The 144,179-nt window shown below is 46.9% G+C and overlaps 1 protein-coding gene and 1 long non-coding RNA gene across 3 annotated transcripts; one reads left to right on the top strand and one right to left on the bottom strand.

Moving 5' to 3' along the window:
• Window positions 1-55,516: 55,516 nt before the first annotated feature.
• On the top strand, window positions 55,517-60,824 carry LOC111839230 (uncharacterized). The gene is made up of 3 exons (XR_002837060.2): window positions 55,517-55,872; window positions 57,247-57,433; window positions 58,741-60,824. It is a non-coding gene; the product is annotated as an uncharacterized lncRNA (long non-coding RNA).
• A 2,936-nt stretch (window positions 60,825-63,760) lies between these two features.
• On the bottom strand, window positions 63,761-142,311 carry efna5b (ephrin-A5b). 2 transcript variants are annotated; one of them, XM_023802932.2, is made up of 5 exons: window positions 141,058-142,307; window positions 75,610-75,902; window positions 65,768-65,833; window positions 65,280-65,360; window positions 63,761-63,944 (listed from the first exon to the last, which is right to left on the bottom strand). In XM_023802932.2, the coding sequence occupies exons 1-5, from the start codon at window positions 141,180-141,182 to the stop codon at window positions 63,820-63,822; spliced, it is 690 nt and encodes a 229-aa protein (XP_023658700.1). In that variant the 5' UTR covers window positions 141,183-142,307; the 3' UTR covers window positions 63,761-63,819. The 2 variants fall into 2 exon arrangements, with proteins under 2 accessions (XP_023658700.1, XP_023658701.1); XM_023802933.2 differs by lacking the exon at window positions 65,280-65,360 and having other exon boundaries at window positions 141,058-142,311.
• Window positions 142,312-144,179: the final 1,868 nt, after the last annotated feature.

Genomic DNA, 144,179 nt, shown 5'->3' with positions numbered 1-144,179 from the left:
CAGCCGCGATCAAAGCCCCGGGCCCCTGTTTGGACACGGAGCGTGCGGGGATCTCGCAAGGGGCAGAGCGATCTGCTGCTTCGCCATGCATCTCGCCCCGTGTGATCCGAATGCGAAATGACCGCACACCCCGGGCTCAACTAACCAAAAGGGAAGCATAATAAAGACAAGGAACTGTAATTAATCATTAATGATACTCAGCCAGTAGAAAGGGAATTCATGCTTTCCTCACAATATACACAACTTTGCCATATATACTTGATCTGTATCCTTTTTTAATTAAGATTCATTGCAAGTAATTTTAAGAAACGCAAACATATTTTCAAACGTGCAGCGAAAGATTAATATTTACTATTATAATTCTGTTCATCCATTTACATTTTTAGCAGGCACTTTAATTCAAAGTGACATACTGTACATTTTTTTGAGAAAGTGTCCCTGAAGCAACTGGGGTTAATCGCTTTGCTCAGGGGCCCAACAGCAGAATCACTCTACCAACCAAGAGTATGAACCAACGACCTTCTGATCACAGATACAGCATCTAAACCCCCCCATCCGTGTTCCATAACCACAGGCACTGGGTTTTGGTGAACCGGAAGGGGACACTAAGCTTAGGTGGTATCTAAATTTTCTAATATTTTTCCACCCCCACTCGATTCTCCACCCTGTCTCACTGTGAAGATTTCGAAACACCACGGTAAACCCAAAATACCACGGTAATACCGTATTACAAGCCTAGGGGACACACAGGATGGGATGCCAGGCCTTTGTAGGGCACACATACAATTCAAAGATTCCGAATCACTTGACAACATAGATCTAGACTGCCAGAATTGAGAAGGAAAGTGTAGCGCCCAGAGGAAACTCAAGTAAGAATAGAGACAGCCAGGGAATCCAGGCCACAGGGCCGAGAGCGAGAGGTCGTAGAACTACCCACTAAGCCAGAGAGCCACCGTGATTTCTGTTTGTGAAATACAACAATGCAAAATCAATACATACTCTACAGTAGATGGTGAATAGGAGATCGGGCATCAGCGTGTGTGTGTGTTTTTATATAATGGTTTAGGTTTTCAAAAGATTTACTGCTCTAATAGCTCATCCATTTATTAATATGTTTTTCATCGAGCAGTTTGAGTTAAATAACTCACCGCTTGCAATGCATATTTTGTGTCATAAGTAGTTACATATCTCCCAGAAGTAACCCTCTCCTAAGATGAGGGAAGGTATTTTGATGATCTAAGGGTCAGGTATCGATTAAGGCACTTCCAAAAATTTGATACAAATAGCCACATAATAATCATATCATTGCACAGAGGTAATACTAAGAAGCAATACGGTCACATTTCTTTAAGGAATTTGAGACTCTCTAGGGGAGTCCCATTCATCCCATCCATCATTTTTCAATCACTATTTATCCCATTAATACCAACGTCTGTGCTGCATTCTTAACTGGAAATGCTAAATAAACAGCCTTGCACATGGATAACACTAACTACTAATGCTTTGTGTTTTGTCAGAAGTGAAGCTGATCTGGGTGTGAGCATCAGCTAATGAGCACTGCTGTGTGTAGAGTATGGAGGTAGCTAGCGGTTTTAGGCAACTGGAAAACCACAGGTCTTTTTTTCAGAGCTTAATATGGGGTCGTGCTGAAGGTGCTTATTTCAGCACATCGGGTATCAAGAACATTTGGATCTGACTATTGGATATGACAGGACCTCTGTACTCAACCTCTTTCCTTGCCAGCTTCAGCACCTGCCCAATTTTTTTTTTCCAATAATCATCCACTCAGGTGGCCAAAAGTAAGAGCTTTCATGGGTTGAGGAACGAGCCGAGACCTGTGCACCCCAGGTACTGTACAGGGGAGGTGTTTGTGTCTGCTTCTGCCCTGCTGTGCTTCACCACCTAAAGCACTATCCACGTTGAATCAAATTCCGAACCTTTTCTTTTAATTGTTTGAAGGAAAACTTATTTAAACAGCAAAATGTAATTTACTGGATTCACTTTGCCTGTCAAAATCATTTTTGGTTTCTTTTGAGAATTTTTCGACACAATTAAGCAATTCAAAGATTGTTTTTGTGCAAGGCAGGTAATTATGTAATGGGTCTCCAACATGCCAGAGTCAACCCTGTTCCAGAACAACAGTCTTTTTGCACTCAATTAAGCAATCAATTCTAAATTTAGAATGGCTGCAATTAGCTAATTGCACAAACGGCGCAATTTCTTTGGAAATAAACAGAAGATTGTGATAAAAGAAAACAGTCAATGAATCTACAACCTAGCAGGCTTCTCTTCTTCTTTTCAATTGTTATTATGTTAGCCAAAAATTTGTATATTTATCATTTGTTATTGTGTTAACCAACAAAAAATAATGACATTTTACGTTTATCATCTTTTGATGAGTAATTGAGTGTTATCATCTGGCATCATAATGTGACTCGGTGAGATGGAACGTTGTGAAATCTAGATGGTTAAATCACATTGCTGAATATGATTTCTATTTTTTACTTGTTGCATTTGGCAAATTTTGCCGGCATATTTTGTTTTGACAGCAGGTGTCTGACAGGTACTTTAAAATACACATGGGTTCAGTAAGGTTGGAGGTCACTCCAGGACATGCTGTAGATTGCTTTGACAATTGAGGGGGAAAAAGATGCCGTTAGCAAAACCTTCAGTAGATCAAAGTTGCCCAGAAAAGCCCTCCAGCTTACTGGAGCTCAGTAGAAATGCCCATACAAAAGGCAGAGGTATTTTTTCACTAGCTTGTGTGAACTGTTTCCACCATAGAGTACCAAACAAAAACAACCAGGACTCATCAATTTTTTTATTATTATTAAAGTGAACCCACTGAGAATGGAGGGGTCATGGAGAGTATAATGATTTCAAAATAAATAGGCAAGGCAAGTTATTACATGAGCATGACAAAAATACAGATCTGTCTAAAATCACAATTTAAGCAATAGAGCAAAAGACAAATAAAAGAGAAATGAGACACTTTCAAGACTAAACAGCAGTGTAAATAAATCAGAGGAAATAAAATAAATAATTTAAAGTAGAAAACAGTAATAATCTAATCAAAGGTACAGAAGAGCAGGTGAGCTTTTAGTTTGGCTTAAAAATGGCTACAGATGTGTTACATATCAGATCTTTGCGGAGCAGAGCAGCTAAACGCTGTCTCACCATGTTTGGATTTAATATTAGGTACTACTAGCTAACCTTCCCAAGTGAGCGAAACGGCCTGCCAGGTTTGTACTCTTCGAGCATGTCAGACATGTATTTTGGTCTTGAGCCTTTAAGTGATTTATAAACAAGAAGCAGTACTTTAAAATCAACTCTCTAGTGATCTGCTAACAAACATAATAAACCATTGAGTCCGGTATGGATAAATGTTTTAATTTCCTTTGATTCCCCTTGACTGAGTCGAGAGAGTTACACCCCCCCTCCTCAGCTACAACCTATCAGGAGCAGCCTGGCCAGCTTTTTAACCAATCACAGCACAGGTGCTGTCAGTTCCAGGTCTCTGTCATACTCCTCCGTGTCCTTATAGCCTTCTACCTGCCTCCTACCCCCGCTTGCTTCCCCTTTTTTGCCCTGTCTTGATGGGCAGCATCTTCCCTTTGCAGGTCTCACAGCTCCGTTTCTGATTGGTCCAGATTCCAGCTGCTCCATGGACACACAAGCAGATTATCATGCCTCATTCTCTGTTTAGCTCCATCCCACAGACTCCTAGCACTTACCATGTGCTCTACTGATGGCAGAAAATATTCAGGCATTAAATCACTTTAAAGCCAAAGAGCCTGTCAAACTGAGATGTAGAGGATAAATTTGGGACTGGGGGAATATGGATCGAGAGCTATTATTTGTTGAATGGTCAGGCACAGCCCATTGTGGGTGACATACAGTACCTTCAGTTACCGGTACATGCCAGGCTGACTTTACCCTGTTTATAGAGGACTGTCAATGACGTTAGAGGGTAACAACAGCAGCTGTGCTTCCAGAGAGCGGCTACAGACCTCAGACCTAAATATCAGAGCCACAACCACATTACAGTACATTCTGCACTCCAAGATGGAGGATATTTCAGAGAAGGGGTGCAAAGACTGAAAAAGTTTTCTTTTTGGAATTCTCTTTTTCCTTTTTATTCTGTTATCTCTTTACACTCAGAGTGCAGTAAAAAATAAAAATGCTAAAACAAAGTATCCTATCGAAAACTGACACATTGCATTCTCTAAGTTTTGCATTAAATATAAAGATTAACATTTATTTAAAAATGATTTTTCAGTTCTTTAATGAAAATAGATGTCAGCCGTAACAAATATTGCGCAGCGGTCTTAATAAAAAATAAATTTAGTTCTTAAAGTGGAAAGCTAAAATAATAAATATGGTAATGCTAAGCAAATAATGAGCTCAGTCAGCTGCGGGCACATTAAAGTCAGCTGCGGACACAAATTACCTGGATATTACTGCAATTCTGTGACCTTTGTTTCTGCTAAGATGTTGCAGTCATGGCATGTAAAGGAGGCCTTCTGTCTGTCAAACACGTGAGCGCGTGATGGCCGGGCTGCGTGCCGAGAGTGACAGGATGTTTATGATGTCATTCGAGTCGGCGCAACTGCCGGGGAGAGACAAAAAAAAAGGTGAAATCATCCCTTAGAAGCAGACGCTCCCACGCTAAAGGTCTCAGCAGGTCCAGCGAGTGGCTGAGCCCAACGGCCCCCAGCGGGACCCCAGACCCAGAACGTGCACACAGCTCGGAAGGAGCCCTGGAGTCAGGTTTCCAAAACATTAGGGTGTGCATATCCTCCTGCCAGTTAGCCTTTAGTGAAAGTATAGGGAGAAGAAAATGTTGATCAAAATAGCATCTGTAACATTTCACGCTGCCATTGAAGTCTGATTCACACCATTTCGCTACAAGACAATGGTTTTCGTGCTCTCAGCTTTGTCCAAATGAATGTTAGTGTTTAGCCATTGTTTGCTGAGGATGGTTATGTGCGAATATTTTAACGTGCTGTTGAATGGTATGGTTCTGGGCGACAGAACACATCAGCATAAAACTCTATTTAAAGGTCACCTTCCTCTTTATCCAGGCTGGGAACCTCATTCTAGGGGAACAACTGCAGTCTTGCCCTAGACATGAACCTGCAGTGTCCTGGTCACAAGACCCTTTCCCTAAATATCTCGATTTCCCTAGATTGGCAGATGTGAAGCTGCAGCATTGTTTTTTGTCTGAAGGGGATGGAATTGAGGGATCTTTCTGTTCTTGCCCTGTTTTGTCGCCCACGCTGAGGGTTACATGTAAAATGGACAATGCACAGGGGCTTGAGATCGTCTTGTGTTTATAAATCTCCCGGCCAATTAACTCTGCTGGCAGGATGGTAATTATCTCATAATTCTAATTAATGCAATACAAAACACTAACACTGTGGGGCACGTCTATAGAAAAAAATGGGCTTTTTATCTTTAAGGCACTCTTCCCTGGAACTGATTGGTTCTGACCCTAGCTGGACAACCAGCAAGAACAGAATCGTCCAACTGCAACACATTAAAAAAATCATTTGAGGAAAAGCGATTCCCGTACCGTACAGCTACAATGCTCTTACAAGAATAGCCCTGCATGCGGATCTACTTCGAAATCCTAAAACATTTGTTACTGATGTAAAATACAGTGATGGAAGGGTATGAGAGGCTAATTCAAACCAGCACATTTTGACAAAAATTTCATATGGTTTGGTTGCTGTGTTGAACAAATATTTATTTCTTAAAAAGAATTTCTGATATATTTTTTGGCATTGTTACACTGTGATTTCATGTCCTGATTGCACGGCTCCAAACATCTATGGTTAATAACAGTCTTATTTACAGTCTATTTCAAATTTTTATTTTTTGTCCAGTTCAATTTTTCCAATTATGTAAATCAATTATAATTAAGCCCTCATGGTATTTCTTCCCCCTATCTGATTTGTTGGGAGAAAGACCAGGAGAAGTACACAAAAGATTTCTAAATGACCTGAGCGCTGAGACTGCGAGTCATCTCTAGATGGGCAGACACAAAAAAAGCAAAACAAATAAATAAAAGGATGAATCACAGAGACTACTTGAGGCTGAAAAATTCCAATAACAACATTCACTATACCTCACATCTGGACTGAGTTTTGCATTGTTCCATTAACTCTACATGGATCTATCTCATAATTTCATCATTTTTGCAGCAGTAAATATGAAAACAACTACCCTGGGGTGAAACAGATGTGCAAGATGTGTTTTTATACGATTCCCCTTACAAAATACTGCAAACACACCCAGTTCAACGGTCACTTCCAAAACTAAATCACGCATTCCTCTTTAGAGCTGGACTTTGAATTACTGATCCATATATACACTGGACAAGGCAAACAGGAGTACATTCTGAATATAAAATATTTTTTATTATCGCAGCATAATTCAGTAAACGTGCATAGCATGTATTTGCATGTGCATGCGCGCATTATCAATGCAAGGCTTCCAAAACACATTCATTTTACTTCTTTGTTTCGAGAGTCATATATTCTTATTGAAAACCTATGCCGGAGCAGAGGAACAAAGTGCTTTCCAAGATTAATAATAGCTGTTATTTGTTGCTAGGTAACCCCTCATCATGGCTGTATTCCGTACCCGAAAGCCGCACTCGAGACTAATCAAGTAACTGCGCTCTGGTTGGTCGGTGCTGAAGCACTTGCACTTACAGCCAGATTGGATGTGAGTGATATTTCTGTTGCCAAAATAATACTAATTTTAAAAAGGCCCTTTAAAACTTGTACAAATGCAGTTTCACTGTTCTGCATTCTGGAAACCCTTCGAATTTGTCTTGAATTAATTACATTAATTTAGGACTCCATAAATCCAGGGCATGCCGTGAATACGCACTCTGTGTACATCTTTCTGTTTGACATGGCTCTGACCTTCAGGAACGCAACGCCACAACTCAAAGTGATTTTTTTTAAGTAAATTACAGTTGGTCGACTGTTCTTGCTTAGGACCCGTCATTATATTCCTACTTTTGACCTACATGTGTCGAACGTGGCATGCTGCGTTACAGTCGATATAAAGCGGGTTTCTTGTATCCAGTCAGTTAATATGTCAAAACGCCAAGGAGCTGGACGGGGCAAATTGTATTTGTGGAAAGCAGGCCTGGCATATGGCTAAAGAGACCTTTGTATGTATGTAACATTCGATTAAGCCGCAAATGAAACACAGCAGAGGTTGTTACGGGCGCCTAATCAGTTCTCTGTGAAGCTCCAGTCCAGGTTCCTGGGCTCCTGTGACATGTGACATTACTGCCTCGCTGAAACACCATCAGCACATTACTTGCGAGGTACTTTTGAAAAACACCAGCCGACAGAGTGGAACCATTGTTGTTTTGGTTCCCATCTCAAATTTGTGTGCCTTGTCTGAGCTGGAAACAACATCAGAAACAGCTGATCCATCACTCCTAGTTTCTCGGCAATGTATATCTGTAAATATACACACTGACGCAAAGGCACATTGGGATAAAAAAAATAAAAACCTAAACACACAAACACACAGCTTCAACTGTGACCAGGCCGTCTGCGAGTCAGGAAAGAGTTATATTCATTAAATGCCATTCATACTGTGAGCAACTTAGCCAGGTTATAGTTTTGTATTTTTGACACTTATTTGCAAGCAAATGTTTCTGGTGAACAAATTTAGAAGAGCATGTTTTCTTGTTTAGCTGTGCAATAGCCACGCTTGCTTTGGAAATTACATCCGTGACCTTCCGGGTAGCAGTCCAACCCCTTTACTGCCACAGCACCTGATGCATAAAGAGCCCGGTTTCCCGGTGCATGTTACGAGGAACCGAAACCCACTAAAAGCAACCTTAACTTTTACCTTAAAGCTCCAGGGTGTTCATTATGAGTCCATGTGTCGTGATCCACCTGTATGTAAGGCAGATGCTAATGCGAGGGAACCATTTACGATAAATGTCATGACCTTCTGCACTCCACTGGGCCCACAAACTGGATAAACTGCCGCTTTTTACCAAAACCCATTATACCAGGTGGAAAAAAAAAAAAAAAAAACGTCGGCTTCATCATGAAATTCTCTCAAGGTCAGCACATCCTTTAAGCGCTGACGTGCTTCAGGATAGTCAGAAATAGAGACTGCTGCCCTACATAAACAAAGAAAAATAAAATCTGACAATGTACTGCCATGCACTACAGAGAGGATACAACAAGCCACCAGGAATCCAGAGCCACCATATACATTATGGCAAGTGGAAGGAAGCATTACAGTAAATCACCCTGGAAGCAGCATTCGTAGGATAATGGAAAAAAAATAGGAAAAACATACTTGGAATTCATGACGGCCATTTTCCACTTACTGCCAGCGCATCAATGCTGTTTACACGGCACGTTAATATGGTCTACACAACAGGGCAACATGGCAGCAAATACGGCTGAATACGGCTGAGCACAAGGACCCCAGCTTATCTGTGTTTAGAAGCAAGTCTTAATTCCTTTTTTACATTTCATCATTCAGTACAGTTCCTGGCTTCTGTACCAGTAACTGGGGATATGGGTGTGCCTCACGGTCATGGGTGGAGCAGTGGTCCAGTGGTCAAGACCAATGGGGAGCCACACATGTTATTTTTGGCTTTTTAGATAACAGAAATCGCCCCACTACCAGAAAAGCAACACATACCAAAATGCCTCAGCTGTATTAACTTAATGTATAGCAATGCTTAAAAATACAAGGACAGCATATGGCATTATTCTGAACTAAGTTTATGCATATAACGAGCATGTCTTTCAGAGATATCCATCTCCATATAGCACAAAATTGGTTAAGCAGGCAGAAGACCAAGGACATGACACCAACCTGGAAATTAATTATTAAAATAAATCAATTTAGTAATGCATTATTTCCTGCGCGAAGTTCAAAATGCTTTTAAATCGGAGGGGAGATGGTAATTGGGAGGTCGCAAACCTCACGGATGCGCGCGGTTTTTAAGGGCGACCGCCAGCTGTGATCGGCCGTGATCCCGGAGGCTAAAGCGTTGCCCTCCACTAAACTCGGCTTATTTCAGAAGATGGGGTTGGAGAAGAAGGACGGGAGGCGCGCGGATTCAGCGCGATCGACATGAGCACCGCCAACATTCACGCAAATCAGTAAACTGCTTGAATAAATGCAAGTCTAAAAAAATTGCGACAGCTGGCAATAACAAAAGCGTAGCGGTGTGATAAACATCCCAGACTAATGAGTCAGATGAGCAGGTGCACTGCGGCCTGGCAAAGCCTGCGGAGATATGAATGACACAATGCATGGCCTGCTGATGTGTATTTAACTGAAACGGTCTCCATTTTTTACATATATGATCGACATACACACATGTACAGGAGAAAAAAATAAAACAGCAATATTTTCCTGGTTGGGTTGCAAACTGTACACGTAATTATGATGACAATTTGCATTTTACCACAGATTAATCACCTTCTTCAAAGACCAGGGCAAATCGTTTCAGACTCTTTAAAAGCATTTGTGGTTAAACTGTGAAGCCTGCTGCTGAAATGAAACCAGAGGTTTCGTACCCCCTACTAGATTTTGCTGCATTTCTGATTAACTAACTGAGCTGGAGATCTGTACAGAGCATTACGATTCCCTCCAGGTTAGTGGTTAACATGCTCATTCTGTCAAATTAGGAAACACATAAATCATGTTTCCGCCCAAAGCGTGGTCAATCCGTGCTGAGTTTCGCATGGGTTATCTCTTCTGGGAAGTTTTTGTTTAGTATCCCCCAGATCTTTTCAGAAAAAAACTTAGGTTAGTGTCCTGGCGTCAAGTTTCACATTTCTGGCCCCGTACTGGACGAATTCAGGGAGACCCACGTTCGCACCCGGAACGATCCTCTGCTCTCCTACCTCTTTTCCTTCAGTTTGGGGAAGTTAGAGGTGCTTTACATCACACCCAAAACCGGAGCCATAATTAGGAATCTGTGGCTGGAGACAATTAAAGTGCCGTTTTTACAGTGGGTGATCAAAACTACTGGCAATTATCCGGGGGGCTAAAAGAACACAGGAGCCCATTTTAATTGCCACTTCAAAGTTGTCTGTGGAATCAATCCATTTTGTGTAACTTTTCGGAACTGCAAATTTTGCAAATGATTTTTATTCAGGTGATTATAGACCATAAAAAGCACATATGCTAATCCATAACAGGACTAATACAACATGGGGCATCAGTCACCAGCAAGTCCCCCATCTTAACGAAATGGGCATTTTCCATCTCATTTAATAATGCGCACAGCTGGCAGGAACGCAAGACGCTAAAATGCTTCAGACAGAGAATCGCTATAGAGCCACATGCAGTGGTCAAGACTGTGACATCATCCAGGGCCGACAAAACAGAACGCATCACTAAATATATCAATCACATGGAGGCAAATGTGTTTCTTTTACATTAAACAGGAATTAAGCTTGTCTTGCTTATATACCTTCAGCCAGCTCTGCAAAACTTAATGAACCCTGGTGCAGCATCTAGCATTTCATCCACCCTATACCTGTTCAGTTACTTGGATTACCCAAACACATATTTCAGCCATGCGCTTATAACAAGCTCTTCCCCTTCCCAAACAGTGCTTTTTTAAGATGTATTATTATTCATAGTACAGAGGAGGTACAAAGCAGGCAATAAACTCCACCTGCATTGCATTATGTTGTGCTGTGCGCCTGCATAAACAGGCTCCCTTTTTGTGCACACACGGGTTAAGCAATGCATTTCAGTAATAAGTGTAGTGCTATTTTTAATAAGTATTGATGGCCTGGCATCTGATCCAGCGTGTGCCCTGCCTCGTGCCCTGTGCTTTCTGTGATAGGCTCCCGGCTCCCCACAGCTCTGCGCCCTGCAAGTGCTTACGGAGAATGGTTAGATGCCTGGATTATTGACTGCAGCGATATTGGTAATATACAGACTTATTAGAAGTCTGTGCAGTAGATGGATGGCTTTTGCTTTTAATGTAAATAAGGTAGGATCCGTTTCACTGCTCTTTGGTTGGCATGACACGATCACCATCAGCTACCAGGCCCAGGAAGGACACCTCCCCAAAATAAGTGCTTAACGATTTCCTTCCTCTTACTTGGACATTAATGTAAAACTGTTTCGCTGGCTGCTTTTGACTTAATTTCCTCCTAATAAGGATGTTTCTCTATAGTAATTGTCAACACTATCGGCTCAATAAAACTGATTATCTTTTTGGCCTGGAATTTATTTATAATTACAAATGCTCATAATTTGCGCAGTATTGAATCGAACAACGAAATGAAGCTTTATTTGTCATTTTTACAAGTATGGCACAGTTACATTGGAATGTGTTTTTTTCCCATCTTACTCTCCTTTTTAAAGACGTATATAGAGGTGTGAGCAAGGCTTGGGGTCTGAGTGTAGGTCAGCCTTCCATCCAGTGGCCGGGGTCCGTTTTTCAGGGGGTTAAGGACAGCCAAACCCGAAAGTAGTTATTCTGCCGAGGACAGGATTAACAGTATTAGTAATAGCTAACATTTATTCAGTAGTTATACAATTTTAGCACCACAGCACACTCAGTATTTTATTCGTAAAGCCTTGAGTCTAGGAGGCTCGGTATGTAGTGTTGCTTCTTCACGCTGCCGGGCTTTGGGGATCGTGCCCCTGTGTGCGACTGCTGATGGGCGGATCTGCATTTGATATCTCTGGCTCCTTCCCAACTAGGGCCCATGCTCTGTGTGCCCTGCGATGTATGGGCATTCTGGGTCAATAGCAAGAACGCAAAGATCGTACTCGTGGTCTTGGTAAGAGTGGTCTTGCTAACCTGCCTCCCAAGAATGAACTTCAGACACAATGGATCATGGGATTGTTCTCCTTCTGCGATGCATTGTTGATATTTGGGGCAGGACAAGAACGACATCTGGGGGTTTTTACCATCCTCTGTACATGTGTTCTTAGTATTGGAACTGGTCTTCGGCAATAGAAGATGATGTAAAACAGGTCCACGAGAACACAAGTACGGTCAAGTGCACATATTGAGAAACAACCTCTGTCTGGGGTGTGTGCTGAGTTTCCTGGAATGAACTCCAGATTCACGATGACCCTATATTGGGTTAGTGGCTGTGAGATAGCTGTCTGCGTAATCCCAGTACATGCATGCAAGGGTGTTTCTCCGCGGGAAGGAAAACTGAACCAATTTGGCATGAGTGTTCACACGGTAACGCTTTGTTTTTATTTCGCTCTGCGTTTGGAGATGGGGGAGGAGGTGATGAACCGATGAGATGGTGAACAAACAGATGTGCTGAGGAATATATCTCAGTATCTCCAGTGATTACAACCAAGCTGTCATTAGTGCTCACTATTAACAGTCTTTGATGAGGTATTCCCCATGATGCCTATAGCTAGCTATAAACTTTCCTGTGTCTGATTAAAAAAATGTTTTACATTACCCTGGAGGATTGAAGGAAACAAGACATCCACATGTTGAACGTGGCAAACGGAACAGATTGAGTTCTAGGTTTATATAGTTTCTGGACCCAGTAGTTCGCTGTTCTAAACGTTACCAAAACACTTAATCTTAATCGTTTCGATGACTATCCAGCCGTATAAACAAATAAAAATTGTGGGTTGTGCGAGTCACTTTGAATTAACATCTGATGGTCAGAGAAACATTGAGCCAAAAGCACCAGATTAACAGATTAAGAAATGATGGCCTGTTCCAGCATAACTATAAACACACTAATTAAAAGTAGACAGCACCAAAGTACGGGAGTATACATGGTTTCTTAGGAGGCGAAAACGGGAAAGCCGACCTCCACGTAGCGTGAACATCCAGAGGCTGTCGCCGTCTGTGTGGGAGTTCCACAGCGCGCCTCTGCAGAAGGCACAGGATCCCGACCATTAGCATCTGGCCCGTCAACAAAAGTCAAATTTGTCCTGCTGGAATTCAAACAATTTGGCGTGAAGGGGTGAGCCACGGGGCAGATGTTAACAGAAGGGAATAAACAAAGAGACAGAAAATCATACACCCAACACACTGCTGGCACCGTGGAACCTTTTATGAAATGCAAAAAACATAAATTTGTCTCGCAAACGATTGTCTTACAAGCCAAAGTTTTCTCATTTTTTTTAACTGATGCACTACCAAAAAGAGTAAAAATTGTAATTGGGGATAAAAAAAAAACTCAGTGGCCTAAACTGTAAGTAATGCAGTGTTTCAAAGATTTTTATGTAGTGTGTTCAGAGTTTTTGCATATAACTTGCTCTTGTTTACAAATTCCAATCTGCTTCATCCAAGATCTACATGGAGTTTGGGAACAAAAGGTAAGACGATACATGTGGTATTGTCCCTCTACCTCCATATATCACTCCCAAGTAGGCCTATGTATGGGATGAAAATAGACACTCGTGACCTTTGACCTTCATTCTGGCAAGAAAGCTGCATATTCATAAATTCTTCCCTTTTCTTTTTTAATGATGTTTTGACAGGACCAGTATTTAGGTTTAATATAGATTTAATACATAATATATCTCTTCATGCATATGGTGGATTTATATGAGTAATATGTTTTTCCATGGCCCCGAAGAGACCGTAACGCCATTTCGTTTCTTAGAATAGGTGTGGATTTATAATTATGTGACATATAACTGTGATTTGTGTACCAGTGTACATCACATAACTAGGTGTTTTATTTTTCCCCATTTTTTTCATGTCTGCAGTAAGGGAATGTTAGGGGGCTGTAATATGTTTCCATACACTGTTTTCCCACAAACGGAAGCCGGCAGAAAGCCGCTGTTGGGTCAGACGGAGTGCGGCCCCTTGACCAGAAGTTGGCGAGGTCTGCTTCTTCTCCTGTGCTGGACCAGGCAGGTCTCTGCTGTGAACTTTCTGGAAGCCATTTGTGGTCTAATGGCAAGCCGACAGCGTGACAGGCCTTAACGGGTCCGGACCCTGACGTGTCGAACCCGACTGCTGGCCGAATGGGGTGCGCAGCCACGGTATGTGTTTAGCGCTAAGGAGAAGAGAGGGATTCTGGGAAGACGGGTGAGACCTTTCACTGCTGCTGCCTCAGTTCCTTCCTTATAGTGTCTCTTTGAATTCCCTCCACTGCAGGGCTAATGTGAAGGGCAGTCTACTCCGAGATCTTGCTAGGTAGCAGCATTAGGTCAAGAAGACTTTGTTTCATTTTCTTTCTTATGCTTCTTCTCCAGGGGTGCTTACCCTGGACGATTTCCAGTTCTTCTGTAAGGTTTGATACAGTCTCCCAGCATTTTGAACAGTACAGCGGGTCATTGTCCTTCCAGATTATTTACACCTGGGTTTCTCAGCATCAGCTTAAAGAAACAATAGTAAAAAATTGTCAGCCACCCCCACGGCATTTGAAAGACAAGTGGGGCATGAGTGTGGGTGGATGAGAGGGAGGGGAGGTGGGTCCAGATCACCGGCCGGGCCGCTGTCGCCATTGCCTCTTGCTGCTGGGGGACGCGACCCCTAGTCACACTGCAGCTCGTGACTCCAGCCCTGAATGAGTGAATCCACACACATCTGCGCAAAAAGCATGAGCACAATGAGCTGCTTGTTCTTTCAGGGCATTCAGCTTGTCCTGATCTTAAAAAGGTACAAGGTTACACTGGCATCTTGTCCAGGCTGTTCCCCTCCCGCATGTTCTGCACTGCCTGGGACAGACTCCAGACTCACTGCGACCCTGTACAGGATACGCAGTCATGGATGCATGGATGGATGGATGGATAGTACATTTCTGCTTTCATTTAAATTTTCTTTCTTTTTTGTGGTCACAACATGTAGTGACCTCTGCTTTAGGTTGACTATCCCAGTGACAAAAGTGCAATCACCAATATGACCAGTCCAACTGGATCTGAAGAAATAGAGGAGTCCAAACTCAGAGTCCTAACTTTCATGCGACCTGGTTCTCATCGCCCTGTTAATGCTGAGCCTGTGCTGTGGGCCTCAGTGACCTGATGTGCAGAACCTGGGCTCGCTCTGTCGAAGCGTCCGGCTGCCATTTCCGTGCACGCTCTCCAATAGCTGGCCTGACCTTTATTTCTCTCTTTAGGGCTGCTTTAATAACATATGCTAACAATCTGCTTTGCATATCTTTTATTAATACACCTTCATAACACACTGTACAGCCCGGCACTGGCAGTGGCCCATGGTGTCGCTGTATCCTTCATTCCAAAGAATAACCTCCAATCTGCATTTTATGCAAAGCCGTCATTCCCAAATCCGGCCTGCTCATGACAAAAAAATTGTAATAACATGGAAACAATGTAGAGATGCTGGCAAGGAGTCTGGCCAGTGAATGAATCGGAGACACTGCAGAAGCATGGCGTTCCTGGTAAACAGGAGATTGCCTTATGGTAGAGTAAAAGCCTCAATTCATTTCTTGCTGCCAAATCCAGGCAATTTAGCTAAATGCAGCACAGAACGAAAGCGGGAGGGTGTTCTACTCCAGATGAATATGAAAGGTCCAAAGGGAAAAAAAAACAAACATGCATGCATGGTTATGGGCAGCAGGTGGCATGATTGATTGAGCATGTGGATTTGCGACCATAACATCGCAAGTTTAAATTTCAGCATATTAACTGCTTTTGTGCCCCGGAGACCTTGAGCGTTATGCCTAATCTGGTTAACTCCACTTAAGGATGGGCTGTACGACGTGAATTAGCTAACGTGCTAAAATGTCACTTTAAGTGCCTGCTAAGCAAGTCAGCTGTGAAACAATGACTGGCTCTCCAGCTTCCTCGTCTCGTTCCAGTTACAGTGTTTCATCGTCACTCTGGTTATTATTAGTCTGCGCCGCATGTGGTTATTCGTTTGTTTATTATTTATTTTTTTTTTATCTGCTCAACGCTCTGGTGTCTGTCCTGCCAAGAGAACAGACTGAAATTCATCAGGAAGTCTGGGGACATTCTGGCGGTGCCAGTTTCTCCTTCAAATCCCAGCTAGAGACGGCACTGAAAAACTGAATCAACAGACTGAGACAGAAATCTGCCGTCTTCATTGGTATGCGGCGATTTTTTATTTTTTTTTATCGATGCCACCCTCTGCACAAATGTGTCCCAGGAATGTTAATTATCCAATAAACTCCTAGAGAGCCCCCCACCACCTTGACTGACAGTGCACGGATCCCACTAATAGCGGCCCTGTGCCACACAGGATTGCCGCGACTGACACGGCGTTTGGACCCGGCACTCCTCCTCAGATGTCAGCCTCTCCAGTCAGTTCCAGTTCTTGCCGGCCAGACAGGTTCCCTCGGCAAGCTAAAGGGTGGTCAACGTGAGGCGTGTCTGAATGACAGCCTGACTCAGATGACACGTCAGGGATCCCACCCACGGCTCCGTTCCCGGCCCCGGCCCTCCGTGCCGCAGGTGAAGAGGACCGCCCTTTAATCGTCATAATTCCTTCTCCGGCGATCTGTATTTTTAAGGTCCACTTCCCTCCAAAGGCACGAACTGATAAATATCAGGAGAATAAACTTTGGCTGGGTAAAAATTCTGCACAAAGTTGTTTCAGATAACGTTCTTTTTTTAATAAAAAAAAAGTAAAATAATAATCAACGTGATTTTATCATAGCCGGCCAGATTGCTCGACGTGCCTTTGAAGCAGCCGTGTTGTGCCAAATTTCCTGAGGAAGGCGGTATTGGCCGAAATAATCACTCGCGCTCGGCACTCGTGGGCCAAACACGTCATTTTCATACTTCGTTGTTTTACAACGACTCACCTTTGACTCGCTGCAACCACAAACCCGGCCTTTATTTCCATTAAAAACCCCATAATTACGGCCGGATAGTCCCGTCCACTTTTATGTTTCCAAGGCAGAAGTGTGTGCGTTTCTGTCATTCCGGGAAGGAGCAACTTTCCGGGAAAAAGTAAATCTGTAGAAGCAGAGTGAAGCGCAGGAGGGGCATGAGAGAAGGAGAAGACGAAACATACTTTTTTGCACGAGGCCATTGCTCTTGCTGTGGGATTCCTGTCCTTGATTCCGCATCGGAGCGGTGAGGCTCTTTCTCAAAGCAGGCGTTGTTTATGCGATGTGGGGCGGCCTTGCATGACGGGGAATTGTGGCTGTTATGTGGCAGCCATCGCATGGGACAACAGCAGACCTTGCAAGGTGACGGCAGGGGGAGAAACTGCACCGAAACAGGCAGAACTCTTCTGCACAGATGGTGCAGATATGCAAACAGAAAGCTGATGCTGCCAGCCCTTGGGGGGGGCGGGGGGGGCGGAGGCATGCCGAGCCACACTCAAATGAAATGCTTTAGTGGCGGACAAGGCCGCGAGACGCTGGTCTGCGGTCCAGCTGTGAGCGCCGCAGGGCACAGCTCTGCTCGTATGCTTAAAAAAATAATATCGCACTTTTCTTTTGAATGTACGCACTCGTACACACGGCTCTAAATTATCACTTTAACTTATGGAAAGTCTAAAGGCAGAAACTGACTTAAAATGGGGTTGAGAGAGAAACAGGAGACTCGTTCCTGGGTTCCAGTGTAATCGCTGCAATTGCGGCCGCAGGAAATAACAGCGAAATAGCTGAAATCTTCCACAGCCGTCCCAAGGTTTTTCCAGCTTTCATCACATAAGGTGCAACTCCTGGCAGCAGAAGTCTTAATGAATCACAGCGTGTGTGAGACCATGCCAGAATCATGGTGCACATGATCAGCCTGGCAATTCCGCTCTCTGCCGCGGAGCAGGACGGAAATGAAACCTTTTGGACTGTTTAAGCGCATGATCATGGCAGCAATAAGGGCCGAGGGTCTCGGCGATGAGCAGGCGGCTTCTGTCCATTGGGTTCAAATACCGTGTGCAAATAAATCTGCTATTTTCTTTCTTTTCTGTATCTTGGCAAAGCACTGCAGCCAAGCCAATTTCATTTGATGTTTCTGGAATCGAAACATACAGCAAAATGGGGGAAATCACAAAAATATTCAAGTTTGATATGAAAAATAAAATAAAAAAAAAAATGGAAAATCATATCTTCTGCTGGCCGTTCCAGAAAGCGACAGCCAAAATTAATCGCTGCGATCCAACTGCCTCTTTCCCAGAGATCAGCACGTTTTAGCACAGACGCCCTCTGGCAGAAACGCACAGCCAAGAGCTAATGCATCCAGGGTGCAAATGACCTGGCGTGATCTCTCGAGACTGTATTAGCACATACTACATAATTACTGTGCGGATACACAATGCTTGTTACCCACTTACTGTAAAATGTAACAACACTCACACTTAAGGGGCTCCAGTCATAGACCACGGAAATGGGCAGGGGGGGGGGGGCACCAGGGGGTAACTTTTGGAGCATTATTAAGAACTGAGTGATGAATAATCGCAAAATAATTACCCGCAAGTAATTTAATGCAAACAAAAGGTTATATGTAAGTTTTTCAAAAGCAGACAGACAAGCAGACATGATTTTATGCCCCCCCCTCCTTTTATCCTCCCGTTGAAATGCATTCCATGGTCTATGGCTCCAGTCATGCTGTACCCTCTTGATCTGTGCGGTGTCGTATGGTGTTCCGGTCGTATCCAAGGCCGTCTCAAGGACAAGGACTCTGTACTGGGCAATCTCAGAATAAGAGATGTGGTGTGGGCCCTGGGCCACCTGTGGGGCTCCTGTAAAAGGAGAGAGCGCTGAAGCGGTGCTCACGGAGTCCGAGTGTTATACTTGCGAGGTTCGCAGCTCGCCTTGGTGTCTGGGACCCCCCTGCACCCCACCGAGGCAGTATGTTGTGGGTGCGATTACCGCCGGGGAAGGAGGAGGCAGGGTGTGAGAATGGCACGGCACTGAATGACGGCAGATTGATGGCCCATGTGGGCTACCACCAGCCAGGGGCAATGTGCTTCTCTCGCCTCCTAATGCAGTGCCTGGGGCTCGCAGTTACAGCTGGGCCGGCGTGTCCGGGCCAAAGCCCCCCAGCGACTGTAATGTGCATGCTGCGAATCTCCAGGAAAAAAGGTCACAAATAAATTTGTCAAAATAGTTTCATCAGTTTTAAGTGTTGTCCTGCCTTTGATATGTTATTCATTAACAGCTCTTGCTCCTTTGGCAGCGAGGTTCGTATTGAAAATAACACTAAACCACATTTAAAGCCTCATTTACAGGACATGTCATGGAAAGAAGCCAAATATTACAATTTTACTGATAAGTGTTTAAATCACATTTACGAGCTAATAAATAATTACAACTGGGGGCTCCCACCAGGCCCATGTGACCTACAAACAGCCCATGCTGGGCGGAAGTCCCGCCCGTGCATTTAGCGGCCTGCAACGACAGGCTCCATTTTATATATTCGGAAGGGAGATGGGGTAGCTAAACGGGTGAAAATCGAAGCAACAGTTACTGTGATAGTCTGGTACTGAGCTCTGGGCTTTAACGAGTGCGAAAGCCGGCTCTGGTGGCTTCCAACCTTTTAGTCTGGGAGTTGGATCAGAGCTGACCCATGAGCCTCATGTCACATTTAATTAAAGCTATGATTCAGCTCGACGGGGTTCTGGCACAGCGACGCCGAGGAAAGTTAGGACATTTTGAAAGATAGAGGCCTGGGTTTTTCGGACCAACTGTCTCCTCTGGCCGATTTCACATTCGTAACGTTCAGCACATTTTATGCACGCCTAATTTCTGCTGGGCCGGTCCTTCGCCAATAAAAATATACTCATGTTCAGCATTTACCATCTATCCTGCTCTCACCAACAAAGGAGCAATAACCAGAGCATTTCATTTATTCACTTTATGAGTGTGACACTCATTTAAATATGACTGGAAAACTCCGGTATTATTCCTCAAAGTCTTAAATTGTAAAGAGAAAACGTTGCGTATTATTCTGAGCATAGCTGAGTCACCGAAAAAAATTCTGACTGACGAATAAGCGAGCTGACCCAATGACGCTAACTACCTGAGCTTTCCAGGAAGCTAAGATAAGCTAACGCTTAATACACCATTTCTGCTGATTGTTTCTGTGCCGTTTGTTTGCAGTCAGCCGTGCTGATCAAAGCATCGAGGACCCTTGACGTGCTGTAGAAGATGGATACAATGGTATTTCTTACAATCATTAAGAGTTTGAGCCCTCGCTAGAGCTTATGTCGATAATAAACAATGAGAGTCAAACCTCTCATCCCATTTGTCTGCTTCTGTGTCCTATGGACGGCTCTTCGAGAGCTCACAGCACACTCCTTGAGCTCATGCTGTCCTGGAAACCACATTTTCAATCAGTTGAATCTTTTCATATAGTCCATCCTCACATCTGGAGAGAAAACTAGAAAGAAATCACATACGGTGCAGCTACTACATCTGATCTATAGACCTTGAGTCATCACTTTGTTTTCTGAGGAAAAGGAGAATTAGAGACCATAGTGAATAGTGAATAAATGTGTTGATCCATTAGTCTCATGTAGGACACCTGTAGTGAGTGTGTAACAAAGCAACTTTCCTCCATAGGTGTAATTCTCAAATGTTCATTGCTTTTTTTAAGGGGAAAATTCACAGTAATAGAAATCCTACCCTGGTTCAATATGCTACAAATAAACAGACGTGTCCTTCTAATATTGCAGAGACTCACCTGGTCTCAATCCCTGTTAGCAGTATCTAATTTTTAAAAACTTGTAAATCATAAGCGATTGGTTTATATCAAGATTAATGGAGGCAGGACTCAATGGAGCCAGCATGTTATATTCACCTAGAGAACGTTGATCAAAGAACCAGCCCTTGCGCATGGTAATTATCTGTGAGGGATGATTTGCTGATATGAATTACTGTCGTGTTTGTGACATCTATGCGCAATAATAAATAGTTGTTTGAAGTTGTACTCGTTTTTAGACAGCATAGTTATGATCACAGATATGTCAAAAGCATTCCCTTAATTAATCAGCACCCTGGTAACATTTACAGAGGTGCTCGCTACCTATTTATATAGAGGGGTTATTTAAGCCATTAAAATGAAATGATTTGTTTAAGAATGCAACAAAATGCTGCTTATCTGCTTCTCCAGCACAGGGTCGCACTCAGCCTGGAGGCTGTCAGCGGAAGTACAGCACAACGGACAGGGAGCACTCTGTGGATGGTGGCAGTCCATCACAGGACACAGAGACATAGGCACGCACAATGGCCAATTTGGAGATATCAATCATTGTATGTTCTTGGACAATGGGAGGAAAGCAAAGTAAACATGAAGAAACCCCCCTGGGGCAGAGGGGGAATGTGCAAACTGCTCACAAAGGGAAGGATGCATCAGCGGTGCCTCGCATGCGACAGTGTTTCAGCCGGGAACCTGAGCGCTACAAGTTCAATATAAACTGCAGGCTGAATTCTCTGGTTCACAGCACTCTGCAATAAAAAAGTACATGTAGTTGACAGGATTATTACGGTAGGGGGCATCACAGAGCTGGGCGTCATACGCTGCTCCACATGGAAGTCGGTCATAAATTGCATGTATTTCTGTTTCCATATATCCATTTATTAAACAATGTTTTTGAATTGTGAATGGCTGCTTATCAGATACATCACCCAAACACAAAGCCCATGCACGCTTACAAATTGGCACCAAATTTTTGCCCTGTGCGGTTAGACGTCCTTCCCCCGCCTAGCGAGAGCCTTCGCTTGTTTTCATTAACGATCTTTGACATGTGATTCACTGGAGACGGAATCCAGCGTAGGTCTTATTCTTCACACTCGCTGGATTTGACCACTGACATTTTCTGGGAAACCAGCCTCTGAAGCCTGGTGCTTTAATGTAATGCAAAAGAGCTGCAATTCCGTTCTGTAATGGGGGAGAAAATGTGGTTCTGCAGCCCTGTGGATTGTGTGCAGAGTCTGAGAAGCACTGTGCCTTAGCTGTGACTGACATGGTCTGATCCTGCGGGGACTTTAAACTGAGACTCGCCACCAGAATATGGTCAGGAGACCTTCATCTGATAATGGCAAATACATTCTCAAGAGTCTGGAATATTAGGTCGTAATGCTGAATCCACTCTTTCTTTGCACAGCACTGTGCAAAGGCAGTCAAAGAAAATGTTTAAAGTAGTAAGTGTATATTTGCTCAGGAAAAAAACATATTAACACTAGAACATGTAACGCGATAAAAAAATAAACAAGCATTTCTTCTGTTCTCCAAAAAGTTACTGATATCTTGCTGGATCGCTTCAGTTCCCAAACCTCTCCTCAGGGGCACCCCACTCATTCTGTGTATTTGTGTAGTTTTACCATCAGCTCAATTAATTAATTAACTTAATTAGTTACATAACTCAGTGAGGTTTTGATTAGGTATGCCAGTGGTCACGTCAAAAATAACTTGATGTATTGGTGACTTTAGCAATGATGTTGAAATTGCTAAGATAACACACTTTGACAGACATAATAGTTTTACACCAACATAAAGATCATTTAAACATTTTCTCTGACTGCCTAGGACTTTTGCAGAGTACTGTACAACTTGTTTATAGCAACAGTACCCCTTTACCCAAGTATCTGTTACTGGTGGGGGGCGTCATGAACAGGCAATGGTGATTGGGGTGTTGGCCAGTTTGACTCTGCTGATCCAAATACCAGCAATTTTCAATATCTGCACTGGGAGAAGAAGCAAGAAAACCAATGCAAACATGAAGGAGAGGGTGGAGAAGCGGACTGAGACCAGCTGGGAAAAAATAGCATGTTTTATCGCTTTCAATAATGTTCTCCTCTCAAGTGGAACAGTGTGTTGTTGAGACAAACTGGACTGCATTAAAAGGGCAATCGTACAAGTCCCAGGCCTGCTGACTGATGTGATACATCTTCATAATGACTGGACTGTTTCCTTTACTTTAAATTTCTCGATTCAGATGGCACACCCCTTTAATATTATCGCTATGGCGATGGACGGGACCCTTACAGTCCTCCGGCACACTGACACCTGCACGCCATCGATCCGGCCAACAATTAACCTGTCGTTTCGGCTCTCAGGCCGCCGCGGGGAAGATCCTTGGCTTCAGCTGCAGCTCTGTTGAATGCTAAGGTCTCGGCGTGGCGAGCTGGTGGCTGGAAGTCACCCCACGCTCCGCGGTCGACTTTATCGGTGTCACTCAGCCTGTTATTAGGCACGGCCCCATGATAGCAACTGTCATGCTATGCTAATGCTGCACTACTTATCCTGATTATGTCGGCTTTGCCAAGAGGTGCCTTGTCCCCTTGAAGGTGACCTTGCTTACCTAATAATTGCCTAACAACCATCTCATATATCACACAATGAAGTGAGCTGGCCTCATTCTCCTTTCAAAAGACCTTTTATTGAACAAGAATCCAGATACCTTTTTAAAACTCTTTTTGTCATTTACTAGAGCTTTTAAATCTGCTTGTCTGCAGGACAATGCCCCTTCTCCCTTGATAGGTCTAGGGGCTGTATACGTTTGCCGTTGCCAGAATCATAGAAGTTAAACTGTTGTGCCTTTAAGCCATTTAACTTTATTCTTTCAGCTTTTGCTTTTTACATCTTATCGTGTTGTTCACGAGCTGCCATGATTCTCAGTAGCGTTCTGTGTGGTAGAACCATTTATACATTTTTTTAGCGAGGGTAAAGGAAACGATACAATCCAATATGTCAGCTTTTTTTTCTACTTTTTTGTGCCGTTTCATCTGATTAGCTTATGCTGGAAATATTTCAGGGGGTGTATGTTACTTTATCCTTCTGTTGAATCTGGTCTTTATGCTGAATCGGTGCTTGACGAGGTCAGTGGTACTGTAGTACCCTTATCGGGTTTGGTTTGGAATACTGGTGTCAGTAAAAGGCTTTTAATGGCCATCCCTGGTGATACGTGTGTGAGAGCTCTCTGCTGAAAAAGCCCAAAGAGCTTTTATACTGTCATTCGAGTCATTTTTGCTTCACTCTTAGTCAGAGCTAACCAGGCTTGGATCCTTGGGGGGGGGGCAGCTTCATCCTGGGGAAGATGCTGAAATTTTACTTATCAAAGCGAGAAGCGCACTCACCTTGCAGGAGAAAAAGTTTTAAAATATTATAAGAAATTATATTTAATCATGTAAATAATAAATGAACTATCATTCATTATTATTTTATGTAGGCCCAATTAGTAGATAATATTTATCACAATAGCTCTAGAGTATGTAATAATTTACCCAGGAAAACTTCAGTGTACAAGGTCTGTACACATCCATCCATCTTCCAGCCTCTTATGCAGTATATGGTTGTAGGAGCCTGGACCCTATCTGAAGTAACAGAGGGCAGAGAGATACCAGTCCATCACACACACAGGCACCCAATTACAATACTGGCTATTTACAGACTTACTGTCTTTTTGGAGAATGCTTCTTAAGAACGATCAGCACATATCTGGCTTCCAGCAGCTGTGGGGTTCCACAGGCCAGGCACTTTACCAAGTGACCCCCCCCCCCCCCAGTATGGGCAATTTAGGACAATCAATTTTTGCCTTTCTTTGGACTGTGGGAGGAAACCTGTACTACACAGGAAGAACATCCAGCCTATGGGGGGGGCATGAAGCAATAGCACAACCCACAAAGGCACTCTGCAGAAAAACATATATAGTGATTTCCTTTAGCGAAATACCATAATATCTCATTTAGGGCCATTTCCAAAGAACTGATTGGATTCAGATGTGCTCCACCGTGTTAATGGCTCACTGCATCCGTGCCAACCAACAGCATCTGGTCACATGCCGGAAGTCGGAGCAGCCTAGAGGACCTCCAGGTAACTTGTGACTGATCACCGGTCAGACGTTACACGTGTTAGGCTGCCATTAGGTGCACTTTGACCAAACAGCTAATAGACCATGTATGCTATGCTAATTATATAAATTAAACTGGAGGGGGGGGGGGGCAGACAGGTTATGTAACAGCATTGCAGCCACAGATCCAGCCGCATAATTATTAAGTACTAGCCTGCATTAACTCATGTGTTTTTTACGATGGCTGCTTGTTGTTACTAATGAAACAAAAGTCTTCCGCCTCTTTGTAATCTTTTTTTGGTTCCTCGTTTGAGGCGATACAGAAATTCAGAATAACCAGTTATAACTGCTTCACTGCAAGGAATTTGCAGGCAATAGTAAGCAAGCGGCCACCCAAGCGCGCATGCTGCATGCATGCACCCGGGGCCCCGCGGCCTGAATGTGGTTATCGTTAGCTATCGCTTTAGCCACGCTAGGAGAGGGAGGGGTGCCGGTGCAGCGTGCACTGCGTCCGGCTGGCAAGGGCCTGGTTGCATGGTAATGAGAATGAGGAGACATTTTTATGGGTCCGCTGTAAAACGCTGTAAACTGCCGTAACCCGAAGCACAGAGGAAGTGTTTGCGGGATGAAGGCAAGAGCGTTTCCCCGCAGCGGCTCTGTAAAGGCCTGGCTGGGGACCCGTGCATTTTCGGGTGTTCATGAGTGACGGAAATTAGCATGCGTCCCAGGCACGTTAATATCTGCAGTCGTTCTAGAATTACAGAACACTAAGTTTACTTTTACAAGCCTGGAATAGAGAAGAGCTCGTGTTTGAAAAGCGCGACGTAATCGACAGATCGGATTTTAAGGATAAACGGAGGCTGGCAACATAAATAAGGTCTGATGACAAACTTTACTGCTGAATCTGGGTAGTATTAGCACTTCCATTATTATGGGTTTGGATTGCAGGGTGCCTGGAGCCTTTTCCAGGAGCATAAGGCATACTCTGGATGGGAGAGCAATCTGCTGCAGTGCAATAATAATACAATAATAATAATAATAATAATAGTAATAATAATAAAAGCGGATGGATGGATGGATAGATAATTAATAATCATTAGCATGTATTATTTATTATTTTTTAGCAATACCAGTATTATTATTATTACTATAATCGTGTCAGCTTTAGCTTTTAGTAGTAGTAGTAGTAGTATTATTACTATCATATCAGCTTTAGTATTTGAAAAAGTTGGGTTTTCTCCTGGATCAATTCAGCTGCAAGAGATGCTTGAAAGGTACCACAGCTAAACCCAGTGTGGGACCTGAGCCTTAAGGTGGTCAGCATGCCTTTCTGCTAACCGCTCCCTCGTAACGTTAGGAAGCGGGGGGCACAGGGGACGCCCGATAAGGAGCGTCGAAAGTAGGAGGCGCCAGTCATCTCCTCTCTTGCACCCTTTGCATGCATATTCTCCTCCCCCCCCCCTTTCACCTTCTGTCAAAATATCCACGTCAGATTTGGCACTCGGTGAGATTCATTAGCCGGTTACCGTTTCATGTTACAGTGGCAACAGTGGAAATCGGAGAGAAGTTAATGATCTGCTAACCAGTGAGCCCAGTGCCCTGGCCCAAGAAGTGCAGGGTAGACAGAATTTCAGCCAGGAGCCACTGAGACAGTGAGAGAGCGAGGGAGCACGGGGTGAGCCAGCGTTTCCAGTTTCACATTCCCTGCTGAGTCCCTACGGCCCTGGCAAAAAAAAAAAAAAGTTTTTGTATCAACAAACAAGCCGTGGTGAGATTGCAAAGGGATGGACCAGATAGTCTATCCTGGGAGGTTTATATACTCTGGATCAGGATATTGATACAAGTGTCATAATGGTGAATTCCTGCTCACGAGAGAATTTCTCAGCAGCTTACATATCAACAGTTACTCCAACTGTCTGACAAAATGTGATGCAGTTTTATAAAACAGAAGTATGTTTTTCAAAGAACCCAAATGACCACTAGAGAGTCTTACCTAACTATAACCTTCCTTCCTTACTTCCATCCATCCCTCCCTCCATCCATCCATTCATCCATCCATCGGTCCTTCCATCCATCATAGCTGCTCATCTAGTAGAGTAACAGCTCTCAATAATAACCTGACCTGTAGTTCACATAAATAACATATTGATCAGGAAGATAATGATAATGCTTTACTTGCCTTTTGACAAGCACATATACAGGTACAAAGGCATTATTTTGTTTTTTTGCACATCCCATCTATACCACATCTCCACAGAAATCCTATTGACACACAGAAATCAGTTTGTTGTCCAGCTGAAGTACACAGCACTACTGTACTGTACTTCCAATGCTTGAAATAGTTCTTGTCTTGCTCAGTAAAGGTCAACTGTGAGCTTATTTTTCCCTTTGTCACAATGCCCTCCTCCACAGTCCTAACTAGAAAAAGGGCTACATTTATCTAAGATCTGAAGCCGGTTCTAATCTACTGGTCCCCTACTCTGCAGTACCTGGCTTTCACCCTTAGAGTGAGTAGTTAATACTAAATATGCTTCATTAAGAGTATTCTTTGCAGTGAAGTACAGGGCAGGGATGATATTTTATCACCCTTTTGGAGATAAATATTCACTGCATCATTTGAATAAACAGAATACATTAGGAGCAGTGTCTTAGCTTGCAGTTCTGATATTGAGGGTTCGAATGCTGCTCCCACTGCGTGTGTGAGGTCTGCAAGTTTTCCCCGTGTTACTCGGATTTCCTCCAGGTCCTCCAGTGCTGCAGTGGACTGGCATCCTGCCCTGGGTGATCCTCTGCCAGCTGGTGCCTAGAATAAGCAGTTAGAGGATCGCTGGATGGAATGACTTATATATAAATAATCTGAGAATTATAACAAGGAGTCAACTGTGAAGCTAACACGTATGTAAGACATAATAAGTAGTTCTTGGACTTTGGCAGTTATTCTTAACTATTTACTATATACACAGAGCAAGTCTGGTGTACTCACAGATTTATATTCTGGCCATATCCGAAGGCTTCTGATGCCTGTAGTTAATTTATTTTATATCTGCATTAAATCTTGTGTTGGCTAAATTATGAAAAGTGATCACACTTCCAAGTGAGCCAAATGATATCAATTAATGTCAGCATTACGTACTTTGTTTGTTTGGTTGACAGATATATAATGATTCATTTGTGTTTCTGTGTTTACCAAGTGCACGATTAGAGATAAGCAATGGCGTAGGATACTGTTCAAATCTGTCACAGCGATAAGACCGCACGCTGCGTTTGGGAACAAATTGTCAACTTCTCCGTCACATGATGGTGCTGATAATTCCTAACTCTCATTATGTTACTTCACTTATTCTTGGTCGGGGTGGTTGGGAGTACAAGATGAGATCCCCAACATTCTACAGCGGGTGCCAGAAAGATTTCAGAGATTTAGGTTCTAAAATGAGTATAAAGTGTTACTTTTCACAGTTGGTAAAGGTGTCTTGTATTTTACTGCACCTGTCAAAGATGCAGAGACATACACTATAGAATACCCCGCTCAGCTCAGCACAGCTGTGATTTTGGTTCTGGTCCACAGGATGACTTGGAGGGTGTCCAGGTGTATTTTTAATGATTTAATGGGGGGGGGGGGGGGGGGACAAGAATGGATCTGTGGCACAATATGCTGTAAAAGCATTTCGGTGCAGTTAATGCAGCCCTAACACAATAATGTTGAAATGCTCTGACAGAAACTTAGCTTAGAGTCTGTTCTGTTGTAACGGAAAAGTGGGCAGTGAATGTCTTTCTATTCATTTTTCCAACCACTCATGCATCCCCTCTATAAAAATTATAAAGTCTCACTTAAGGTGTATGGAGCAGCCGGCAAGCTGACAGCAGCACACAGCATGGGTCTAAGTTAACGAACCAAACAGCATGAAAATGTTATTTACTCAGTGATCAAGGGCCACAAACAGGGAGTGAGTGTTCTGGACATTTATATAAACAAGGACTAAGTGGTACATTTTCACTATTATAGTCTTTAATTTTCAGTTTTTCCTCTGACCTTGACCAGAATAAGGAGTTAGATGATAGATGGATGGATGGATGGATGGATGGATGGAGGGATGGATAGATGGATGGATGGATGGAATTCCTTTTCCCATATTATTAGGTGTCATGTACCTAAAGTGACTCCTAAATTCTGCTGGTTATAAAAATACCTTTGAAATTTTTAATGTTTCTGACATACTGCTTAGAAATCCCAGACTTCAAAAACATGCCTCTGGGGCAGCCTGTTCACATAGGAAAGCCAAGGTCCACAGGAAAGCTCCGGCTTCCCCACTCACCTGGAGAGGCAGCTACTGCTCCTGTTCACCAGCCAAACCCTCACAGTCCTCCTAGGGCTGAGGACCAAATGTAACGTGGTACAGTCAGGGCTGCAGGGAGGCTGCTTACCAGCAAGGCACTCGCCAGCAAAGGTCTGCAGCAAGAACGTCTCCTCCCCGCATTCTTAGAGAATGGGCTGTGTCTGTGCTAATGACACATGTGAGAGTGCGTAAGTGTGCGTGTGTCTCTTTTGGGTGGGGGCTGTGCTAACTCACATCAAGAGCTTACTAACACCTGTTAGCTGCTTCCGTTGGGTGCAGCGCTGGCAGAGAGAAGCTCTGTCGTTGATTACTGGGTGTGATACCAAAGAGGGAGTGGTTTCCCTTCTTCATATGTTAGTGGCAGGAACGCATGGTATTGTAATTACGCAAAATCAGTGTGGTGTGCCTGTGATGCAGCTGGAACTTTGATTAGAAGGTTAGCAGCCTCAATCTGGGGAAGGAGGCTGCCGGGACCGTATTTTTAGATCACAAGCTCGTTAGAGATGGGCTGAGGCTTCATAGTGCAAGCCCCCTGTAGGACATCATGCATGCACATTAAATCGTGAAAAGGTGAAAAGTTCAGGTCCAGAAATGACAAATCCAGACCAAGACTTTGTTTCAACCAACCAGTTGAGCATAAAGAGTCAAAGTCACAGTGTACTCAACTGGTCGGTTGAAACAAAATCTTGGTCTGGATTTGTCATTTCAAACCCACAAGTATCCAGAGAAAGGCACACATTGCAAACCCACGAAGCTACACATGACCCATATATACCGCATTATTATTATTATTATTATTATTATTATTATTATTATTATTATTATTATTATTGTCAACATATTCTCTAAGTGACTATATAAATAGCACTTTTGCAGTATGTCCTGTTTCCTGTCTGGGTTATTTTGCTATAACAAAATCATAAACTGAAACTAGAGGAAAAACAACTGTAGATTATTTTTCTGATATATTTTTGACTGAAATGTGCTTTAGTGCTGCTGTTTGTGCGCTAAGCTCAGGGGGGCTCCGGTAGGCAGTGCGTTAGCGGCAAGTTAGCCGCGCTATTTCTAAACCGCCAATTTCGTTCCCAAACAGCTGGGCAGCATCGCTTCTAGTTTAAAATATTTGTAATTCAAATCTGATCGAAGACCTTTGCATTCATATGACAACCTCTGAATGCAATATGCGGAGAAATGACAGAAAATTGTAAAAAATAGGGGGGGGGGGGCTGGAGCAATTCTGATAAAGGCAGCATTTTAGGCAGCTCAAAGACAGCAGCGGGTTAGAATAGAGCGAGGCAGGTGGGCAGCAGAGGCAATGCTGTTTACTGTGGTAAGAGTTAATACTGACGCCGCGCGGCAATTACGGCCGCCTTCGGCATGCACGGTAAATGTGTGCTGACGAACAGAACAGATGGAATGGGACAGGGATATGTACGTATATGAATATTATGTATATAAGTGCACGAACAGAATCCACTTTCGACTGATTAGACAATTTATATTTAATTCCTGTTTTTATTTATCCTGTATGGTGTGAGGTACAATGTTCACAAGTGAAGAAAGAGGAGGTACAGTACATTCTAAAAATTGCAATTTTAAAAATATAGAGAAAAACAGCTATTTTTAATATAAAGTTTATTTGAATTATACACTAAACTAATTATATACTCTATATATACAGCCAGGGGTGTCGTAAAAGGGGGGACAGTTTGGACGATTCCAAGGGCCCATGAGTGACAGGAGCCTTAAAAATTTAAACAATATAATTGGTCTGGGTTTGCGGTCCAATATGATATGCTTTCATGGGGCCCAAAATCTCTAACGACACCCCTGTATACAGCCCTGGAAAAAAATTGAGACCACTCTATATTTTTCAAAAATCTGCATTTTTAAATCCTGGTTTAATCCCGGTTCTGCTGGCAGAAGCTACGCTGAGCAGCAGGCTGCTTCCAGGCTCAAAGTTTCTAAGACCATAGTACACAAGAATACGGTGAAGCAGGAGACACTGGGAACGACCAGAAACCAGCCAGGTAGAGGCCATTAACTTATCTGGTAGTTCCTTATGATTTGGAGGATGATATCAAGTGACCTTCATCAATGAGAAGCAGGGAAGAGCTTGACTGGAGTTTGCAAAAAATGTACATTTTACATAAATGCATTCCCATAAACCGAGAAATGAGTGAAAATTTTTCTGTGGTCTCTCATTTTTGTTCCTGAGCTGTATATATAATATACACATACAAAGCACTTTTTCATTCAAATATGAATATGTAAATACGACAACATAAAACATAAATACTACAAAATCAGTAGTATTTAAACCACATCAGTTTCATTAAAACCACACTCATATAACATCAGCAGCCTACCAACCTGGGGTTGTTATGATACCAGACAGTTATTTGTTGAAGTACGATCACATCGTAAGATCAGAATCATCATGGCAATATTTATACATCTCTGTGTTGTCTTGATAGATCTGTGCTGTCTTGATGGACATCTCCCCAACTGTTATTTGTGAGCATAGCCCTGAGGCAGCCCGTGCGTGTGCCTGACAGTATTAAATAGTTACAAATGGAAAACAGACTCTGGAGCTTTGCAGTATTAGCCTTAAAAATCTGAAGTTCAATGGGCTTGTGTGCATGTGCAGGATCAGTTTTGCCATGTTTTTAATCACTGTGAAGAGGTAGATCACCATAGACACAACATTTCGATGTCAATCACCATATCCTTTTTTGTTAAATAAAACTAGTGAATTGTTGTCTGTGGATAACTGCCACAGTGCAATTATCAGGTCTTGAACTTGTGAACTAAACTTTCCGTATGAGGTGTGTCTATGATATTGGTCGAGACAGCAAGCTGGGTTATTTCATCCTGTTTCAGTTACACAGTTCCCCCAGGGAATATGATGCTCTTAAAGTAATAAGAGGTAGATAAAGACCAAGCAGGGTAAAATCTCTGTGTGCCCAGTGCTTCACTGATTCTTCCTTACCACTATGCTCTCCGTATGTCACATTAATTATTTCTTCGGCAGTGGGAGCATCGCCCATGACATCTGCTTGATCAAAATGACTTGTCTTCTCCGAACAAGGCTGAAAGAACTTCCACTGAGGACTCACTGAAGACCTCATTGTTTAGTTGGTTGTCGGTTCAAGGATCAGAAATAGACACAGAGAGACACACAAAGCAGTTCCTGGAATGGGGTCAAATAATGAGCTGGGTCATGTTTCCACACTGCGCTCTTCAGGTGGTGTATCCAGTGGTGTTGTGGTCAGGCAGCTTCCTTAGCACAGCAGGCAACAGTATTTGTCAGTAACGTGAGCAGGAAAAAATAAAGCAGTACAGTTACACAGCATTGACGGTAATTAATAAAAAAACAGCCACCAAGCTCAAATGGTCCTCAAGTGCTAAAGGAGTTCTTGTTAGCGCTGGTATTAAAAAATAATACGAAATGAATGTCAAACCATACTGTATTGTCTTGCTACTTTACATTAAAACACTGCATTTTTATTACGAACAGCTTTGGGCCCGGGTGTGTCAAATCAAACAGATATTACTGTCACAACAGCAGGGACAAATGATTGTAATAACAAAGTGTTGCATTGTAATAAGGAAGAGCAAAGTTTTCAGATAGGTGTGTTCATCTGAGATGATGAATTTTTGAAGCATTTGAAAAAAGCCCCAAAGGAGCAGGTTAGAGACTCTTTGTTGGAGCCCATATTACAGTTGTTGACTGTTTCCTACAGTGAAATCTAATAAACACTTTGTCATGTGCAATTAGTGGGCGGTATAAGCATAAGCAGCTAACAGCTTTGTCTTCCTGTCACATTGTATTGGTTTAAGTCAATCTGCTCAGATTCACGCAGGTTTCCTTAAGGTGAACCCAAATTGACTGGGTCCACTGTTTTGATTATGCGTTTGATATTAATGGAGGACATGTTTTCATGGTAATTAGAGGCATAATGAAGACTCAGGTTGCTTGAGTGATGCTTAGAACAATGACATAAACACTGACCCTTTATTGCCAGCAATCAGCATATTGATTTAACACCACATTGTAGGCAAACTCCATTAGAGTGTGTTTTACTCTACAGCTGCACCAAGTCCAGAGATTTTGGTAGGTCACCTGCAGCCCAATACACTGCGATGGCAAAATACACTCACCGGCCACCTTATTAGGAACAGCTGTGCACTTGCATGTTGATGCAAATATCAGTAACACTTTCTATGAAAGTCATGTCTATGAGCATCTATGAAAACTTTCAGAACACATTCATAAAGCATTATAAACATGCCTATAAATATTTATATTAAGGCATAACAAATTATAGCACTATAGATAACTCAGTACGAAGCATCCTTAATTCTTAGACTGACTATTATAATGCATTATGATGGCATATATAGTGCATTATAGATGAGAGCTTCATTTGAGCTTAAGAAATACTATAATCAACACTATAATGCCTTATGACTATCAATAGAAGACACTGTAATGCTTTATTAATTCTTATACCAACCATTATAAAGCATTATGAAGAGATATAAGGTATCTATAGTGCATTACAGATGACAGTATTTGAGTGACAGTCAAATATCCAATCAGCTCATCATGTGGGATTAGCTAAATGCATAAAATTACACAAATAAAGGTCAAGAGCTCCAGTGCATGGTCAGACTAAACATTAGACAGAGATAAAAATGTAGTCTAAGTGACTCTGACTGTGTCATAGTTGTTGGTGCCAGATGGAATGATTTGGGTATTTCTGAAACTGTTGAGCCCCTTGGATTTTCACACACAACAGTCTCTAGTGTTTATGCTGAAAGATGTGAAAAGCAAAACACATTCAGTGAACGGCAGTTCTGTGGGTGGACATGGCTTGCTGATGAGAAAGGTCATAGGAGAATGACCAGAATGGTTTGAGCTGACAGGGAGGCTACAGTAAATCAAATAAACTCTCTTTACAGCAATGGTAAGCAGAAAAGTATCTCTGAACACCCAATGGCGAACTTGAATGGGCAACAACAGCAGAAGACTACGCCGGATTCCACTCCTGGCAGCTAAGAACATCGCCTGGTCTGTTTAAATTTGGTTTCTATTGCAACTTGCAGATGGTAGGGTCAAAATTTGGCATAAACCTCACAAATCCATGGACCCAGCCTACTTTGTGGTAGCGGTTTAAGTATGTGAGGAATGTTTTCTTGACACAAATACCAATTGAGCATTGTTTAAATACCACAGCTATCTGAGTATTGCTGCTAACCATGTGCATCCATTTATGGCCATAATTTACCCATCTGCTAATGGATATTTCCAGCAGCACGTCACAAACCACAAGTCATCTCAAACTGGTTCCCCGAACATGACAAAGTATTCAGTGTACTTCAACAGCCTCCCCAGACACTAGATCTGAATCCAATAAAGCACCTCTGGGACGTGGCAGAACAGGAGATCCGCAGCATGAATATGCAGTTGACAAATCTACAGGGTTTACGTGACGCAATCTTGTCAAAATGGACCAGAGTCCCTAAGGACTGATTTCAGCACCGTGTTGAGTCCATAGCACAAAGAATCCAGGCTGTTCTGAGAACATAGTACAGTCCTACCTAGTATTAGAGCAGAGTTTCTGATGATTTGGCTGATGTACATTGCCAGCCTGGGTTCCTGAGAGTTCAGGGAAGATCTCAGCCATTTCATCAAGAACCATCCTACACAATGCCTGTTGCTGTAAAACATATTTGAAGCATGCTAAAGCAGGTGTTTTCTGACTGACACATCAAAATGAACTTACGCATGTTTTGTGTTTTTTTGGAAGAACTTCACCAATAGCAAGTTTATTCAAAAACAACAAGACAATCATTTAGGGTGATATAAGGTAGTTTTAAGCTTTGGAATTATTCGCAGAGCTCTGCATTGTGCACTGACTGGACTAAACTCTAGGCTAGACTATATTAAAATAGTCTAGTCTTTGCACAATCCTTTGCTGTACAAGACTTATGCATTGACTGTTTTAAAAACCATTTCTTTGTTCATTATAATCACATAGAAGCACATTGGGGCATTTTTATGTGAGTCCATTCGTTATATAATTGGAGTCAACAGGTATTACTCAAGTGTTCACATTAGCGGGCTCCACTCGCATTTTGCCGCTAGTCCAGGGGGCAGTCCGTGAATCGTGACTTTCATAAACGGCCGGGCAGTCTCAATGGAACCTTTTTAATTTAGTCAAACAATTAATCCACATCAGCGTTAGCAACATGGGCCGTTTCTCCATGCGTTCTAATGGAAATGGGGCGCGGTAAATGGGTCTTGTTCAAAGACAAAAGGGTTACAGCACTCTAAATGCCTAGGATCAGAATAAATGTACTGAAAATACAATTATCTCCAGAAAAAAAAGATTAAAAATGGTTTAGAGCTCTTAAAACAAGAACTTTATGTGCCTTTTTATGGCATGCACTGCTAATAGCACACATAAACTGATTTTTCGCAGTAATCCAGTAAGGATTAGGCCTGCTGTAAGACACAAATGTTTCTGATTATGCCCCACGAAGCTTGTTCATAGAGTTCAGTCTAGAACACATGTTTAAACACTTCATTGAAAATTTCCATTGTCACCCCAGCCTCCAAGACGTATTGTATCTGGTTTTAATGCCTCTCCGCAACAAAGAGAATCACAGCATGTTGTACATCAAACGGAATATTATTTGTTTTCTCTCCCACAACTCTGGTCTATGCATTGGTTAAATCTGGTCTAAGTTCCAGTCTGTGTTTTTTTTTTTTGCCTTAAAACAAGACAGAATCCATCCAATTGTTCACTGAAGGTCACAAGACACATTTTTTACATGAACACGCTTTCTGTGGATATCCTACATAACTCTGAGCAACACGCTCAGCTGGGAGACATGTCATTTGTAAAACAAAAGAACCAAGCACTGTTGCTGCTACTCATTTTCAAATGGTCCCACTGCCCATGGAATTACATTGTTCTAAATAAAAATGCACATGTAACATTTTAGAGAATGGTAGCATGGCCTCATAGCTCCAAGGTGGTGGGGTCCAGCCCATTACAAGTGCTGGTGTGGGCAGAGTTTGCCAGCTCATTACAAGTTAACATGGCATTTCTAAAAATACCTTGGTTTTGCCCTGTATCCCAAAGTCATGCTGCTCAGGTGGATTTGTGACTCTGCAGTGCCATTAGTGCATGACCAAGTGTGTGTGCGCGCCCTCAAATTCCATCCTGAATGTACTCTGCCTCACGCCCAATGGTTCCTAGGATAGGCCACAGACTCAACCGTAATTGGATAAGTGTTTATTGGAAATTGATGGAAAATTACAGAATGGATTTAAGGGGAGAAATGCTGCCGACGGCTCTCACATTCTGATAACCCCACAGGCAGGGCAACTGCTAAAGCAGATGTCGTGGTATGGCTATTGTTTGCAGGCTCTGTGAAATCTCCTGGCTCATAGGCCTGATACCCAGAGCCACCGTGGAGATTTCCCGCTACATTGTTTGTAAGGGGAGAGATGTTAAATCCTGCTTTTGAGCCCCCGAATACCCATAGCACTCTATACATGATATTCTCTCACTGGCTGAAAGGTTTCTAGGTCGGGGAAGGCCTGTGCAGGTACAGGAGAAAGGTCAGGGAAATTATCAAAGACCCTGCATTTCCCACACTCTCTGTGAGTCACCACTCACCAAGAAATGCACTCCAGACATTTATCATATTATAGTCACTGATTTGTATGATATATTTTCAATATGCTTCAGTAAGAGTGTTTCTTTATCATACACACACAAAAAAAGATTCTCCTTGAGATATTCCAGGAAAATCAGGTTAATGATAAACGTCTGTGTCGTCATTTTCTTAAAAGCAAAGTGTCAAGAGGACATTTTTGCTGCAGCATCATTCTTTGCTTTTAATCTGTTTGGTTTCATTTACATGTTTTACCTGAATAATTCTTTATAGAGTGTACATTCCAGAGATGAACAGCATTTCCAGAAAGATGATACATGTGTGCTTTTCAATAAGCAATGTAATTAATTAGATTATTTCTGCATCCATTTCCAAGCACAGTTATATCTGATTGTGTCACAGTTCAAAATGATTTCAATTAGCCATGCTCTTTAAATGCATTATCAAGCCCAGTTGAAAATAGCTTTGAATGTACATATAGACTCTTTAAGATCATGAGATTATTGAGCCAAGCCAACTGCTTAGCGTATGGTAATTACAAGGCAATGCAGCTGAAATCAGTCTTTGTTTTCCTTAATTGGAAGGGGTACTAGATGAAACATTGTCTAAAGATCAATGCTCTCTTTAGCATCCCTTAGTAACAATGATCATGAAAAATAAATATTGTCTATTTACCCTGAGGCCAATGTGCCAAACACTATAAAATGAATATCACACCCTCATTAAACACCAAGCCTGGGTCATATGTGAAGGAACATCACGGCATGTTGGTGCACTGCGTATGTTGCCTTTAAGCTCCGTGGCAGTTTGTCGATAAGCTGCTGTTGCAGACAGATGCTGAACAATGTGTCTATAGTTTGCTAACAGCCCATGTTGCATTGCGCTTCCTTAACTTGTCAATTGGATGATGATGCATCATAAGTGCTGAGCTCAACTCAATGTGACATCTCTTCTCATTCAGGGTAGCTCATACAAGGAAGAGGCCTCAGATTAACAGACCATCTGTCTCTCAATTAGCTCTTACTGATCTTCAGTAGAGCAGCTCCCGGCCCTTGTTTACGTCTGGGTCCCGCAGAACTCACAGTGGAGCTGTTGGGAATTTTTCTGAACAGGATCACAGGTGTGAGACTTGTGGGCGACGTGAGCCACATCTTCGCAGCGGAGGAAGCTCGGGAGAATCATCACATGCATGGCACTCATGCAGAGTCCTCCCCAGATGGCTCATCCAGCAGGGGCTGCTGGGTAATTTACGGCGATGGGGCCCACGGTTGCTTGGCCTATGGCAGCAGTCTTGTGGAGAGAAAGGGGGCCACATGGCGGCGGTGTTGTGAGGCATTGTGGGAGCCGAGCCTGCAGCCACATCCTGCTTCTTCTGGCTGGCGGCAGAGCCAGAACAGCCTGGAAACCGTCGGCAAGGAGGGAACCCTGGAGACAGACGGGGAGGGGAATGATCACACTGTACCTCCTGCACCGTCCCATGGAGACCAGCAATAATCCCACGTTTAAGATCCCATGGCTGGGTGAATTATTTAGAAGCCTTGTAAGATTGCGGAGGCCTGTACACACGAGACGGAGAAAGAGTGAGAAAGAAAGAAAATGTCAGTGTGACTAAGGGTGGGGCCTCTGCAGTGGCTGTGCTCCAGGCAAGCTTGACTCTGGCCCAAGATCAGATCCACTCCCTCTTATCGCATAACGTCTGCATCCAAAGCAGACCAGGACTTTTTATCACGCTGCATAAACTTAAACATCAGTCCTAGGAAAACTTGGAAATAGGGTTGCGAGGCTGATGTGGAATAGAGGCAGTTTGCATCTACGTTTCCTCCTTGTCCAAAAGCAGCGGTGTCCTGTCACTCAGCAGATTCCCCGAGTAACGGCTGCTGTACAGTAGCACTCATTGCCAGTACATATATTGGCTAGGGTTATGGTTAATTGAAGTAAATCTGAAATATAGGGTATGAAACTTGTCTTTTAAAATGTTTGTTTCTTTTCTGAATCCAGTTAAAAGGACTTGTAAGTATGGTATGTGTTTCTGGAGGAAGGCAGAGCAGGGAAAAAAATGTATCCAGGAAAATGAAGTGCAATTTTCCATCTCAGTACTACATAAAATCTGTAATCTTGCGCGCGTGTGTGTCTGTGTGTGTGTATATAGTAGCAGCATATACTTGTTTACTGTGTATATGACAATATCTTATTTAAGGTGTGTATGTGCAGATTTTAAATTATCATAAGCGACAAGGATTAAATAAATCAGTTGCAGGAGGATGTCTTGGGAAAATCTGAATCTGAAGTAATCTTGCTGAAGGGCTCAGCCGTATATCCATGTATGATTTTAACCTGGAGACCTTTGCTGGAAATACAAAGCCCCGACAAACGGAGCGTGCGCCCCTCCGCGTGATGCTGTTCGCGCGGGTTAGAGGGGACGGATCGCGCAGCTAATTACTGCTCCGCCGGTGATGTCGGCGTTTGGAGAGCAGCGACTAATTTCGACAATCTTTAATAAAATAGGCTAATAAAAGTCCTATTTGATGATTCGTCATTAAGCTGCCATATCTCTGTAATAACGATCTTTAATTATTTTCGTATTGCAATACAAGTGCGACGGCCATTTCTTGTATTGTAATTATTTAGTAGTACAGGCAAATGCAGAATATGCACTGAAGTGTATCGCCTGTTAGCTTATTTTACTTGGAGGCATCCGTGTCTTATTATACCCAAATAAAACATCGGATTATAAATCCATTTATTTAAAATGAAGGAGTGTATTTTGGTTGGCTTTCCGGCGTCTTCCACACTACTTAGAAAAACTAAACTCGGACGGAACAGTACGTGCGACTTTACGGACTCAGACTTACACGCGGCAAATCATTCGCAATTCGCAAATTGAAATTTATGTTCATTTCGGTGAAATATTATTAAACAAAATGAGTTCTAGACATGGTTTCAGGACACATTTTCACTTAGTAATTATGCAAATGAAGTCCTTTGTTCTTGCATAAAATTAGTTTTTTGTACAATCTTTAGCAGTACAGTACTACCCAGCCCGTTGCTATTTATGCGATCGTTCTGTGAATCTGTGGCGAACCAAAAGACCTAATGAGAAACGTGAACCCTTTTTGAAACATTTTTTTTTTACTTATGTGATTTTTCCAACTATTTTGATGGCTGAAAGAAACTTAAAACCAGTATCTGACCTAAATTTTGCTCTTTAAATACGGCGAAATGGATGAAACTTAAGTTAAACTGGTTAAACTGATCAAATCTGAATAAATGGGATGTTTAAAAATTACACACCCCACACACTCAATCCTTGCAAGTACATGGAATATCTTCTGTAACATCAGGTTTGTGTTTCTTCCCTTCTTTGCATGTTCTTCGTGTTGTGCCGTTTTCTCTCTTTTGACATGTGATCATTTGTCTTAAAGACATTAAATTTCATGGCCCATCTGTGACCCCGCAACAATTTCAGCAAAGATGGCGCCACTGAATGTGAAGTTGCAGGGCGTCTGAGTTATTGGCGCGGCTCTCTGAAAGCTTTCTGATGTCATTATCGTTACACACGTTTCTAGAAAATTTCAGCGCGATAATGTGCTGCAGGCCAGGGCTGTTTCCAGTGCTGCAGCTAAATCATGGCAGATGCATGATTCAGGCTCGCATTTATGTTTTCATATTACTGAGAAAAAAAATACAGCAAAGAAATTAGCCTTTTGTAACTCAAACTGGATATGTCTTGAATAATTACCAGTGTTTATCCAGTGCAACTTACATTTTTCTTGTTTTTACAGCTGGATATCTGCTGATGTCATTCTGATGTAGAATCAGACCTCAATAGTACAACAGAAATTCCCATTAAGGGAGCATACTAATGTTATATGTGTACAAATTAACATTACTGATTCTGTTCTTTGGACAAGCCTTGGTTGTTTTTATTGAAACCCCCAGTGTAGTGTAGATGACAGGTGGATTAGTTGTTTTATTATTGTTATATAATTATTACGAGTTTGGTGTCTCTGAATTGCCCACAGTGCAGGGTCGCCAACTCTCACACATCTGACGTGGCACTCAGTTTCAGACTCTCACGCTCATGCAAGCAATCTTACGGCAAATCTATATTATTCCATTCTAAACCTAAAATTAGCTTCGTCAAAAACATTTAGGCAGTTTGCAAACCCAACAGGATATTCACAAAGTAATAAAACTGTTACATGCAGTACATGTAAATACATGTGCATGTGTATGCAGACTTGTCACCAATTGATAATCTCATGTCAATCACCTGACCACAGTAGGCAACCGTGACAGTTGGTGACTGTGTGTCCATGATATTCCCCTGCCTTGTGTCCACTAATGCAATATCCAGTGGCTGCTCACGACCCTGTACTGGGTGTGTGGTTGGAGGATGGGTAGGTGGGTAGTTTATACAGAATGGGGGTCATGTGCCGGTTGGTGAACATTGGCTAATGTGGCACTGGCAATAAAAAGAACATTAGGTCCTATTGGTGAAACTCTCAGAGGACAGTGGTACTTACCTACCATTTGCCAATGGTGTGATTCCCTGTAATGGAATAATTAATAGAAAGGAAATAGAGGAGTCCTATGATAGGGGACAGTCACTGTACCACAGGACACAGAAAACAGCTCCGCATAGCTGCCTGCTCTTCCTCTACCTCTAACGAGTTTGCCAGGTTTATGTCATGTCAGTTGGAATTAAGCGATTTGGTCGCTTGTCTCAACAAACATCACACGTGGATTTATGTAAAAAGTTCAGTTTAAATAAATGATTAAGCTGGAGTCACACAGTGTTAGTATAAAATAGTCCGAATCCCCAAATGTGTAAGAACATGGATCATCATTGTGTTTGTTTATATTTGTTTTTGCTCATGAAATGAAAAAATCACTCAGCACAATAGCGCCTGACAGAATGTTACAAATATGATTAACACGATTGTTTCTGTATTAAACCGTGTTGGTTTTGTTCTCGCCTGTTCATATTGAACGAGTCAAACAGCATTTGTTCTGTTTAAGGTAGTTTAGAGAAGCAGATGAACAGCATCCCATCAATCCCTCCACGGCTTTTACGGCCCAGCACCACCTGTCCGTGTTTTTTGGCGAGCTCAGCGTCACCCGAATGCTCTGTGACTTCCTCCTTTCCCACTATTTCTGAATCCTGTGAGCCACCCACACCCTTCCGCTCCGGGGGTGCCGGCGAGCCGTTTTCGGTTTTCCGCAACATGTTCCGTGGCTGCTGGCTAAATGCATAGTTTTCTTTGGCTCCATCAGTATTGCCCCTCCTCCCCCCACCCCCCAATCAACCTTATGCTCACTGCCATGATAGGGAGGGGGAGCTCTCCTCAAAGGAAGTGGCTGCAGAGGAGCCCAGACACGAAGATGTTCCCAACACCTGTCTTTGTTTGTTAGGTCCAAGCAGCCTAAAGAGAGGCCCAAGCAGAAGTGGCTGCCTCAGTAGACCCTTCCTGAGCCATGTCGATATCCCAGCATCTCCGTACATTCCCGCATCTCCATAAATACCGGCTCTGTCACTCGCGTCCCGGTGGATGATGAATCTCCGACTCCCGGCTGCTGGGAGCTCGGGTGCCGTTCCGGCTCCCTGCTGAGCTTTCCTTTCACCGAGTCAAAGCGCGGCCAGCAGACGAGGCGGCGGCAACCGGCTCTTTCTGCGGCGTAACCGCGAGGCGTCCTGCCGCCTCAGCGCCGTCAGCATGATTGACAGGTCACGCCAGGCCGGCCGTGTTTTGAAGCTTCCAATTCAACGTCGCCATACTGGCCTTCCCCCACGGGCAGCACCGTCGCCGCGGCCAAGAGCCGTGATAGATTAGCAGTACACATTTTTGTTTACAGGAAGTATAGGGAAAAGCAGAGGCTTGCATCCAAACAACAGACCTTAGTCACATCCCTAATGGAGCAGAATGACACGCATGTACAAAACCAGTTCATCAGTCACTGAGAACCTTTGTTCGCATGGAATCCGAAGGCAAATTTTCCAATAAATCGGCGCTCTGTCTCATGTGTTGTGGGAATTTCCTCCGCAAGCTGATGCAGTAGTTGCATTGTTTTATAGACAGCCTGTTCACCTTCAAATAATTGGAAGGAATGCAACACTAAAAAAGAAGAAGAACAGGTACATGAGCAGCATGACGAATGGGTTCAGCCATTGTGGGGTAAATGCAGACTCATAATGTTCCATTGACAGGAATGAATGAAATATACAGCAGGAACAAGACAAAATTAATTAAGCAGGTTAATTGTTTTGCAATATATTTGTGTATATTATGATTGTAAATACATAAAGCTATGGCTCATATTATAATTTGATGGTTATGTAAATGAAAATAATAACCTGTAGAGATAAATAAACCATCCATGCAGCCATCAATGTTCTCTTATGCTTGTACAATTCTGGATTACAGCTGTATAACTATAAATAATAAATCAGAAAAATGTAAATATCAGCATTATACACATATAAAACAGACACTTATTAGAAACCTATTAGGTAACTTCATTTATTATACGCCATATTAAAATTAATTGTATGTCACTTTACACGGGTGCACAAAATAATGATTGTCAAAAAGTGCAGGCATGTAATTGCTGCATCACTTTGGGAGTCTTTTAGTAATGGATAGCTTCCTTGCCAACCATCCATAACGTTTAAACATGACACGTTCCGTCAAAGCTCGTTGCGTAACTTTGATGGTTCAAGTAGCAAAAACCGCCCTCCTCCCCCCCCAGGAATAAGTGTAGGGGTGAGGGTGTATTGTTCCGTACTTCTCACACGGCTGAGAACCGTAGGGGGAGACAAAGTACTTAAGACACAGCTGTCTGTCATCCTGGCTCGCCCGGAAAGGCAGAGCTCGCCTCGTCTTACACGGACAGTGTTAGTACTTTAAGGTTATTGGTGATGCCTGCTGGTGAAGGGAAAACCTTGACGCATCTGTCCCTTCAGAAAGGATCGTTTCTCTTAAATGGAAGATATTTTTGGAATATTTTCCGACTGAACGGCATGTGGGTCAGGATAAATTCGCTGAAGAAGTCTTTTTAGAACAGTAGATGCTGCTGAGAGTATCTCTTCTAAATTTAGAGTCCGTGGGTCAGGCGCCCGTCCGTAAGAGGTGCAGAAAGCGCATTTGCGCCTTTGTTCTACCCGAGCCCAGAATGCCATCGCCTTGCATTTTTTCCCATGACCTTCATTCTCGCCCCATGATATCACGAGGCCTTGCCCACATTTCTGCAGCCAAACGGAGACAGAAAGTGACACATAAACCAGCCATCCCCCCACCCCCCCCCCGGTGATTCTGTCGAATTTCAACGCACAGGCGTCTTGCAGTGCCCTGGGCTACCGGAGTGGATACGTGACGAGGAATGACCCCAAAGGACAAGATGGAGAAGCTGCTTAGTTAGCCGCCTGTGGGGGCACGGTGTACAGACAGGGCGGGGGGGCAGGGGGGTCACCAGGCGGACATTACTCCTCATGGTCACTGCTCCTCTGTGAGGTAATTCGCTAATTTGTATCTCCGAGCCACTTCACGGTGACCGAGAGGACCATTGTAGGTAAAGGCAACAGTCATCTAGACCGTCCCATGGTGAATTAGAACAGGGCTTTTTGACCTTTCTTCACCCAGGGACCCCCAAATGAAAATATACAGAGGTGAGGGGCCTCCATCCACTATTGCATCATCAGGTAAGTGAGAAATCGGCGGGGAGGGTCACATTTGAATATTTTTCGTTCTGGACAGTGTGAGCAACCCACGAATATTTTGTCAGTTTATAAAATGTCTTTGCAGGCCCCCTGGAGCTACCCAATGGCTACCCAGGGGTTTGTGGACCTCAGGTGAACTCCCCCCCCCCCCAACATTTCAATTTAGAGAGCGAAACATTTAGGTTATGTGGGCTTCAGCAACAGCAACTGCACAGGTGCAGAATGCATGGAAAATGGGCAGTGCAGCCCCCCCCCCACCCCCGCATGTCTACTCCTGGGAAGTTAATGCCGCCTCTGCCAGCCCTTTATAAACCCCCCCTCCCCGTACCTGCTGTATCGCCGAAACAGAGTGACCACACCCTGCTGAGAGCAGCTGGGGGGTCTTATCGCAGTGTCGGGGGCTCACTGTACCGGCCGGGGGGGCTCACCCTGCCTCTGCCAGACGGCGGCATTTTTCACCCACAGTCAGGTACACACACTGGCTGCAATCTTCATCTTTCTGGTTTATTATAGCCTCTCCTCCATCTTTATCCAGCCCTGCCGGCCTAGCTAGCCCTTTATCGTGTTATATTAGACACTGTATTAATGGAAAGAAATGCCTTTAAAGATGGTGCTTAATAAAATACCTTTCCAGTGCAACTGTCAGGGTATTATAAGGCACTATTATGATACCTGTTTTAGCAGTGCATGTAAATTATGTGTGTGTGCATGTATACACACACACACACACAGATATATATATATATATACACATATATATGTTTGTGTGTGCTTTATGAGGCTGTTTGTTTGTATATGTATATAGTATAAGTATTTCTTTAGCTGCTAGTGTTTTTCAAAGTGACTTGCATTATGCGTCTCCCAATACAATGTTATTATCTAAAACACTCACCTAGCTTACGATAAGTCTGTTGTTTTGGTTGGTTTCCCCTGCAGTTCATACTGCATTTCTACATTATGCTACAGGGTCACAGACGCGTCGGAGCAGACGGCAGGTCAGCCGTGTAAGCACGGATAACTCGCGACAGCTGGAAACTATACACAGACAGTGTCACACGTGGGCAGGAGGATTCACGCATAAATCGTCCCTCATTGCACCAACTGGGAGCGTGAAATCGGCGAGGCGGCTTTCCGGCACGTTCCCCCACCCACATCAAAGATGGGCCCGGCTGTTAACGGCGTGAGTTTTCGTTAGGCCCTTAACGGCTGGGGCTTTCTGCCGCCGCTCTGAGGAGCTATGATTGACCACGTCCTCCCGTGCTAGTCACGTATGCTCATCATTTATCTGCTTAACAGATGCCCCCCCCCCCCCCGTTAATGGGCAATGCTATTTGACTCAAAGTTCCAGAAGCCATGACCTCGGAGCATCTGAACGCTTTAATATCCATGCAGTGTCACTGGGAAGAAAGGAATCTCCCTCAGTAGAAATGTCCACGGACCTCGAAATGCAGTTTGAGCACCATGAATCCCCCCCCATCCCCGGCACGCCGCACAAACGCCGCCTTTACGGAAAGCCACCTTTTGACAGACAATATCCCCTAAACAAAGAGGTATCAGCACTCAATGGGATACAACAGAGCAGGATGCTGGAAGAACATTAGCTGGAACAAGCTAGCTGCGCATTCCGTACACAGGTTTTGTTGTATTTATGTCTAAGGGGGGATGTGTAGTGAGGGTTGGGTGCAGTGCGCAGTGCCTGCGTGAGACACCCTGTTGCGTTGCAGGTAGCACAAAGTGCGGCGCGTTAATGAGACACGCAGACACAGCAGCGTTTCTGCGGCGATGGCGATGGCGCCCTGACCTCCAGTTTGACGGCACGTCAGGTGGGACTCGGCCGCGTGCAAACGGGCTGCCACCGGCTCCAGCCTCCCATCTGCGTGGATGTGAATTCCTGTCACAGACCGTATGCTCCAGCACACGTCAATGTCCTCCTGGAAGACTGTCCCGCCTTTGGGAATTGTGAGGGGACCGAATGTCTGTGTGTGACTGTGTGTGTGTATGCGTGGTAATGCAGTTATTACATGGTGGGAACCAAATGTCCCCATAATGTGACAAAAACCTATTATTTTGACCTTGTGGGAACATTTTTTCAGTGTCATAGTTGGGATTAGGGTTATACCCACAGAAATTAATGGAGAGTTCGAAAGATATAGATACCGAATGTGTGTGTGTGTGGTGTGTGTGTGTCATGTGGGTCATGTATCAATCAATGTACAGTATGTGATAAAATACAGTTATTTTGATATTGTGGGGACCATTTTTTCAGTCCCCACAAAGGGAAATTCAATTTTATAAAAATCTGTGACTGCAATCAAAAAACATAAAATGCCAAAAGACTTGTATTTTGTTTGGTTATTTATGATTAAGGTTAGGGCTGGGTAAGCGGTTAAGGTTGTCATTGTTGGGATTAGAGTTATTCCTCTAGAAATTAATTGATGGTCCCCACAAAGATATGAATACAAATGTGTGTGTGAGTTGCTTCTGGGACAGCGATCTGAGTTTGAATCCTTGACTCGCTTTGTATGCTTCACAAAGGCAACAGCAGGTAGCGTCTCGGAATCCTGTGGTTCCCAGGAGGGGCCGAAGCAGTTGTGGCCCCCAGCAAGGTGTTCAATCTGGATGTCGGGCTGTGCCGGAGGAGCAGAGGAACAAGGCACACGGAGTCGTTTTGCATGAAAACACGGTGCGCTGTGATAAATCACCGCGGCTGCTTCTAGAGGGCTGCGTGGAAGGTTCCGGACCGCGTACCTTGATGATTCCCGAAACGTTTTTACATAACAAAGGACGGCCAGAGAAATGAATGAACAGCAGTACCTAAAAAGCACCACTCTCAGCTGGAAAAAGGATCTCTGTCCACGTGGAAAATACAGTTAAGTAATTTATATACATTTTTGAAATCGTAATATAAAGTCAGATATGAACAGCCCTCGCAGTCTGAGCTTTCTCACACAACATTTCCCGAGAGCCAAACTGGTTTGCTTGAAAAACAATCATGTGTTCATTTCAAAGAGGTGAGATCACCACTGGCTTCATTATCCACCTTGACGAGACTCCAGATCGGAAGGTGTTACAGGTTTTACTTCAGCCCTCAGGGTAGAAAGGCCGACTCATTTGTTCTCCTTCCGCGAGTACGACCAAAAAAAGGGGGAGGAGGATTATTAACCAGTTTTATAGATATGCCCTGAATAAATTAAGTGGGTGGCCGGGGAGATCGGTCGCAGAGCACCTGCGGCTCCTCTCTGCTCATTACGGACGCCTCCTGTGGACGGCCTGCAGGTGCCCTATCGATTTACTCCAGACCACACGAGCCATGGCTGGCTCCTGACTGACCCCGCCAAGCTGCGTCAGGAGCCGCGGACGTGGGAAACGGAAAAAGGCCCCCAGGACTGCCCCAGGGGCTGCCCGCTAGGATGCTGCAGCCTCAAGGAACAGACAACAATGTGTGATTACCAGGGGAGGGGGGGGAACACAATAAATAAAATCACAAAACTGCCAGTGTGGTCTTGTAATGGCTTTCTGTCTTAGAGTACGGTGGGGGAGAAAGGCGGGAGGGGGGGACTGGTTTTTCAACAAACAATACATCTCTGCATAAGTCGTTCTCCGCACAATTTCGATACCTTGAGTAGAGGTTTACCCATAAGGCCACGGTGGCACGCCTGTCACGAACGGAGTAGTGTCTCGCAGCCCAGGCCCATGGCCCAGGGTCTGGACGCTGCCACAGTTGGGGGAGGCTACATTTCTGACGCTAGCCCCTGTTTTCCGGGCCACACCAGCTGCCACGGTAATGGGCTCCACAGCCTCCTGCGTGCTGCCTGCCAGATCCCTGCTCCCTGCCACGGACTCCTGGCTGTTCCTCCTCACCTCAGACGTGACTATGAGTTTGCATAGGGCATAGCTCTGTTTATATTGTGCCGGTTCTGGTGCTCTGCACCTCAGCCCTTCCGCACTGTACCGCATTAAAGAGGAAGCCGATTTTGTTTTCCTCCATCTCCTGCAATTCGATGGCTGTAACAATGATTTGTTTATGCAGTTTTGCCTGAACGGGTCCTAAACTGATTCTGCTTGCTTACATGATATAGGCCAAGGCAAACATTCATGGCAAAGCTGACACGAGCACTGTGCAGGGGTACGCTGGGCCTTTTCCAAGGGGCCTTTGAGGGCTTTGATGCTTGTTAGGGGAAACCATGGCGATAGGAACGGACAAGGGAGCAGAGACTTGAGTGTCTGAATGCTGAGCAGGATGCTGCTGTTTTCCTGGGAAGGATTCTCCCAGATTAACTCTCATCTTTCAGACTGATGAGGAAGAGAGAGGCCACACCCACTCTACTCCTGCCAATTAAATTTCACGATTCCAAGCCTGTGACCTGTCCTTGGTGTCGCTTCGCTCTGGTCCGCAACTAAACCGAAGCGGCCATCTTCCGAGCACCCTGCAGCCTGACCATCACTTTGCCAGTGTTCCGGAAGGTTCTGTTCCAAAAGCGAAACGGTGGACATACAGCACTTCCAGTCGTGCGTTGCGAATAACGAGGCGATTACCGGAGGCGTAAACTCCGGAAGCGAATACGCATTTCTATTCTGACGGAGCTTGGTTTATTAACCCGTAACAGGGCAGTTGGAAGTGTGGCGGTTAAGGAGGCCGACTCATGAAGGTTGCCAGTTCAAGTCCCCAGAGAGGCCCTTCTGCAGTACTCACTAGGACAGCACTTAACCTGAATTCCTCCGGCAAAATACTCGCCTGTATAAATGGATTGGGGCGAAAGTGCTGGCTAAGCACCTAGACGCAAATTATCTAAAATTATAAATTCTAGATGAGAGCATGTTGTTGTGCATAACAACCATGAGCAAAAAGCTGCATTCCGAGGCCCTGAAGCATTTTACGGCTGCAAAACTGTGGTTAGCAGGACCTCGTCCACACCCTGAGCCCGGGCATGCATACGTCACAAACTGACAAAACAAATATCTGCAGCGAGACGCCACAGCTTTAAGGCTAAATAGGTGGGGTAGTTTTTAGTTTTTCCATGTCACAGAAACTCCCCCCCCCATACCAATCGAGCTCTGATTTGCGCAACAGAAACTAAGCAGACTCCGAAAGCCCGCAGGAAATGCAAGGGAGGGCCATCTGAGAGACTTTCCCCACGGACTATATGTAACATTGTCACGTCTTAAATGCATCGTCGGGATTAAGCGTAGAAGTGGGTCGAGCCCGAGAACCGGTTCGGTGACCTGGGCCTGAGCTCCGCGAGCCAGCAGCTGCAACTATAAGTCATACAAAGCAGGCTTCTCATTTGCATATGCATAGGAAGGAGAAGAGAAAGATTGGGGTACAGGCTCCTACCACAGAGAGCCAATTAAGCGTTATATTCATGTGTATGTGTCATATGATAAAGGTTGGCAGGAGGACATATTTTGTTTTGGTTCTATTTAGATGCTATATTAGGAATTTGTTAAGGAAAGTGCTTTTTTTATAGTAATGATTTAAGAGTGAGGTTGGCAGGTGACCCAATGAGAATAGCAGCTCATACAAGTCTCTGCAAGTGTTTGTAATAAGCAGGCGAGTTGTTTGCGTCTGTGTAAAACAGAGGATAAGTAGATTTCATGCTAGAACAGTGTCTGCTCTGTGTCGCCCAGCACAGCGCAAATGCATGCCCCGTGAAAATGGAGGAGCATTCCCGTGTATACTAACGAGGGGTCTTCTCTAGCCCCCCCTGGAGGAAGCGCTCTGGCGTCACGGATAATTGCACATGGCAATTACACATACGTGGCCGGAAAAAAAAAAAAGACGACCTACGCAGTGCCATGAATAAATAAAAAAGAACATTTAAAGTATCATATATCCATTTGATAGTTAGAAATGTGCGTGTGAAATGTTAACCACCCTGGGGTGGCAGTTAAGAAAGTTAATATGGTAATGTAATAAGTTTTGATGATTTAATATGGCACTGAGCTGTGAATTGCAGCCCTTAAGTAGCTACAGAAAATTAAATTCCCCTGAGCGATGGACAGACTGCAGGCCAGATGAGTAAGTGACAACAATCAAATATGAAAATATTGTTCTTCCCACGTTCAGTATAGAATCATCATATGAATAAGAGGTTAGGGCCGATCACCGTGGGAAACGGGGTGGGGGGGGGGCACCTGGTAACCCCACCAAACCGGGCTTTCCTTGCACTTCCAGTGCCTATGCTGGTGACAGTTTTCTGAGAGGGATCCAATAGTCTCCAAGTCGGACTGTCTGTGGGCTAATTGGCCTTGTGACCTGAAACCTGGAGTTGTCTCGCTATGGAATTTTACCATGCCCCTCAGTGCAACTGTTTTTTGGGGGGGCGGGGGTTGGTGAACACACACACTTTGCTCCTGCTGCCCCGAGACCATTCCCATTGTTTTCAACGTGCCCCTGCTTGCACCGGATGGAGCATCTGCTTGCACTCAGGTCTTCGTAACATTAGCTCCTACGCCAGCCTATATCAGGGTTCCCATGTAACTTCCTGCATTAGTATAAGATACTTGTATACACTGATCTTTATTAACTTTTCTACATCCGAAAAACTAGACACTAAAACTGGTCAGACAAGTTAAATGCAGCCATGACTAAACCTGAGAGTGTGCTGCAGTTCCAGGTAACAGTGCAACGAAGCAAGATTTAGAAACAATAAATGAATATAAAATATCCCCTGCATGTTCACTCAGTGCAGCAGGTATCATTATGCAGAAAAGCCACATTAGGGATCTGTCGTCATCCTGTGCTAGATGTCTAACTGGGGATGGAATCCCATGATCCTCTAGCATCAAACATAATGGCCAGACTCAGGGCTTTGTCTGGGCAACAGAGTGGCTGCCTGCAACTCTCAGTAGAAGGAAAAGTGCTAGGAGAACTGGACCTCCATAAAATACTCTGCATGCACTACTGAAGGAGAAACAGCTGTACCCCCATCAAATCCCCCGTGAATGGAGAGGTGTGTGGCACAGTGGGCTATTTACACAGCCTCCTGGATTGCGTAGCCCAACTGTTGGGTGGAACGGCTCGGAAGCTCGATTTCACATCTGACTCATAAGCAGGCACAATGAAGCGAGCTTGGATCGGCTCGGCAAACCTCCCAGCTGGCCACCCCAAATATGTCACCCACGTTATTTTTTTAACCTTACCCAAGCGACTCAGTTGGCTGACCATCTGAATTGGTTTCCCATGGAACCGAATGTTCATCATCTGCAAGCCGCACTGGCGAATCCCAGTCAAATCTCAGGGAACAGACTGGCCTTCTGCACTCACTGGAGTAACGGGGCATGCCCATTTTTGTTATTGTAAACCCAGCGTTCTCTTCTGTTTTGATTATTTGGATTTCTAATGCGTTAATATTTCTTAATAACCGGACAATCAGTCCTGCCTTTAGAAAAGAGGCAGACAGGATTACTATTGACAGGCAGGCAGATAACTGCTATCAGTCTCTTCTCCGCACCTTGACTAGAGTTCAGAGGTAGGGCATGCAGAAGGCTTCGAGATACAGTAATGGAGAAAAATGCCTTTAATAATTAAATTTAGAATAAGATTAAAGTTATGACGGGCTATATGAATAATTCAAGCTGCATTTATTTTCCAGGAAGTCGACTGTAAAACATTCCTCCCAGAGCCTACCCCATCCTCCCCCCACCCCCCACACGTTCGGTACACTGTACATTTAATCCGCAGCAATATTGATGGATAGCATTATAAAATAAACTAATTAAATCTGAAAAGGAAAATGAATTGCAACCATATTTCATGCCCTCAATCATTACAGAACAGAGTCGAACAAGTTTTTCTCTTTGAAATATTAAGTGCATAAATCAGAACTCAAATTAAAAATTCTGTAGGAAGTAACAGTTTCAACAGATTGACAAAATCATTAGAATGAAATTTATAACCTGGGGTCTGGGAGCTTTATATGATCTGCTGGCATGTAATATCTGTAACATGCTCTTGTGTCTCTGCTCGATGGCGTGTAGGTGGAACTGATCCAATTTCTGTCGTTTGATTAAACGGTGGGGCTTTCCGCGACACGCGGGGGGTGTCCTTCCCGCTCACAATACAGCCTAATGGTGTATTGTGGGGCTCGCTCTCCAATCATTGAATTTCGGCATGGTGGCATTGTAGGTGGGGGTGATTGGGCTTGCATAAGAGTTATTTGGATGGCTCTATATTTTACAGCCAAATGTAGCATTTATATGAGGGGGGTGAAAGGCTGACTTCCGAGTTTCCGAGTCATGGTTCCGACAATCGGGAGCGGAAGCCTTGATCGAGGGTTTGCCACCTTTCTTTGTATTTAAAACTGGTTAATATAGCAGATAATATCGTTTTTACCGCTTGCTGGCAAAAACCAGTAACCAAAAGATGGTATACTCTCAATGTGCAACCTGTACAGAACAGAATAAACACCAGGCACATTAAATATTTTTCGTAATAGCTTTCGTTTCCTTTCAGGTTTATGAGACTGCTGGACCCACTTTAAAAAAAAGCAGAAGATGAAGCCAGAGAAAGCAGTCTTACAATAGTACATTCAATCTTCTGAGGGCCCACATCACTGATTTGAAATCATCCTCTGGTCAAATTAATTAAAATATGCCTAAAAGAATTAACTGTGATAGAATTAAGAGAGAATTAACAGTGATTAATAGAATTATCAGTGCAAAATGTACCTTCCCAAAAGAATTGCCGTTGCCTAGGGAGAGTTCAGAGGAAGGAGCGTACAGGAGACATGCCGACACGTCTCTTGATTACTCCCACAAGCGGATTACGGTGCGTTGTCGCCGGCGAGCACGTGCTGCTCCTGTCGAGGCAGCACCACGTTCCCTTAGATAGCGAGTGAGACAGATGTATAGCATGGCGGAGGGACTGCCTGCAGCTGACAGGAACAGCCAAGGCGGACAAAACAGCTAAAGAGACTCTGGGGATCTTTTGGTTGGCTGCTACCAGGTAAGACACACCCCCTGGGCATGGGGGGGGGGTGTCCTACTATGATGTATGAGACCATAGTGACCAAAATGGGTAGTATTAGGTGACATCGATTACAGCCAAACTTCCATCCCCGGGGCCGGACCTAAGCCAGATGTTCTTGGTTCACTTTGGTTGCTAAAATAGAAAGCTGTTGCAGGGACGCCTTGTCTCAGTAGGCCCTGGATCATTCTGGAAACAGCTGTCGAGTGCCTGCAGTAAGATGCTTCACAAACGGCGAGGTTCAGATGGAGCCCGCCGCTTGCACAGGCCTTGAGCACCGCAGACGACGACTACAAAGACTCCGCCCACATCTGTGCCATGCCTATTTCTTGTCTCTCATCTTTCCACCAGGCACACAGCCACATAGTAAAATAGCGGGTTTGAGCACCACTCCCCCTGAAATTTGTTTACTCTCAACCAGGCATGTAGACAGGAAATAAAATTACGGAGTCGATCCCCCCCTGAAATTTGCTCCTCTCCCCACCACTCCGCCTCCAACCACCAGTCTGCAGTATCTGCCAAAAACCCCAGGACCCCCAAATTTATTTCTGGTTACGAGCCTACTTTACACACATTGTTTTACGACCGGGAAACATCTTAAGTTTGCCTCTGACCAATTAATTTTGGGAAAATATGTCTAGAGTCCATCCATTCATTTTCCATAACCATGTACTCAGTGTGCAGTCATGGTCAGCCTGGAGCGAACTGCAGAAAGCAAAGGTCAAGAGGCAAGGGACACCTAAATGGATGCCTCACATATATCTAGTATATGTTTATAAAGAGCTCTTAGAAATATACTGTATGTTTATGTATGTGACTGTGAGTATATATTTTCCCAAGATGTTTGTATTGGGGGAAAGCTCGTGGTGGACAGGACAGCGCATGCTTTGACATTATCATTTATCATTATCTCAACTGCGAAGTTAATAAGGGCTGCTCGCCAGGTGCAGGGAAGGTACGGAGAGTCTATATTTCAAGCATTTTTTTAAGGAAAAAAACCTTCTCGCGCTGCCCATGGTGTCTCCACCAGCTAAAAAGGGGCTTTAGCCGGAAAGGCGCCAATTAAAAACCAGCGAGAGAGCAGCAAACACAATTTGTCCGAATAATTGAGAACACATCTCTGGTTGACATTAATTAAGAATTCGTTTTTAAATCAAAATTTGAATTCTTAGGTTTGCTTTCGTAATAAAAAAAGTTATTTAAAAAATTACAAAAATGGCAGTAAGGATTACCCTCGGCTAATTAATCTAAAAGGAGAGCAAAATGTTTATCACTCGCTCGTTAAACCGCCTCTTGAAAATTAGATAAATTAATACATGCTTATCATTAAAACCTTCTGCAATACATCAAACGCGGCTTCCTATTTTACTGTTTTTTTCCAAAGCTTGTTAACATACAGAGTGAAGCTTTTTCATAAAGGTATCAACAGTTGCCACGCAATATTGGACATTGGAAATTGGTGACACTGACAGGACGACCCCCCCCCCTCACCCTCGCCCAGAGCGGATTACACTAAATAAATACCTCGGCTTTCGGTGAATGCACGCCGTTGTTACACAGTACTGTCTGCGTTTTCGTTTGTTTACTCTAACGTTCCACAAGTGCATTTTAAACAGCAGTGTTTGTTGTTCCTGTTTTGCAGGCCTGCACATTATATTAGGAGCTTTCATTGGGACTATTTCACATGGCAGGGGGGGGCAGAGGTCTGACTTGCCATGAATCTGAATCGTATCCTTCATTTACCCCGCGTTTCTTAATTTAATCAGAGATATTATTTACGAAATAGACTCTGCATGGAAATAAAATCTATATTAGGAATACAGCTGAGCTCATAATGGCATAATCTGTTTTCCTCCCACCCCCCTGCCCCCAAGGTTTGCAGCTGACTCTGTGAGGCCACCCACGAGGTGTGTTAAATATTCTCTGGAATATCTATTCATATATAACCAATACATAATTGCATGGTTTATGACCTTTCCAAACAGCTTAAAGAGATTGTGTAAGTCCATCATTCAAACCTGCCAGTCAACTGATTATTCTCACAGCAACCGCCGGCGCGCGAACGCCAGGCTTCCCCTGTCGCGCGATTCCTCCGCGCGGCTCGTCCTCATTTGAATGTTACATTAACATTTTAATCAGCCGCGGAGTCTTCGAGGTACAATTCGACTCCTGCATTACATATAGACGTGTTCATTATAAACCGAATGGAAGCTGACGGATTATAGACTGGGAACTGTGTCACGTCGGGTCGACTCCAGTGGATTAAAGGACACGTCTCCACCAAACAGAAAAATGTTCGGCGGCTTCTGACTCATCTGATCACGTTATCCTGGCAGGAATCGAGCGCGCTGCCTCGCATTGCTGGAAATGTATGGACGCTTTAAACAATAGCAAAGAAAACAGATGTCACTCGACATAAATAATACACAAAATGGACCCAACCAGACTCCTGGGTCTTCATTATCAGGTGCTAATTTTTTAGTCTATAGTAGCTATTTAGAGGCTGTTTTCTGAACACTGGAACGGTTGGTTAGAGTTTCAGGTACGGAAGGTCTCCAGATAGCAGATCAGTGTAGTTAGAGGTTGATTAGAACTGGCCGTTTGGGGCGGACGGCAGCGTCTTAAGAGGCAGTGCATTGATACAGTCACTTCAGGCTACATTAACTTTCACACAGGCTTCAAATTAAATTAAACAAAGAAGAGCTTTACCGTGTTGTTGTTGTGAGATATTACATTATATCTCCGATTACATGGTAGGCTAATGAGAATATATAAAGCAATTTTTAAAACGGAAACACTTTACTTGACGGGGCAAAAATACTTAGCAATAACTCGGTTACTAATAAAGTAAAAATGATGAGCAAATATATTGGCGATTTGAGATAAATCCGGGTCATCATTAATAATTAACAAAAATATGATCAATATTTAACTTGTGTTATTCATGATTTGTTCCTTCACTAGTTCACAAAGGTTTACAGAATTAGTATGGAACTAAGACTTAGTTTGTGGTTATACATAAGTAATAGTACAATACTATATTAAGTGTACCCAGTCAAGTAAAGTGTTACCAACTTAATTAAATTTTCATCACTATAACAATGGATCAGAACTTCATCCAGTTCAGTTCCAACCACTTACCCAATACAAGGTTGCATGGAGCCCTGGGACATAGCACAGGCCACAAGGCAGGGGTACGTCCCTGAAGGTATGTCCTCCCCATTGCAGGGTGTGTACATTCCACAATGGTAACTCATTCCATCCCACCTAACAGCACGTTCTTCAACTGCAGGTGAACACTCCCGCGGCACAAGAACACTGGGACCCCAAACCAGTGTCATTATAGTTTGGATTTTTTTAAATGTAGTTTTTATTTTTACATTATCAAATTTCATTTTAGTTAGTTCTCAGTCTGGCTTTATTAGTTGTAATTAGTTTTTTATTTTAAAGATAGATTTCTATTTAGTTTTCATATATGTTACTTTCAGTTGGAAGTTTTATTTCTAGGGATAGACTGGAAGTTGTAGAGCTGATTTATCATATTTTATCTTTAGAGAGTCTTACATGAATACACGGCACACATTATGTACTAATGTCCCCAAAATGGGCAAAACATGTTCCAAGTATTATTAAAAGCAATTAAAGATAAATAAACTTATTACTTTAGCTGTACAGTATTTAAAAATGGTAACTGAATGTATTTGATGTTTGTTTTTATTTTGTTAGTTTCAGAAACTATAGTTCAGTTGTGATTTGTTAAACTTTAATTTTACTTCAGTTTATGAAAATGTTTTCTTATTGTTTTCATTAATGGTACTAACCCTGCCCCACACACTCACAGTGAGGATTAGATTCAAACCTGCGACCCCAGCAGCATGCGGCAGTGAAAAGCAGGAGGCAGCCTCCCCAGGCAAGCATTTCCAGCGTGAGCCCAGTGAGTGTGGCTCTGGGGACGGACCGAGTCACTCCCGAGCAGCATTAGGAAAAGATTGAGCCAGGATACAGGGCACTAACGGAGACGACAAGCGGTAAGACGCCCCTGCTTCATATGCCACTTTGGCTCATCATGACCTTGACATACTTTTCAAGCAGTAAAATTCATTCGGTAAAGCAGAAAAACAGCCTGAAATCCAGCCCCCCCCTGCCCCAACTCCATCAAATAAGCGAGCAAAGTGAAGCCCCAGAGTCATTGTGATTCGCTGTTCGAGATCAGCCATCTGTGAGTGAGATCATGAAAGGCTGGCCTTCCCCGCTTTGTCCTCTCCACATTAATATCGCGGCTGTGCCGGCACCTTTTAGCAGTGTGTGACGTCGGGGCAGCCGATCCACAGCCGCAGTCCATTGCCATCACTGTTCCAGGCATCCCAAGGGAATTGGCAACGGGTGACTTCGCCATAAAACACAGATTTGGCAGGAAGGGAGCCGTGTGACAAGGGCACGGCGAAATCAACACCCAGGCATGAAGGAACTCGTCACCACGGAGGCTGGGGGAGGGGGCATGCCACAGTTCTCCTAGCTTGTGCCCGCCTTTCTCACAGGAAGCCATTTAACCAGGAGCACGGTGTGGTGACATTTACTCTGAGTGCGGTTCAAATCGTTAATTAACCCGATGACATGCGTGTGGTCCCAGCTCCTCGGGTAACATTTAACACGGCCCTGCCCACAAACAGGCAATGGCACCTCAGAGAACACGACGTCGGGGCACGGCGTGCATCTCGTGAGTCTGTATCGCCACGACCTATGCAAATACACACTGACACTCATCGCTTTCCCCCCGCCAGCATGTTCGTCACATGTCTCACATGATCCTTGGCGCCGTTTATGCGACGCAGTGCACTGCATTAATATCAAGCATGCCGGCCGAGGCCAGTGTTGAGCCAATTGCCCCCCATCTGCTGGCATGGAGGCGACGCTGGCACCCGGTAGGCCGCTGTCCGCCATGATGACTTTCCATTATATACAGTATGGTGGGTCAAACTGGCATGTTGGTGACCTATAATGGCTCACTGGAGCTGTGAAAAAGACTGACGTTTTAGGCCGGACAAGATGTTGATGAAATGGCGTAGTAATGTGCTAAACAGTGCTGGGAAAGGGATCTTCATGAGCCAAAGCCTGTTAGTCATCAGCGAAGTGAGGCACACAACACATATATCCCCAAGGTTCCAGAAAGTTCCAGAAAGTTAAGCATTAGCTCCTTCAACACGGACACCATATGGTAAGCCGGTGCAAATGAATGCATAGTAATTTAATGTGATAATGACTGAGAGCAGCTTTGTGCTGGGATACCTCCGCTGGCTGATATCAAGTTACAGATTTCATCATGCTCCCCTTTCAGGGCTTTTACTCATGCAGGTAATGCGGGAAGTGACATACCTGGCCAGTAACGCAGCACTCGGAATAATGCGAGAAGGGGAGGGCGCAGCCCTGCTGCCTCGGAGATACCCACGCGGAAACACAGCGGCGCATGCGGGAAGAGACACTGGGAGCATTTTGAGATACTGATTGGCCTTTCAAAGGCCCCAGGGGAACGTAATGAGCTGGAGCCTGCTGTAATTGCGAAAAATATTGTGCCTGTAAACTAAACATGAGTCTACAGGGTTTTCCAGGGGGCTGCCGGGGCCATAATTACTGCATACGCCGGATAGTTCTAAACCTGCACTGGCAAGCATCTCTCCAAATGCCCAGTTGTCCTCTAGAGTGCCATCACACTGCCAAGGTTTCTAGTGTGTGTGGGTTTTGTTTGCTGTCTGTGTGCTACTCGAACAGCAATTAGCATGTTTGCAATCAACAAGATGTCGATTCAATACCTGAACCTCCCCACCCTGGGCATGGTTTTGGGTCTTCACGCCGACTGGCAAGATGACGAGTCAGCCCTTGAACGTTCAAAAGCAGTAAAATGTTGACATGGTAATGGTTCCTCTGTCTGTTACCGCAGTATCACCAGCCACATTGGCGAATGCAAACGATGAGCTGGTAGGCAGAAAATGGGATGATGGATGGCAGAGTTTGATCCCTGATTCACACTTAAATATTAGCTTTCTCTGTACCATCAGTGCCACCTCAGAAACTGTAACTGGAGACAGTGACAAACAACACCGGTGAAATGGCACATTTTATATATTTTTTTATTATTATTACTCATAGTTGCTCAGACACGTGTATATACAAATACAGACCTTAAGAGTTTTTTTCTGACTTTTTTTATTCTTGTTTATATACTGGAAAAGCAGGTCAATACTGCACTAGTAAGTGCAAAAAAAAATCAAAAGAAAACAACAAAAAAAAAAGAAAACTGCGATAAGCACAAGCACAGGGTCACATAGAGCCAGTATGCACGCACAGTGAGTAACTTTCAATACAGGGTGTCAGGAGGGAGAGAACACAGACAGAGACTCATGAGCAACCTCCGACACGCCAGCATCTATTAAACTGTTCGGACAATGGCAGCGAGTCTATTGTACAGAGATTTGTTTCGCGTGAGAGAGGCTTGAGGACCAAGGCATGGGAAAACCTCGTCGCTGCCAAGGGAGACCATGGCACACTGTTTTCTGCCGCCGTGGAAATGAAGCGCACACACACACATACACACACATACTCGCAAGTGCGCAGACACAGGCGCTAACAGATTCCGACAAATGGCAAATTTCTTTCCACCGGGGTAACATACATGAGATTGTTTTTGAGTAATGCAGATTTTAGTTTCTTTTTTTTTAAAATTTGATATTTAAATATGGCAGCACACACAAAGAAAGTTGAAAAAAATGACAGCTGTGGGGACAGGGAATAAAACATTCAGCAAAAAAAAAAAAAAAAAAAAAGATATACAAACTTGTTTTTCCTCAATCAAGTCCATGTGCATGCCACACGAGGAACTGGCAAGATCCTTCAGGAACGTTCCTTGCGAGGAGGTGCACCATCAGCCGGCGTGCGAGGAACATAAGGCCCCGGCATCAGACCCATTAACGCGTAAGACAAAAAACACAGATTGTTAAAAAGTCTGCTTCTTCTCTGTGAATCCTTGGAAACAAAAATGGTGATAACAGCGGGATATTAATAATTTTTTTTTTCTTAAAAAAAGTTTGAGTAGGTACACTCCACGGTTCTCTGCCTACATAGAAGGCCTACACTGCAATTCAAATATGGTCACAGGTTCAAGACCCCCAATGCTCGTGGTACATATTTGTACACTTCAGATTATCCAGAGTCTACCTTGTTCATTTCTTATAAAAGACATAAGAATCAAATTAATACTTTAATATCAAACAGTATTTACAACAAGAGGTTTTTTTCTAATAATACAGAGTTTTAACAATGAAGTGTCGCAATTTTGTCTTCTTTTGTCCTCAAGAAAGGTACAAAAAAAAAGTACTAATCTAACACTACATGTTATATTATTGACTACTCCAGGATACACGGTATCCATTCAACAAATTGATCCTTATTTCCCTGTGTATAGTTTGTACAAATCAGGACAGTAATAGTACTACTTCTACTCATACCATAAAAAACTACAACAACAATACAAGTCGTGAGAAGTGTACCGCTGATCAGACGGCAGGTCGCTAAGCCGCCGCCCTCTTTTTACACCCGAGCCACTCATATCCTGACTGCGCTCAAGCGGAGAGTTCTGTGCGGCTCCATGTGCTAATGTCCACAGGCTGAGCCGCTATGTAGTTGCGATAGCATTGTTGCTGTAAAAAAAAAAAGGAAGAAGAAAAAAAAACATGACAGGAAAAGTCTTTTCTTAGAGGCACAGTACTTTGGGAAGGTCCTAGCAGAATTTGCGCCGGTGGCTGATGTGGCGGGAAAGCGGTGCCAGGAGAGGCATATCGCTACAGCCAGGAGCCAAATGTTGAGTGGGAGGGGCAATGTGAGAGGGGTTTATAACTGTTATCTGATACCCTCACCGTAACCCTAACCCTTGTTATAAACCCCTCCCACCCCTCGTGTAAACCCTACCCACTCAACATTGCCCCTCCCACTCGACACTCGTCTCCCGGCTGCAGCGATATATACTTGGGTGCCAGGGCTACGACTGGGGTTAATCGAATGTGTACCCTGTTTTGGAGTGTGCGAAGAAGCTGTTCTACGTTAACATCCCTACATACCCACATGCACGTACACACACATACATGAAATAGCCAGCATTCCCTAAGTACGAGGTCATTGCAGTTTTAAAACTGCAGAACGAAACCTACACCCCCCCCCCCCCCCATTCCCTGCTCTCTCCACCAACAATCTATTTTTAATTCCAGGGATAACTCCCTTGCCACAACACGGGGCATGCATGCCTGTCATTTTGGACCTCATTAGAGAGTCACTTAAGCCATAGCTATTGCAGGAGTAGCTGTAACTGGGTTCCCTGAACCTCAGATCCAGGCCCGTTCTCTTGCTGAAACCTGCAATGACAGATTGCTTTCACGTGGGCACCCCCCCACACCCCACCCCCAAGAGAAAGCAAACGGCACATTCTCTCAAGATATTCCAAGCTGTGTGGATTTACGTGCTTTTCTGTCATGGGAATGAGTCATTTTATCACGTAACCGCTGAAACGAGTGCAAAGCAGGTCAGAATGAGAAACGTGAACAAATGCACTCTGCTGATGGGGGAAAAAAAGGATTTTGCTAACGAAAATTAGATATTTATTTTGATGTGTCCAATCAAATTACGTGGCACTGAAGTCCCTGAATGAGAGCATGTGTGTGTGTTCATGACTGGCTGACGGGGGGCAAAGCGTAACAGGACTCCGCTGTACGAGGAACTGAAAGTCAGAGATAAAAGGCAGCTTGTGTTGTTCTAGGGTTGTATTAAAAATAATAATAATAAAACAAAAAACAAACAAAACTGCTTTTCCAGACAAATTCTGAAGTTTAGGTTTAAACAGACCTACATGAAGTAAGAAAATATTATGGTCGAAAGCTGACCGCTTTTACAGAAAACAACCCTGCACAAGCATTTAAGGTTGGGCGGGTTTATCAGCATAAAGGTTCATAGAAGGTTAACAAAAAACACACACACACACAGATCGTGGTGGAAAAAGCCTCCCTGTCACTGACTTCATGATAAAAACAGCAACGACAAGACGAGCACATGACCTGCGGGCCAGCTCTGTGCCTTCGGCTACAGCGGGGCCTTACCGCTCTGACAAACTAGCAGATGGCGGAAGACCAAGGCCGGACCAGGGAAAGGAAAACAAAACGAGCTCATTAAAATGTTACTTTCCCAAATAAAAAAAGCGTACTCTGCGTCCGCAGGATGCCAGCTGCAAGAGGACAATGGTAGGACACAAGCTCGGCCCCGGGTCTGACCTGCGTTTCCGTCTACATCAACGAAATACTACGTTTATTGGTTAAAAAAATGGACATGCAAAACATATATGTATATAAGTATGCATCTTTTAGAGTGCTGTCCTAAATAGCCAGACTGTTACCATGTTACAACCAGGCAGATCAGAATTTCAAAATGTATCTGACAAGAGGCTTAAATTATTCACTTTTAATTGTGATAAATGAGAGAAACAAGTGGGTAAAGCAGGACAAATGAAATTAAATAGGAAAATATTTTGTTAATCATTACTATGTTTGACAAAATATTATTCATTTATGTTTATTCTTTTTTTGGATTATTGAGGTTCACTCAATAGAGGAATTATGTAAAAATTCCAATAAAAAATCTCAACTGCTCCACCTGACCGACTTGTCTTCAAAATCCAAAAATACCCATCTCTTATTTTAACTACTGTCCGCAAAGGATTCTCCAAGGACACCCCGTCTGCACAGTTCGCTCCCAACAAGCCGCATGCATGCCGCATGTTTCCATGCAGGCTCCGCCTCATTCTCATCCCCATTCGCGCGTGGCATCTTGCCATCTCGGTACCGGGTTAATGCTGCTCTCGAGGCTGTCAGTGGGTACCAGTGGGGAGGTGATGCCAGACGTGTTGCCAAAGAGGGCGGGGCTGGGGGTGTGTGGCTTCCAGAGTGTGTCTGACGAATCACCCCCCCCTCCCCACTGCTAATGGTCGCCCTAATTATGAACCATGGGAAGAGTTGGGCTGCTTGGTCATGCATGTGTAGTTGTGTCCGTGAGTGTGCGTGTGTCTGTGTCCGTGTGTGTGTGTGTGTGTGTGCATGTATACAGTGCAGATGAGAGTCAGGGGAGGCCTAAGTCACAGGAAAATAAGAATCACTAAGCGTCAAAAGCAGATTTGGCATCTTAGTTAAGGTCTGGGGATACTTCATCGCTCTCTTGGATATCAACTCTATCACGGACTGAGAAAGACCACTTAAATATCTGGGGAAAAAGAGTATTCCTTGAGAAGATTACCCCCCACCCCACACCCCCCCCCCCCCCCCATCCCAATTTCCATCCCCACCCATTAGGTGGTATCTGCAGACTGCCCCCCCTCTCTGAGGCGCTATAACACCCAAAGCACAGCCGCGTAGCAGGTGGCAGTGGCCAGCAGTGGGATGGCTATCCGGAGCTGGCCCGCTCTGTTGGCGTCACTCCGGGACGGCTCGGCGGACTCGTGACTCGTGTCATCTGGGGGGTGGGAGAGAAAGACGGAAACAGAGTCTAAGTAAAAAACATCATAAAAATATGACAGGAGAGCAAGGGCACAGGATAGCTTTGAGTTACCGACACACACAGACAAGATGAAGCCTATGCTACTGTTAGCAAACAGCCACGCCTCCTCCTGTGCCACGCGTGCTCTGGACGCCAGTCGCTAATGGTCTCCCCTCCATCTCAAGATATTTCTTACGTCAGAGCCGCCCGGCGCTAATGCTAACCCGCTCGTTAGTGAGCGGCTAGCGAGCCCCGTTCTGCCCTCATCCGGTGCCCCTGTGGGCCAATTCTGAGCAGGCCTCAAGGGCTTGGTCATTAAGCAGAGTGCTGGGGGGGTGCAGGGGTGGGGGTGTTGATTTTCAGGCCGCGTGAAGAATCCGCGTGCATGCCATGCACCACGGTAAGCGGCTTCAGGAAGACTGACAGGCACAAGAAGGTGGATAAATCTGCTCCGAAAGTGGAAACGACTGGCTACTTTGGCAGGGAAGTGCAGGCAGGCATGCAACAGGCGCACCGGAGATGCACTGGGCCCTGGAGTCACGCACAAGGTCTCCTTGCCAGGGCGGCCAGATACTGAGAGGGGTGCACCACGAGCCATATCAAGTGCATCACTGGCACTCCACAAGGCTTATCATTGAAATTAAATATTGGACAGTTTTCTCATAAATATTGAAATTTGAGCATGAGAAATATGAATTTGGAAGGATATTGGTTTGTTTTCCACTCTAACTGCAAACGCGCTCCAGTTTATGCTGTCTGCTGTAACAAATGTCCCTAATTCCTCAGGCTTGACGTTTGTTCGATGTTTGTTTTTGTGTCTCTTTTTGTCTTTTCCAGTTCCCGAGAATGCTAACTAAAACACTGACAGACACACCCCCCCCCCAAACAAACAAACAAACAAACAAAAAAATACATTCCATTGTTAGCGGCATGCAGAACATCTCGGTGACACAAGAACGTGCACACAGGAGGATGTGAGTCCATGCCAAAGGTAAGGAGAGGGTGAGCGACGGGAGGATGGGGGTGAGGGTGGACAACGCGGGTGCCCGGAAGCCCGTCCGCAAGCCGTGAGGGTCGGCTGCGGACGGACGGGACCGGGAGGCGCCGCATTCACATCACAGGCGGCGGCAAAATGCACACGAGAGAGGAGAAAAGGCGAAGCCGGCAAACAGGAGCAGCCATGCCAAGAGGAGGGAAGGAGGAGTTGTGAGGGAGTACAGGGGGAGTAGGGTGGGACAGGGAGCAGTCGGATCAAGATAGACAGAAGGACAGAGCCACTTGTTAAAGGAGATTCGTCTGGGCCATACTAACCTCTTGGTTCTAATGAATTGTCTACTTTGTCGTTAACGTCAAAAACGCGATCGTGAACGCCTATAGTTTTCACACAGCTGTCTATAACAAAAATAGAGATAATAAGCCAGATATGTTAGTGACACTTGGGACCCCCCACCCCTCAAAAGAAAATCTTGCTCAAAGCTCATGACACCACACACAAAAGGAAAAATAAAAAATAATAACAATAAAACAAAAGAAGTGCAACCTTTTCTTTATCAAATGAAACAAAGTTAGCCACCGCCATATAGGAACATTAATGGGGCTGTCATGAGGAATGAAACCAGCAGGTTGTACAGGAGCAGGTAAACCATTCAGAGCCCAGGAAACACAGTAAGAATAAAGGAAATAAGACACTCTGTCTTAATCAAAATGCACAGTAAGGCATGCTCAGCTTGATGACTGTTTGCTTTTTCTGTTCCGTTTGGACAAACGCATTCTAGACAGTTACGAATGAGGTGCCTTACTCGAGGGCCGGACGAAGACCTTCAGCTTCAGGCATGTTCTTCTTCCGTTTTCAGCGATCGTAGATGCTGCAAAGGGGAACACAGAAGTTTCTCTTCAGCGTTGGGTTCCAAACAATATATACTTTTGTTTTAACTCTGGCCCCCAGGTTCCCAGGCCACACCCTCAGACGTTTCTGCCATCTTAAGTGTGGCCCTGCCCCAAACCCAACATCTGATGCATGCCCCTGTTTATGTCTTGTTTTGAGGTACTTTGGCTTCTGATCTTTCCCATGGTTTTGTAAAAAGCTGTCCCCAAATAAAGCAGCCTCCCTCTCCGCCCATCCCCATGTCCCATGGATCCATTTGCTGCCCCAATCCGAAGGAGACTCACAAACTGTTAATAAATGATCCTCAAAGTGATGTGCTGTGATACAGGCTTACTGCATGCCTGTCATTTCTGTAGCAGACGCACACACTGAGAAATATACTGCACTGCATCTGCCCCAGACATAAGTCAGATTTATTGTTACCCTTACTGCACAAAGCCTTATTTTGATGTTTTGGAACGGCCACAGATTTCCGGACAAGTTTGCGATCAAGAACTCGAGAATCCATCACTTTAGCGTGGGTGACGAAAAACAGGACAAGCTCTTTTGACCCACCAGCCACATCTCATTTGCGCTCTCCCCCAACACGATGTATGGGGGGCATGTTCAGCTGAGCTCTCTACTCGTGCTATCACTGGGAGTTGTGCTCCTAGCTTCCAGTTAGCTGGGAGGTCATCTATGATCCCAAAGAGTATAAGAAAAAGCCAGAAGCAGAATCACATGACAACTGAGAACAGAAAGCGAAGAAAGCTTGCATATATACACAACAGGAAGATCATGCATCTACAGCAGGAAGCTCACAAATGTACAGCAGAAAACACACATATGAACAGCAGAAAGCTTAATTATGTACAGTGAAAAGCACATGTATGTACAGCAAAAAGCAAGCTTAATTATGTACAATGAAAAGCACATGTATGTACAGCAGAAAGTTCAAGTATGTACAGTGAAAAGCACACATATGTACAGCAAAAAGCTCACAAATGGTCAGCAGAAAGCACACATATGTACAGCAAAAAGCTCATGTATGTACAGCAAAAAGCTTAATTATGTACAGCAGAAAGCTCACTTATGTTTAGCATTAACTGTATGTTCAACAGGCATCTCTCGTGCCTGGGATCTCCTGCTGGGATGTGGGGCCCACCAGATACTTAATTACTCAAGGTGAACCGACAGTGGATTTTCGGAGGGGGGCCCACATGAGGCACCCCACCCACATGGAGGCACAGGTGCCCTGCGGTGCCCACGGGGTTGTGGCTGCAGCCAGGAAATTGCCTCCTTCCTGTGGCTTACGAATGTCAGTTCGAGTCACCCGCAACACGGTCACCTTATCCGCACCACACCCCCCCCCCCAACACACACATATACACACACACACACACACACTCCACACGCTTATCACCGCATCACAGCACACGCTCTGGAATCGATTAACAGCGACGGCTAGGCCACATATAAATATGATGGGGCACCATGTTCTATAAGGAAGACAACAGGCTCCAGACCTGAAAGGAGGCGCTTAGTCAGGCAGCGATTCTGATCATTTAGGGCGGACAATCATGGCACACGATGCTCGCAAGTGAATCAGGACGCTTTTAATATACCCGCGTATAAACTCAAAATCAAACAGTATTATGTATTTTTTCCCAAAGTTATGACATTAAATTTTTTTAATGCTGTCTTGCGAAGTATATTTATAAAGACACGATACAAGTCAGCAGGGGTAACTAAGTTAAGTGGCACAGAAAAACATGTAATATTAGTATCAGTCCATGATAACTGCTTTATATTCCAATAACAGGCTGGGTGAACAAGTAGTTTCATTTTAAAAGTGGCTTGGCAGACAGAATGCCAAAAATGAGCAGCCGGCGCCGCATCGCGCCGTGATCATGGCCTGCAGTAGCCTGCATGCATCTCTAAGGCTGAGCAGAATATCGCCGTATAAGGCATATCAATGGTCTGACGCTGATGTGCATGAGATTGGTCTCACATCGCTGTAGAATGGAGGGAAGAGATTTTTACAGTGAATAAACCAGCAGAATATAATCGCTATTTTACATCAATGTGAAAACATCCATCTGTCTTTCATACTGCTTCTCCTGGTGAGGCTCTCCCAGTCTAGATCAAAACAGCTTAGACGGGATGCCAGTGACACGCTCACTGCGGGCACCTCAGAGGTGCCAGGCACCTAAATGGACTGTATGAGGAAATGCATGTGACATACGAACTCCACACACTCAGACTGGAACCAGCGCCCCTGGAGGCGGGAGGGAACACTGCTACCCAGTAAAAAAAACACGTCAGGGATTATGGGAGGCTTCATTGAGCGTGACCCCGCTGCGGCCGCCTGCGTCACCGCGAAAGGCTCTCCAAGACGCCCAGGCTAAAGACAGTGCGGCCTTCTTCAGAATTGCCATCCTGGGGGGGAGGGGGGGTTAGGGTCACGTGACCTCATTTAATTTGAACCTCGCAGTGGGTACCTTCAGCCGCACACCAGGCCTTTGAGGCAAGAAGCTTCCAGAAGCGGCATGTCACCCGAACACTGGAGCAACCAAGCGCAACCTGCCTCCCCCCCCACCCCGGATCAAACCTGTCACTCTGCTCGCCCCCTGAGCCGAGCCCCCTTTGTGTCCCCGGCCCAAGTCTTTGTCATGCAGCCGGGGACCTGCCCGCTGTCTCCTGAGCTCAGACGCTGCCTCTCCAATTATGGTATCGCTGTCCCAGCTCTCTGTACAAACACACAAGCGTGAATGCCAAAGAACAGTAACAACCACCCCCCCACACCCCCACACCACCCCCAGCCCCAACCCGAACAAATAAAGTTTAGCATTCAAACACCGTCGCCGGCCTCCTGCAAAGCCGAGAAAAGGAGGCCGGCTTTCTCCTGCTCCTTCCTGAGCGGCGTCACCTCCGCCGGCGCCAACCGTGGAGCCGCCGTGACAGGAGTCACAGCTGCCCTAAATGGTGCAGAATGCGACCACGCAGCGCCGGCCGCCGCGGTCTCCCCGGCTCTGCCGCATCCCAGCGCCTTCCTATCGCCAAAAGAACCGCAGCCAAGTTTTCAGTGTGGATAATTCCAGTCTTCTGGTGCGTGGACGCCGTCCAAATCCATAGCCCACTGGTGCCACAACAAAGCCTGAGATTTTTGAGAGTCTGAATGCACAAGGAGCGCCCTCTATGGAGAGCACAGTGCAAGCGGGCAGCTCTGTCCCATTATCCATGCGGGGGCATGGAAGGGCCCGGAAAGGACAATGATACGGCTGTGATGTCTGGCGCATGCAGAACCACACGCATGGACTAACATACGCAGAGCTAGCTAAACCATCCAGATGCTGATCCAGATGCTGGCCACTCCCATGAGAAGCTTCTGCCCAAGGCCCCTGCCCTCAGGGGAGGGAAACCCCAATCCCTAAAGGCCTCCACCCTGCAGGTGTCTGGAAGTCACGCACTACTGAAGGGCGCCACAGAAACATTTGTAATTTATTCCGTTTTGCAAAGGAAACAGACTAACCGCCCCCCCCCCCCCCCCCACCACCACCAGCAGCCTAACAGCAGCCAAGGAGAGACGGGGATCAGCAGCGCCTCCTCCTTCAGATTAGAGGGTATGTAAATGGATCAGGTAAATGCAGGGGGGGCCGATTCTCATTCTGTTCACACTCATGTTCACGTTTGGCAAATGGGAGACGAGATAGACGGGGGGCTGCTGATTAAAAAGGGATGTTTCGCTGAATAAGTCACCGACACATTAATGAACCGTGAGCGGGCTCATCTTGTGGGGGGGGGGGGGGGGGCTTGGCATAGCAGAGACCTAAGTGGAACGTGTGAGGTCATGTTCCCACACGGGACAGGGTGTGCGGAAGGACCGATGCAGAGGCTGTCTCCCACGTTAAAGAGTGCAAGAAGAGGGGGCAGTCTGCTCGCTGTCGCCCAGCCCAAACATCAACACACTTTCCATGAGCCAACAACCCCCAGTGACGGCTGATGTGAAACAATGGCCTCTCTGAAGGACAACGACATGTACAGGATGTCCTAGAAATCCAGAGAGGAAGCACTACAGTCAGTGATCGTCCTTGGCATCTAAGGAGCTTTAAATAACCTGTCAGCAGAGCCCGGCGTGCCCCCGCCCCCCAACCCAGGGGATGCCACTCCTGTCCGGACCTAAGTGGCAGCCCCCCACCCCGCTCCGAGACGCGGTGCCCGGCCCGCCGAGCAGATGGCTCCGTTTGCAGTGGCGGCAGCTTATACACCTTGTCGTCTTTAAACCTGCAGACAGCTGGCCGGTTACTGAAGCGACTCGGGTTCGGGGAGTCGCTGGGGGCTGCCGAGGCAGCTGGTGCTCAGACACTACCACCTATTAATACCCAGGCTGCCTCGCGAGGCGCCACGTGAGGCAGGGACGGCAAGGCGTGCCATGAGACACGAGGGGGCATTCATTAATGAGGACTGCTCCAAATGTACTGCTGTAATTCTATTAGCCCTCGTGATGTTTATAAATTATAAATATGCTGTATTACAATTCATAGTGTAATTATGGGGGGGGGGGGTGTCTCTGAGTAGTGCTTTTGCCTCACACCTCGTAGGGTGGGGGTACAAGTCCCGCCTCCACTCTGTGTGTGTCTGTGTGTGTGTGTGTGTGTGTGTGTGTGTGTGTGTGGTGTGGATTCTGCATGTTGCATGTTCTCTCTGTGGGACTGCAATTTCCTGCCACAGCCCACATGCAGATTGGGTAATTGGTGATTCCAAATTGCCTATGGTGGCAGGGGGGGTCTGGGCTGAGGCACAGAAAGGGGAGGGCTCTTATGTTCTTGTGATAGTACGTGGCTAAGTGGCAAAATTCCTCCCATAATTCCTGAGCGTGATCTTGTCACGCTCCCGTCCGAAAGCCCGCCGCGTTTGGGCCAGAGCGAGGAGGATCAGATGGATGCCTGCGACTCCCTGGGGCCAAGCGCTATCCCCTGTGCTGACCCCAGGGCCAGACAGTGCCCCTGGACGCTGGTAAATAAGCCGAATGATCTCTTTGATTCCTTCATGCTTGTAGGACAGGATGGGTTAAATTAAGATGTCCTTGAAAACCCTGTATACATCATCACAGCCAGTTCGGGGCCCTTATCCCACCAGAGATATTGGCTTTGATTTCCCTGGATTAGCCCCGTCTCCCCCTACTGGCCCTGCTCGGCCCCAAAGCTGGGGGGTGGGGTACCAGCGCATTTCTCTGAGGCGTGTGGAACCACCGAGGATATATAAAGAAATTAAAGAAATTGCCACATGCACAACTGCGGCGCAGCGCCCCCTAGAGCAGGAAGCAGATACTGCAGTGGCGTGTGCCTGGAGCTTAGCCGTTTCCGAACGGTGCAGTTGGTGCAGCGGAGTCCCTTTGGGACCCCAAAGACTGATTCAGGATCAGCTCCATGAGGTCCACTCTCGATCAAATTGGATTTCTGTCTGTGTGGGAGAAGGGGGGGGGGGGGGGGGGGGGGGCAGGCCCTAGCCTGTCACCTGGGGAGGCATTATAAAAATCATCTGGGCAGCAATCCGCAGCAGTGCATGGGAAATGCTATCTGTCATACAGTGCGCCTTTCCCCCAGGCCACTGCGATGCCGCCACACAGGGGTCACCTGATATCGCCCGTGAGTGTCGGCGCTCCTGCACACTCAGCGGTGACTCAGCGGTACAGGCTCCCAGTCATCCTGGGGCCGAGTGCTGTGCCATTTGGCAGGTCTGGGACTCCAACGTCGGCCCAGTAGGCTCCGCCCTTAACGGTCGGCTTTGCCAGAGCCAATGCGGTGGGTGTGGGGGTGGAAAAGCAGGCTCTGTTGAATCAACACCCTTCCGGAACCGTCCACTGAGGAGTATCACATTACCTCACGCAGCGGAAAGTAACGGTTGGCACAGGAGCATGCTGGACTTCCTCTTTATATCGGAACCAGGCCGGCGCTGGCGGATTCTCACAGATTCTGCCGCGGCCAGCCCCGCGTCCCTGGGGGGCCACTTCAACGTGTCATTCGCGGGAGTGCTTCCGCAGCCGTGATGTGCAGATTAGGAGGAAGCTAGAGGGGTTGTGGGGTAGCCAGGGCTGGATGTCAACCGCAGAGTAGGGGGGACAAGGGAGACACCGATGATGACCCCACCCCACCCAACCAACAATAAGAGGAGTGAATGTGCAATGAAAGCTCTAAATCTGAATGTTTGCGGGACCTTCTGTGGCTTTTCTGCCATGGTACGGAGCAGGCCACCCATTCCTGAGAAAACCTCTCGTATTGGATTAGAGATCTGCCCAGACAGAAATGATCCTTCACTATGCTGAAGAAATACGGTGCCCAGAGTGCTGGAGGATGCTATGTCAGCTGGACTCTGTAGCTGTAGCATGCCCTTTGACCCCGGAGCTGTCCCGTGCCCCTTGCTGCTCCCCTCGTAGCCCCCCCTCAGCAGCCGGCTGCAGAGAGCAAACGCAGTAAATTGCTAAATCGTCTGCAGATGTGCACAGCAGCGAGTGGCTTCCTGCATCTTCCTGGGGATGTAAATTTTGCATCTGAAGCCTTGGTTGGGATGGTTGGGGAGAGGGGTGCAGCAGGGGTGTGTGTGTGTGTGTGTGTGTGTGGAGGGGGGGGGGGGGACTGAGAAAAATGCTTCACTAGCTTGATGGACAATTTACCTGTTAGGCCTCAAAGCTTCGGCTCCTGGGAAAAAAAAAAGAATTAAAACCTAAATCTGATTATATCCTGCACCCCCGTCCATCGATTGCCTGCTCGCCGTTGTTTCGAGAGGATGACAGGGGAAGTCTGTCTTTCTGCATGATTTCATCAAAAAGACAACAAATCAAACTGCTCTGAATGCAAAAAAAACCCGACATCATCCCAGTCTCTCCTCACGAAAATAATTTGACATCTTAATCTTTATTTAAAGGCCAAATATAAAATCAATCAGATGTCTAATGGGTTTTTTTTTTCTTCTGGGCTCTGGATGTAAAAAAAAAAAAATCTTTCAAGAGCTGAATGAACGATTAATGTCACTTTCATTTTGTAAATTAGCCAGCTTGTCTTGCCTCTCTCTCCCCACAGATCTCCTTAAATGCTATTTACACACTATTAAGGTGATTATTATTTTTTTCCTTACACACTTGCCTGTCAAAAGACCCCACCCTCCCCCCCGCCCCGCGCCACTTTTGTCCAATTTGCCGTTTCTCTCTGCAGACAGAATTTCAGCTGGGGTGCAAGGACCCCAACCTACAGCTGGATTCGACCCGGGTGTCTCCACGCCCATTTTCAAAGCCCAACAGGCAGCGCCCGCCGAACGCCGACAAGGGTGTGTTTTCACGTGTGCTCACACTCGGATAGACGTGCTTTTACGGCCCTCGGCTGCAGCGACAGCATTGCCAACTGTTGAATCATAAGACAGAGTTACGGGGTGAGGGGAACTCGGGAAAAACAACGCATGCCTGTTTTGTCTCTGTGCATTTCCACTGCAGCCTGCCTAAGGAAAATAAACCGCTTCCTCGTGACATGCGGCACTCTGACTCAGCCGCTCAAAAAGCCCTTTGAGCAAACAGATTCAGAGCTTGACTACTTTCCAGAAGGTGCCACCAAAGGACCCCATGTGACAGTCGACGGCAGGCGTCTCCCACGCTCGCCGTTCCTCAGGCGCCTTGCCTGTAACTCGCATCAGGCGGCATTCCCAACATAATCGCCATTCTTGCGACAATAACCTGGATTCTGAGATTTCAGCGGCGACCGTTATGGACGGCACCGGCGGGACAAATTTGCCTAAATGGGATATGAAAATCTGCAAGTCCATTTGGATTAAGCAAGCAGCCTAATGAAGTACACGGTGGTAATGATTACGACGGTGACGAGTACTATATAATCATTCACTTTGTAACATGGTCCTCTACGCACAGATGTGTCGGCCGGCTTAATGATAAATCCCCTTTATGTATTTCCTGCGGGGGGGGAGGGTTGGGGAGAGGTGTCTCATTTGCATTCCCCACTCTCTTTTTCAGTATTATTTTTCCCTTCCTGCCTCCTACCTTCCGGATCATCTCGGTTGTGGCCCAGAGAGGGCCGGAGCCCACGCCAGAACATCCATCAGTCCGATGGCAATTCAGTCAAAAGCAGATGAAGATTTCGGGGGCCAGAGAGGGGTGGCAGGGGGACCACAACATGAGGATCAATCAATTAACATGACGAGCGCCTCGCAGACGCGATGTCTGGCCTGCCCGTCGAAAAGGGCGGCTATGCTCGATGGCTTTAATATCCTCGGCCACTCGGACAAAGACGCACAAGCCGATCGCTCAAAGTTCAGCGCACCGACGGGATAGAAAAGCAATATCACATGTCTGGGGGGGGGCAGGGGGCAGTTTACTAACGTGTCCTCTGCCTTAAGCTGCTGGGAAACTGGAAAGACTAAATAAGTCGTAATCCAGCAGGGTGGATCATGCCCGCTGTTTAAGAATACGGAATCATGAAAGCTTCCACCGGGGATTCAACCCTCAAAGTTAACCCAACGTTTCGTTCCTCCTGCAATCATTCATTATTTGATTTTCCGATGCGAGCTGGTGCAGAATTCCTAGCGGTCATTCCTCTTTCTCTCCATGGCACAATCCACGTGCTGACGGTGGAGACAAGCTCTCCTTTCTGCACTACCAACGCTCTCATTCCTTCTTGGAAAAATTTGACACAGGGAGGGGGGTTATATTTTATGAAAGCCACTTGTCTGAGCAGGGGGTGTTCTGCTGGGAGGGTGGAGGGTGGGCTGCAGACTGTGTAGACTGCATTGGGGAAGATAATCCTCATTTTAGGCGAATTACACCTCAGACTGAAAGGTAATGGACTATTAGGGGTCAAAGGTCAAAGGTCCCAAATTGGGCTTCCTCCTGCTAGAATGGGGTGAATTAAGCATATGGAAGCAATAAAAATATTACATTCTTTGCCACCGCTCAGGTTTAGTGCCTTAACTGTACAGAGGGCTGACTGAATCGTCATTATTTTCTTTTGCGCTTTATATAAAAACCAGACTACATTTTAAATAAACATAAGATTAGTTCTTAATTTCCATTGGAGAATTTAATTTAATTTTTTTTTTTAATTACGCTTCCTGTCTTGGTGGGAGGTTCTCTACACTAACATCATACGTGATGTTAACTTTGCCTCCTGTATAAAGTAATCCTGGCTTAATACTCCCTTAACACACCCTTCCCTTAACACACCTTTCCCTTAACACACCCTTCTACATGGTAGAGAAGAAACAGACGAGTTGCAATGAACAGCCAACCAGGAGAAAATATGTGAAATTTCAGTCATAAAAGAAATAGTCTGAATCTCATCATTTTCGGGAACAAACGCACTCAACTCAGCGTAATCTTAGCTTGTGGGGGGGGGGGGGGCATGTCTTATTTAGTCTTCCCAGTTTAGCCCTGCAGGAGTGTGACTGGGCCTGTAAAAACAACGGTTTGGGTTTCTCTTGTTGAAGGTACTCGCTCTCTCCTTCAGAAAGAGCCATCTGGGAAGAGTCACTTTCCGGAGCTTTCTCCCATTGCCTGGCTCTGCTTGCTCAGACCACTGGATCGCGGCACGCGTGTTTGTTCTGTTCTGCACCCGGCACGAGAAGCCAGTACGTAAACTGTAGCCGACCGTAAATCAGATACCTCCTACGAGCAGCGTCGCCGCCCTGCTGGTGTAGGAGAGCCCACGGACAGCGGAACATCCCTTAAGCCATAGTGATAACAGTTTCCGTGAAGGGGGGGGGTGTATTTATACTCACAGATGTAGTAGTACTCCCGGCCCGGCCGGAACTCGAAGCCCAGCGAGAAGGGGGTGAAGAGCTGGAACTTCTCGGAGAACTTGAGCGGCCCGTTGGGCGAGTGGGGGCGGTTACACTCCCAGCGCTTGAAGCCCTTGGCGGTGTGGTCGCAGGTGCTGTAACCATCGTAGTTGACCATGTACAGAACGTAGCGCTCTGTCCGCTCCTCCGGCACCGAGTCCTCGTAGTGTGGGCAGAACACGTCCAGGTAGTCGTTGATGCACACATCGATGTGGTAATCACCACGTTGGAACCTGTCAGGAAGATGGGGGAGGTCAAGACAGCTCCACAAGCTTTCCTAAATGCCCCCACTACTATTCCAAAGTACAAGTATGATGCATCTGATCTGTGAATAGGTTGGGGAGTTCATGCCCAGAATGGCTGCCATCTCCAGATACCGCACGGAAATTTACTGCTGTGATTATTTTACATTTGGTTTTGGCAAATAACGTGGCAAGTCTATAAATCGATCCAGGCAACGCCGTGTTTAGGCGCGAACCACGCCAGGGGTTGATTAACTGCACTCAGAAGTATTTTTCACAGAAAGCATGCCTGATTCAGATGCCAGGAAGGTCTCGGATACACATTTGCATCTTGCATCTCTGTCTTCATAACTTCTGAGAATTCCATGCGGCAAAAGAAATTCACAGCAATATATCTTAAGTGATACACAAAGAATCTAATTTATTTTATTCTGAGGCCAGGAGAAAGATATGTTTATGAGGAGTTTCGAGTCTGATAAAAACCAGATTTTGTCAGTTTGGATCTCGTATTTATCATCGGTATCTAACTGCGGCTTTTTGGACACTTCAGAGGGTGTTGGCTCCTCCACAGGGACGCGTTTGGATGAAAACGGTAACTGTCAGCTTTTCGTAACTCTTGTCCCGGTCGACTGAGCGTAAGCGGCAGCAGGCCAGAGCTGAGTATAGCTGACCCTGACCTGGTTATGGGAAACACCCCCAGCCGGCTGCATCCCCAAAGTTTGAGCTGGGTTGCAGTCCCTTTGACGCGTTTCAAGGAGCAGCCCGATGCAAAAATTTTAATTGACAAACTCCCCTGTCAGAAATACTGGGACTTAGCTACTTAGCTAAAATGGAAGGTCGGGCAGGGAGGGGGCATGGACACCAGTGCCGGCATTGGGGGGGCTTCCATCCGGATTTTACAATAATATTTCTCTTTGCTGGTCTGGCTGGGAGGCAGCAGCAGACTACACTACGCTGCCCATCTTTCCCGTGGGTCGGGGCGTCCTGTCTCTCGGGGCGGAGAAAGGCAGTTTGACTCAGTAGCCAAAGTAAACAGGGGCACGATGCGCCCCGCGGGGGATGATAAAAGCCCGTCTGGGCGATATTAATAATCAGCCCCCTCGGCGCCGCCTGGCGCTGACCCAGGCTCAGTCAGGGACGCTGGCGCTGGACTGTACCACAGCTGTTTCCAGTGACAAAGAAATTCCGACTCATTAAGGGGCGGGGGGGCAGTTTCACAGAGCTGGCTATCACAGACCAAACAGGGCTGGGAAAACGGGGGCTTCAGAAGGAATTTAATATGGAATCCTGTTTATCACAGAGTGACTATGTGCAAAACATCCAAGACCCATAAGTGTGCATAGTGTGTGTGTGTGTGTGTGTGTTTGTGTTTGTCAGGGAGATTTGCATTTATGTGCTGTGTGCCCAAAAATCACACCATCAAATAAACCCCCAAAGCCTGAAACTGTTCATTCTTGCATTTCTTGTCTGTTGAATGTCGTCTGAGATGCACATCCTGCCTCTTCCTGCCGGTAAACAGCCTGTTTCAGCCTAGCTGGCTCACTCACATGGCATAACAGTTGTTTTTCCAATCTCAAACCACCCAAAACGCGTGTACGTTCCGCCATTTTGGAGTAGGGACTTGAAAACATTAAATCAAACTGGCTGGTTTAGGCCCAGCAAGCTGAGTCACATCCATATCCGTGCCGGCTGCTGGTTCAGGGGTGGGGGGGGGGGGGAGTTGGCGGCGGGAGGGGAGTGCCAACCCAAGACCGGCGATGACGCCATGCAGCGTTGACAGGAGACCCCACGATCAGGGCCGGATGTGTGAGATCCATGTTGCCAGTCTGCCCGCCGAGTGGCTGCCGATGCGTGCAGGAACGCGGGGCACCACGCCGCCGGCTGTTTAGCCGTTACCTTCACACGGACGCACTGAGCTCCTGCGTGGATGCACACGGCAGTGGTGTGTCAGCTGTCTGCATGTGGCACCGTTCCCCGCCGATGCACGCGGCTGCTCTGCTGCACATCTGCGCACAGTGGCTGCGTAAATGACAGCCGAGAGGACGGGGCACTCGCTAAAACACAGCGCCCGTATTAGACTGTTTGCTCCTAAGCGCAAATTCAACCAGTACTACTGAGCGTGACCTACGCCATAAACGACGGCAGGCAGTCTGCGACAGAAATGCGATGATGCCAACTGGCTGTGCGAGAGATAAGTCAGGCTGATCCCGGCCCTCATCCTCTTCATGAGGAAGGCCGTGGAATTCTCTGCAAAATCCGGAGGCCGGCTCTATGAGCGAGGGGAGAATAACAGGAACAGCTACCAGGCAGTGCAGATGCCCTTATCCCTCACACCATCGGCACATGGGAAAGTTTCCAGCTCGACGAGAAAGTCCTTGATACTCTCGTAATTTACAGGGGTAATTAAAAACTGGAACTGGATGGCAGGCTAATTGTCACATTATGATAATTACACATCTTTGTTATGCTACAACTGTTTGGAAAGCACTCGAGGTCAAAACACACCGGCGGCAGGCGAGAAGCCGCTGTGTAATCAGGAGAGCGGCCCCCTCCAGCCCAGGCATCCATTACCAGCTGATTATTATCCTGCATGAGGCAGCAGTGGAGGCCCCGCCCCAATCCGCCACATCCAGGAGGCTCCCTGTCACCACGGCGACGCCTCCCCACACGAGCCGGGCTCACCCCCTCATCTCATTCCCCCATGTTCTGAAAGGGGTTGGGGGTGCCTCTCATCAGGTGAGGCCAAGTGCCCCGCACGTACAGCTCAGACAAAATGGCGGCTCAGTTAAAGCCATCACAGGGCACACTCACACACCAGTCACACACACAGACACACCTATGGGCAATTTGCTAACTCCCATTAACCTTAGCATGGTTCTGGACTCTGCGGGGAACCAGAGCACCCAGAGGAAACCCCACAGCAACGCAGAGAAAACATACAAACTCCACACAAATGGAGCCACGGTGGAGATTAAAATGCTGGTACCAGAAGCGTTAGGCAACAATGCCAACCACTGCACCACTGTGCCACTCCCTCCCAAAGCTACTAAAAGCTAAATCTGTCCCTGCAGTACCTGCCCCAGCCTCAGGTGGGCTCCACCGAGCAATATATCATGGTACATTACAACAGGGGCTCATTGCATATTCACACTCTGCACGACCACCTCCTCAATGACGCTATAATTAACATTACGAGCAGCTCATGGTAATGTCCGCACGCTCACCACACCCCATCTACCTCCATCTTCCTCTTTTCATACTGTGTTTGATGCTCTATCGCGTTCCCAGAAGGACGTTTTCTGTCTTCCCGGCTGGCCATTTATTTTCCATGGGACCCCCTCTGCCGCGGCACTGGCAGATCAAACGCCAGTGGGATTATCTGGTTGACATATTTGTATTCCTTTTAATCCGGTAAAATCCTGCACATCGCTGCGACCGCGCACTGTAACAGATCGAGTTTTCATCTTTTATTTAAATATAATCTGTGTTTTTGTGCCGTGAACTGCCAGGATTATACGTCCCACCCCCCCCGGATAATGGTCACGAGTAACCATGATGACGCCACTCACTGCCAGTTCTCCGTCCGCTAACACAGTGGATTAGCTGCCCCTGTCTGCAGGTACAAACTCCAGATTACTCTGTGTTTTTCCTGCCCGCCTCTCCTCTCTGTCTCATTCTCCTCTCTTCTTTGTGGTCGAAAATCTAACTGTGAATGGAACTTTAATCCCTTAATCCATAATGGGCTTGCAATCAAAGGCGGGCCGTAACAGAGGGTGCGGCGGGACCTAGGGACACCGCAGGTGGGGTCACGACTCAAGCGGCACCCAGGATTAGCGAGAGGGCCTCCCCGCCGGGGCCCGACAGCCCCCCGCCAAATCGCGCCCCCTTTCAATGCACACAGTTATGTATAAGTCATTGAACACAACACATCCCTCTTAATATACATTTGACGATCAAAAGCAGAGGAGAGAACGACAAGAGAAGTATGGATGCAGCAATGTGGCACTTTGAGACATGCGGCGGCAGCGGACCGGCCCGTTCGAGGGGGGGGTTCAGGGGAGCCGTGGGAGGGAATCGCAGATGCATCTCTCCATCTCACCATCTCGCGTTTCTTCCCGGGGGCAGAGTGTGGAAACTGCAGTGGGGAGTCTGCTCAGATGATAATAAAGGGAGGGGTGAACACAGGGCAGACACCCCCACCGCCGCTCCAAGTACCTAACGCCATTTTAAGCCAGGGGCTGGGGTGCTGAGATTCCCCCACAGAGCTGTCGGCATGTTCCGGAATAACCCCTTAAACTGTCACAAGCGGCCGCACACCATGACCACTCCCCACAGCCGCAATGAGATTCTTCCAAGCAGGCAGTTTAATGGGCAGCACACCTGAGGACCCCATGCCGCCTCTGCTGCTCGCTGTCGCTCAGGCGTGACCTTTGCCCTCAGTGGGCCACATGACCCCGCCAGTACTTTCCGAAGGAACACTTCCATGAGACTGCTGCTTTCCGGAACACCTCCCACATGGGGGGGGGGGGGGGGGGTCGAGCCAGGTCCGTGGTCATCCTCGACTGCACCCCCCCCCCCCCCATACAGTCAGACCAGTCTTTTAAGTTGGGAAACAGTATATCAGCACCCTCCAATATGAGAAACAGATGCCAGCAATAAAATGTAACGGTGTCCCCGCTCAGGTAATATGCGTAATGCTATATGTCGGCCGCTTCCTGCCCATGGCCGCGCGCTTAACTCTGACAACATGTTCTGACACGCCGGTTTCCATGGCGTTGGGGGGTGTTACGCACATGCTCCACACCCCAGCACCCCCCCGCCGTGCTGCCATGTGCTCAGCGCGTGTTACGCCGGAAGCAGGACGGTTAATTCGGCCGCGGGGAGCAGTGCGATCCCCGGGGCTCTATCAGCAGGAGCTCTGTGATCTCTCTCTCCCTCTCTCAGTCCCTCTCACTCTCTCTGTCTTTTTCTCTCCCCCAGGACTCGCACAGACTTGTTTTCCAGGTGGGTGGCGACCCCCCCCCTCCGCTCCGCCAACATGGTGAAATGCCCCCAGCTTCTCTACCTGACCCCCAGGAAGACAAATCACGTAGCGGAAACTCCACCCCCCCCCCCACTCTGCTGACTCCCCCACCCTCTACATGACTCCCAAGAGCCCTGGTAGAGATGATGGAGGTGGGGGGGGGTGACCTCATAGAGCTGCAGATGTCATCTCCATTATCCATCATTAAGATTGAGAAGGGTTAATTAGCTGAGCCGGTTCAATGCATCAGCGCACACTGCCCCGGGTGGGGACGGGTCAGGCCATCGACGGCCCCGCGATCCATCCCGCCCTCTCACCCTGTCCTGCTCCTTTTGCCCTGTTCTCTCGCTCTTTCTCTCCTTTTTCCTTTAGAGAGCCCATGAGCGAAACCTCCATCATCAGCTGCCAGTACGGCGAGCGGGCCAGGGATGAGAGCACACAACCTCCTGGGTTTCTTCAAATGTGCAATCCAGCAGGGGTCAACGAGAGTGCGCCTCCCCGTAGCTAAACACAGTCACAATGTATCAAAATCAACAAGTATTATTTAACTGCGAGACTGTGTATAAGACTGCAGTTTCCTCAGTCATCAATCCAGCTTCCCCAAGCAGCGCCGTTCCTGCCTCCAGATAAATAGATCACTCTAATGTAAACCATCTCGCCATCTCCAGCCCGCAGGATTACTGCGCGCGATCCGTATGCTGTCGCAGCCACAGATTCCCGGTGATGGGCAAGCTGTCTTCTCCAGCGCCGTTATTTTCTACCGAGCTAGGGGGAGGCCGAGATCTAATTTATTTTGTATATTCTGCTTAATAGGTTTTGATCTCTCGCATGCTATTTTCTCCGGGCGACAAGGCCCAGCCAAGTTGGGGGGGGGGGGGGGGGGCACAACAAAGAGACTTGACACACAAAGGGTCTGGCGCCGACGTAAGCCAACATGCCATAACGTTCGGGTAAACATTTACATTTTTTTGGCATCCCACCCCCCCCCACCCCCAACTAATGTTGAGCCAAAAATCACCCAAGCCAGACGCAACGATCCCCGCAAATCGTTGGAACCCCCCACCCCCTTCGGTGGGTTGTGTGGAATTGGCTGCCAGGTGCTGATTTCAGACCTCCGGTACACTCTGGATGCAGCCCTACAGTCTAACTTCATATGCTACTACAGAATAATCAGTCATTTATGCAAAGAAGAGCTAACCTCAACCTCCCATTCCAGTCTGCCTTCCAGTCTCCAGGTTTTATCTATCCTCCTCCTGCCCAAAAACACCCATTATGACACCCTGGTGTCTCTCTTGCCCATAGGGGGCGATACTGTATCCTATGATGGCCTGGCATCCATCTCGGCTCTCTGTCTCCATGCGCCCCGGGCTTCCCGGGACAGACTCCAGGCTCCCCCCCACCCTGTATGCCAGTGTTTCCCAACCCGGTCCTGGGAACCCACAGACAGTCCATGTTTTTGCTTCTACCAGGAGCTGGGAAGGAGACAAAACGTGGACCGACTGTGGGACCCCCAGGACCTGATTGGGAAACACTGCTGTACTAGATAAGTGGGCACAGAAGAGAGCAATTCCTCCACGTTCCTCCCCCCAACACGCACCTGTTTGGGGAATGTCCTTATGCACAGAGATACTGAAGGCCACCACACACACCTGCGTTTAGCGGCCCAGCTCGTGCACTGAGGGGAACATCTGCGGAGACCCACACTTTGCATGAGAACCTGCCCCCGTTACGGGGGCTTTCTGCGCGTAATTATGCCTCTCAGGTTGCCGGGACAAAGGTAATTTAAGGCCCCTGCCTTCAAACACGTTGCCGACAATATGGCCACCAGATGGGGGTCATTTTATTCTTTTTTTTTTTTTTTATTTCCCTCCGGGCAGGAGTGCGGGACAGACATGCCTCGCCTGTGATGCATTAGTGTCTGCCCCACGACCCCCCCTTGACGGTACCCTCATTGCTATTTACCCCCTGTTTGTGGACCACACTCGTCTGGGAAGGTCCATCCCAGCAGTCAGCCAGACTCCAAAGTGGAGGAAAGATGAGTGACAAAGTGACTTTTAAACACAGCATAACAGCTGATGTCAGATGGGCCGATTAGAACATGGCCTGCTTTAGCATGTAGCGGATGACTGACAATTCTTTATAAAAAATAATAAATTGATACATAATAAATGGGATGTCCTCAGCCGCCCTGGTCGCCACCATATGAACCTTCTGGAATGGAGCCGGATATCCGGAGAGCGGACCTGGCCGACGGTCCCGCCCATCGCGGAGAGAGAGCCGCTCGCCGCCTGCGGCCAGGAGGAAATGGGAGTAGTGCTCCTGGGATGGCGGAGGGCTAAGCTGAAGGTAGCGTCTGCTCCTACTGAGCCATCCATCTCCAAACTTTTCGGGGGTGTAGTTGGGAGGGGGAGGGTCGGCGTTAATGAGTGAGGAAGAGCTGGCGGGCGGCGACGACGCAGACAGATGGGGCGGCCAGGGCCTGCGCGCTGAATGTTAAGGGCCCGCCGCCGTGTGCTGGCCCACATACCGGCTAATGGGGGGGCGGGGCCAAACTATCAGCACCACACAGGCTGGAATGTGTACCTGACGCATGCCTGAACTCAGATGATAGGAGGTATCAGAGAGGGAGGAGAGAGAGAGAGATGGGGGTGTGGGACGGGGAGCAGGGAAAGAGTGATGGGAGGATGGGAGGACTGTGAGGGTGACAGAGAAAGGGGGGGGGGACTGGAAGCAAGCATGAGTGATGGAGGTGGCCAGGCCGAGACAGATAGATGGCGAGGAGAGAAAGAGCGAGATAAAGGAAGCGAGTGAGAGCGAAATACACTGAGGGATAGAGGGAGGTGAAGAGAGAGAAGAAATGAAGAAAGGGGGATGAGGGGTGACGGCATGATAAAGGTGGGGAAGACGCGGCAGCGGCCCCGGTGTGTCACTGCACTATGGGGTCACGGTGTGTCACTGCACTACGGGGTCATGGTGTGTCACTGCTTCACAGGCACCGCGACTCCTGGGCATCTGGAGAGTATTAAAGCCAGCAAATCAAATGACAGAGCTTCTGTGTGGGGATGCTTAGTGTAAAACGCTTTATAGGTGATAGGAAACATTAGGAGATGGTAAACACATCCTTGATTTCCGAGCTGGGGGAGGGGGGCAGCCTGGGTCGCCCTGCCATGTGCCAGCCTGTTCGCCATGTGGGAGAGGGTGTTTCCCAACAGACTCATGCCGTGAGTGTCAGCCAATGGCCTGTGGATAGAGCTGCCAATCAGACAAATATGAGGGCGGAGCTTCCCCTTAAAGGAGCCACTATGGTTCATGATCACTCAGCGTGTTTATAACCTATATCAGCGGATCCCGGAAGGCGGGACTGGAGCCAGCATCACAGTCCCCGAGGAAGGGGAGCGAATATCTTGAGCACACCAAGCTCCTCCACATAACAGGATCCCAGTGATTTACAAGCAATATCATGTTTAATATCGGAGGGGGGAAGAGCCCAACATGCCCAGTGTCCTCGTGCTGGCCTGGACTCCACTCAAACGCAATGATTTATTTAGATGGACTAGTGGAGTGCGGAGACGGCACAAGGCGGGAAGTTCTTCTAAAAACAGACGGTGACGGCACGGCAGCATGAACGAGGTACAGTATGAGTGGGAGAATACTGGTCATACCAGCTAGCACCCAACACCCAAAACAGGAAGTCACATGTGCCAATCCTCACACTTCAGATGCGCTACAGGAAGTTACTGCAGCAACCTCAAGTCCACTGCCAAGCAGTGGTCAAAGGTCAAGGACAATTAGGTGGCAAGCACCTTTCAGAACTAAAGACGTTCATTCAGAGCTTTGGGTAATTAAGGGTCTGGCTCTTCCTGAGGTGTCTGACCCATAAATGTCGTCTGTGGAACATCTGGTCCTATATTGGATGGGAGCAGAACTCTGCATTGCTTTCAGCCCACAGCTCTATTATCCCAACCATCCCAGATATCTGTGTGGGCTCAGAACTGAGGTATAACACCCAGGGTCTCTGATCCGGACCTAAGACTCCCATACCTAAAGGCAACAAATGCTATTTTCCACGGGAGGCCATATTAATGCCCTCCAATATCAGAGTACCAATTGATTCCTTAAGATAATGAACTGGTTCCTCTCACAAGCTGACCTTATTCTGTGACACGGGGAAGAACACAGATAGAGGCTGGGAGCGGGGGCAATTTAGGTCAGACTTAGAGATTGTTAATTGGCAACTCGCATTTTTGAGTCGAAGGCGGGGTCAGCTATAATGGGGAGGGGGCGGGGTGCAGGAACAGGTGCAAGCAAGGGAGACTCTCATCATCAGCTGCAGGGGGAGCCACAGTGCCTCGACACACTGTGTCTAAACATAGCATACAATCAAAATGCTTACCGCCCCCATCACTCCCAGCACACCCACTCCCAACAGCTGTCACAAAGATCTTGCCCCCTCTGCCACCACCCCCCCACAAGAGTTATGAAACTCTCATTGTGAACCGTGTTTCACCCTGAGAGCACTAATGTCGCCACAAGGGCCCCTGTAGGGGTGTGTATTTGGGGGAGGGGCAACCTTATAGTTTGTTTTCACACACTAGTCATCGAGGGCTCGTGTGTGTTCGGGTAGGTTTACCCTGATAATACTGTTTACCACCGTTTCCGTCAGTCGGGATGGGACAGCTGCAAGCAATTACAATGCCATCCGAAACGGCTCCTCCTTCTCGTGCACATACATTCAGAAGCCGCCACCTACTAACTTCACTGGGGGGGTATTATGGCCACGCCCTTAAAGGACCTCATTATCACAGCCAAGAAAGATGGATAAGGGAGCAGACAAAGGAAATCCCAAGCGGATGGCCCCTACCCCAAATCCCAAGCGGATGGCCCCTACCACCAATCCCAAGCGGATGGCCCCTACCACCAATCCCAAGAGGATGGCCCCTACCACCAATCCCAAGCGGATGGCCCCTACCCCAAATCCCAAGCGGATGGCCCCTACCACCAATCCCAAGCGGATGGCCCCTACCACCAATCCCAAGCGGATGGCCCCTACCACCAATCCCAAGCGGATGGCCCCTACCCCAAATCCCAAGCGGATGGCCCCAACCACCAATCCCAAGCGGATGGCCCCTACCCCAAATCCCAAGTGGAAGGACCCTACCCCAAATCCCAAGCGGATGGCCCCTACCCCAAATCCCAAGTGGAAGGACCCTACCCCAAATCCCAAGCGGATGGCCCCTACCCCAAATCCCAAGCGGATGGCCCCTACCCCAAATCCCAAACGGATGGCCCATACCCCAGATCCCAAGCGGATGGCCCCTACCCCAAACGGATGGCCCCTACCCCAAATCCCAAGCAGATGGCCCCTACCCAAAATCCTAAATGGATGCCCCCTATCATGATGACTATCTATGTGGCCAAGAAGGACAGCAAACTCTTTCTTTAACCACTCCCACCATATTAGAAATGTGGACTTTTCTTGAGACGTCCACCTCATCAATTCATATGCTGTCTAACTCTAAGGGCATGCAGAGCGCTGACGATACTCTGCCTCAAATGATAATTAAAGCACAACAAACATGAGACAGAAAGAGGAAGAGGACAAATTAACTGCAAGCATGAGGGCCATATTTAGCATCTAAATAACAACAGTAAAGGAATTTTGGACATAGAAAGGAGCTACATTAATTATGTGTGATTTATGCTTCCATAGAAAGTATGACATTCCAATAAGGGAGGAAGTCTGCCTGAAACACAGTTCTTATCAGCCTGGGAATTTGTGATTTAGTGGGTGAGATTAATAGCAATATCCTCAGATTCTTCGGGGTCACGGATGGCCGAGTATAAATTGAGCCAGAAGCCCAGCCTGGTTCTGGTGTTCCAGGGCTGTGCACATGTCCCATCATGCAGCTGGCCCTTCGCAGACAGGAGAGACAGTGTCACATGGTAAGGGACACGGGTCCAGCTCAGACCCCTGCGGCCCAGTTACATCTGCGTGTTTGAAGGGTCCTCAAGTCGGCCCGGTTTCAAGTTGGCCCGGTTTCGAGTCAGTCCAGCTCTGACCCAGCGTGTGGCAGGGGCACTGAAATTCCACTTTTATGGACCAGACCCCCATCCCCACAGATAAGAAATAAAGTTAAAAAATAACCCCCCTGACACCTGATAACGTCTCTTTGTGTCACATGATCATCGACACTTAAGTGACCAAACTTCAGTCGGGGACTGAATTTTCCCAAAAAGATAGGAAGTACGTCTTAGAACACATAAGCACCAGTGGCACACATCGATGTCAAACGGAAGACGACCCGCAACATGAGAGGCATCTTCAGGATGAGATTAAGTTGTCAACCTACTGCGTTTATGAGCCACAACTCGGCTATCCAAACAAACACCCTTGGCTACGACACTCAAGGGGTCCCTCCATAACTTAGCAGCTAATCGCCGGAGCGTTTAACGGGTCTGTACACATTCCATACATCACGGGCAGGAGAACATGGTGCGTATGCCATTTGATTTCGATCGGAAACTGCCTGCGCACGATGACGGGAGGAAAAGACGACCAAGATAGGCGAAGGTGGATGGATATGCCTGAGGAAGACGCCATCACACAGATCATCTCGCTCGCGTTCGTCAACGTGCAATGCGGTGTCTCAGAGGCTGCGTGAAAAGGGCCCAACTCAGAAAATGGCTCGAGCGGCTCCTCCACAGGCACAACAAAGACCTCCATCCACACGACCCTCTTATCAGGCCACTAAAAGCTCTTTGGAAACACCTCATGGAGGAATTCCTGACAGCTTATCTCTGGAGCAGACACCGAGTGGCCTTAATGAGCTGTCGAGCGGTTTGTGGGGAGGGTGGGGGGGCAGCACTATACTATATGGTACAAAAGCCAGTGAGAGCAGAGCAGCGACTGCCAAGGCTTCCAAACACTCGGCTCCTGCTGATTTGTTTAGTCAGATCCGTTTGCCACAAAGACTGAGCTCCACCTTATAACAAACTGTTTGCTGTAGCCTTTATCGAAAATGGCCTCAATAGAACTTTAAATACAACTTAAAACAAAGTTTAGCCCTTTTTTTTTTTTTTTAAATAGTGAGCGAGGAGCCCGACTTCCGCGAAATTGAAAGTGAACAGGGGACTTTAAAAGCTGTTCGCCAGCTCCGATTTGGAATCAATTTCTCTCTAATCATGGGCACAATCTCGCCGCCCAGTCACCGCCGCTCCCCTCGCGGTGCAGGCGGGGTGCAGCAAGGGGGCGGGGTGACCAGTTCTTTCTCCCCCCAATGAATATAATTACGCTCACTAAGTAATTACATTGAGCCTCCCCCCACCTTCTCTGGCCCATCCCATAATCAAAGCAACATAGGTCAATGTGTTGCTGTGAGAGAGAGAGAGAGACAGAGAGTGGGAGAAAAAGACATTAAAGGGGGATGAATGGACCCCTCCAGAAGCAGCCTGCTCTGCTTCACTGCTGGCATTTATAGAAAAAAGCAGCTGGATTCTCTGTCCTTGTGACCCCAGCCTCTTCAGCCAGCTCCCAGCATCTGAGAGCACCCAGCGCTGCCCAGACTGCAATGCCCAGGGACAGCTGGACCCGGCAGAGTGGCCGGGCCAGTGCCAGGAGAGCCGCCACAGCACACCCCTTCAACAAGTCCAGGGGATAAGCTAAACGCCACTTACTGCAAAACCTAACGGGGCCTGACAGCATACGGCCGACCAGCTAATGCCCGCTTCGTGAATTCTCCGTTTTGGGTCCTAAATATACCAAAAGAGAAACAGGCAATGTGTCGGACAACCTGACATGTGATGGGAGGCTATTAGCCAGAGCCGGATGGAACAAGTGGGAGGCTGTGACAGCCACAACGAGAGGTCAAGACGTCCCTCTCACCTTCGGCGAAATACCGCAGATAAGGGCCATACATACCGCTGAGATTTACAGCCGTTTAAACGCGAGGAGGCGCATGTCCTGCTGGGAGGGGGTAACAGTGCGGAAAAACAGGAGGACTGGCGCGTCGTGTGTGTGCCTGTGTTACAGTGTGTGTGTGTATGAGCGTGTGTGTGTTTGTGTGTGTTTGCACATGCAGAGGAATCCACCGCATGCTGGCGGGGCTCCAGCCAAAGAAACGTCACAGTTTTTCTTCCCGTGACACAGGACCTGTCAGCATTCACAATCTCCATGCAGGCGGACTGAAAGCTATAGCATTTGGTTAACGGAACGGACTCGGCTCACGCCTCTGAAAGGACAGTGTGGTGAAACCGAACCGCTTCGGATCTGTATGTGCCAGGTGGCGAGGGTGGTGAGGATGGCGAGGGGGCGGGTCTCTGAGGGGGAACATTTGGAAAAAAGAAGCAGAGTTTCTGGGCCTTCACCATGGTCACTGATGCTTTGTGCCCCATGCCTGCCCAGCTGGCTCCTGCTCTCTGGGGGGAGGGTGGGGGGGGGGGATGCACTGTAAATTGAATCAGCCACACAGCAGCAGAAGGAGCGGCAGGGAGATTAGGTTTGCCAACAGCACTCCGTCACACATCAGACAGCTCATGCCGCACCGCGCCGTGCCGTGCCTAACCTATTCAGAGGCCCCAGCTCTATGAAATCATATTCATAAAAGGAACCCCCCTGCCCCCCCCCTGCCAAAAAAGGAGCTTTCCACCCGTTTTCATTTTGGCAGCTTTCACACACTCTTCCCGGAGACGCCGGATCTATCCGCCTCCGCTGACAAACGTCTCATTCCCAAAGTGGGTATTAAAAAGCGCGATATCTGCGTGGATTTAAGCACGTCTGGACACCGTCTTTGGAAATTCCTATTGGGGGGGGGGGGGGGGGGATGTTATCAGCACAGTCATTATCCTCTGTCTGTCCTATTCTCTGCATAAACCTCATTTCTAGGTAAGACTGAGAGAATCTGTGAAAAGACGTGGTGACATAATGATCCAACCAAACGTGACCCGGTGGATTCCTCACCCCCACCAGGAGCCACAAACCGCATCTGTTACCCAAACCACAACCCCCCCCCCCCCCAGCCAGCGGTAACCCCTAGCAACACCGGGACCGGCAAATCGCATGACCTGTCAGCAGGAAGAGCCCAAGGAATAGGGATAAAAGGACATGAAAATTGGGGCCCTTCCAGGCTGCTGCAGACAGTGAAACGCCCATAAAAATGTGTAATGATACCTTTCTCCAGGGGAGGGTCTTGCCAGGGTCCACGGCAGTGACCTGGAACTTAACCTCGTGCCCCACATGGCTCCCGGTCCGGCCCGAGTCCGCCAGGCCGCGGAAACACTGCTCTGAGGGCCGGTGATGCTCACCTTGAGGTTATGTGAGCCCCCCCAAGATGACGGGGACATCAATGGCACTAACGACAAACTGCCAAGCACCTGTGCCTGTGTGCGCCCCCGCCAACACACACCCACACACTGAAGGCGCTGGCCGCAGCTGTGAGGGGTACTGTTCCCCCACCCGTTCAAAGGATTAATTTTCTCATTAAATTCTCAGCACTGAACACCTGGAAGAGGTTTCATATTTTCGTCTTTATTTGTTTTACAGCTAAATCCACGCAGATCTGCGACTCGCCTTCCTGGTGCCGTGTGGCCCTTCCGGATCCGGGGGGCCGCGTGCGAGCCAAAGCCGGCAGCGGATCCCACTGTGTGCAGGACGACAGCTGAGCAATCGCTGGGCTCTGGTGCAGGCCGGGGGGGTGGGTGGGGCGGGGTGGGGGGGGGGGGTGGAGGCTCTGTTGATCGTGCCCAATGAACCAGAGAATTCTAATTTCAACTGCAGGCTTTTCAGAATCTGGCGCCTGGCTCGTTCACATGTCCCCCCGCATGCCCATGCGCACATGACGCGGTCCGTTGAGCATGGTGAGATGAGCCTTAGCGTTTATATGTGGGGGGGGGGGGGCGTCTCATAACCCCTGAAAGACGGTCGGATTGAGGCACAGAAGGAAACGAACAAAACAAACAAACAGCGCACCCCATGCTCTGTGTCACTGTCTCACTATTTCTCTTGGTCAGTCTGAACTGTATGGAAATAAGCCCCCCCTCCATCTCTTCCTGTGTCCAGTGAATCACCTTCCATCTGCCCCCCAGGACTGGAAGCATCAGATTCTTAAACCAGTATTTAGGTCTTACACGGGGTTGACTGGGTTGGGGGGGGCTATTTGGTGTCCATCAGGGTACAGTACACTGCCGGTCTCATAGGGGGGCCCGCTTTAATCAACTGGGGCGACAACTCCAGCTCAGACCCCCCTGCCCATCCCGCCCCCACAATCATGTGCAGAGCCGGGTCCCAGCCGGCCTCCTGCCCTCTCCCATCTCTCTCGCATCTGCCACATCGAGACCTCCAGTGCACTGATATTGCAGTGGTGGACAGCACTGTGTGGATTTCCCAGCATGCCACTGGGCAGATTTAGGAGACTCCGGCCTGGCCAAGGACAATGCCACAATGTCACAATGGTGACGTGGAAGGGTGACAAAAGATCAAGCAGCCCCTTGAACAGGAGCAGACAGAGCTGCCTACAGACTAAGCTGTGAGTACTACAGCACTGCACAATATAACCATCCTTTTCACTCTTCGGCTGGTTTATACCGTGGACAAACTGCTCGGAAAGGCTATAAAACTTTCTTTTCCACCTGCTTGCTTCTCAGTTGCACTCATCAAACATGGAAATCGGGTCCAGATAGCACCTGTGCCAAGGGCAGTTTAATTTTACATCCGTCACGTCGTCCGTCACCCCCGACAGACACAGAGACACCAGTCTGGTCTCGTTCAGCCGCAGCAAGCCATTGGCCAGCCATGGAATATTTAGAGAAATCGACAAAGGCGCACAAAACCAATTGAGCACGAAAGGTTAAACGCTGACGTTAATGAGGAAATGGATAGGCGCCCCCGTCCAACAGAGCCGGCCCGCTTCAGCCATGCGTGCGGCCACTTGTCTCCGCCCAGCCACACCGGGGGGCCACATGCCACATGTCACATGTCAGGGTGATGCAGTTAGCATGATAATGATGTCACTATGCCGCTGACCCCCCCACCCCTCTTTACAGCTGTAGTCGTGCATTCTCTCTGCAATCTGCTAGGGGGCCTCGTGCCTTTCGTGGTGAGACCAATAAAAGAACCGCCAGCTGTCAGTCTGGTCCTCCGTTCCAACCAATAAACACGGTTTTGTCCCACTGCCCGCCTCCATAAGAGCACAAAAACACAAATCTCGACACCCACCGCCGACGTGCTCATCACTCCTTCCTGCCGACGCGATTCCTCACAGGATAATGCATCATCTCTCTGCACCCGCGATGGATATCGAAGCATTTGTGAGCATCTGTTCCCCCCGATGCGTAATTTCCCCTCTTCTCTTTTGACTTTTTATTGTACGTTCTTCCAATTCCTGACGAATACGCAGCTTAGTCCCAGTATGGGGGGGGGGAGACTTCACACGAGTGATGCCCCAAATCAGATCCGTCCTGCTCTCTTTTGGCATCACAGGAACCCCGAGGTCACCGAGAACAAAAGAAAGCTCTGGAAATAGATGGTGTGGACACGCTGAGAGGTGCTGAACGTGTTTTAAGGGGGGGGGGGGGAAAGCAGGGTCAGCTGGCAACGGGGCCGGTGTCACGACATACAGCCACCCTTGGCAGCGACGAGGCCCCTGCGGTGGGCAGGTTTGATTGGCTGCCTGACGGGGGGGGGATCACCCACTGCCGTGCACAGGTGTGCCCGCCTTGCCAAAGGGCTCCTCGGAGAGGTCGCTCACTTTACCGTAGACGCTGTGCGCATGCTGGCACTGCGGCGCAGAGGGAAAGCAGATAAATAAAAAGGGGAAACAGGCAGACGGGTGAGAAGGATTACCGAGAAAAAAGAAAGAAAAAAAAACTCTGAAAGGCTGGGGGCCGCTGACAGCAAGCATGGGGGCAGGCGAGCGGCCAGATTGAAAACTGCCACTGTCTCTGAACCGCGGGCCCGAACGGGCCCGGGAATCTGTAGAGCTTGGGCCATTATGCACACTCACGGAACCACCACGCATTTAAAGCACTTTCTCTAACAATCGCACCCCACGACAAGAGCACAGTAAACTGCCAAGGCGAGCCAAAGGACAGGCCTGGGACACCCCAGTGCGTTATTTTGGGTGGGCCCACTGCATTCCTAAGCCTGTTAGTTCCCATCACTCCACACTCCTGGGTTTAAAATTCAGCTACTTGAGGCCTTTCATTGCCAGAAGAGGCTCTCATGTGTCTGTTAGCACAAGGAACGTGTTGGGAGCAAATCCTCTGCTGCACTATCCCGTTACCGAGAAAAGAAAACAGATCAGCCAAATATCATGATGAGAAACTAAATTTAACAATACAAATGCCTCAGGAATCAAACACCACAAGTATCAAATTAACTTTCAAAACAAGAGTTTTGTGTCTAATATATTTTAAAGCAAGGCCTCTCTAAATAAATAACAGAAAAGGTGTGGGTGCGTGCTATGAAATTACGATGGTTTATTTTGTTTTGTATTTCCGCCACCCTTAATTGCTGGAATAACAGCGTCTTTTCAAACAGAGGCCAGATGTGGGCGCTGACCTGGTTACCATTAGAACACCCACAGAGGCGTGTTCCTCTACCGGGACGCTGCTCACGGCGTCAAGATAAACACTTAAGATCGGCGAGTGCGAAAAAACAAAAGGTGCTTGATAGCGAGTCCACAAACGGCCGCAGTGTTCTGTCAGCCAACCCGGCCCACACCCCGCCGACCGACACACGCTGAGGCCGTAAAAAATAACCGGCCCCACCCTCCCCGTCGCCCGGAGAGCAGCACAAACAAACAACGACGCGGCTGATGGTGACCCAGCCTAAACAGTGCCGGTCACAGGGAGCTCGGCGTGACGGACGGGCCGCACCTAACCGCCAGACGGGCCGGCTAGGTCAGGGCGCCTCCCACACGGTCCGCTGGCCGGGTCCCGGTGACGAGGTGTTTCCCAGTCACCACACATGCTAATTATCTGGGTGATTACCTTTATTGCCACCTAGACAAGTGTTAGTTAGACTATCGACAGCAATCTGAAGACTTTCAAACAAAGAGGCTAATTTTTAAACAAAGCAGCATCGAATGACAATAAACTACGCTGTTTATACTGTGTATACACACCTATGCTGTGCTACCTGACTGTGTTTACCTATAAGCTTAGCTCACATTCACGCTCAGTGACACAGCTTCCCACTGTGCAGTGAACCTGAGAACACAAGAAATCAAAAAGGAAATAGCGAAGTCAGCCTCCCCCCACCCCCATCCGCAGCTTCTGCTGTTTCACCCTATTTATAGTCGTAAGGATCCCTCACTCAGTGACCAGCGCTCTGCAAGAATTCCACTCTCCTACCCAGCACCCACCAACCCCCCCCTCCACCCAGTCAACCCCGTGCAATTAAAATGTAGCGACGTGCAGCTGGATTTTTTAAAACACGTCCCCCCTACAGGGGCAGTCGTAAAGGTCTGGCAAATTTCAGAAGGGTCTAAAACAAATGTTTTGTGAACCTCTTGGGAAGGCCCCGGATGGGCACAGGGGCCGGGGGCAGACTTAAGAGGCAGGGCGCGCGCGGTGCTGCCCGAGGGCCCCGGAACGGCCGGGCCAACCGACCAGCGCAGGGGCCCGGGAAGAGTGAAAGAGCGGCACTGCCCTGGGAGCCGCCTGTATTTATAATGCGAGGGGCGTGTTAGGAACGTAACGCAATGCAAAAGGGCAAAGTGGCGAAAGACCAGGGGGAAGCAAGAGGATCACAAGCATAAATACATAAAGCGAAAGGTCCAGCGTGACCATCGATGAGAGGCAGAGGGCGACGGACAGACACCGGCCGAGCCGCACCAATCAGCACGCCGGTGACATCACCACCCTGGTCCGATCCTGACCAGCTTTTTACAGCAAGCACATGGCAACTATGACGGACTCTGCGAGGCGCTATAACACAGCCAGCCAGAGAAAGAAGAAAATGACCTGACTTTATTAAAAAATAAACATTAATCACAAAAAAACAAATAAGTAAGTATCTACCCATAAAAAAATCTGCGTGTCAAAAAAACCTAAAATGACATAAATTAGTTGGAGTGTGTACTGTCATGGCGGTTGTTGCATGGAGGTACTAACTCCCGGTTGCGGGAACTCAGCACAATGTCGTCGACAGTCCGAAGCCCGTTTCCACCCATGCAGAAACGATCTTCCTGGGCTTTAAAGCATAATTAACAGGCTCCCTTTACACCTCTGGGGCTGGGCACACACATGCCGGCTAATAAGACGCGATATCGCTCTCTGCCGCCGCCACCCGCTAACAGACAGGGCTGCTAATTGGAATCTGATTTGCGTGCTTAATAAAAAATAATAATTAGATAGAAGGCGCTTAGCGGCATTTATTTCGAGTCTGGCTTCAATCACGGCCGCATAGAGATGGTGACCTGGGAGTCCACGTGCCCTCGGCCCCGAGTCTGGAAGGCGATTATCGCTGGTCAGAGCGGCACCCGCTAGCCGGCCCAGTAGTGCGCATGCACAGCGACCAAACAGCACCCCTCTGCACTTTATCCTCATGGTGCTGTACCACTAGTCACGACTGTTTAAGGGGTAGGAAGTTTTATGAAACGTACAATTCATTCTCTCTTTTCTTTTTCTTCTTTTTTTTCCGTCAACTGCAGGAGTTTCAGAAAGGCACTGTTACGGGACAGATGGCAGAAATGCCTCTTTCAAATCATACATTTTTCACTTTGCTTGCACATTATTGTTCTCTTAAGCTGATTCTGTGACATTTTTCACTTCGGACTCTAAAGAATAACAGGACTGAGAGTTTACTTCCACTAGTGAAGTGTATGAAGTCTGAAGACCTCAGGAGTCAGCTACAGACTGGGGATGAGGAAGTAAGTGATGTCCTATCAGGAGCGGTGAAAGGCTGTCAGGACCCCAGAGAGCCCTACACACCTTGGGCCGTCCATCACGATGCTCAGTGAGAATCAGAGGCAGGGCATAGAGATAAAAGGGAGGAAGATGAAGTTTGTGGTGCCTCAACACTGCACACAGAGCAGTCAGTGAAACCTCAACAGTGCACTGTGCACACACCTCAATACACAGTGCACTGTGCACACACCTCAATACAGTTCACTGTGCACACACCTCAACATACAGTGCACTGTGCACACACCTCAACATACAGTGCACTGTGCACACACCTCAACATACAGTGCACTGTGCACACACCTCAACATACAGTGCACTGTGCACACACCTCAATATACAGTGCACTGTGCACACACCTCAATATACAGTGCACTGTGCACACACCTCAATATACAGTGCACTGTGCACACACCTCAATATACAGTGCACTGTGCACACACCTCAATATACAGTGCACTGTGCACACACCTCAACATACAGTGCACTGTGCACACACCTCAACATACAGTGCACTGTGCACACACCTCAATATACAGTGCACTGTGCACACACCTCAATATACAGTGCACTGTGCACACACCTCAAAACAGTGCCCTGCACATACAAATTCTCTGCCTACTGCAGCCACCTGTGACGGCAGGAGTATTGTTACCAATAAAGGACAAAATTTAAATAGGAGCATGAATGCATCCGCTGGAAGGCATACTGGCAATGTCCCTTTTACCAGTAAACCGTCTTTAAGTCCTTTGACCATTTGCTGGTCAGGGCACAATCTGTATACGGCATCAGAAGCGACCGTCACTCACCAGCAACATGCAACATGCTGGCAGGAAGCGCTGCGGTGATGTCACCTGGGCTTATGGGTGGGGAAAATGACATCACACCACCAACCACAGCCAACTCCCCACCCTCCCCCCGCAGAGGCCCCACCCTCTCTTAGGGCTTTTCCCTCTGTTTCATTTTCAACCCCCCCCCCCACACACACACACACACACACACACACACCCATCTTTCCTTTGGATCAGCTTTTTTTTTGCGACACTAACCGAAGAATAAATTGAAAAGCGCACTGAGGCAGAGTGCATTTCACGCACCGATGGCACCCCCCGTATCCCATGATCCCCGGGAAAACAAAGCGCAGAGCTAATTAGTTTACAGTGTTTAATCAGGGCCATGCTGCCCTTTAATCTTCCCTGGCTAATACACCGAACAACGTCATATATTCTCCTTAAATTTACTCTTGCACAATTCACTAATTTCAGTGTACAGCCGACGTTTATCTCCCAGTTTTTTTGCGGTTCTGATCATTTCATCTCCAAACTGTGCCCCGGCAGCGGCTGCAACCTGGTGTGCAGTTCCTAACCAGGCCATGGGGAGGCGATCACTGGAAACAGCGCTGACAATCAGAGCATGTATAAAGGAATGAATGGATCAGGCTGCCTGGGATCACCGCGATTTGGCGACGGAGAACGCGAGGCTCATCCACCCACCTCGGACAGAACGGAATGCCAGGGAACCATCCCTGCCTCCTGCCTCCTCCGCGAGCCGCTTCCTGCCCCTGTAAATAGATGCCCCCCCCACCCCCTACTTCCCAGCTTTCACAGGGGAAAACGCAGTATCTTCACACAAAAGCTCTAAGCGGCTTTGCAAGCGGCAATGTGCGAGAAGCCGACCGAGCCTATTAGCGGAGCGAACGGGACAGAGGCCCAGCTGGGAGGAACACGGGAGGCGCAGGGAATTCCGGAGCATGTGATCGGCCCCGCCGTCCCTCTCCGGAACACTCCAGCCTTGTAAAACTCTCCCCGTGTCACAGCGCCGTGAAATCGGCCACGACAATGGCAGCCCATTGTCTTTGACTCGCTTGTCTCCGGGTATTTAATGAGAGAGAGGGAGAGAGAGGAGGAGGGAGGGAGGGAGGTCTGTGTGAATTGGAAGTTGCAAGGTGACAGGAGCCAGGTTTTATACACGCTAACCCCACCTCCCATGGTGCCCCGAAAAGGCCCTTTTGTCTGGGGTCCCCATGGCCACAGTGTACGGGGAGCAATGGGGCTGCGGGACGCCTAGTGGTGGATGGAGGAGGTGCATGGCCAGGCTCTCTTCTTCCAGCTGAAAGAGTCCCCCCCCCACACATCTCAGACATGCCAGCCTGGGCCATGGTGTGCCTGGGAACAGGAAGGGGGTGTCACTTGTTCCGGGGAGGGTGGGGAGGGCTGCCTGGTGCCCAGGTCACATTCCTGCTTGCAAGAAGCCGTTTGCGCGAAAGCCAGATCAGCGCCGGATGCTCCTTTCGTGGCAGCAGACGGCTGGGAAACACCAGCGTGCCGGGGCTGCTTCCACGGCGCCCCCCTCCCTGCTCTCGGTCAAACAGCGGTGTCGCTTCTGTGCTCCAGGGTGTAATTTTCCACTTCTCCTCAGGCGCTCCGAATGGAGAATTACAGACGGGCGGCACACGCCATCTCCACCCGGCCGGCTGGGAGGCCCCACTGGAAAGCGAGCTGGATCACCGCGGTCGACCCGCCGAGGACCGCGTTCCCGCCCGCCACGTGATGCCGCCCGCACCCATCACGGCTGCCCCCCATCAAACCGCGAGCGGAGAGGAGCACGGCGCTTCCAGCCGCTGGAGTGTGCTCCGCATCCGTGCAGGGGGTGCCGCAGTCAGAAGGAATGTCACCACGCTCCATCGGCACAAACCCGCCCCTCCCCCACTGGGCTGATTTTCCATTCTTAGGAAAAAGCAGCCAAATGATCCGGCCAAGCTGGGCGACCGGATATCGGGATTAAACTTCAGTGTCAGTGTTTTTAATGCTTTACCCCCACCCACCCCCCCAAAAAGAACCTCAACCTCAAAACCTCAAAAACCTATGACTTGTTTACATGTGGAAACACTTCCTGGGAAGAGAATGAGGGCGGATAAACAGTCCGATGTTATTCCTTCAGCATTTCCTGGGCCATTGGGGAACATTCCATTGAAGTTTAATTAGCTGAAGTCATGGGTTATGAAGACAACTCAGATTGGGGGGGGGGGTGGTTTACACAGATTTTTGGGGGTATTTTTGCTCTTCTTGTCCCATGCTTAAATGCAGCCGGCAGCAGGGTGCAGGGCAGGGACGCGTGAAGCTGTGTAAGGAACGGGATGTGAGACGCATGTAGGGATGGATGTGGCCTATCCAGCCACTTCCACATCCCTTCATCACAAGTGCATTTGGAAGGGGGCCTCCCCTAGGATTTGACCTAGTAATGGAAAGGGGAACAGCAGACTTACCACCCCCACAGCCACCCCACCCAGCCCGGATCTGAGGGCAATGCCTGGAATGCCTTCGTTCCGTCTCGTTAACAAGCCAAACCAAAAAAATAATAATTAAAACAGGTGCAATTGTGGGTGACTTGCTTTTCTTTTCCTCCCCTCATCCCAGCATTGAGCTTTGACTCCATTTTCCCAGGGATCAATGCAATGAACATTTTGCGAAAACAAATAGCTCTGTGTTTGCTAAGCTGAAGGCAATGGGGCATATCTCAGCTGCATTTTCCCTTCTTTTCCGGGAGGTGGGGCATTTAAAAAAAGAGACAGAATTAGAGTCACTCTTTGTCCCACTTTTTTTCTGATTCCAACTCTCATATCTGGAACAGGTGCCCCGGAGGCTCATGGGAATCGATAGGGTGTGCGCTCGCGCGGCGGCCCATTGGCTCAGCGCAAAGCCATCGACGGATGTTTCCTTTTTTTCTTCCCTGCTCCAAAATTTTCATTCCTTAAACCGTCTGACCCAAATTCATACCCCCCAACATACAGACCAAACCTCGAGGACGACCGGCACTTGTTGGAAAACAAAAAAAAACGGCAAACACTGACCGTGCACAAGCTAGCCGCTGCCGTAAGACAACACAGTCGTGGTGTGAATAAGCCATTTCCCCGAGCCGCGGTTCGCTATTCGCTCGCAGTCGCCGAGACGACACTCGGCTCTGTTGGCAGAAAGCTGCTCTCGTCTCCGGCATAACTACGCCTGAGCTACCCATAGCTCTGGGACTCACTTCTCGCTGGCAGAGCCCGGTTACCAGTGGCTTCCCATCCCCACCTAAGTCATGATGAGGGCGAGTCCTGGACCAGCAGAGCCGTCTGTTTAAGAAGCTCTCCTAAAATGGCACCATGGCCTCTTCAATCTCCACCCCCCCCCCCAAACCCCGGCCTTTTAGGCCGAACAGAAAGAAAGGAACAAGAAATGTGGATGGATGGAGTGCCTCAAACGAGCACTGGACCCCTGTTGCCATGGGACACCATCTCCGTGTCAACGGGCCGCCCCCTCTGGCTCCCTCATTTGTTACCAGACTTGTTCACAAAGTTGAATCAGTAATGTATGTCTTTTTTTGGCTGTAAGTCTATTTCAGGCCACGTCGTTACCAGTAACTGTAATGACTGGAAATTAAAAAAAAATTAAGAAATATTTCAAACACATTTGAGTCACATTTAAGGCTCTCAACCCCACACTGGGTGTGAATATGTCCAGGGTCAAGAGTAAAGGTGTCTGGACCCAAACGAGCCAGTTCACAGCAGCAGGGACGCCCTCCGTGTGGGAAGGAGAGATAATAAGCGTGTCTTCTTGGGATGAAACGAAAACAGGGCGTGGGGGCTTTCCCTTATTTTGTTTCTCACCACCCCTCTCAAAAGTCCTTCCCAAAACAAAACCTTGTTTTTATAAGCTCTCTCATCCCCGGCCTTCCTCCTGTCAGTAGCCACTGCTTAGGCTCAGACTGTAAAAACACTGTGTCTCTCTGTGTCAGTCTGAGTCACCCCAAGGCTGCCGATGGAGCAGCGATCACCGTTCCACCTGTTGCCGCCCGCTCCCTCCCGGCGGCTGGTTTCACGGCGGCTCTATGTCCCTTACAGTCGCTCGTCGATATCAGCCCGGTTCAAACAGCCCTGCAGGGCGAAGGGAGCCCGGCCAACAGCACAAATCTGCTTACTAACGGCCTTCCTGCACCAGAGAGCCCCCCCCCCCCCCCCACCACAGCCTACAAAAACAGATCCATTTAGCCACTCATCAAGTGGGGGGAGCTATATCAGAAAGCCCGCTCCTCAGCTACCCCCGATTATCCGGGAACCGCTGTCACCCACCCATCATGCAACTGTGACAGCACCCGCATGGCTGCGTCGCTCCTAAGCTAGCTGAGCCGGTTTGTGAGGCTAGCTCAGTGCTACATTAGCGCACGAACGTAAATGTCAACCCCCATTCTGCTAGGGTAACAAAGGCTAACAGCAACCTACAGCAGAGGGGCTAACCAAAGGCCTCCATTACCGCCACCTCGAATTCCTCGCTTCTTCTAATAAATAACAGTACGCACTCGTGTATTTCGGCACTGCATTTGCACTGTTTTTGTGTGAGGGAAAAGACATCCGCCTTCCAGGCAACGCGCCCTGTCCTCAGGCCTGGATGAAGCGAGCCAGAGGGCGTCGGACAAACAAAGACGAGAGGAATAACTAGAGCTTCCAAGCTGGCGTAGATCGTGTCGATATCGGGCGACAGAACAAAAACAGGGCAACTGGCATCGGCATACGTCAGATCGGGCATGTTTCTGAACAGCGAAAGGCAGCGTTATCAATTTTTCATAACGGAGGTGGACATAAAGGGGCTAGTCACGTGACTGATGCACCTTTTTGTTGGGAGTACGGGGGTGAAAAGACAGAAAGAAAAAAAGCAGGCATTCACAGTGACACCGTACATGCAAAAATAAATAAATCAAACTTATTAACCTCGGGAGGGGAGGCTGGTGAGATATAAATCGGGCTGAGCGGAAAAGAACAAATCGAATGACAAAAAGTACACTTACACGACAGACTGCACGCTGAGCAACGCACCTGGGTTCTGCAACCAATAATCATCATTCTTTCTTTTTTTAACGTTAAACAGTTTTTTTTTTTTTTTGTCGTGGTTGCTTGTCATTTTGGCTGCCTTACTATGGAGAAAAAAAATAATAAACAAACCCACACCTTCGCAGGCCTATGTATACCCAAAGAGCAATCATCCTAATTAATAAATGATAAATGCCATCTATCGGTCTGCTGCTGGCTCTCCTGCTGCGTGTGCGCGCACTTTCCTGCCACTTAACAGATCCATTATCTGAGGAGGCCGACCCACAATGAGCCTCCGAGCTGCTGCAGCCGCGCGGGCAGGACACACAGCGGGAGCGCGGGGGCAGATGGGGTTTCCATGCCTAAGCACGCTAGACGAGCCTCAGGCAGCCCCTCTCGGCGTGTCCGCACCAGCCTATCGGGATCCTCGCCTGAACCCTTCGAGCCCCTCCTCAGCTCAGTCACTAAGACACAGGAGCACAGGCGAGACTGACAAGAGACCTGGCACGTGTGCCGTGATTGGTAACAGATCTGCGGAGAGCATGGCTGTACAATGTGAGCCTGTCATCGGCAGCTCGAAGGTCGCCCCCCCCCCCCAACACAGGGTCTGATGTCACATAACGGTCACCGGTTTATGTCTGAGCCACACTGTAACCGAAACACTGAGCCGCAGATGCTGATGGAACAGCGGGAAGCGGGGGTTCACCCGTGTGACCGGGCTGCCACGCGACTCGGGGGAGAGTGGGCTGTTTTATCCCCCCCAGGGGAAACATACGTGTCAAGTCTGTGGATCGCTGCTTAGTTTGATACGTCACCTGCTCAGCGGAGACTGTGCCAGTGAGACGAACGCTGACGGGGGGGCAACTCTCCATGTTTACGCGAGGGCAACCTTCGAGGTGAGATAGCGTCAGCGTGCCAATGACAAAGAGCAGAGGCGGGCACTATCTCTGCCGCAGCTGGGCCCCGCTGACACTGCAGGGGGGTGGGAATAAAGACGCCACCCCAAGCGGCTGAGTTGCGATTCTGCTACGTTCCCAGAATGCGAACCATACAGACTTGAACCCGAAGTCTGAGCCCTCCTGATGAATCCTAGGGGTTTTGAATCGGGGGGGGGGGGGGGGGGGGGCCTTAACCGCGATGCAAAGAGCGAGATCGAACCACCGGCTTACGGAGTTAGACCGTTTCCTAAATCCTCCTCATGCCGATCCAGCGACTGATAAGAAAAGGCGGAGATGCTTACTCACAAAGGCGAGGCATACGACCGGCTGACCTCCCGGCTTTTCAAGCCGCACTGAACTCCCTCCCCCCACCCACTTTACACGGGGGAGTTGTGGGCACCGGCTCCTATTCACTATATTCTCTGTTCATTCCTTTTCCTAAGAGCTATTTTGAGCCGGGCAGCCAGCGATGACCCCACCATCATTCAGCTGATAGCTCTAAATCACCCCCCCCCTCCTCCTCCCTCCATTTACCTGAGGAATCCAGTGAGAACTTGGGGAAAACCCAATAGATGGTGGAAGGGGACGAAGAAAACAGTGTTCCGCCACTGGGAAGCAAGTGGCAAATCTGCGTCTCTAGACCACGACCAGACGCCATCCGTGCGGCCTCCTTAGCTGCACTTAGCCTGCTTAGCGTTAGAGGAAGAGGAATCGCGAGCGATTTAGCACATTATGGAGGATGGATGAACGTAAAGAAGCAGCATGGCCCTGGCCCATGTGCTAACAGGGCCCTTACCTCCCCAGCCCGCGTGCTAACAGGGCCCTTACCTCCCCAGCCCGCGTGCTAACAGGGCCCTTACCTCCCCAGCCCGCGTGCTAACAGGGCCCTTACCTCCCCAGCCCGCGCGCTAACAGGGCCCTTACCTCCCCAGCCCGCGCGCTAACAGGGCCCTTACCTCCCCAGCCCGCGTGCTAACAGGGCCCTTACCTCCCCAGCCCGCGTGCTAACAGGGCCCTTACCTCCCCAGCCCGCGCGCTAACAGGGCCCTTACCTCCCCAGCCCGCGCGCTAACAGGGCCCTTACCTCCCCAGCCCGCGTGCTAACAGGGCCCTTACCGCCTCAGCCCGCGTGCTAACAGGGCCCTTACCTCCCCAGCCCGCGTGCTAACAGGGCCCTTACCGCCCCAGCCCGCGTGCTAACAGGGCCCTTACCTCCCCAGCCCGCGTGCTAACAGGGCCCTTACCGCCTCAGCCTGCGTGCTAACAGGGCCCTTACCTCCCCAGCCCGCGTGCTAACAGGGCCCTTACCTCCCCAGCCCGCGTGCTAGCAGGGCCCTTACCTCCCCAGCCCGCGTGCTAGCAGGGCCCTTACCTCCCCAGCCCGCACGCTAACAGGGCCCTTACCTCCCCAGCCCGCGTGCTAGCAGGGCGGTACAGCCACAGATGGCCGCGAGTGCTCTGTGCCCCTCCTCGTACATGAGCGATCGGGGAAAGAAGGCGAACTCTCATCTTGTAATTCACTTCCGCCACATATAAAAATAATGAATCTGTCCGTGACCCTGCCTACTTAAGCGCGGAGTGGCAGTGTTGGTCCCACGTCCATTACCCAAATGGACAGCACTCTGCGATATTGATCACCCCCCTTAGTCATCTCCTTTTTCATCTCGTTATCCCGACGCTCATCTGCATTATACACAAATGGCGGGCGAGCGGGTTACGTGGCAATAAATCAGCCTCGTCGAGGATCTGCTTCGCAATTATCGGGCCCGGCCCCCACTATCTGTGTCTCCAGGTGGGATTTGCTGTCAGGTCCTTGCCACCAGCAGCCCGTGTGGAAGACAGACAGCCACGCATTTCTGACCCGGTCTGGCTGTGATTTCTCCCGGAGCCGGTTCTGATGGTCCCATCAGGCAGCATCCAGGCAGGAGATGAAACAGCAATGGTCGCAGCAGGGACACACATTCTGGCTGACTGAACCATCTCTGTTTGGTGGGCTGGGCATAAAAAGGATGAGTGGGTCACTTTGGGGAGTGTCTTATCCAAAATGATGGGAATAGGACCTGGGTGGGTTTTCTTAAATGAAACTACAGAGTCACAAAAAAAAGACTCATATTCCCACTGCAGCCGCCTTGGGCACCCGCTTTGCCACCAGCAGACAGCCCCACCGCCGCCGATAATGATAACGCCGTTTTCAGGTTCCCGGCCGAGCCTCTGGCCCCCGGAGGTGCTCACATCCTGCATCGCACCTCGACTCCCCAGAATTATTTTCACCGAGTCGCTCCCTGTAAATGCTGATCAGGATCCAGAGGAGTGCCTCTGTGGAGGAGGCAGAGGCACGGAAACAAAGGAAAAAACGGGCACTTCCACGTCCCCTCGGAATGGTCTCCATCCGGAATTGAGAGAAAACAAAATTATAATTAAAAACTTGTGCTAAGGTGGCAAAGCAAAGACTGTGCGACGGTAAAGCGGATGTGGCAGCAGAACCGAGGGGGATGATCTGCTCAGATGATCAGCCGACAGCCCAGCAGAGCTGTCAGCCCCGTTACTAAACACACAATAAAACCGGGGTAATAAAAGTGGAGTGGAGACTGGAATTTACCGGAATAAAACGCTCCAAGCTGCTACCAGCCAAACCCCCCACGGGTTCCCCGGAGTTGCAGAACCAACAGAACGATCCTCCATAATGCTACAGTCCTGCCAAAGTTTCATACCGGCAGAAGACTTCCTGGATAAACAGGGACAACAGCAATATGACAGCGGCGCTTTGAAGTCTTTAAGCCAGTGAGCCACGCGGCTCCTCGTCACAGCAAATATTTACATGCCTTCTCTTTTCTTTTATTAGGCAAATAGCTGCATCCTTCTCTAAACAGCGACAGAGCTGTCCGTTCATGTGAAGTTTATCAGCATTTGGAAACCAAATGATGTCACATAACGAAATGTCAGAAACCAGACATCGTGCATTTTGGGGATGTCTGCCTTGACGGCGTTTAGCTCACTTGGACAACTTGGCTAATGAAGCTAACAGAATAACGTGCTAACAGTGGAGCGCTAACACAATGCCATGCTAACAGAGCAGGCGCGCTAACAGAGTGAGTGTGCTAACAGAGTAGGTGTACTAACAGAGTAAGCAAGCTAACACAGCAGGCATGCTAACAGAGCGAGTGTGCTAACAGAGCAGGGTTGTCAACTGTCACGTATCTGGCGTGACACTCACACTTATCAGACTCTCACGCTCATGCAAGAAATCTTACAGCAAATCTATATTGCTCCATTATTAACCTAAAATGAGCGACATCCAAAGCGTCGGGGCAGTGTGCAAACCGTACAGACTATTTACAAGGTAATAAAACTATTACATACATGTAAATGAGTGTGCGGACTTGTCTCTAATTGAAAATCTCACACCAGCCAGCTGACCAAAGTTGCCAACCCTGACAAAGCAAAGCGCACAAAGCAAAGTGAGCATGCTAACAGCGGCATGCTAAAAGAGTGGTGCGCAAACAGAGTAAACGTGGTAAGAGAGCAGGACGCTAACAGAGTGAGCATGCTAACAGAGCGATGTGCTAACAGAATGAGCATGCTAGCAGAGTGGCACGCTAATAGAGTGAGCGTGCTAACATAGTGGCCATAATAACAGAGCGATGTGCTAACAGAATGAGCATGCTAGCAGAGTGGCACGCTAATAGAGTGAGCGTGCTAACATAGTGGCCATAATAACAGAGCGGCCATGCTAACAGAGCGGGGCGCTAACACTGCAGCTAACAGAGCAGGTGTGCCAGCAAAATGCTGCGCTAAACCGGCTCAGTCACTACCGCACACTATTACCCTAGACAGCATTCTTTTCATAACGGATTTTAGGCCCACCGTAGAGAGGCAGACGTGCATTTCAGCAATGTCTGGTGAAAAGCAGAAGTGCCACATTTTATTGACAGCCACTCAAGCTTGCCGGCAGAAAGGGATTTAAACACCGACTGCTGAAAGCTTGCATCAGGTCAGGCGGGAAGCTCTCTTTGGGTCATTTGAGTAACCCACGTGCCAGGGGCAATCAGGGGTCAAACTGCGATTCCCTTCCACAAAAATATTCTTTTTTCCAAAAAGGCATTTTAGAAATGACAGTAGAGGCTGGGAAAAAGAGGGAGAGACGGTCGCATATATAAGAAAGGGGTCATTTTTGGAAGTCCTGAGACTTCAGAATTTCAGCCCACAAAAGCACCTGCTTTCAGGACCGACTGGTAATCCGCAAACACAGAGACATTAAATATCTTTCGCTCCCTCTGGCGCCAATGGATGCGGCCCGTTAAATTTGGATTGGCAACAAGACACGTTTCGTTCCGTGTTTATTATTTTTCCTCAGAAAGGGAAGCTATTAAAGGAAATGGCATACAAAATCAGCTGCCTGGGTCCCCGTTAGGATGCCATGCAAATTGCCAAAACATGGGGGGGGGGGGACAAAAAAAAAAAACAAGTATTGCCACCGCTGAGCCACCTCTGATCGCGAGCTAAATTACACGGCAAGGCCATAAAAATAAACGGCTCTCGCTCTAAGAGGGACTCATCACTTTCAATTCAGGCTTTCAGCAGCGGCCTGCCGTGAGGAGATTCACGCGTTTCCCGCGGTATTACGATTAACAAAGCACACGGGGGGACAATGTGCGCTGTCACAACAATCTCATGGCCCCAAAGCCCAGGCTGGGCAACACGACGCTCGATGCAAGGCCTAATGAAAAGGAGCCAGCTTGAAATCCTATTAATTCTTCAAAGGTCACGCCGCCTCGAGATGTCCTTGGAAGATTGCTGAGAGACGCTGGCCTTTTTCTAGGTGTTGTCATGATAATTTTCATTGCTTGAAAACTAACCCGTACACGCTCTGATTATTCCGAGGGCTAATGGACCAGTAATTCAATTTATGTTCCGAGGGAAATAAAAACTTGTAGCGAGAAGCTCGCGATCCCAATTCCTCCAGGGGAAGGGAAGGCCATCAGCCAGACCGTGATGGACTCTCGCCTACTTATCGAGCGGCTTCTCGGTGCCATTTGCACCTTCTGGACACGTCTTCCTGAGCCATACACAGGAAATACACTCATCCAACACTAGACGCTAAAATAATGCATATAGGTGGAAATTCACAGATTGCACTAGAGTGAACGCAGAGAGACGGAGGTGGAGATATGAGGCCTGTTCTCACAAGGAGTCTTTTCATTCCCGGGACACGCAAGCGTCCTGCATGTCACACCGCAAGATGACCCGGTGGCACCAGACACCCGAGAGCCACATGCAACCCGACACGCTGCTTCCCTCCCCCATCAGCAAGGCCCGTCCTTTCAGCCCAAGCTCCTCCACCTCCTGGGGGCTCGTCTCCCGCCTTATCTCCATCCGTCAATCTCACCGCGGGGTCCCTGGGAAGGAGCTACAGCAGGCGTCCTGAGGATGGCTGGCAGCACTGAGAAGATCATCTCTCCGCTGAGAGGAACCTGAACTGCTCTTAATAAAGGGGTCTGGAAGAACATGCGCCCAGACTTGGGGAATTCCTCTCCCCGCAGAGCCCATATGGAGGGTCCAGCCTGCATCAGCGCACCACCTGCAGATGGACCTCCCTCAGGCAGGAGTTTCCAGGTCCCAGTTTCTCACACACACACACACACACACACACACACAAGGAGCCTGAGGAACAGAATGGAAATGTTTATGTCTGGTCAAAGTTGTTTGTGAGAGAAATACAGTTTCTCTTGTAAACGTTTTACCTTACTGAAATAAAAGAAAAAAAATGGGAAAAAAAAAAAAATCAATGGCAGATGCTTTGAATTTGAACTACAACCTCTAACAGCAAGAGGCCTCGACTGACAACCGAAGAAGGGTTTTCCTGGGAAAACAGGAGCAAACTGACCAAAGTGGCCGTTGCGAGCCCAGTTCACCCCACCGCCAGCCAGTGCCACCAAGCGTGGGGCCTCTGGTGAGACCTGCGTGGCTCACAGCCCAGGATGTATCTGCCTGATGTCCTGGGATCTCGGCTGGGAGCCGCGGCCGGCCGAGCTGCTCCTTTCCGAAAGGCCGTCCGTAGCACGTTCCATAAACAACGTGAGATTTTCCCCACTTCGTAGGTTTTGACTCTGTTCAGCTCAGGAAGTGAAGCGGAGAGATAATATTTGCACTTTTAGCATAGTCAGCGCTTCGGAAAATATTTAAACGTCCATCTCTTTGAGGAGGTAAGTCTGTTGTAGCGTGAGGTGTTTAAACTGCTCTTATTCAGAGGGAAAGTTGTAAAATCTGTTCCATATTCCACGGGGCAACTAATGAAACCTGAGCAGACTGACACGTAAGCAACGCCATAATATTTTCTTCCTCTCCTGCGATGAGAGGACATAAACAGCAGCTCTATAAAATAAAATTTCACCTCTTGTTATCCGTCACCCTCTCCCCAGTCCCCCCCCCCCCCCCCCCACTATGTGCCATTCCGTGTAACAGCTGACAAATGACACTCTTCTCCCCCAGCATGTGAGGGGAAATTGCCGGCTAATAAGTAGCTTAGGGAGATGCAAACCCACCCCCCCACCACCCCACCCCCACTGTGCTTCGACACACATTACTCATTTAACTACGCTGCTTGCCCTGGATGGATCCGTGATTTGCGAAGCCATAAGCATTGTCAGCCAGAGAGAATCAGCATTAAAAAAAAGAGAAATAAAGTTATGACAATCTGTTTTGAAGAAGGTTTCCATAAAATCTCCCACCCCCCCCCCATGCCAACACATGAATAATGCAACAGCCTCTGCTGATCAAGATTCTGGCCAGGTAAGGAGACATCGACAGCAGGCTCTGGGATACTGCACCAAAAAACCTGCCAGAGGCTGGGTGGGGGGGGGGCTCTTAATGTGGGCTGTGATCCTGACACCACCGTGGTGATAAATGCGGCCTGGAGCCGGGGAGATGCCTGCAGGAGCCGGCCACTCCCCCCGCCCGCGTCGGCCCTCAACTAAAGCACCTGGAGAGGAGGCGCCGTCCATCTGTGCTCGGGTTAACAACGGGTCCGCCCGGGGTGCTGAAGCAGATCCGGAACCGCGCGTCGCAGTTCCACCACAATATAACTAAGGCAAAAAACCTACAGTCCCATGAAAAAGAGACCAGCATGCCCCAGGCTGCGACTCATCAACACAACAACTTCAGTGAACAGAAAAACCGGAAACTTCTACCTTAACAGGTGAGCTGCGGAAGAGCAGATCAACTGGCTTAGCCCATTAGTTAAGCAGGTAACTAAGTTTAGTAAGTTTGTTTAGTCGAGCGCTACAGAAGGCCGGAGTGGTAAGATTCCCTGCTCCATTCCGTCACCCGCCCCAGGTTCTGGTCTGTGTTCCTTGGGAGGAAACGCCGGCAAATCAATAAGGGAAAGTTTATACGCACCGGAGACGGGACACCCACCGGCGTGGGGCCGCTTTGCATGTCAGCATCAGCAGCTCGTTTCCTGAGCTGCTGAAGGGTGTTTTATCGACTCAACTTATGGAAACGGGGACGTTTTTATGGCGGGGGAAAGAAGTCGGGCTGCTGACAAAAAAACGACCGGGGGCTACATCACACTCAATCAATTCTAGGGCTAAACACTCGCTTTGCTTAAAAAAAAGGAACATGGGCTCCCAGCCTGTATTTCAATGTATATTGACACATATATGCGATTTTTAGAGCAAACATTTCGAAGAAAACCAAGGAGACGCATCAAAAAAAAAAAAAAAAAAACTAAATTAAATGCAACAATCTTTATTTTAGCCAGGAAACAAGTGATTTGAAAAAGCAGAATGTGTTACTGCACAACAGGAAGTAATGAGGGATTATAATCGTGTGAGCAGCATCAAAACAAAAACAAATGGAGAGAAAAGAGCCATCAAATAAGTAAAGGAGCAACTTAATACATTTTAGAAAAACTGTTCTAGAGAAATTTCCGTACTATAATCAGTGTAATTACCGAACACCCAAACTGTGCGCCCTAATTTAGTCTAACCCTATAATTGTAAGCACAATTATTATCCAGAAGATTCCACCCCCCTCGCCCCCCCCAATTCTGCTGGGCTGCCTCCATCCACTCGCAAAGAAAAAATCAGAACATTATCCCCATTTCTCGTCCTATTAGCCAAACATGACATGGGAAAACATGTCGTCTCTGTGTGCCCCCCGCCCCTCGTACTCCAGCAGTAAAGCAGAGAAGTGAAATCTAAGCTGCCTATTTGTTTAACAGCACTAACGTGAGGATGGCGGCGAATCTTTGTTGTGTTGTATGATTCCCATATTACTTTACGTCACACAGCACACACACCCACACACAACTGCACATCATACCTTGGCGTCAATTTAAACCTTCTGGACCCCCCCCCCCACCCCACCCCCCCAGGCACCACACCTCCTAACCTTGTCACGTTTGGGTGAGGGGGGAGGCGGCTTTTGGAGCTGCTCTCTTAACACGGGGGTCACGCTCGCAGAATTTTCTGACAAAAGGCCTGCTTGTCCCAGTCTCGCCTAGAGCCCGCGGCCCCCGGGCACAGCCACTGATTCTCTTTGTGCAGGAAGCGCGGTGACAATGCCCGTTTTCTCCCCACAATTAGCTACGTCGCTGTGATGCATATAAAGCAGAGAGCCGACAAGGGCAGAGGAAACATGTCAGCCCACGGAAAACAGGAAAAGTAAATCTTTGGTGGTGGAAGTTATATAAAAAAAGGAAATCACATTCGGGGTAAATAAAAAGCAAGGCTGATGATATCTGGCTCGTGAATATGCAATGAGGCGCCCATAGCCGACTCTGCAGCTGGCACATAAAGCCGACCTTTGACCCCTCCTCCGTCAGAGAGCCTTTCAGCATCACCGCGGTGGCCATCGCAGCAGGAATGTCACCATGAGAGAAGGGAGCAAGGGGAAGAAAAAAAGGCTTGTTCCTTATTCAGCAGTGGCACGGGGGGGGGCTCGTTTTCTGTGAACCCTCCATTTTTCACCAGGGTTTGATGGCCCCCCCCAAACAACGGTCAAACCAATGGCGCCCATATTGAAGAGCTGACACTAAGTGGCAGCTATTCTTACCCCAAATTTGATTAATTTGTTGCATTCTTGTTCCCTCTTGCCCCACACAATGCAAACTGACTCCGCTGAGTCCATTTACAAGACATATCTACAAGACACATAAAAAGGGAACAAGTCTCAATGCTTTGGCGTCCCCAAGGCCGTTCCCCCAGACCCTCCCTCAGTGGCCCCCCATTTATTTACTGCTTCTTGATCTCCTGCCCCCCCCCCCAAAAAAAAAAAAAAACTTAACAGTGGCAATTAAGAAGCCACATACTTATCTTAATCGAGAAAGCGGGCGGTGTTCTCTGGCACTCCACTGTGACTTAATAATGGCGGCAAGGCGAGAAGTCGCAGGGATTTAATTAGTGTTAACGAGAGCCCGACGCACCTGGACATGTTGGCTTAACGACGCCACAGAAGAGAGGCATGTCGCCTTTGGATCATTTATCGTTATTCGTTAGCAGTCACATTTTGAGTAATAATTTATTAGCTACTTTTCCAGACTAAATTACCGCAACAGAAAAAGGAATTTAAATAAATGAACAATTGGAAGGGGGGGGGGGGTGACAAACACGAGGAGAAAAGGCTATTACTAACAAGTTTGGAGTGTTTAAAATAAATGAGTGTGCAGTTCCCAGATCATTAAAAGACCTTCTCCGAAGCAGTCTTCATAAGGGAAGTGGTTACATCAGGCCTCCACTGACAGTAAATCCCATTAAACAGCATCATTAGCAATAGGCTCACATCTTTTTTGGCTGATCTTTAAAAGCCTAAAATAAATAATAATAATAATAATAATAATAACAGCAAGTTTCATTTAAGTGGGCATGGCTAAATGCTCAGAGTTCGATTCTATACGTGTCCTTTTCTACTGGGGCCTTCATAGCTTGTGTGAGAAAGTGTTTTTTTAATTTGTTAAACTGTGCGGTTAAGGGTTGGCCTCTGGAGACAGCTAAAAGTGAATCATAATTAGCACATTCTTGTGTCCCATATTAAATATCAAGCAATTAGCATATTCTCGTACGTTTGTGCTCATATATGGGAAAGTGTGTGTATATGGGGTGACTCAGAACTATTGTTCAAACATTTGCCTGACGGAGAATGTTTTGGCAAACACACCAGATCAATCTGGGCTTGAAAGAAGGCAGAGTCTTCTGGGTAATTATGTGATTCGTTTGGATTCTTTATTTAAAGGCTTCAGAAAGGCCTTCCTCTTGCAGAAGGGCATTTCTCAGTTTTGGTCATCGTCCAAGGTCTTTGTGATCATTCATTTGTTAAAACATGCTACTTTATGGCTAGCTAGTTTCAGGATAAATGTGACTTTATTCCCCCCAGTGTCGAAACTGAGTTAGATTTGAGGAATCTACGATACGTAGTTCACATACTGCAGGTGAAATTTCTTAAATGACCATAAATATCACAAAAAAAACTCATGTTACCAATTCAGGTCTGTGATCCACCAATGCAGCAATAATTTTTTATTTTTTTTTTAAATCTTCGAAGGAAAGAATATCTGGGGAAAGGTTAGGCTAAATTTAATTAAACGTTAAAGATACAGACGGTTCCCTACATTCCTTAAAATGACCACTTCTTTCGCTATTCCCATATGTGTCGAATTTCCCTTTGACAAGGCTGAACAGCTGGCTTTATCTTAGTATCTGAACACTGGATCTAGAAAATTAAGTCATGCTTTTAAAGTCACAGTAGGAGTCATTCGCAAAACAGGCCAGCATCCTAACCAAACGCGGAATGTAATACCTGCAATAATGGGCTATGCAAAAGCCAACCTGATTGGCTGAAAGTTGTCACCTTACCGATATCGACCAAGAAGCCCAGACAACAAAGCTGTGGCACACCACTGAAACACCACCCTGAAAGGAGTCAGAAGCTCGGTTAAGTCACAAGGGTGTCCCTTTTCCAAGAGTCCTGCTTTATCCCGCTTGTTTTCTCAAAGCTGTTTTCTCAGATTACCTGGCTTTCTGGTGTCCTCTTCAATACAAATGAAGTTTACGCTGGAGTCTTTGAAGGGACCGTCGCTCTCTTGCCTGAATGTAGTGGGGGGGGGGGGGGGGCGCTCAGCCAGTATCTTGCATGTCACAGGAACACAACACATGAGGTACAGGTGGGCCTCCGCTTTTGTTGTCCTTTCCTGTAACTACCAGCAATCGCAGGAAATACGACCATTTTCTAATTACAACTCTACTCTAATTACGACAGCTCCTCGCGTCCTGTGATCACTGCCCTATGGGTATTCGCAGAGAAAGAGCACCCACACTGTGTGAAAAAGACACAATGGATTCTGCTGCGTCCACTTAAGAGGTGCATATCTGGTTTCCTTTCCGTTGTACAGTAAAGCCCATGACAGGACTTTTAACTGTACTTTGACGGAGCAAACAGTACTCTTGAATGGGCCTGAAATTCAAAACATCATTCCAGAAGAATATGGGTTTTGTCCGGGCGGCATGACCCTGTGTGTGTGTGACGGTGGGCGAGTGTGCTCCTCTGGCACTGTTCCTGTCTTTGTTGTTCCCCTGTCAAAGCACAATGACTTCAAAAGGGCCCAGCACACACTCTCCCGCGGGAGGCGCGGGGCTGTCGGCGGGGCTGCACACAGATTCCCACCATTATCAAGCAGAGGCACCCATTGAAGACAGACCAGCTTGGCTGTTCCCAACCCCGGGCTGCCCTTCTGGCCGTCGTGCCAGGGTGCGGCGGTACGGTGACCAGGCCTTTGCGGGGTGAGGCTGGAATAAATTTTGGTACTGGGAGCCTGGCCAAAGATGGAGAAAGAAAACGCGTGAGGGACAGAGGGAGAGACGGAGCAGGGGAGTGTGGAATAAAAGAGATCCGCTGCCTTCCGCTGGCTTCCGCTGCCTCCGCCGCTCCCCTCAGCACCTGGAAGGGGCCAGATGCTGCTCCCATCTCCCCGAGCTCATTTCTCCCGCTTTGTCCCCGGGGAGCTGGCATTGTCTGGCTCGGCACTGTGGCCTCGCCCTTCCCCCCCCCCCGGGAGCATCGCCACAGCATCTTCAAAGGCTGATTCGGCGAGGGCAAAGGACACCGGAACCGGAACGCCGGCGGCTCTGGAGCAGCTGGGAAACCGTGGCGTTCCGGTGCGCGACCCCGGCATATTCGTCGCTGGCGGAGTCGAGATCCTCCCACGCCAGTATGCAACATCGCGGCGACCCCCCGCAATTCAACATGTCCCAGTTAAACTGGTAAAACGATAAGAAGCTCACGTCTCCACTGTATATCAGGCTGTCCACTTTCCTTATTTACCCTTAATTTCCACTCCCCCCCCCTCCTTAGAACACAAAGGGCATTAACGCGATCTACCATTACTGGGAAAAGGATCTGTTAATAAACACAGGGGACGTGACCTCAGTGCCAGTCACTGTCTTCAGTGTTTTTCCAGATGACACGTAGTCAGGTCTGAGCTCTGTCTGCTTCCACGGTCGCACTGCAGATGTGTTCTGATCGAGCTCCTCCATAAAAGACCAGCACCCCCTTCTGCCTCGATGCAGATTTCAGTTAAAGCTACTGAATCCTAAACGTGTGCAAGAGCCTTCAGTATTTTAATAAAGTATATAAAGAATTACTGGTTTATTGATTTTTTTCATTATAATCTGTATCTTGTTCATTGACAGTTCATTTGTACGTCTTTAAATTCAGTGTGGGAATATTTTTAAAAGCTTTCGGAGACAGATATTGCACACGCGTGTGTGAAGGTGAACAGTGAACCAGCATTCGATTCCACACTAGTGACACCCAAAGAGAGACATTCACATCATCAGTGAAGGACGTGGAATGCCTTCAGATTTATCCTCACACATTATCCCTGCCCCCCCAAGGTGCGGCGGCACCCCCAGTTATCCACAGGATGCCGGACACTAATTACCTTCCGACGGCGGAAACTAATAAATAAATAAACAAGCTTCTGCAGCACGGCCCGACCAGGACAGGCAGTACAGCGAGTACAGCTACTCGATGAGAAACAGCCGTGCTTTGCTGACTGCAGCTCACAATCACATCCCATCCCAACGTGTCCCAGTCATGGCGGGACTTCATTACGGGGGAACAAGCCCCGCCCACCCGCGACCTTAACCTTATAGATGAGCTAAACCATACCCACAGAGGAGCACGTGTGCACAGACCCCTGTTTCTACTTGACTGCTTTCCAATAAATCATTAATGGGTGCCGGAAGCTTCAAGCAAAGCACCAAAATTTCCCTAATTGCAAGGAAGAAATAAACCGGTTCCTCTGACGAAGAGAAAAAGTAGTGGATCTGATTAAATAAGCCTAATTCCCAAAAAAACTAAAAATATGCAAGGAAAAAAAGGATTATTGTGAATAAATCGTGAGACTGTTGTATCTCGAGTCCTGTAAATGTGTGCTAAAGATATATATTTTTTATATATTTTAACCTGCGTGGCACAAATCCTCGTGAAACCTGTATGGTGATCCCCTCGATGTCTGCAAAGCGCATTAGTGCATCACGCTGTAAAACTGTATCCCCAATGTTAGCTGGAATCGCAATATATATTTTTTCCACTAATGACAGATTAAATTTAACCCCTTGGTCTGGCACTGTCCGGCACCAAGCCACTTCCACAGAAACGGATGCAGATCAGCGCAGAGCCGGTCACAACCCAACGGTCAGAACCAGCCGCTTACCTACACATTCTGACCACTGAATAAGGATATTTGTGGGGTTTTTTTTTAACTCTCATTCTCTGCTGCACACATTTTTCCTACATTTTGTCAGTTCAGATCTATCATCTACCATTAAACGTCAAAATATATAATAATTCCAAGACACTAGCTGGATGATGATTCATTTCTCAAAAACGAGGACGCACACAAAAATTTTCAGCCAAAGGATAAGAAGGCGTTGAAAGATTTAATTATTAAATATGTTTTTTTGTCCCTTTGTCTACAACAGTTCCTCATCCTCCTACTCTTCAGATACGGCTTGATGAAAAATTCTGGCCAAAACTCATAAATCAATTCAATTCGAACATCTTCATCACCAATAGTGCTGAAAGCAGCATAAGTACAGCTGATAAATTGGTCTTAATTGCAAACCTTTTCACAGCACCTCCGACTGTATTTAAAAAACAAAAAAAAAAAAGGTTGAAAAAATGAAATTCTGCGCATGATTTAGCAGACAGCAATATCTATGAGAAATGGCTTTTGAAACAAAGGACCATTTAAAGGAGGCTGATTTAATCGCGGCTGTATCCGGATCGTGCCCAGCTCTCCGGATCCGCGACACGTCGCGGAAATAAACTTCCACGATGTTGGCGAGTCGTTCCAGCCGTCAGAGGGTTCAAGTGATTTTCACCCCGCAGAAAAGAATTCATTTTATCAAGAAAGAGAGAGAGAAGGAGAAGAACGACGAGTTATGAAGACCTTGGCTTTTCCTTGGCCATGTCGAAAAAGAAAATTGAAATCACTTTCCTTTGTGTATTCCGCTCCGCAAGTAAATTAATCAAGAGAATAAAGGGAAAATAAAACGGGAAAAATAAAAGCCTGGGCCCCAGACCTCCCCCCTCCCCCAACATACACGTATATACACATCCCTCCCCCCCAAATAAGGATAGGTTTCCCCCGCAATAGATATTCCGACGACAAGGATGTGAGTCGACTTAATGGCCTGGGATATCGGTGCTGTGCGGAATGTGGAAGGGCTGCCTGTCCGGGTCAGGCAGCCAGACGCCCCCCCCAGTCCCTCTGCTGCAAAGACGGCCATTTATCCCTGTTTTATGCTGTGGGGGGGGGGGGGGGGGGGGGGAGTGGCTCAGAAGACCAGCCGGCACACGCAAACACGCCACACTAGCCCGGCATCCAAGTCATGTAGCAGCACGTTCAGGACACCCTCGATCCCTCCGAATTTTTGGGCCACAATGCCGCAGGGTCTGGCCATGCAGAAGGGGCCTCGCTGGCGGCCCAGAAGCACTTCAGCAACTGTGCAAAGACTCAGGCTGCTAACAGCGAACAGAGAAGAGCCTTCCTCATCGCCAAGTCCAAAAAAAAAAAGAAACAAGACCAGCCATTATCGGAGCAGGCCCTCGGATGTGATTCGCGTGCCAGCTGTCAGTCAGACAATTAGCAATAAAATAAAACCTATTGTGGCCCAAGCTCAACAAACAGCAACTGCATAAAAAACAAGTGTTTTTATTATTCAGAATTACATATAATCACCACCTTGTGAAAGCTGATGACAGAAACGTATTCCTTTGGCTTTGTCAAGCACCAAGCAAAACAGAGTAAAATCACAACGAACGATGTTCTTATCAAAGTCTGCTGCTGTCCTGTTCGCAGGAGAGTGAGAAGCAGGCCTCGGAGACGGGGAGGTGGCCGCGCCCCCCACAGAGAGGCGGACCCCGGCTCGTCCCGACAGTGGCCGCTGGCGGGACCTCAGGTCACTTTTTGACAGGGCCTGAATCCTATGTCAAGTGATGTCATCGGCTGTCACGTGATGTTCTGAAATGCCCCCATTCTGTGACTTATCTGCCACAAACAAGCGAGGTGGGGGGGAGGCAGGTATGGTGAGGGACATTAAACCACGACCGTCTTCCTAAGTCTATCCGCCATGGCCGCCCCTGGCCTTCTGAACGCAGAGGAGCACTGAGGCAGTGCACCCGCGCAGTGACGCCTGCGAGAGGCAGCAGCGAGCCACAGCACCGGCACGCCAAGCCCTCATTTGCAGGCGGGGGCGGGCAAGGGGTGGGGGCTCTGGGGTGCTGCCGGTCGGGAGGGGGGTGCTGCCCGGTCTCCATCCGCCCATTTATTCATAATGCTTCAGTGCAACAGAACATGAGTACACTTCATCCCCACCAAGAGTTAGCTCAGGACTAATTGGGTCCGATATATAATGTCCATTAACTGGGGAAACAGGGGAAGAACAATCCCGCCTTACATCCTCTGCCAAAATGTGAAAAGGGTGTAGGATAGGAGGGCAGCCTCCAAGGCGCAGCCAAAATGCCCCCAGCTCTCTTAGAAGAGGATCTAATGCTTTATATCAGGGTTCTTCAAATCTGGACCTCGATTCCAAATCCAGGCCTTGTTTTCAGTTCCCCCAGGTAGTTAGTTTAATAATTACTGATTCTGATTGGTCAGAGGTTTCACATCTGACTGACAGGTGAAGGAAGGCTGGTAAACCAGCAGTGCTCGGACCTCGAGGACCGTGATTTGAATAACCCTGCCTTATATCATGTGGCCAGGCTAATTTGCATGGCCACGCCCCCCAACCACACCTACACCGTCGATGACCTATATGGAATCCAGAGGTGTGTCCCATTCACGGTCAGAATCCAATTAACTTACAGAGACACACAAAAGCGGGGTGTCCAAACCACACACCCCCCCCCCCCCCCACCTCACAGTCAGTCCGGGTCAATCAGCAGTGCAGGATTAAAAGGACAAAGTGATTATCGCATCACATCCCAGTGACCCTCCCTCCAAATTACAAAGTCAGCCTGGGATCGGACTGGATGGGCCAGACTGGGAAGCAGCGGGAACGCTCGTCCGTCGGTCTCTTACGGAAGGGCCACATCTCGGATCATTACGGTCCAAGCAGTCGGAAAACAGCCTGAGGGATCAGGCTTTGTGTCCGGCTCTCCGATTCACTCTGACTGTGGAGGACTGAGATTATTATTGCAACCAAAACTCCTGCTTTTATTTATTATTATTATTATTATTATTATTATAAAAACCTTCAGGCAGAAGAGACAACTGCTCCAAATGAAGCAGAGTGAGAGAAGCATCACAGCAGTGTGTGGGGGGGTGGGGGCAAGGGGGACGGGTGGGGGTGTCAACTTTCCTTTTTTTTCCCTTCTCCTGCAAGGACAAAATGACTGGAAGCAGGGAGAAGGAGGGTGAGGGATAAGGAAGGCTGAGCGGCACCGAGCCGCTCACAAACCCAAAGGAGAATTTAATAAAGCGGATACACGAGCGGGGGGCAAGGGGGGGATGCATTAAAGGCAAAAAGAGGGAGAAGACCGAAAAACAGAGACAGGGCTCCGGCGAGAGAGCCTACACCGGCAGAGGCAGCTGAGACCTCAGGGACGTCGAGTCCGGCTCTCGCTAACCTCCCCCCCCCCACTGAGGTCCCCGGTGGAAGAAAAAGGAAAGACGCTACACTTTGATTCTCAGTAGGGGGGGGAGTGTCACGCTCTGTGCTCAGAATGGGCTGCTGAGTCAGAGCATGTCACGCGACCGTGAGAGCTCACCACTGGCACCAGCACCGCCGGTGTGAAAGCAACGCTGACGGAGCACCGCCAGGAAGGCCCGCCCATGTGGGGGTGGGGCTCGGGGCTAGACCAGAACAAATAAACTTGCCAGTTGAAGTTTCACTGGCCTCATCTCAAAAACCCAAACATCTCCGTGAAAGGGGTCAGGGAAGAGAGCCTGTGATTGGGGCACGGGTTCGAATCGGGCCAGGCCACAGACCAGCCCTCATGGAGTGGCTATGAGAATGAGGATATCAATAAACAGCCACAGAAAAAAGGTGCCAGCCACTCAGGGTGAGGCTGTCTGGGAAACAAGCAGACAAACAAATAGGCAAATAATGAAGAAGACAATTAGATGTTTAAGAGATTTCCCTTCGTTACAGACAGAAGCGGCATGCTTATCTTCCTATCTAACGCACCCGCCGCTTTCCGTATCACCAAGGCCAGGGCCAGCAGCAGCCTGCCAAGATGCCCGCTGCCGCTTCCTTATTACATAGCTAATTACACACAGGAGGAGTCGTTAAGTGGGCGACTCCTCCAGGAGCAGCATGCAAACAGACCGAGCGGGTTCAGGCGGCCAGCAGGCCAGATGGCGTCTGAGGAGAGAGGGCAGGCCGTGGCCGGGGAGGCCTCTGTCGTCCTGGAGCTCCCAGTGACACGCGGTGTGGGGACCCGGCCCATCGCTCCCAGTGACACGCGGTGTGGGGACCCGGCCCATCGCTCCCAGTGACACGCGGTGTGGGGACCCGGCCCATCGCTCCCAGTGACACGCGGTGTGGGGACCCGGCCCATGGCTCCCAGTGACACACAGTGGTGTTCAGACCCGGCCCATGGCTCCCAGTGACACACAGTGGTGTTCAGACCCGGCCCATGGCTCCCAGTGACACGCAGTGTGCGGACCCAGCCCAGGGCTCCCAGTGGTGAGTGGACCAGGCCCGCTCTCGTCCTTCTCCATCGACACACAAGCCTCCCCCCCCGTCTAGACCCCCGCTGTCGCATCCAGAGCATCAACGCGACAATGACATCTGTCTGGATTGCCCCAACTGGGATCAAGTGAGGACGGGGTGGGGGGGGGGGGCTAATCTTTCAATTAAGGGGGTAAGCGTGGGGGCCACAGGGAGACCATGTGGGATAGATTTGGAACTATTAAAAAGGAGGTATTTAAGGTCTGATGAAAACCCCATTCCCGACAAAGGGAAAATGTTACATCGTTCCCATTTTTCCACCAAGACTGTTCCCTCCCAGCAGGACATATATAAAGTGCTTTGAACGGTGGCACTGGCTCACTGTGCCGCCATAAAACACGTCACCTGACACATGGCCCTGCCCATTTTAGGCGGCCTGCGGCGATGATCCAGAGGTTGGGTCTCACCGCTCGGCGGCAGTCCCGCTGATTCCGAACCCCGATTCCGGGTCTTGCTCTGAGCGCACACGCATCCGAAAGGCATGTCTGGGGCCACTCCCGGAAAGCAGGCCTCCAGCCCGTCAGACTGGATACGGCTGTGGCCACGCCCGCCACGGCAGCTAGCGGCATTTTCGGTTACTGCCCCACGGCGCTGGCAGCCTCCGCTAACAGCTGAGAGACTTCCACACCCATTGCACCCCCCCCATGCAGTAATTTCCCCACAATGTGACAGTCACTCTGCCTCTGCGAAGAAAAGGAAACGTGACACTGCGAGCTTTATGACGGGGAGACCCTAAGAATCACCTCCCAACACACACACACACACACACACACACACATAGACACAGACACACAGACACACAGACACACACACACACACACCCCCACACGCACGCACGCGCGCGCGCGCGCACACACACACACACACACACACACACACACACACACATAGACACACACACACACACACACACACACACACACACACACACACACACACACATAGACACACACAGACACAGACACACACACACACAGCTCCGCTTCATAGATATTAAATCTTGGGCTCAGAATAAAAAAAATAAATAAAAATCCCAATAGTGACGATAGCAGCTGGAAGTGAATCGGGATCTCCTCGCCCCTCCCTGGCCCCGCACATCACTCTTATAAAGGAGGCCGCCGCCCCCAGCCAGCTGACAGTGACACCCACACGAGCTTTTATGGGGATGCAGATGCCTTATTGATTGGCTGCTTTGAGAGACAGGTAAATGGTACGGGGCTAAAGGAAAGAAACGGAAAATCAATCCTCTTCTCTTTATTGGTGCTCAGTTTCCTTTCTCTCTCTCCCTCTCTCTCCCTGTCTCTGTCTCTCTCGCTCCACACACTGGAGCAAAGAGGAGGACCCCCGCCTCAGCCCCTCCAAGCAAATGGCACTGTTATTCCAGGCCGCTGCTGACTCCGCCCCCAGCACCGAAAAAAAAGAATCCTCCAAATCCCCACTTCCTCATTACCCCCACCCCCATATCACCCCACCCCGCTCCTCATTGTTCGGTGTTCTGATCAGCAGATAGACCCCACCCCCTTTGTCTACACCCCCGCACCTCACCTACGGTCATAATGATCAGTAGTGAACAGGGAGATCCAAATTAGAATGACCAGGTTGGCTGGGGACAGTACAGTGATTGAGGTGGGGGGGGGGGGGGGGGCTTGTTTTAGGCAGGTCCGACCTATTTGCCATTTGAATTTACGAATCACAAATCTGGCATAATATACGAGTCGCGTTTACAGTTTTCTAACACCAAGGGACGCAATCAATGGGATTGTCTATTAAAAATTTAAAAATGGGAGTTAAAATCGAAGCTGCCACGGGCTGCAGCAGAATTATTGTTCTGCTCGAAAGCACTCGCGACCTTCCCTGCACTGCATATCGCAAGCCACAAGGGGGAAGCTCTTGGGAGAGGCGCAGGGCGGCGCCAATGCGGGGTACCCCGCACATCGCTCCCCTCCCTGGGTGCCCGCCATGTTTTATTAAAGTGATGCGAGTGTAAAACGGCGGCGATGAGGGGTGGGATGCAAAACACTGCATCAAGTGGCAAGCAGAGGGTGCTGTTCAATGTGAAGGCTATACCCGCTAACGAAGGAATGGCGGCCTTCTCTCAAAACCTAGAAAAGGCCGGAACCAGAGCGTAAAGAGGAGTTAGCACAGGCCAAACGAACAATGGCAGTACGATGGAAGTAAGAACATCAACGGTGAGTCCTGAAGGTCGAAAATCAATCAAAGCAGCGTCAGACCACTTTGCATTTGTTTAAGGTCCAAAACTAATCCAATTAATTAGCATTATATTATATGATAAAATGTGCAGTATTTTTTATTGATTGTTTTATTCATTAAGTAAGGTGTCACTTTTTCCTTTCTTCCTGATCAGGTCTGGGACCAGCTTTATGTAGTCTTTTAATCTTCCAAGAAAGAATGATCTCACACCAAACGACCTTCCAATTAAGAGCGGCTGATAGGCGGCATTAAAGCACTAAATCTTCCCGGAGCTGCACACTTTGTTCGCTAGAGTGAAACTGTCAGCTGTAAAACCGTTACTGCGCTATAGCGAAAAATCCTCCCGCGAGTGCAACAGTTAAAATAATATTTTTAATCATCAAAATATTGATCTGTTGAATTCAATTTATCTTCAATATAACTTATTTAAAAAAAAAAAATGTTTAAATTAAAACCAGTGGAACATATGGCATAAAATTTGAGGCACAACGTAGCTACATAATAATACCTCCGCTACATTTCTAGTGACATTACCACTGCGGCTACAAGGCCAACATCTCGTCCGAATCCTCAGCAAACTCCAACGGAAAGATTTAGCGGCCCATGTAATCAAATGTGGGTGCAAATCAGCATTAATATGTTACGTGTTGACGAGATGGTATGGCAGGGAACCGAGAAGTTATTAGGTCAGGGGATTAAAGACGGCGAAAGCAACTTTTCCAGAGGCAAAGTCTTAGTCTGAGTCACCTTTCACTGCAGACAGGAAGTGGAGGGGAATTTGCAGCCCATAAAGTAAAGCGAATCAGTGCAAGGGACAGACCTACATGCAGCACTTTCCGCCCAGCAGAGATGAGCTGCCCTGTCGGGCCGCACAGATAATGCAGCTTAACAATGTAAAATAAATGTGCTAACAAAATAAGGCCATCCAACTCGCGCTAATTGTAATACTGCAGAAATATGCATGAATGGTTCATTCGTGTAAATATTAGAAATAGGGTATGAGCATATTAAGAGATGATGGCAGAATATTCCCTAGTTATAATTACATATTTAATTATATGCCTGGCTAAACTATTATAACCTTACGTTCTAAATATGTTTAATACATTTTCATATCATATCATATTTAATAATATATATATATATATATACACACGCAAGCCTGCATACGCGCACACACACACACGCACACACATGACCCTACATTTTATAAGCATTTATAGAAAGTGAAAAAAAATCCATCCTTTCAAGTGCCGTTAGCCGGAATGCCAAAATGAAACTGTAGTCTAAGTATGGATCTGTGCCACCCTTAAACAAGCAGAAACGCTGCCTGGTATCCCAGAGGCCCTGGGAACACGGGGGACAACTGGAGAAAGAGAGAGATCCCTTCAATTAACTCCACGGCGGGGTAGCCAAGACTAATCCATACCTGCTAAAGAGATATCATTTCTGGCACAACACACGGAACAAAGGCGGCTAAACAACCTGAAACGCGTTATTCTTGGGGCATGTCCACGGTATATGATCGCTGGATTGTATTCCCGGCTCCAACTTCTTTACAGATTCCTTCTAACGTACCTTTAGGTTACCTTCCATTAACACTGCCTACATGCCAGAGTAATCCATTTAATAAACAGCAGCACATATAAAATCTCACTCGGCATGTAACTATTACCGCGACTGAAAAATGAACACGGTTACACAAAAGTTTCCTGCCGCAAGTCGGTATGATGGACGACATCTTAAACGTCCCTGGGTCCTCATATGAATGCCGCATCCGTCTTTAACGTGAGGAAAAGTGCCATCCATTTTTCCATGGCATGTGCATCCTGTGCTGCACGTGTAATAAAAGTCGCAGGGAGCTTTCGCATCACGGAAAAATAAAACACCACTCAGTGCTATCTAACCTTCTTACTAACACCAGGCCTATACACTTACTTGCAATTTTAATGTACGCACAATTCCGATTTTTTTTTTTAATCTCCTCTTATGCGTTTTACGGCCGACCTGAGAAGTATACGTTCTTAAAGTGCGGTCATAAATCGTGTTTATGCATTTCCTGGACATATAGGAGCTAATGTTTCCATCAGGCTGCTTTATGGTCACCTCGTAACGGTCCGGTCGAAAGACCAAAGATCCTTCACAATGAATGATAAAGTGTTCGGAACCGATTTCCCTCCTGATACGGACGGAAATGCGTCCAAGAAATTATTAGAGTTTGAAAAAAAAAAAAAATCATTAACAAAAGACAAAGATTGTTGCAGTTGTCATGTGTATTGTTCTTAGATGTTGCACATAAGACAAAATAATAAAATGTAACAATGTATCGTTACATATAAAACATGCACGTAACAACAGAACATGCTTGTAACTTTCTCAGTGAATTCCCAAAGATATATATATTCCTATGCAATATGTTTGAATAGTTTGGTTATTTAATTCTGCTTAAGTCATTACAGAGGCTGCTACTAAATCTCATCACACTTCGGTAACCCACTTGCACAACGACTACAAATCCTTGATCGTTGATGCTAACCAGGACTCCTTGTTCCTCATTTTCGCTTTTCACCGGACGGACGTGTGTGCGTGTGTGATTTCCTCTCACCAAGCCTCATCTCTCCGAATCCCTCCTTTGAAGGGTGTGTTGCAATCGGAGGAGGGTTAAGCTAGCGCCAAGCTATCCATATCCCTCCTCAGCAGTGCTGATAGGGAGACACCCAATGGTGTCACACTCAACAAGAGGTTTTTCTTCTCTATTATTTTTCCCCTCACGTATTTTGTTGTTTGAACTGGTTTTGTGTTTTATGATGTTTAGGGTTTCAGGAAGAGGGGTTTCCTGGCGCCTACCGGTACTTCGAGGGCCTCATGAACGACAAGCCAGCCTGCTTTTTTTTTTTTTAAGCTTGTGGACAGCGGGTTATCAAATGCTAAACGGCATTGTGGCAGGGACAAAGGAGAGCTGTTCTGCAGTTAGCGTTTCTTTGTTAATGGTCAGCAAGGTGTAAAATAGGCTACACCTGAGGCCATGTTAACATCCTAACAGAGGATTTGGGTCCTGATTGCCAGGTAATCCTGCTTGTGCCGCTTGGCACCGGACGGGGGAAAACGATGCCGGTGCGAAAAGAAAATGGGTGTTCATGGGAGAGAGCAAAACAAAGCAGCGACGTGCGTAAAGGCCCAGAGTGACCTACGGAAGGGACAAGAAGACTAAGATGGAGCCGTCAAGGAAAGAAATGAGGGAAGAGGCCTTCTCGAGCCTTTCAGATAAGCCACTGCTGTTTTCAGAACGTCGACTTCGCCTATGTCTCACGTTAAGCAACCTGAAAAAGACAGCTTCTTCAAAATGCCTGTTATACTCCAAAATAACGTCCCACGCCTTCGTCTGTGGTGAAAACTCCATATTGCTACAGCGTATTAATTTTACAAGCAGTGTGATTTTACAATTATCCCATATAAAAAAAAGAAACATTTTTATGAGCATTAGCACAATCAAGATACAAATGCCAAAACTACGGGTGGCAAAATAATAAGAAAAATAGTAACATATAATGTTTTATATGTACAATATAAACGAAGTGCATAAAAATTTTACGATATACTGGATGTAGGATGACAATGGCCTATTAGGCACAGAACAACCGTTTCCCTTTTCAAAATGACCAATTTAAAGGCATTTTGAAGTAAATGTTCCTGTTTTGCTGTTGAAAGCAGCATAATATAATAATATACATCCCTCTCTATACTGCAAAATAACATGAAAATGGCAAGTTAAAGGAAAACAAAGGCTCTGCTTAAGCAGAACAGCCGCAACTCTCATAACTTCTAACGCAAGGGAAAAAAAATTGCAAGCGGACCTCATTCCTGTTCCCAGCAGCCGTGAGTTAATTTTTTCTAAATCATTGCAAAGGTGACATTCTGGTCTGACTCCACGTCAGGACTTGTTACTCTCCACGGCTCCCCCCGTCTCCCACCTCCCCGGCGATGTCGCCGGCTCACACGCACGATCCCCAGGCCCCACCGCCTTTGGGCCGCGGGCCCTTCCTACATTTTCTCTTCGCATTACTTCTGCTTTTCTAACTTTTCCACTTCTGAGCACCATCAATTATGCACTAGAATAACACGGCCCCGGCTGGGCCCACATGACATAAAGGCCGATTATGTCTGTGAATAATGCAGACACCTGCGTGCCGTGTTCCTTTTACCACCGATACGAGCAGAAGGGCAGCGGAAATGCACGAGCGAGGGAATCAGAGCACCTTAATGTACGAACGCGTCGTCGTTTGCTTCACAACAGTAAGTAGTGGACAGTTGACAATCACAGTTTGCCAATGAGTTAATATAATCACGGCATTGACGTTAAAAATCCCTTTGTCTCTTCCGGTCGTTAAAAAGCACAGATCTGCTAGCTTGAGTTGAATTATGGCGATACTTTATTTGGGGAAAATTTTACATTGGTTTATCCAGCTCCAAAGCATATAAAAAAGTTATAAAGCCAAAAAAGGAGGGGAAAACCTGTTCACATTCATCGATAAATATTTTGATTTCCATGAGATTTGTCCGCTATTTCCAGTCAAAGCTGACATAGCGATTATTTCCTCAACTAAATTATACCTCGCAGAAAATTTTCTTTTTTATTTGATATGTCCAACAAACCAAGTTTGATCCCCATCCATTTTTCCGTAACGCGGTACATATTCGTGTTGCAGTAAAATTCAAAATGGAGTCAGGACTTGAAAATGGCGGGCCTCGGTCGACACTAAGAATCACACGAGAAGACAGAGCCACAGCCATGCAAATGCTAGGAGCTTCTAATAGGCCCTATTTCTTATGAACATATTTTAAAAAATTATAATAAAAGCAGCTCAATAAAACTAAAATCTCCAACTTAACTAAATGAAATTAAATGGAGGAAAGAAGATGTATGATGAGCAAAAAGACAAAAATACGAACGGAAAACGGTCGCCTTTGCATCCCCAATCATGGCCGCTCCGACCTCATTTCCCCCACATTGCGTGCCAAGGTCTGCGAGCCCAGCTTGACTGTGAGATCGCAAACAGCTTTTAATATTTCATTGGCCCCAAAGCCCAGAGCGTGTTCAAATCCAATACAAGGAAATGCTTTATCGCTTCTCTCACAGGCTAATAATCCCTCTCGACAAGAGCCAGCAAAAAGTCACACCAAGGAAAAAAAAATCACTACAACGCATGCACGCAATACTATTTTTTTTAAAACCAATTTAACAAATTTGCTAAAATATATTAATGAAAAATGATTTGATACTTTGTACAAAAAGGAATATATATATATATATATATATATATATATATATATATATATATATATTTGCCCTCTGACTTGGCCCAACAAATAGCCACTAAAAAATAAATAACACATTTACATTTCATTACTTAGTGCAACTATATCTGAAACTAATCTTAAAACATTATTTTATTTCTAAAGCTTAAATTTAAAATAAAAATCTATTTTTTAAAATATTTTATTATAATCATATATCATAAAATACAGATACAGATGTAAACTTTCTTATAAGTGAAACAATAAGTAACACAATACATTTATTTCCATATAATCGTAAATGAGTATCGCACTTTCATGAAAGGGAAATTTTTTTAGAAGCAGGAATACAAAATTTGCTGTAGCTTTGTGCTAGTATCTTGCAATGTTACTTTTTATAAATAACAACAAAAGAAATAATTTAATACATTTAGCCCCTGGCAGTATTTTGTAGAATTATGAGTTTCTGAAACTTTCTCTGCAGCGTTATTCACGCCTTTGAATCATCTGGCCTTCACTTTGCCACACTCCCGTCTAATCCTGGCTGGAATGTGTCTGCTTGCTTTCTTGGAATGACACAATGTATTGCCGTAGCGGATGAATGGAACGCAGCAGGTGAAAAGCAGTACAGGGCAGAGAGCTTCACAGAATCTCAGGGCCTCTACTGTATACTGGCATGAGGCTGCTCATAGTGGGGCAACCTCAATAATAAATTAGTAAAAAAAAAAAAAGCCTTTAATACAGCACAGCTGAGGGCATTTAAAAAGCGAGCTCTGCACTTTTTAGTATATTTTGTACTTGTGCTTGCAAATTCACCTAGCTACAGCTACCTAAAATATTTGCCGATTAACATTCAGCTAAAATTCTTTTATCGGTTTAGATTAAACACCAAACATTTCACTGTTATCTTAAACATTCTTGTTTATCGTTAAGACTCCTTTTTTTACATCCAGTTCTGCATCCTTCAGAAAATAATAACAATAAAAAAGGGTGGGTGGTAAACACTGAAGTGTAACATGGCCGCCAAACATTACTCTTTTATGTTTCCTGGGGAAGCCACTTTATTTTTCTTTCTCTCTATTTGTCGCCATGTTCCTTCAGATCCGAGCCCCAGATCTTACGCATAGATGGCTGAGAGTTTGCCATCTGGATTGGTCAGGGTGCGGTGGATGGCGGCATTTAACGGCCATTGCCCGCGAGACATGGAGCCGGACCCAAAGTAGAGCGTGACACGGGGGCACCTCACTGAAGCCCCCCCCACACCCCCACCCCAAGCTCAAAGACTGATTACGGAAATTTAAAGGGCCAGTAATCCGTGATTACCGGAACGGGAGTCCCAGCTGCCATTTTATGCTCCAGTCCGTAGGCCGCGTGAGGGAAAGAGCCAGATCTAGGATACAGGCTGTAAAAATGAAAAGAACAAAGATCACCGCTAACCCTCTGTTATCCAGGAGAAGAGAGTTTAAAACATGGAACTAAAACCAGCTTCTCTGTCCCCTTACTGTCAGCTGGACATCCTAGCTAGACTCTCTCCTTGAGAAAACGCACAGCTGCCTTTACCCCAGGAAGCATTTAGCACCTGTGGACATCTGAGGAGCTTAGTACACTTAAAAACTCTTCTAAAGTCTTATTTATCTCATTAGGCTTTTAAACTGATTAATATCAATGCTGTGAATGAGCCAGGATTTCTTAGGAAATGAGAGACTAGAAGGCCAGGAGATTCCAGAGGAAGAGGCTTTATGTCAGGAGACAATAAGCCTTGGGCTTTTTAAGCCCTTCAGTGACTCGTAGCTAATACTTAGGTGGCAAGGATACCAGGTTTCAAAGAACTGGGAGGGTTTTTTTTTTGTTTCCGCAAAAACATTTAGATCTTTTACGGAAACAAACAAAAAGCCTAAACCAAGTAATCTGACACTCAGGAATGGAATCTACCCACATATAAGGAAGGGTTTAAAAAAATAAATTAGAAAAACACTTAAAATTTTTATCAAGAAAAAAAAAAATTAAGTGAACTGACAGGCTTTCATTTGTTTTGTTTACCTTGTCACGCGCTCATAGCGTCAATGAACATACAGTTGTTAGACAGCGTATGGTTCATTTGCAGAAATGGTACACAAAGTTTTTAAAGTAGAAGTACGCGAGTCAGGACGTTAGATAAACACGGGCAGCTACGGCTTGTCAAGCAGCGTGCACGGCGGCCGGATGGGACACGCGTGGCCACGGCGTACGATTCCACGCACGTTAGCTTATTCAAAGCCGTTCATATACCCCGTGACTGGACTCCCCTGACCCCTATGCACTCATCCACGTTAACACATATGTGAGCACACAGCAATGCCCCCCACCCCCGCCACCCCAGCCAAAAGGAAACGCAGGGAAGCAGTCCTGCTCACAACGGGAAACTTCGGCTGAATCGGGGGCCACCGTGGAAATCGGCTAAGTGGATATTGTTCAGTTCCATTAAAACTCTGCTTAATTGACAGCGGCTCCGGGCGCAGCTCGGTGGGGGGATAAAACCAAAGGCCGGCTTCAGGTGGGGATCTTGAGAGCCCTCCCCCCCAAGAAAGAAGAGACGCCTGCAGAATATATTTTGATAATTACAGATGCTTATTTTGGGAAATAAGAAGTGTACCAAGAAAAGCAAAAAACATTAACGGTACGTTTTTTCAATCCAGAGACTAACATCGATGCAGCATAATCCCTCTGTATGCTTCCACTAGGTGACAATATTACTGACTCAGCAAAAAGAAGTGAATAAATGTACATTTAAAGAGAAAATATGCAGCAGAACCCATACAGAAATGTAAATGGATATGAACTACAATCAGAAATTATTCCTCCACCAGAGGCTGTGTTGCATGTGGTGAGAGGAGTTTGCAAAAACTGAGGATGACAAAAAGCAGGGAATCCGCCAGCAGCCAGTGCTGAGTCCCGGCAACGGAGCCCGGCTGCGATCCACAACCTGGCAGCCGGTCACCTGGCACCTCGGGGGCGGGATGTCCCGTGGGAGACGGGAGAGAGCACAGCTGCAGCTAATCCAGCCCCCGCCCTGCCTTGAAGGTGACACCTACACCATACGGGCACAGGGGTGGCGACCGCAGGGCAGCCGACCACAAACACCTTTGAAATCCTTAGCTGGAAACGGAGAAAGCTGGGGGGGGGGGGGCATTGCAAGTCCTCCGCTAAGTTTCTGTTCACTGGGTCTAAGCCTTCGGCCCCCATTGTGCACAGTCCCCCCTTTCCCCTCTGCTCAGGAAGAACAAGTTCAACTCTGAACACACCCCCCAACCCCCCCATTTAATTTCCCTTTCTCCTATTCTTCCACTTTTTAAGCGCATGCATACTTTCAGCTCGGGCTGTAGAGTGCCGACGAAAGTGCAGAACAATGGCGGCCTTTCAAGCTGTCAAAGGCTGTCCGGGGAGCGAGCTGGGATCCCTGTGTCAGGTCCCAGTCAATATTTACTGCGGGCCGGGATGTGGCCGCTTTGTGGTAGCTTTCTCCGGCCGAACAGCAGGGAGCTGCGAGAGGTGGACCACTGATCAGATTTTTTCCCCCACCCAAAGGAGGCTAAGAAATTGTGTTTGTATGCATGTGGAGTGGGGGGGGGGGGGGGGGGGTTTATGAGGGTAAACACTACAAGGCAATGGAGGGGAGAAAGAACTGGAAAATGAGGACTTCCTTTAAAAAAAAAAAAAAAAATCTAGAAAAATATGATGTTTTCCATTCCGTAATAAAAGCCTGTTAATAAGAAAGGAGCCACAGTTTCACGCAGACAGACAGATATTAATGTTTAATGTTAATGTCTGCGATGCTCATCTAAGACGCTGATAAAAACACATAATTACTCTTCTTTTAAGGATAATATATGCTCACACAGTTACTCTGAAAAGTTAGCGGAGGGAAAAAAAACTTCTTTTTTTTTCCCCAAAGCTGCTAAACTGATACATTGACAGAGAAATAAAACAATAGAAAATGATCAAAAGACTTCACAGGACAAACAATTGAAAAACATCACAGGACTCATGATAAAAAAAATCTCTATAACGTTCTGTGTCGTACTGACCTACCAGAGATTTAACTGGTTGGCAAAAACAATTCTATTACTGCAATATAAAAAGCGGTATTATTTTGACTGGTGAACCATTATTTGGATTAAGTTCTAAGGAGACACCTTTTCTTCTTTCTCATGGACACGCAATGTTAGAAAAACAGACGTGTTTGCTGGAGGTGTGACAGAAGCCCCAAGTTGTGTTAACAGAAGATTGTATTTCTTTGTCTTCCTTTAAGCTACTGAATATAATCTCGAACACAGAACTTTCTTTTTTCCCCCCTTTTTTTTTTTTTAAATGCCCCCTCATCGATCCTTATGTTCCAGGTTTATTTCTCCAGCTGTGAAGAACATACATTTCTCATATGCGCTGTGCTTCTGAAATTTCACTGGCAAAACGTTAACTTTAAACTGTATCCCCTGTGACCAAAGTGTTCCGAAAATCACGGCGTGTAAGACGGAGACAGAAGAGTGCCCGCATTATGCTGCGTTCTGCTCTGAAAATCCCTGCTTCCAGAACTGGGAAAAATATCCTAACGTATATATCTGAGGAACTTGTCATATCTGGGAAAAATATCCTAACGTATATATCTGAGGTTGTTAATTAGAGAGTAAAGTGTTTCAGTTGATCGCAAACCAGAAGTTTATCAATAAGCTACAACTTTCACACTAGTTTGCCATTCAAATCGACATAATCAGCCTTCAAAAGAGGTTAATGTTACATTATGTTAAATTAATAATGTTACAATTAAATGTATCCAATAAACATATCTGTGGGGTAAAATATGAATGCATTACAAAGCAAACCCGAATGCATTTAAAAATCAGCAAACATATTTGCTGATATTACAAAAAAGGGCATTTCAGGAGACATTGGTAGGTAATGACTGACAACTTTAAATAAGGGTTTTCAAGATTACAATCAGCTTTCAGATAGTGCTGCCCTCTCGCAAGCTCTCGTCCAACAGGGAGATCATTCCCCATCAGTCATGTCCAATATCTCGGCATCCAACGTCGGAGCCACAGAGCGAAGTACTACACCCATCTTCGGAATGTTTCAATTTCTCGCCGATTAGAAGCATATCAGGTTGCAGGTAAAGAAAAACTTTTCCTAATAAAATAAAAAGAAACATAAAAATACATCTACGCAAATCCAACTCAAGGCCTCATTCACAAGCACACTGAAATTTCTTCGAAACGGCTTCTTTTTTAACAAGAAAACCCCTCTATCCCTCACCTAGAAGAACTGGTTCTTGCAAATTAAATAACTTTTTCCCTTTTTCCTGTAGCAGAGTAAAAAGCAACCCCATCCGGGAGTGAAGAGGAGAAATCTATGTGACTTTTTAAAAACGGTTTTGAGTTTTAACGAGCTGCAACTGCACAACAATGTGAGAGTAATCAGTCATGAAACGCGAATTCGATCCGGAGAGGCAGCTTTTGTTTTCAATCATCGCCATCCAACACCACGAACAGCGATGGTCACAGCGTCCCCCACACTGCCCAGAAATACTGTGATGTGTTCGCTGGGCCTCAATTAGACTCGGAATTCGACTGCAGACGATGTGGTCAATTGTTTAAAAAAACATACACACACACACGTTTAGAAAACATTTCTGTACATGAATGATTGCTTCCAGACTCACCCCTTGCCAAATTTCTAAACTGCAAGAAAAAGTTCTTGGTCCTCCAAATAAAACAGGGGGTAAAGTCAGCTAAAATTCTAAGTGACGATGCTGTGAAAAGATTACCCGCCCCAACCAAACCCGCATGTCTCCACAGCTCCTAAGGTCTGAATCTGCAAAGTAATAATTTCCAGTTATTTTAAAGAAAGCAAAAAAAAACTCAGGCAAACACGACAACTTTGGAAAAGTACACAAAACCTAAGTGTAGGCGAAGCAAGCGGAAAACATAACACAAGACAAGGCTTCCGATATTTCTAAGCTTCTATGAGGCTGAAGGACACCTAAACATGATCGCAACGAAAACCCTGAGAAAACTTACCAGTGGCAAAATAAACCTGAAAATCTTTAGCTACATTAATTAAAATACAAATGAACATAGCATATGAGGTCATGAGTCTGGATTGAAGACATTTATCCAAACAACACTGTGCAGTACTGCCCATCTGTGAGCACAAAGCAATGAACGCATGTCCCATTATTGTGCAGAAGGGGGAGATGCAGAGAAGGGTGTAATATTTAGGAGTTTCTTTTTTATAATTTTTGCATGTTTTACGCTTAAGATTATATTTTTGAGATTTTCTATTGTTATTGGAATGAGTTCCAGTCATACCCAAGTAGCTGGCCTGGCTCACACGCAACTAGAGAAGTGTTTTGCTTATGGCAAGCCAAGCCATGCGAGGGAGCAAATTTGTCCAAGAGAAAAAGCCTCCCACACACATTCACTATTAGGAGCGCCCCCTAGAGGCAGGAGGGGGCACCACTGCCATTAGCCCCCACATTCCATCCCTACATATCAAGCTGCGTGCAGAACCACGTTGTTGAGATGAAAGAGAACAAAAGGCCGACCGCAAACCGGACTTCATTTCCGTGGGGCGGGGTCGTTACCAAGTTTATGGTGCGATACGCCGGACACGCCGTCTTACACTGACATCGACAAGCAACACTTCTTGGAAGCGGACACAAAGACGCGAGAATCTGCCATACTGTGGCCTAAACAAAAGGGCAAAGGCATGTTTTACGTTAAATCCGCAATAATTTTCAGTACATAAACACACTAGCGCTATAAGTGATTTAAGCGATTGTTCAGGGTCTCTGGTGCAATTTTAAAAACAGTAATATCTTACCCACAGCCAAGGACACCTGTCAGTAGACCCACTGCTGTGTTGTTCAAACCAAAAAAAGGTGAACGCACCATTTATACGCTTAACACAAGCTGGAAATCCTGGGACAGGTTTTTTTTTTTATTATTTATTTTCCAAACAAACAATTGAAAGCTTGGGGATATAAAGTGTAGGGGCTGTTAACCCAGGTTCGACAGTTATAAATAAGAACAGGTTTCCGCAAGGGGCGGCAAATCAGACCTCTGGCGGGTTCGATCAGGCAAAATCTTTCCCCAGGATCCCAGTCCTAGGGACGGGTGCACACCCCGGGTCAACAATGCGGCACCACTCCTGCCGGTCTTTCAAAAACTCAATTACCATTGGGTTTTTAGGGACTATTTCCTTGCATTTCTTTGTGCCGCGTAAAATAACGGGCAGTGCAGCCCGTCTACTAACAGCTGTGTGCTAAGGGCAAGTACAAAGGAGAGACGGGGAAAATAAAAAAACTGAAAAAACGTGAAGCTCTTAAGTTAAGTTGACTTTGACGACTGGCCACTCTAACGCTACTGAGACACATCCTGTTGGATCATCCCATCGCCGAGTGATTAACATCCTGCAGCCTGCTTCTGGGTGCTGACCTTCATCCTGAAAAAAGCCCCGTTTGCTACGGGGGACATTATATATCACAGCCAAAGGCTTGCGTGCGATTGCCTTACATCCACTCAGGCAAACCTAATCCCCGTCAGTGCCCGACCTCACATGAACGCAACCCGAATATACCTCACGTCTTCATGAATTTTTAAGCCTTGCTTTTATACTTAAAATCCAAACGTTACATTATTATCATAGACGGAAAAAAAATGAAAAATGCCAGCTAATAAAATAATTTAACTTTCTGGAATGCAACCTTTTTTAGGGAAATAAAATATCAAATTTCTAACCAAAGATCTAATTATGCTTTTTGACTATGGAAAAAAATAGCCTTAATTGGTGTGGCTTTTTGTATGTCAGATTTTCAAAAGGAACTTGAAATCCTATTTTTTATAAAGATTAATGAGCTTTGCTAAGAAAATGGGACAGCTTTTTTTAAAAACATTTTATTCATATTAAAAACACAATGACAAACTATATCATTACGGTATTATTCACATTTAAATAGCGAATGTGTTTTTTCTCCATAAATACAAATCTCTTAGGCTTTTTTCTCCTTCGCCATACAAAGCGAGGAACTCCGGGCCGGGTCCGGGCTGATTAGCTCTCGCTAATGAACTCTCTCCACTGCACCCTTTGATCCCCACAGCGAAGGCAAATTAACCACAAAAACGGGGCCGAGACAACCGGCCACAAGAGGAGGAAGCGGGAAGAAAGGAGGAGGAACGTGGAAAAAAAACAGAGCGAACAGGAAGGGAACTGGGAAAATCCAGTAGGCAGCATCCAGTGAGACTTATGGATTTATTGGGAATGATTCACGTGTGACCGTCAAAAAAAAATTAATTTAACAAAAAAAAAAAAAAGATTCCAGCTGTCATCGCCGGCTTGTGAGCCCCGGCAGGTTAGAAGAGCAGCCAGAGTCGTAACGTGCGATTACCCCTCCCTTTGTGACCCCCAGGGTAAAAATACATAAACCTCGGCAACGTTTGTGCTCTCGATGGTTCAGGAAAGGCGACTAGAGAACCCAGAGGGGCAACGGACAGAGAAGAGGACACTGCAGGTCGGGTAGAGTGTGGGGGTGGGGGGTTACAAAGACCCCCTCGGGCTTAAAATAGCCCCCCCACTGTCCCTCGGCAGAGGCAATAAGAAGCAGCAGACCAACAGCTAGCGTATTAGCTACTGACACTGCTCCATAGCCGAGAAACAAAACAACAGCTAATCATTGTTTTTTCCCCTCATTTGCCACTAGCAGGATGACTGTATTCAGGTTTCTCCCTGGGGCCTACAGTAAACCTGTTGATGGCAGGAGAGGCTGCTCTGTCCCGGGGGGAGGAGGGCGGTGGGATAAGATGCCTCTCTCTGGCTCTTTAACACCCTAGAGGGACCAGGTGCAGCTCCTCAGACGTCAGGCCACGTTACCTGTGGTTTTCATCACCGACGAGCGCACGACTCGCTCTGTGGGACGTGGCAAATCTGGACCCTCCTGCCGAAACCGCCCCCTCACGCGAGATGTGAGCACCCCATCATAAAAACGGGCCACCTATCAGTGGCCGAGCCCAGTAATCATTCCTATACAAAAGCCAATCAGATTTTAATCTCGAGCAAGGCTCTGGGCCACAGTCTCGTAACCGCGAGCGATGTTCACTCCCGCGGCAACGCCACAGTCGGCTGCACTTAACTTCCCCGCCTGTTTTCCAGAATGTGACCTCCACACGAGCACCCCTCTCATAAGGGCACACAGCTGGAGCCTGAGGAAAAGGGGGGGCTGTAGGGGGAGGGGGGATCCTGAAACGCTTAATTGTATTCATTCATTTTCTTTGCCCAGCATGGTGCAGCCGCAATGGCAAAGTCCATGGCAACAGAGGCTGGGCTGGTGGAAGCTCATCTTTATCTGTACCAGGCCAGCAGGAAAGCAGGGCCTCCCGTGTTGGGGGAATTGCCATCCCTTCATTAAGAACATTAGCAATATTGAAGGGGGGGTAGGGGTCAGCTGAGTAATTAAGTGGTTAACACCCATTTCCCCCCCTGCTCGCTGATGTGAGAGCCTCCCTGCCTGTTAGCTCAGATCGCTGGCACTGCCAGGACATCCGCCATACCCACTTCCCTGGCACCAGGAATAGCAGATATAATCACGCACAAGCGTGCCGGCATTTGTTTCCCAACTGGTCGGCTCTCTCCAAATTCAGCTCGACGTCAGCACTGATCCACTGGGTAACGGGGCGCTGGGCCCTCCATACATACGCCTAGGTGCCCCCCTCAACCGTTCTTCAGTGGTATTTCCCGGGCGACGGACTGCAGCCCTGTCCATGTGGGCTGACTCCACATATCGCTTTACGGAGAACCATCTCAGCGCGTTCGCTGTTACTCGCCATTGCATGTCGTCACTCGCCGTTACGACGTGTGTGACACTGTGACTGTGAGGTTTGAAAAGTTGTGATTAATAGCACTCCGCGTTTCCCAAAGACAATCGCTTTTTTTTTTTCCTTCAGACAATTTACGCATTCAGAAGAGGATGGGGAAATGATCAAATTCTTGTATTTTACAGGAAAGTAAGGGCTCAGCTACTCACGCTCTGCCTCAGCGGCACGGCAGAGATTCCAGTTAACTACAGCTTTTAATTTTTTCAACTTCTTTTAAGAGCAGAGGCACATCTGGATTCAATTTGGGGTTTTTTTCTACACCAACTAAAACTGCCAGTCAATTTCAAAATGTGAAAATGTGTATCATTATGAAACTCTATCTATCATCAGAACACATCTGATTAAGCTTCGGTGAGCCTAAAAAAAACAGCATATTACTAAATGCCCAACCTGAGTGGCAAGAAGGGATGAAGAACATGGTCAGGACTCATGGAATCTGAACGCATATCTAAAATCAGACAACACCTGAGTTCCACCGACCCCCCTGTGGGCTTCTGCTCTGGCGGATAACTACTTAATATTCACCCCCCTTCAAAGTAAACGCCACATGTTTTCAGCAAATATAAAAACTATATACTAATTTTAAAATTTTGTCACCCCCCCCCCCCGCCAAACATGACTGAAGAAATTAAGTTGTGCTTCGAAATTTACTGAGTGTTGAATTTGAAATTTTTAGAGAACTTATAGCAAACTCGGAAGAACGGGCAACGCAAATGTTTTCAGTCAGAATTTGGTGGTCCTAAACTATGCTATACTCGTTTGTGATTTCTTTAAATATGTTCTTCATAATAACAAGAGTTGCTTTTTGGTCCTATCATTTAAGTTGTGAAAATACCTAAAGAGGTTATTAGAGTTCTCTGTTCTTTCATTATACACCCCATAACGAATTTTTTAATATCTAATCAATTACATTAAATAGGACCATGAGCATGGGGTCAAATTTTGATTGGCTTTAATTGGGAAAAATAAAAATATATAATGATAATAATAATAATAATAATAATACTTAGGTAAAACACTGCCCAACGTTGGCCAAGTTTGAGAAAATAGGTCATTTGCTAAGATGTGATTTGACTGAAAATGAATTTGAAAAAGTTTGTCTTTAATTTGAGGAAAATACATATATATATAAACATGTATATATTTTGTATAAAAAGTTATGCTGCTCGAAATAAACTAACATTTGTAATTTACAACTTAGTAGCTGATACTACATTGTTAAAACTACATTACACAAGTGTTAAATATATGTAGCTAGTTAAGGGTCCAAATGCATATATTATTATGCACAAAATAATACATTTAATCTTGGATTCAGTAATTCTAGCAGAAACGTCTGGTTTCTCCTAACAAATAACTACCCCTGAATTGGTGACCATAATATCAGAACGTCTTGACTGTATGGTGGCCAATCTACAAGCTCCCCAAGAAACAATGGCAGACATCGCTGTCTTTATATTTCCATTAAAAGGAAAAAAAATATGTCCTGGATTTCTGATATATTTTTGCCAAATCAGATGGATGTTATAGAATAAAACAACTCTTCCATCTATTAATAAAATTACCATATGTGGGTACCAAGTATCACCATAAAAATTACTTCCAAATGCAACTTAAATGGATAAAACTGCACTGAACATTTCTGAGGTCTCGCGGTATAATTTGTCTAGGTGTCGAAATTCACAGAAAAATATAGTTTTGTGCAACCTAAAATAATTAGACTTTCCTATTTTTTTCGAACAATAACCAAGAAGATCAAATACAAACAAAGCATAAGTAGTAACTTGAAATGGATTTTGTAATTGATTGAAATTTCATAAAGAATTTAAGGCATCTTAAGATTTCGTAAAGACAAAGTTTGTTAACTTTTTCCCCTGATAAAAATTAATATGCGCTCCGCAGCAGTACGTCTCGAGTTAAGCGGAGTTTTCCTTCTACGCAGCTTTAGAAATATGTATATATTCACGGATCTAACCAAAAGCGATAAACACATTTTCGTACATATGAATATAGTCTATTAAAATAATATACACGTCTATGGTCCCCAGAGCATAACAGAGAAAACGTGGTGTCTCCCTTCCCGACGGCGTTCATTCATTATTGCAACTCCTATGTTGCGCGGGGGGAGAAAAAAATAAATTAATTAAAATATAAAATCATTCAATGCAACCCTTGATCTGTTTCATTTAATTTTTTAGGTTGGGCTACACGATGCTATTAGTCCAAAAAAATGCAGTGGTAGCGTGAATTTGCAGCCTGGATGCCTACTGTACGGTCTTTTGGGGGATTGATCACCAGGCGGGTGCTAACGAAGATGCAAACTGCGTAAGAATAAAACATTTGCGTCTTATGTTAAAACAAGCGATACATTTCTGTGCTATTTTTTACCGTATGACCTTTTGTTTTATATTTATTATTTTCCGTCAAATTGCGCACTACAGCCTTACAGCCTTCGTACTGGACGCAGTTTATAAGTCATATTTCCCATCTCCTATCTTTGTACTTGTACGCGCATTATATACAATATATAGGAATATTTCGTTATATATTTCACGCCTCTCAAGCGCATTGAATAATAGGCTACGACGCGACGTAAATAAAACTGACTTTTTTAAAAAAGGCTTTGCACTAAGCGGCAAACATAAAACAACAGTCTCCTGATTTCACATGCCATTTTTAATGTAGCCATGGGACGAGGTACAGTAAAGTATATTGCACTGTTCACGGTGGAAGCTGAAGTTAGTGACCCGTACCGATCCAAGGCCCCTCTGTCCGGTTAAAATGTGTCGTCTTACCTGGGGTTGGTGCGGTTCCAGTAGACGGCATAGCGATCGGCCACCACCTTGGAGCCCGGCTCTTGGCTAAAAACACACATCCAAAGGACTAGAAAAACGAAAGCGATCATCTCCACATGCAGCATCTCTACTACTGTCCGATACGTAATCCTCTTCAGCGCAAAACTGGGATCGGGGCACGATCGGCGTGGGGCAACTTCGCTTAGATGTGGCCAGATCTCATTCACATTGGTAGGCCTTCTGTCTTATCTGTTTTAAAATGGCATGTGTCACTTTGGTCTTGATATCTTCAAACGTATCCCAGGTGCCTGACCCCTTCGAGCATAACCTGCAGCCGGTGGCGACGTCTGATTTGTCACTTGAAAGAGTCACACTTCGCTGATAAAAACTGATTGCAGCGTATGGGGGATTAAAGAGGAGCGATTGCCACTGTATTAAGTCCGCTGGAAACAATATGTTGCTTCCAGATGAGGATCCCCCTGCTTGATCATATATTCATGCCCGACGAGCGCATCAGTTTTGATTGCTCCAGAAAGCCCGCAGTTATTGGGATGCCAACATACACCCGAGCAAAACCCCCCCAAGAAGATCCAGTTACAGCCGCTACGCAAAGCGAAATGTTATCATCCGGATGCGATTTTTTTTTTAAAAAAAGAACTTAGATCTGAGAAACGTGCATGCGAAGAGCTTTGCTGGGATGTAGGTAAATGCTCGCCGTGCGCAGAAAAATATCAACAGAGCGTCTGATAGTCCAACAATTTGAGAAGAAAATAAAAATGTGCGTCGCAGATCCGTACCTCACAGCAAACGGCCACCTTCTCCAAAGCCTTGTTCATAACTTTCGCACGCCTTTAACTGCAACTCCATTAAGTCGTTTTATTTTTAATTTTGTCCGTAAGCTCTGTTGTCTTTCGCTGTCTCACTGCCGCTTCCCTCCGGTCTGCCTGACGAACCGGTATCTTCTCCCTGGTGGCGATCTTCACTGTGCCGCGGATGAAGGAGGCTTAAGTCCTGCGCGGAGAGGAGGACGGGCAGGCTGTCTCACACGCCGCAGGACGGCAGAGCCGAAAGTAAATCCAGGATCCAAATGCGTGCATTCCACTCCTACATCCTAGTATATAGGAAACGGGAGAAAACCCAAAGGCAGACCGTCGCGTTAATTCACGATTTTAGTTGAACAGAAAGCGGGGAGGTGAGAGCGAAGGCAGGTTCTCGCCTGACTGCGTGGAGAGTGGGTTAGGTTTCAGCACCGCGCTGCATGAAGCGATTGGCCTGAAATTTCAATGGGCGTTGAGCGAACAAAAGCGAAACCCCTCCTCCAAACCTTAACTAATTCAATTACAAAAAGGGAAGCTGAGAGCGTCGGTCCCAGCACTAGAGATCGGCGGCCAGGATAGGGACCGGTTATTGTATTAGCTGATCTTTGTGATAAACTTGCATCGGCAACTACCGGAGGATTATGGTAGTTTATTTAGAGAATAAATGCTGGCAACTAACAGCAAGATTATTAATGTTATTAATCTCGAGCGTTTCTTTACCATGGGAATTGTTCTGTTAACGTGAAATCACCACCACATTTAATGTAGGATCATCTCTAACAAATCAGTTTATCTGTTTATTTGTCTCAGCATCTTACTAATGCCTTAATTATGGACTTTAAACGTTGCTTTTAATCTGACCTTTCTAAAGTTACTAAGTATGCGTAGTGCTTATGAATAAAAACGAAGCTGTTGTCGGCACCGTAAAAAAGTTAAATATTGTTTTAGATTTTTGATCGTCACCTAATGGACACATGTGTTTCCCCCTGTTACATAACGGTAAGTTTAATTAATGGTTTGTTTATTTACCATTTTTGTGATTTTTAAATCGAATATATATAGTTCTATAATAGACTATATAGGCCTGATTTCCTGTATTCTGTACAACTACAGAGATCCTTATAGGTGCTTATATACCTATACTTATTGTAAACCAACTGTTAAGACTGCATGAATTCCTGATCGCTTCCAACGTTTTAAATGTCTCGCCCACACAGGGATACACGGAAAATAAAAACCTCTTCCATAATACGCTCTTCAACTTGATCTGCATGCATTTAGTCCTATTGATCTTTGAAAATATATAGAAGTACCTTTGCATGTAAACGCGATGCGATATTTTAATTTACTGCCATCTTTTTATATAAGGATTGCTTTACGTCTTTCCACTCACGATTGGTGAGAACAAACACCTGTTGAAAGTCATTTCGGCAAATTTACGCTTAAGATTATTCCAGCCGCGCATGGAGATCGTCTCCGAAGTGCTTACTCTGTAACGCACTTCATTGTGAGTCAGGAAATATTTCCCGTATTCACAATCATAAACATAACTGCCGTATAACTAAAGCCCAGAAAAGGCTAAATCTCAGTTTTTCGTTGTTTTTGGCAATATTATAATAAGATATTGCATTATATATTTCCAAGAATTTGAGCTGACTCTTGCTCAGTTTTCTTTTACACGGGTACTTGTTGCGGCTTCGTGCTGAACATTGGCACTCGTGTAACCTGTTACAGTTTTGAAAGCGCCCAGACGCCCCGTAGTGGAAGAAATGTAAAGTGCCCCGTGTACAGACCGAGGCCAGGCACCAGCTAATGGAGCGTCAGTCACCCTGTAACCAGCATTTTTGAAGTTAAACAGAATTTCATTTACTTAGGGGAAAAATGCAATAAGTTCAGTAAAGTTTAAGTCCAGAAAATCAGGTTGACCAAGGAACTGGAACTCAATGATATTACACATAGATATAAAAAATACTGCATATATAAAATGATATTTTATATACGTTTTAAACATATCTCAGATCTTTGATTCTGGCTATGTTAATGTCGTACATCAGCTCATCTGTTTTATGACATTCCAGCCCCTTTCACTCAGGTTTTAGTTTCTTATTAACGGACATGAGAGCTAAGCTCCGATGACGAGGGAGTCGGTGTGACGCTGACAACTAGGGAAGTTTAGAACCCTGCAGGATCTCACATACGTCTCTGGTCACGGGTCCTTGCAGATCCCTCACATGCCTCTGCACTGGGGGGGCTCTCCGGAGACTCTACAGCACAGTGAGCCCCCAGTGCGTTGGATGCGAGGGG

The sequence above is a fragment of the Paramormyrops kingsleyae genome, chromosome 2 (assembly GCF_048594095.1).
Source record: "Paramormyrops kingsleyae isolate MSU_618 chromosome 2, PKINGS_0.4, whole genome shotgun sequence".
Lineage (NCBI taxonomy): Eukaryota > Metazoa > Chordata > Actinopteri > Osteoglossiformes > Mormyridae > Paramormyrops > Paramormyrops kingsleyae.
Note: the sequence above shows the minus strand (reverse complement) of the source record. Positions and strands in the feature narration are given on the sequence as shown.

Excerpts from the sequence above, each read along its gene's own strand:
- efna5b (XM_023802932.2), bottom strand. The coding sequence starts at position 141,182 with ATGCTGCATGTGGAGATGATCGCTTTCGTTTTTCTAGTCCTTTGGATG. Across the intron at positions 75,903-141,057 it reads TGGAACCGCACCAACCCCAG|GTTCCAACGTGGTGATTACC; the intron begins GTAAGACGACAC and ends TCTTCCTGACAG. Across the intron at positions 65,361-65,767 it reads GGTCTTCGTCCGGCCCTCGA|ACAGCTGTGTGAAAACTATA; the intron begins GTAAGGCACCTC and ends TTTTTGTTATAG.